This window comes from Phacochoerus africanus, chromosome 4 (assembly GCF_016906955.1).
Source record: "Phacochoerus africanus isolate WHEZ1 chromosome 4, ROS_Pafr_v1, whole genome shotgun sequence".
In the NCBI taxonomy this organism is placed as follows: Eukaryota; Metazoa; Chordata; class Mammalia; order Artiodactyla; family Suidae; genus Phacochoerus; species Phacochoerus africanus.
The window spans coordinates 77,786,693-77,888,183 of NC_062547.1; the positions used below are offsets into that span (position 1 = coordinate 77,786,693).

The following is a 101,491-nucleotide window of genomic DNA, read 5'->3' on the forward strand; positions in this document are numbered from 1 at the left end:
CAGCTGCCGGCCTACACCACACCCACAGCAACGTGGCATACCAGGCAGATGTGCAACCTATACCACAGCTCATGGCAGGGCCAGATCCTTAATCCACTGAGCCAGGCCAGGGATCAAACCCACGTCCTCATGGATCCTAGTTGGGTTTGTTACCACTGAGCATAACAGGAACTTCTCCGTCTATTTTTTATTTGTTTTTTGTTTTTTTGTTTTTTGTCTTTTTGCTATTTCTTGGGCCGCTCCCTCGGCATATGGAGGTTCCCAGGCTAGGGGTCCAATCAGAGCTGTAGCCGCCGGCCTATGCCAGAGCCACAGCAACGCGAGATCCGAGCCGCGTCTGCAACCTACACCACAGCTCACGGCAACGCCGGATCGTCAACCCACTGAGCAAGGGCAGGGACTGAACCCGCAACCTCATGTTTCCTAGTCGGATTCGTTAACCACTGCACCACGACGGGAACTCCCCTGTCTATTTTTTAACCCCTCTGAGCCACACTGTCCCCTGTGTGTGGACAGAGTGACCACACACAAAGGACTTGGAAAACGGCCTGGCACACACTGGCTCAAGGGTTGGCAAACTTTTCTGTAAAGGGCCAGATAGTATCTTCAGCATTGCGGGCCAGCCACTGTGTCGCAAGGTCTTAGCTCTGCTACTGCGGTGCAAAAGCAGCCAGAGGTAGCACGTGGCCACATCACTGGCTGTGTGCCAATAAAACTTTATTTACACAACGGGCATGTCCACTTGGCAGTTCCAGCTGTCCTGACATCTTCTGGGCCCTTGGGCTTCAGAGGCGTCTTACTCTGGGGCTCTGTGTGGGCCCCAAGACCCTACTCCTCCTCCCCCATCGCTGAGCCCCCACACACCTCTCTGAGCCCCCACACACCTCTCTGAGCCATGACTCAAGCCTCAAGCTCAGGCTTGAGTCCCCCTCCCCTGCCACAGCCTCCCAGGTCTCCCTATCTCCTCACTCCCCTCTACTCTTACTTTGCATAGCACCCCAACGCCCTGCAGCCTGGCCCTCGAGGCCCAGCCAAGCCATTGACACGCCCTGCCTTCCCCTGCCCCTGCCACACACTGTCCTGTGCACCTACTGTGCCTCCAGGAGACCTCTCCCCACTTTCCCACTTTTGCTGGGTCTCCTAGCTCTAACCCCCTCCCCTATGCCCCTAGCAACTCCGGTAATTCATTTCCCACTTAATTCTGCTGCAGACAATGTCATCTCCCTGCATTAGTTCCTACCCATCTGTCCCCAGGGCAGGGATCTGTGTCTTCCTGCTGCTGTGTCCCTAGCACACTACAGTGCCCATACCCAGCAGGCTCTCCATAAACACTCAGGAAACGATGCGCATGTGTCTCCCGCTGTCTTCTGTGATCCTCCCGGTGGGAAACATGCTACTGTCCAAAGGTGGTCATGCCCTTGCCCCTCAGTCTGGGGCACATCCTGCCCCATCTTTCTCCAGAGCTCATCCAAAGCTGTCACTGACTTGGAAAGCCATCCAAAGCCTGCATGGAAAGACACTTCAGGGCCCCCAGTCCTGGAGTTCTGGGCTCAAGAGCCTCTGCTGCTCCAGACCAGCTGGGTTCCCCGCTCTGGGCCTCAGTTTGGGAAACGGACACACTGAGCTTGGTCCCTGGGAACCTTTGGGCCAAATCTGCGGCATATGGAGGTTCCCAGGCTAGGGATTGAATCAGAGCTATAGCTGCCGGCCTATGCCAGAGCCACAGCAATTTGGGATCCGAGCCGTGTCTGCGACATATGCCACAGCTCACAACAATGCCAGATCCTTTACCCCACTGAGCAAGGCCAGGAATCGAACCCAAGTCCTCATGGATACTTGTCAGGCTCGTTACTGCTGAGCCACAGTGACAATTCTGATGACTTGGAACCTTGAAGGACGGTTGCTGGTTTCATAACTGCTCGCCAGCCAAGAAGGAAGCAGGCCAGGCTGCGGGTAGAATCGGCCCCCAGCAGAGGCAGTGGGAGCTGGCCTGAGGCTGCAACTCTGGCCCCTTCTTTCCCTCCCTGTGCAGCCTTGGTCAAAGTACTTACCCTCTCTGTGACTGTGTTTCCCCATCAGTAACATGGGGACAGACACATTACCGACACCTTGGGTTGCTCTAGGGCTGAATGAGTTCCACACATCTGCTATTTGCAGTAATACTCGTGCCCACCCCCAGGGGTATGTGGCCAGGGAGAGTGACCGAGGTCAGGGGGCATGGCAGCAGCAGGGCAGCCCCAAGGGTCCAGAGTGGACAGGAGCCCCCAACATGTCCCAAGGAATCGTCTACCACCAGCCTTGACCTCCGAGGGAAACGTGGGGCCCGGCCCTGGCTGGAAACAACTTTCACATGGACCTCGTGATTCCCTTTTTCCTCCACGTTCAGGGCCCTGTTGGTTTCCTGCAGCTGTAACACATCCCTAAAAACTCTGGAAGCTAGAAAAGGCAAGAACTGATTCTCCCTGGAGTTCCCAGAGGACCCAGCCCTGCCTGCACCTGGGTTTAGCCCCGTGACGGACCCCCTAAGTGGAATCCTGACCTCCAGGACTGCCTAAGAATCTGTCTTTGTGGTTTGAGGCTGCAAAATTTGTGGTGGTCGTGACAGCTGCTGAAAATACTTAGTCACTTAGAAGTGCCAGGCAAGTGGGAGAGCCCAGCAATATTTGGAGGCACAACGGGAGACGCCCATTCACCCAGCCTCGCCCATTCACCCAGCCTTGCCTATTCACCCAGCCTTGCCCCACAAGGTCCCTGTGAGGTGAGGCTGTCTGCAGTGGCAGGCCTGGGTGCTGACCACCAGGAGGTTTTCTGAGGAGTGGGCTGCAGGTCTGGAGGGCTCCAGCCTCAGTGTCCCATCCCCGTACCTCCTGCAGCAGAAGCCTCAGCACCTTCTGGGTGGTCCTGGGGCTCAACCCTACACAGGCAGAGCCCTCTGGCATTCTTCCACACAACAGGGATATACCCTACCCACTCTGGGACACCTCAAGGTGGCTGGGCAGGTAGGGCAAGGAGGGGCAGCCCTACCTCAGAGGGAGGAAGGAAGGAGCCAGGCTGGAGAAGGAGCTCAGGACAAAGCCTGGAGTTCAGGGAGGCCTCATACCACTGTCATCATTACTGTAATTATGATTATTATTCCTCTGTCTCTCTGTCTGCCTCTATCTCTCTCTCTGCCTCTCTCTTTTTCTTTTTTTAAAATCTTTTTAGGGCCACACCTGCAGCATATGGAGTTCCTAGGCTAGGGGTTGAATTGGAGCTGTAGTTGCCAGCCTACACCACAGTGGGATCCAAGCCAGGTCTTCGACCTACACCACAGCTCAGCTCACGGCAATGCTGGATCCTTAACCCACTGAGCAAGGCCAGGGATCGAACCTGCATCATCATGTATACTGGTCAGATTTGTTTCTGCTGAGCCACTACAGGAACTTCCTCCCTCTCTCTGTATCTATCTCTCTCTGTATCTCTCTGGGCCTTTATCTCTCTGCCTCTGTCTCTCTGTCTCTGCCTCTCCTCCTTGTCTCTGCCCCTGGGTTTCTCCCACCTCTCTGTCTACCCCAGTCACTCACCAGCAGGAACCGTGCTCTGCACCCATGGTTGGGACACGGAGTGATGGGCTGGGAGCCCCTCTATCCCAGGCGCTGATGGAGGCCACTGTGGTCCTCCAGGCCCAGCATCCAGGGTGCATCTCTATGCCTCTCGTGTTTGGGGTGAGCCATGGGCCCTGCAGCCCCTATTTCACAGTGGGCAGTGGCCACAGAGCCTCGATTCCCTCTCACAGCACAGCAGGCTCTTCCCTCTGCGGGGTAACTTCCCCCACTCTAACCTCCAGTCCTTCTCCGTTGCTGTATAGGACCCCCTGGCCTCCAGATGGCCCACCGCGTCTCCACCTTATTGACTGATGAGCAAGGGCTCTCCAAGGAAGCTCAGGGCTTCCCACCTGTGTGTCCCTGGCTCACCAAGGCCCTGCCGCTCCCTCCCTGCTCTGAAGCCTCATGGCTCCCCAGTGTCTCCTCCTCTTGGCCCCACTTTCAAGGACTGAATTGACCAGACAAGTTCGGTGTGCTCTGGCTACCAGATCCTGTTCTTTAGCCGTGAACCCAGATCACTGCTTTCACACCCCCAAGCCGGAGAAACGCCAGTGGTGGTGGTGGTGGGGGCTTTGTCACATTCTGCTCTGTCCCCAGCACATACCGTACCAGAGACTGGTATACCTTAGGTGCTCAGTATGAGCAACAAAGGCAGCGGCAATCACAGGGCTTTCCTGGGAAAACAGGTTGAGGCTGGGACAGGCAGGATGGGACCAGAGCCCTGCAGCCTGGAGCTGCCCCAACCCTGTGAGGTCACTGTGGGCTCCAGCGCTGCCCCCTGTGCACCAGAGATGCTGGGGAAACCGAGGTAAGCAGCATAGCGCAAGTGATCTCAGGGGTTGCATAGCCTGGCAGAGCTAGGACAAACACACACACACACACGCACACGCACACGCACACACACATGCACATGTCTCCTGCCTCCCCACCCCCATGGAATTACCATTATCAACAACCCCACGGCAGGAGAATCATCCTGCTTTCTGAGACACTGGCTCAGAACCGGGTGTTGCTGGCAAGGCCTAGAGGGGCCTCCAACCACAGGCCACAGCGCAGTTCCCTCTTTCCTGGCCGTTGAGAAAGGGTGGAGTTGGGGACCTGCCTGCAGAACTCTCAGGGGAGACGCCGGCTGGTGACAGCCATGGCGCCCCGGGCGGGGGGCTGGGACTGCCTGCTGCTGGCTGTAACCATTGCCCTGATGCTGCGTATGAGGCCCCCAGGTAAGGACCCCCCAGACACCCCCAGAACCCCTTATGGGGGCTCCAATCAGGAAACCCCAGTCCCCCCATGCCCTCCCCCTGAAGCTACTCAGATCCCAGACAGCTATTGTTCTCTGGTCTCAGCAGGGGTCTTGGCCAGGCCCAGGTTTTGTGAGGTCCTGACCCCCCTCCAGCAGACTCCAGGGCATCCTCTGGGCATCTCTGCCTCTTTCTCCTCGAGGAGCCTGACCCCAAGCCCACCTGGGCTGCCCAACATGCTGCCCACTCTGCCTGCAGGCTCCTGGGCAGCCCACATCATTGGGGGCCATGAGGTGACCCCCCACTCCCGGCCCTACATGGCGTCCGTGAGCTTCCAGGGCCAGCACCACTGTGGGGGCTTCCTTCTCCAGGCCCGCTGGGTCCTCTCGGCTGCCCACTGCTTCAAGGACAGGTGAGCGCCCCTGCCAGCCTCCCCAGGGGTGGGAGGTGGTGCTCTGGTGTGGGTGGGAGGGGGGTTTGTGCAGAGGGGCCCCTCAGCTGCGGGGTTGCCAGACAGTCCTGACTGTCCATGGATGTTATAACCCTTACGTTCACCCTGAATATATGGTTATAACAATTACTAACATTAATATTGAAATTATTGGAGGCAATACTATAATTGAGGTGGAAATTAGAATAATTGCAATAAGTATGATTATATTCATTCTATTTTTATAATAAGGATTACAACTAACATTGCAGCTATTGGAGTTAATACCATAATTGAAGTGGGAACAGCTTTGCAGATGGGGGGACACACACGCACTGGGCGGCCCTCACCCCAGCCTGGCTCACTAGCCCCTCCCACCCCACAGAGACCCCCAAACAGGCCTGGTGGTGCTGGGGGCCCATGCTCTGCACACCTCAGAGGCCACACAGCAGGTGTTCAGTATCTCAGCCGTCATCATGCACCCTGAGTACCAGCCCATGACCCATACCAGTGACATCTGTCTGCTGCAGGTGAGTTGTTTGCGGGGGGGGGGGGGGGGCACCAGACGCACATATAGCCTGTCCCTGGCCACCTCATAATGGCCTGACCTGTTTTTAAAACAGCTGTAAGGGAGTTCCTCTCATGGCTCAGCAGAAATGAATCTAACTAGTATCCTTGAGGATGCAGGTTCTATCCCTGGCCTCACTCAGTGGATTAAGGATCCAGCATTGCCGTGAGCTGTGGTGTAGGCCAATGGTGACAGCTCTGATTCACACCCTAGCCTGGGAACCTCCATGTGCCACGAATGTGGCCCTAAACAAACAAACAAACAAAAGAATAAAATAAAATAAAAACAGTTGGAAGAAGGGGAGTTCCCTAGTGGTCTAGGGTTTAGGGCACTTTCATTGCTGTGGCTCAGGTTCAATCCCTAGTCTCACAACTGAGATCCTACTTTAAAAAACAACAACAAAACAGCTGGAAGGACCCTGTGAGCAGTGAGTCATGTCACATCCCTCCTCTGCCCTCTGTGCCTCCCACACTCTCCCCCTGGACCCCCATTTGAGGAAGACCCCCTGCTCGCTGAGCCACCAGCCGTCCCGTAGGCCCTCACCTCTGTGCCTTTGCACCAGCCATGGTCCCGCTGGAGCACTGTCCCCCACAACTCTGCGTGGCTTTCAAGTCTTCACTCACTTGTCCCTCTCAGAGGACCTCCCTTGATCACCTCCCATCCTGCAGCTGCCCCAACTCCCCAGCTCTTCTCCCCATCACACCTCAGTGCCCAGTGTGGTCCACACCTGCTGCCAGCAGCCGTGCCATTGGCTCTGCCTCTATCCGTTATCATCACAGCAGGTGCTCAATGTTCATATGAAGGGGAAAAAAGAGACTCCAGTGCTGTCTGAGCCCCTAGCCCCCATCCCCTTGGGCCCTCCATGTGGGTTTTCCTCCCTCTGCATGGACCTCTAGCCGCTCCTCTGGCTTGGGGAACCACCCCCGAGCAGCTCCTGTCCAGGAACCCCACATTCAATTCCAGGCACTCCCAGGATATCTTTTTAGAGGAAGACCATCCCAAAACTACCCTTGAAATGTGGTTAAAAAAAAAAAGAAAAAGTCAAACAGGAGTTCCCACTGTGGTACAGTGGGCTAAGAATCTGACTACAGTGGCTCAGGTTGCTGCAGAGGCATGGGTCCAGTACCCACCCTGCTCTAGCACAGAGGGTTGAAGGATCCAGCGTTACCACAGCTAGGATTCAATCTCTCAAGTCCTGGCTTGGGAACTTCCATGTATCATGGGTGTGGCCATTAAAAAAATTTTTTTTTTGAGTAGAGGAGACACTCAACAGGACAAAAATGGGCTGCTAGAAGCAGGAGCGCCTGGGTATGGATTTTACTCATCTATGAAACCCTAAAGCCTGGGGCCCCTGCTCTGGTTCACCCATCCCATTGTGTGGATGGGGAAATTGAGGTTGGGGGTGATCAGAGGTGTGCCCAAAGTCAGGGAGTGAGTACCGAAATCATTGGCCTGAGTCATTCATTCCATCACTGTTGACCGAGCACCAGCTGTGTGCCAGGCTGCTGGGGACATAGCCAGGACCAAATAGCCCCAGGGCTGGCCCTTTCTGAGCACCTAGTGTAACCACGTGGCAGCTAGGTAAAGTGGCCTTAACAGGGGCACATGGGAGCCCAGAGGAGGCGCCCATCCTATTCTGGCAGTCTGGGAAGACTTCCTGGAGGAAGTGATGCCTGAGTCCTAAAAGCTGTTTGGGAAAGGTGGCCCAGGCGGGGGTACAGTATTACAGAGGGGGAGACCAAGGGGACAGAAGTAAATTTATTCTGGCTGGAGGGTGGGCGGAGAGGTTTTATCCCCTGTCCTGGGGGCAGTGTGGAGCTACAGGTGGGCTTAGAGCAGGGAGGGAGAGGCTGAGTAGAAGGGCCCTTTGGGCAGCTGAAGGTGTAAGGCTGGAGGCTGGGGAGGCCTGATGGGTCTGGGCACATGGTGGCAAAAGCAGCAGGGCCTTCTGACAGACTAATATTTGCTGCCACTAATTTCTCGCCATGACGCTAAGAAGAGACCAGGTGTCCCAGAAAGGCAAACAGGCAAGAGCAGTGGTGGGCACGGGGAGGGAGGTTTCCTAAACTCAGCACTCCCCCTGCAGTTGAACAGCTCTGCCATCCTGGGTCCAGCGGTGGGTCTGCTGCAGCTGCCACGGAGGGATGCCAGGCCACTCAAAGCCGGGGCACCCTGCAAGGTGGCCGGCTGGGGCTCCGTGTCTGACTTTGAGGAGCTACCTCCTGGGCTGATGGAGGCCGAGGTCCAAGTGCTGGGTCTGGATGTCTGCAACAGCTCCTGGAACGGGAAGCTGGGCCCTGCCATGCTCTGCACCCGCAGCGGGGACCGCCAGCGTCGCGGCTTCTGCTCGGTAAGATATACGCTCTTGGTACTGCGTGCTTGGACGGAACAGGGAAACCAAGACCCACAGAGAGGGGCAGAGCTGAGCAGAGCCTTAGGGACTAAATGCCAGCTCACCTTTGACCAGATGGGCCTTGCCTGAAGCCCTAGAGGGGCAAGGAGTTGCCCTGGGTTACAGGGCTGCCACATGTGGCTGTGCAGGTTGCACACTACACAAAGAACTAATTTGTGTATTTAAAAGCAACGTCAGTAGGGGGCAGTAACAGATCTCAAGGAAGAAACTCCTGCTCCTAAGACCTTGTACAAATTAATGGCAAATCTGGCCTTGGTGCCAAGGGAGAAACTCAGCGTGAGGAGATCTTTTGCTCCAGACAAGAGAGTGCAGTGGTTCAGACTCTGGAGCCCAACTGCCTGTGTCCAAATCCAGACTAAGCCACTTGCCAGATGTGTGGTCTTGGAAAAGTCACCTCACTTCTCAGGTCCTCACTTTCTCCATCTGTAAAACTGCTGCATGAATAGTACCTACTTCATAGGGTCAGAGCCAATTCCAAACGGCAATTGCAATGATAGGTCTGGGAGGTGAGGGAAGAGGACAAAGTAAGAATTTTAGGGCGAGTATTCAGGGTGGCCTCTCTGTGGAAAGGACCTTTGAGACAAGACTTGGAGGAGCCTTGAGAAGATCTAAGGGAAGGACTGTCAGGCAGAGAGACCAGTCACAGGGCTGCTGTGGACCGCTAAGCAGGTCGTGTACTGCACAAGATCCTCCAGCCCTGTGTATTCATACAAGCAGCGTCCAGCAGGGGGCAGCAACGGGCCTCAATGATACTCAAAAGCCTAGAGGTTGAACTTTGCTTGCTGACGTCCTGCAAGGTAGGCTGGCATGGCTGGAACCAAGGAGTTGGGGGAGAGGAGGGCAGACAGGTGGGTCGGGGCCTGGTCCTCGAGACCTTAAAGGCTGAGGTGAGGCGTTTACTCTTCGCTGTAATAGCCGTAAGAGGGTTTTGAAGCAGGAAGGGTCCTGATCAGAGTCACATGAGGCAGCTCTCCTTAAGGAAAGTGAAGCCCAGAGAGGGACCCTGACCTCACCTTTGCCTCCACCTCCAGGCTGATTCTGGGGGGCCTCTGGTGTGCAGAAATCGGGCCCACGGCCTTGTCTCCTTCTCTGGCCTCTGGTGCGGCGATCCCAAGACCCCAGACGTGTACACACAGGTGTCTGCCTTTGTGACCTGGATCTGGGACGTGGTTCGGCGGGGTTGACATGACCCCCTGCCCAGGACCACTGGGGTCCCTGCAGGAATTGCCTGAACCACAGCAGTGCTGGGTACACAGATAAGATGGCAAACAATGCAAACAGCTCCTTCCTGGAAACTTCTGAGGCTGGAATTTTCTCCATCCACCACGGAGGTCCCCAAACCCAGGGAAGCATAGTGTGTGTGTGGGTGGCGGGGGGGGGGTGGCATCGGTTCCCAACAAACAGGGCAAAATAATCAAATAAACTGTGACCTGACTAACCAGACAGGACAATCTACGTCCAGGGCCCACCCACATTCCTTCGAGCTTCTTGACCTCAGCGTGGCTAAGAGTCCAGCTCCGCCACCCCTTCCTTGAGGGACCTGGACCACAGGTCCCGGGGCTCCTCTCCACCCTCTCATCCCCTCCCCATGCTGACCCCTCTGGAGTTACCTACACCCCCTCCCCCACAGCCCAAGCTCTGGACAGCCTCCCAGTCTTTGCCCCCTGCCTGGAGCGCCAGGCTGAGAGAGAGTGGGGTCTCCTGGTCTCCAGGGTGGGGTCTCAGGTTGGCCTGGCTTCATGGGAAGCCTGTCCTCACCCTCTGAAGAGTGCCTGGAGCAAACCGTGCCGGCTCATGGCAAAGCTGCATGGGGCCCAGCCAGTGCTATTCCTAATCGTGTCAACGTCTCTGTTGTACCTTTAGCCTTTTCAGACCACGTCTCCATATCTGGACCCTAAGCCAGCCAGCTTCTTGGGGCAGCCCTAAGTATCCTAAGCCAACTTCCCTCCCTTGCCCCTCCTACCCACCCCTAGTCCTCCCCGGGCTGCTGACCACAGCCTGAAGGTGGACACTGAGGCCCAGAGACCAGAAGCAGCTGCCCCAAGGACGTATGCTTGCGCCTCTCCCCTGGATGCTTCCAGAGCCCCTAGGCACCACCATAACAGCACTCCAGGCCCAGGTGGTAACCCCCCCACCGAAGTGGGGGCACAGAGGCTCAGAGAGAGAGGGACAAACCAAGGCCTGGACATCCCAAGATGCTTTTTCAGTGTTTATTTCTTTGGTGGGATAGGCAGGACCCCAGGGGGTAGGTTGCCTTGTCGGGGTGCGGGTGGGGGCTCAGGGTAAACCCACTATTCAAGGGCACTTTCTGGGTGTCACAGATAAGGCACTTCCTGGAGGCTGAGAAGGACGAGCACCACTGCCCTACGTTCTGAACTTGTGGAGCTGGGCTCCTGCTCCACTGGGCCCCAACCTCAGGTCTGAGCCTCCAGTCCACACACAGGCACAGGTGACACACAGCAACAGCCCAGGCAGGTGAAGGGAATCCAGCTGGCAGGCGAGGCGGGTCCAGCTGGGCACTGGACCTAGCGGCCTGGCCAGGGCAGGATGTGGGGGACTGAAGGGTCCCAGGTGTGGACCCCACCTGTGGACAGGGCAGTAGGCACTCACACCAAGGGGGTGACCCATGGATGCAGAGCTCCAGAATGCCAGATGTGCAGCGGGTCTTGGCATCTGCACCCCACCCTGAGCCAGTGAGCAAGCCTAGGTGGGTCGGGCACCATAGGACATGGTGTTCATCTGGACAAACCCAGGCCTTGGACCCCTCTCACCTCCTGGCTCCTGTTTGAGAAGGCAGGGTGTCTCATTACTTGCTGGCAGAAAATCCCCAGCCCTCTCAGGGGCCATGATAATTAACAGTTACCCCCAAGGAGCAGAAGCAGTGGGGTCCTCCTGGGCAGTATGGTGCCTGGGGTGCAGGTGCAGTGCCATCCACCCACCAGCCAGGCCCCCAGGCCTCCTTCCCCCAATCCTGCCAAGATATCGTAGGGGGAGCACCAGGGCTCCCAAAATGGTACCAGTCCAGGCTCTGGGGAGTGTCCGTCAGACATAAATTAGACTCTGCTGTGGCAATAAATAAAACGGGGAGACCTTGAACACCAGGCCCAGGCCGGCCCCACAAGCTCACACAAAGTTCTCTTCCTCCTCCTCCGACTCAGCATCTAACAGCTCAGGGGTGCCTGTAGAGTGGGAGGTACAAAGAGAGAAATAGGAGAGCGGAGAGGGGCTGGGGGCTAGACCCCGCCGCTGCTCCCCGCCCCGCGCCGCACCTGTACAGCTGCCCGGGTGACGCACGCCGATGGAGCGGCCCAGGAAGCAGGTGGCCTGGCGGAGGTGGCATGAGGACATGTAGGTGACGTTGTTGTTGCCACAGAGCTCCTGGCCAGGGCTGGAGGGTGCGGGGCAGGGTGCCGCGCGACACACCACGCAGTGCGCGCTGCCCGTCTGGTCCACGACGCACGATTGCGGCCTCAGGCACACCACGTGAGCGCACGATTCTACAGGTGAGGAGCCGGGGCAGGTCAGGTACATTCCTCTCGACCCAACAGAGCCCCAGGCCCCTCCCCGGAGCGAGCCGTCCAGCAATAGGGTCCCACCCTCAGACCCGCCCCTCTAGTCGGGCCGGAAGCCACTGGCCTTCCAGGAGACCCGCCCATACACTCAAGATCCACTCTCAATCCCGCCCCCACTCCCTCTGCGCCAACAAGCTCCTGAGTCACACACACCCATATCTCTCACCCTGGATGAAACCCAGAGCCCCCTTTCCAAACCTGAACCCAATTCTCCCTCATTCCCGACCGCACAAAGACCTAATCTAGTGACACTTCTGTTGGAACAAAACAGGCCCCCTAGGCTCCGCCCACCACCAGCCCCGCCCCAATTAGCGAGACAACGCCCTTTGGGCAGCCTGGACTTTAGACCCCGCCCTCACGCGCTGCAGTAGCGTTCCCGGTACAGCCCACTCGGTCTGGGTGAGCCTGCTTCACGCCCCGCCCCCACAAGACCCCGCCCCGACGTGCTGCTGCAGCAGCCTCTTACAGGTTGCTCAGGCTCTGTGGCCCCGCCCCTCCAGCAGGCCCCGCCCCGACGTACTGCGGCAGCGGCCCCGGTACATGACGCGCAGGTCCGGGTGGCCGCGGCAGCGCGCGGCGAGCAGCTCGCATTCGTCGCGGTAGGTGGCGCCGTCGGAGCCGCAGACCTGCAGACGCGCCCGGAGCCCTGCGCAGTCGGGCGCGCACTCGCAGCGCGGGCGGCCCCCTACCATGCGGCAGGCCTTGCCAGGGCCGCACTCCACCCCTTCGCACGAATCTGTGGACACAGGACACGCGCGCGTGGGCTGGGGCACGTGGCCGAGGCCGGAGGTCCCGTGCCCCCGCCGCCTGTTCTGAGCGATAAGAGGCTATGCCGGAGTCAGGGGCAGTCCAGAGTCGGGGCGCACGAGAGAGGGAACTGGTTTGGGGCCTGGGGGAGGGACCATTAGGGCGAGATTCAGCCACCGCCCGGTTGGACCCGGATTCGGGGCTGCTCCTGGGGCGGGGTGGGGGAGGGGTCTGTTGGGAGGCGGGGCTCATTGTGGGCAGGAGGGGGTGCGTCTCGGTTCGGAATCTGGGGGTCCGGGAACCCGCTTCCATCCCCGGTCCGGCTCTCGCTCCGCAGCTGGGCCATCCGCTAGAGCTGACGTCTGTTCCCTGATTTACGCGCGTTTCTGGGAAGGCCGGCGGGGGGCCGGCTGCGTCAGCCCGGGGAGGGGGGCGGGGGGGCTCGGGGACTCCACCCCGTCCAGGCGCGGGTCTGGGGAGGACGGGTAGTGTCTGTTCCTTGTGCCTGCCAGGACCTCCCTGCAGGAGGCGTCGGGGAGGGCGGGGCGTCGACCTGATCTGAGGCTCATTTCCTGGGGGCGGGGGCCTTGCCACAACCCGAGCCCTCTGAACCAGGGGTTACCGCCCCCGCAGTCCCGTTTCTCAGGTACAGAAACAAGCCTTTTTCTCGGGTCCCCGCCCCAATTCAGGCCCCACAAAAGGCTACTTCTTGCCTCCCAACTGCCCCCGCGAGGTGGTGCCTTTTTCTCATCGTTTTACAAAAGGGGGACACTGACGCCCCATTACAACTGTGAGTGGGGAGAGCCAGTACACCTCGGCATGAGAACGCCAGGCCAGACCCAGTGGACCCCCAGTCCTGTGGCTTGTGGGTCTGGAGGGCCGTCTCTGAGCTCGAGTTTGCATTTCAGCCTCAGTTCCCTGTGTGTAAAATGGGGCTAATGGGGAACCCACCTTATTGGGTGAACATAAAATGATGGATGCTCCAGACAGACCAGCCTGCGCCCTCCCTATGTCCCCCTGCCAGGGCATGTGGGCCGCACCTGGGAGCGTCCCACACTGCCCGCCCACACACACATCTGGAAACGCTCCCTCCACTCAGGCCAAAACGGAAGTGGCGGGGCTGAATTCCTGTCTCCTAGACCAGATTTGCGGGGGGGGGGGACAGGGTGTCCTGGACCATCTCACTCCCCCGTCAGGCACTTTCTGAAGTCTGAGGGCTTCTGGAGGCAACCAGGGCACATAGCAGTTGAGTTCAGGACCACCCAGCCAGGCTGATCTGGGATTAATCACATCCCAGCGGCCAGCCAGGATCCTCAGCTTGGCCTGCAGGTCTACAGCCCTCAGCTCTAGCCTCCTCCCTGCTCCTGACCCCACCCATCAGGATCTGATCCCAGGACAGGGTCTCTGCTGATGTTCTCTATACTTTTTCCAGCTGGCAAACTCCTAATCATCCCCTAAAACCCTGGCTCTAGAGCCCACTTCCTTAAATTCATTCCCCATGTGCCTCTGGATCCTTGAAGGCTTAGCCTTGCACAGGGAGCTGGGAAGGTTCCCAAGCCCTTCTCCAGGCCAGAGAATATGTCTTGACTTGGTCATTCATTCATTCTGCCTTCAAAGAACTCTCTCTGATGGAGGAGGCAGCATATCACAGAACATGGTCTAGAAGGCAAATGCTTGTTAAACATGCAGCTGTGGCCCTAACCACAGACCTGGAATCTGTGGAGTTAAGGGCAGATAAGTGTTTGGGAACAGAGTGTGGGGTCACAAACCCAAATGGCCATTTGGGGAAAAATCCACTTTCTAGTAGTTAGGTGTGAGTACTTCCACTAGGTGGAGTGCTGGTGGGAAAGGCCACCCAGGCAGGTGAGCGAGGACCTAGAGGCTGGAAAGGAAACTGGGGAGTCCTCGGAGCTTCTTGAATCCCCAACTGCAGGAAGCTGAGGCCTGGGAACCTGAAGGCCCCCAACTCCTCTGAGCTTGGGATCCCCTCCACAATCCCTCCTGCCAGCAGCCTCAAGCTTCTGTCTACCTCCTGAGACGGGGAGCTCACTCGTAGCTATCCCGCGTTTGACTATAGTAACCCTGGCCTGTGGCCGCTGCCCAGGGTCTCACCTTTGCAGGGGAGGCAATGGACGAGGCCCAGGAAGCCCAGGAGGCTGATCTTGTTCCCCGGGTGGGTGAAGTTGGACCAGGCAGTGTCAATGTTGCCAGATGCACAACACTCAGCCCGGCTCACGTCCGTCTTCAGCACAAGGCTGCAGGTGGCCTCTCGGCCCTGCTGGAGCCAGCAAACCCCACCTGCAGACAAGGGGGGCAGTTCCTACCAGGCCAAAGGTGCCCTCCAGTGTCCCTCCCAACACTCAGGCCTCGACCTTCCACCCAGCTCCTGGCCATGGGGATACATACAGTTGGTACTCAGTGACTGGGGTGGCGGGTGATCTGCCCCCAATCTGTGAAGGAGGAGCGGAGAACTGCCCAGGTGTCCCCACTCTGGCTCCAGATTGTTTTGAGATCCTTCCCCCCTATGCTCCAGCCCCCACACTGCTCCACTGCCAACCCCCACCCATCTCGGGAAGCTGTCCCCCCTCCATCCAGGCCCCTGGCCCAGGCCTGGCATCCTGCCCAACCAGTCAAACACCCAGAGCTGGACATGTCAGGGTCAGTGGGCCCTGGAGCTGCCTCTCCCGCCTCTGCCCTCTGTCTAGACAGCGCCCGAGGGCACGAGGAGCCCCCTCGCCTGGCAGCCCCCCCTCTCCTGGCCCGCCTCTTACTCACTCCAACTTGGGAACATTCCCCTTGCATGAGCTCACTGTCTCCCCGGGGACGCGGCCTTCGGGGAGGGGGCTTGGCGCTTCCCTCATTGCGGGACTGGGGTGGGGCTGCAGGGTGGGATGGGGGGCAGATGCCCTCAGTTTATGCACCGTTAAGTAGGGGCAGGAGTGGCCACCAGCCCCCATTCCGGGGAGCTCCGAGGCTCCCGGGCACTGTGCTGAGCACCTCCAGGGACCAGATCTGGATGCCCAGCACGTTGGCACCACCTTGTAAGAGGGGAAACTGAGGCCAGGAGTGGGATGTGACTTCCTTGGCCTCTCTATCTTGGCAACAAGTGGTAGGTATGAGATTCCAACAGCCTGCCTGCTTAAGCCAGAGACTGGGAAGATCTGAAACACAGCTGGAGGTCCTAGTCCAGCTACCAGCCCTGCCTCTCCAGGTCCAGGTTCAAATCCCTGCTTTGCCACTTACAAACTGTCTGACTCTAGTGTCTCAGTTTCCCCATCTGGAAACCGGGTGTAAGAGTATCCACACTGTTGCATAGATTCTAGGAGGGCGGAGAGAGGTAGACACCAAGCGCCCAATAAATGTTAGCAGTCAATTGTGACTAGATTTTTGATACTTAATTGTGAAGGAGTCACATCTGTTCTCCTGACCTCCTGGTGACCCTCCTTTGGGCCTTTTGGGACTGGGGGAGGGGAGCCCCAAGCCCTCCCGGATTCAACCTGCAGCGGCCACGGGTCACCGCTCTTTGCCCCCTTGCTGCCACCGCCGCCGGCACCCCCCCCACCCGACATCAATCCCGGGGCCCGCATTCCGGGCAGGCCCACGTGGGTGGCCCGCCCCACCCGCCCCTTCCGGCCACCCCACTCACCGGGCGCGGGGTCCCCCGAGCCCACGGTGCCTACGAAGCCCACGGCCCATGCCAGGGCCCCCCAGGGCAGCGGCCACAGTGGCCCCGGCGCCCCGGGACGCATGGCGAACGCAGACGCGGCGGCGGCCCCCGCGTCGGACGCGCGGGCGGGCGGACGGCAGGGAAGGCGGCGGCACCGACTTCCAGCGCGCGGCCGGCGCTCCCTATAAAGGTCCCGCTGGCTGCGGGCGGGGCGGGGCGGGCTGGCCGGGGCGGGGCGCGTGAACGGCGGGGCGCGAGAAGTGTCGCGCGCGATGTGGGCGGCAGCTGGTGAGGGGCGGGAGTCCGACCTGGGAGCCGGCCCGGTGGGTGTCAGTTTGAGGTGTCGCCGCGCGTTTTGAGGGGGGGCTTCTCCTCTAGGCCCTGGACTGACCCACGGGGAGCACGACTGGGGATCCGTGCACCACGTCGTGGTTTGCATGTGGTCACTTGTGTGGCCAAAGTGTAGGTCTGGGGTCCTGGCCAGTCTTCCCTGCCCCTACACGTGGACACACCCAACACACCCAGGGACCACCTTGTCCCAGCCATTCCCTCCCCCCAGGCCACCCAGCTGCTGGAGCCCATGGGCACAGCTGGGTGTGAGCAAGTGGGGGAAGGGGCGGGGTGGAGAGAGACCCAGAGAACCAAGGGTCTTGACAACATTGCTGACAGCAATAATCATACCACAGGACTTTCAAAGTGCCCACTGTTCCTGGCCTTTGCCCCTCATGCCCTGAGACTGCTGCTCCCCAGGCCTTTGCACCCAGGCACCCCTCCTCACACACACCAACAATCTGCCGCCTCCTTTCCTCTAAGGGTCAGTGCTCCCTGTTCTCCCTGCCCCGGAATCCTGGGTTTCCCACAATTTATTATGATGACATCAGTGTGGGCCAGGGCACTGGGGCCATTGTGCAGCAGAATGCTTTTCCTGTTTTGGAGCTGATCCCTTCTATCTTGGGGGCCTCCCAGATTGTCAGGGCACCTCGAAGTGCTCATGGGTCCTATGCAGGCCCTCTGTGTTTCCAAGAAATGATTAATGACAATCTCCTGGTGGCAGGAACCACTGGGGGGGTGCTGGGGTATCCGTTTGACCAAGGCAGACCTAGTCCAGTCCTCACAAGGTTTGTAGGGGTCATAAACAACAAAAGACATAGACAAATTAATATATAACTTTAAAGAGTGGTAAATGCTTTAAGGAAAATTAAAGTGAGTGAGAACAATTGGTTATCTCCCAGGGCCACCTATGCCTCATTGCCTCCTCAATCCTATATCTGTCCCCTCTCCAGGTATAGAAACAAGATCCAGGAAAGTACAGCCCCTCCTCTGCAAGACCAAGATCTGCTGCCAGCCAACACCATGCCCAGACCCCTTCTTCCTCCTTAGCTACCCAGCCTGACCCGTGTCCCCTAGCCAGTGCCAGGGGCCACATTACTTCCTAGCAGCACTGAGGGAGGGCATCCAACTATCTCTACCAGGCCTTGGCCTCTGACTGCCCGAGGAGTTTCTCCCCTGGTTGGGAAATGGGGCAGGAATGAGCTTGTGTTCTCACCAAGGGTGTGCGGGGGTTAGACAGTGTGACCTTGGCCGAGACCTGACCCTGTCCTGAGCTGTGCAAATAAAAGGGCCATTGTTGGCCTGGTGTGGGTTCGAAACCTCGGCCAATGGCCAGTGGCTTTCTGCTTCCTAGCCTGGTGTGTCTCCCCAGCTCAGAGGCCGTGCTCTGGGTGACCTCAAGCATATCACTGGCCCTCTTTGGGGACATCCTCTTTTTAGTGTCTCCCATTCATGTCCCCCTCTCTATCCTGACCAGGCCTGTACCCACTGCCCAGCCCAGGTGCCTATAGTAAGTCCCCTCCCTGGCCCATGCCCATCACAATTCCCCGTGGCCCCTGCTCAGCAGCCCAGGGAAGGAGACAGCCACCGTCCAGGGTCATCAGAGCTGTGATGGAGGATGCTGTACCTGACTCAGCCTGGGGAGATCAAGGCAAACTTCTCAGAAGAGATTATTTATTTATTTATTTGTCTGTGTTTTTTTTTTCTTTCTTTCTTTTTTTTTTTTTTTTTGGTCTTTCTGTCTTTTTAGGGCCACACCCACGCAGCATATGGAGGGTCCCAGGCTAGGGGTTAAATTGGAGCTGTAGCCACCAGCCTATGCCAGGGCCACTGCAACTCGGGATCCGAGCCGTGTCTGTGAACTTCACCACAGCTATTGACAATGCCAGATCCTTAACTCACTGAATGAGGCCAGGGCTCAAACCTGTGTCCTCACGGATGCCAGTCAGGCTCATTAACCACTGAGCCACGACGGGAACTCCTATTTGTCTTTTTTTAAGGGCTTTTTAAGGGTTCCCAGGCTAGGGGTTGAATCGGAGCTACAGCTGCCCGCCTACACCACAGCCACAGCAACACAGGATCCGACCCACATCTGCAACCTCCACCACAGCTCACAGCAACGCTGGATCCTTAACCCGCTGAGCAAGGCCAGGGATTGAACCCACATCCTCATGGATACTAGTCAGATTCATTTCCACTAAGCCACAACAGGAACTCCAAGAAGAGGTCATTTAAGTAGAATTAGACTGAAAAGTGAGGGAGAATAGGGTTGGGAACAGAAGTAATGCGATATTTCTAAGAGAAAGCCTGAATACAGCCCCTGAACCTTTGGGTCCTAACCCCCAGACCGTGTGACTATGTCACCTTCCCTGGCAAAAGCACTTTGCAGGTAGGATTCAACTGAGGACCTTGGGATGGGAGATGACCCTGGGTTATACACGTGGGCCCGGCATCATCACAGGAGCCTTAAAAGTGGAGATCTTTCCCTCCTCAGTCATAGAGATGCAACATGAGAGGGACTTGGGCCATTTTTGGCTTTGAAGATGGAGGAAGCGGCCTCCAGCCAAGGAATGTGGGCGGCCTCTAGAAGCTGGAAAAGACAAGGCACAGATTCTCCCCTGAAGTCCCCAGAAAGGAATGCAGATCTGCCAGTACCTTGAAAGAGATTCGTGTTGGACTTCTGACATCCAGAATTGCAAGAGAAAAATTTGTGGGTTTTGCCACCAAGTTTGTGTCCATTTGTTATAGCGGCTGATAGGAAGGGGTGCTGCATGCCAGGTTCAGTGTTGCAGTGATAATGGTCCCTGCCTGGATGGAGACAAACAAGGGAGTGGACATATGAAAACCACGGCAGGATAGAGACCCTGGGAGCAGGAAAGTTGTTGGGTCTCCAAGGAGGTGACTCTGAGGCCTGGAGGGAGAAGAAAGCCCATCTTGCTGAAGCTCTCTCCATGTTGACCTGGCCACCTGTGAACTCTCTGTGCCTCCATTTTTTCATCTGTAAAAAGGGCACAGATCCCAGTACTGCAGATTCCAGCCAGGACACCAGGGACAGTGCCTGGTGCACAGCAGTAGCGTGATGAGGGTGTGGGTGCAAAGATTTTTTTTTTTTTTGTCTTTTTAGGGCCTCACCTGCGGCATATGGTTCCCAGGCAAGGGATCCAATCGGAGCTGTAGCTGCCAGCCTATACCAGGGCCACAGCAACGTGGGATCCAAGCTGCATCTGCAACCTACACCACAGCCCATAGCAACGCCAGATCCTTAACTCACTGAGGAAAGCCAGGGATGGAACCTGCGTCCTCATGGATGCCAGTCAGGTTCGTTAACCACTGAGCCACAATGGAAACTCTTTTTTTTTTTTTTTGTCCGGCTGCATCCAAGGCATATGGAAGTTCCTGCGCCATGGATTGAACCTGCACTGCAGTTGTGGCCAGCACAACAGCTCATCCTTAACCCAATGCACCACAGGGGAACTTCCAGAGATTCCTATTCATTAAGAAATGGGAGTTCCCATCGTGGTTCAGCGGTTAACAAACCCGACTAGGATTCATGAGGATGCAAATTTGATCCCTGGCCTCTCTCAGTGGGTCAAGGATCTGGCATTGCTGTGAGCTGTGGTGTAAGTCACAGATGTGGCTCGGATCCTGCATTGCTGTGGCTGTATAGGTTGGCAGCTACAACTCCGATTGGACCCCTATCCTGAGAATCTCCATGTGCCTCGGGTGCTGCCCTAAAAAGACCAAAAAAAAAAAAAAAAGAAAGAAAAAGAAAGAAATGGGGGAGTTCCTGTCATGGCTCAGTGGAAATGAGTCTGACTAGTATCCATGAGGACATAGGTTGGATCCCTGCCCTGGCTCAGTGGGTTAAGGGTCCAATTTAACCCCTAGCCTGGGATACAGGCTAGGATACAGCTCCAATTTAACCCCTAGCCTGGGAACCTCCATGTGCCACAGGTACGGCCCTAAAAAGACAAAACAGACAAACAAACAAAAAAGAAATGGGGGAGAGTTCTTCTTGCAACACAGTGGAAACAAATCCAACGAGTATCCATGAGGATGTGGGTTCATTCCCTGGCCTCCTTAGTGGGCTAAGGATCTGGCATTTCCATAAGCTGTGGTGTAGGTTGCAGATGCAGCACAGATCTGGTGTGGCTGTGGTGTAGGCCTGCAGCTGCAGCTCTGATTCAACCCCTAGCCTGGGAACTTCCATATGCCACAGGTGTGGCCCTAAAAATAATAATAATAAAAAAAGGCATTTCCTGAAGTTCTCTGGTGACCTAGTGATTAAGGATTCAGCATTATCACTGCAGTGGCTTGAGCTCCATCCCTGGCCTGAGAATTTCCATATGCCGCAGGTGCAGCCAAAAAGGAGAAGGAGAAGGCGAAGGAGAAGAAGATGAAGAAGAAGAAATGGGTTGGCATTTTGCCTTTCACCACCATACTGTGAGTCAAGCATACATTTTTCAGGGGCATAACTGAGGCTGGAGTAGAGATAATGACTTTTCAGGAGTCACAAGCCCAACTGGGTCAGCAGTGGAGTCAGTACCAGGTAAATTCTAGGTTTGTGAGATTCTAGGACTTGTGTGCTGCACCCTGAGGCAGGGCTGTGCCCTCTCTGAACTGGACGGAGTGAGCCCCCAAGTTGTGGCTGGCATCCCCACTTCTGGTCCCATCATCAGCTTTTCCTTTGGGGAATCGTCTCCTGCTCTACCAGCTCAAACATCCCCAAGAGTGGGTGCCAACCAAGTCCAATCAGTTAGAATCATCTGACATTCACCAACCAGGCAAGTCTGTTCTAAGACTTTTGCTGAGAAAGGGACACCCACTTCTTGCCTGAGTTTTAGGGTTTCCTGTGCTATTATTGGAGGTCCTGTCTCCAGCTGTGCCTGAACTCCTCCTCCCCAGTATGATAAACCTGGTTTAGGAGTTCCCTCGTGGCTCAGAGGATTGAGCATTGTCACTGCTGTGGCTCTAGTTACAACTATTGCACAGGTTGGATCCCTGGCCCAGGGACTTCTGATTGCTGAAGGTGTGGCCAAAAAAAAAAAAAAGATAAAGCTGGTTTAATGGGACTTTTCCGTCACTTGGAGTGGATAAAACCAGTTTACAATAAGCCTGTTCATATTTTATCTGAGAAGACCCTTTAGAACGCAGAGTTTTGCAGGGGCTGTAGGAATCACACACACCCTGAAGTGTCAACCACTGTCTCTAGGATGCAGATCATGGCCTGGTCCAGAACGCTCAGGGTCACTTGATTCCAAATTACTTAAGCCAGAAGATGTTTGTGATTGACTCCACATCAACTTAAGTCTCTGCAGCCCTTGGACTAGACTTGAAACTCTCCAGGCTCTGGGAGGCAAGGCCTTGCTGGTTCCCTAATGGGCTATGTGATGATCACTAAGGCAGTACCAAAGACTTGGCGGTGGCAGATGGCATGGTAGAACTCTAAACAGAGCTGAGCCTTATAATGCCCCAATAGGATGTGCCCTCCCTGCTCCAGTAGGGTCCATGGCTCCCCATGGTTCCTTGATGGATCCAAGTTTGTCTGCCTAGCTTTGAGACTCCTCTTTCTGAGTTTTCTCAATCTATGCCCCGTCCCACAGCTACTATTCCATGTTGCCCCTCAGTGTCCCACCCCCCAACCCTCTTCCCTCCAAAGGGTCGAGATTTTGCGCACAAGCTGGCAGCCATGTTTTCAGCAGCAGGCAGGGCCTGCCCTCAGCCCAGAGTGAATCCTGATTGGCTGAACAGGGTCAAAGTGAAGTCAGACACAGTCATGTGATCCAGCTCTGGCCAATGGCAGGAGGGATAGCCAGCTGGGGTTGAGCTTCCAGGAAACATAAAAGTCAGGGATGGAACCTGGATCCTCATGGATACTAGTTGAGTTCTTAACCTGCTGAGCCACAACAGGAATTCCCAGGCTGTGTTCCTGACCCTGGCACACAGTCCATCTTCCATCAACACCTGTTATTGAATGCTTGAATGGTGGTCTGCTTCCCTACCAGGCAGAGATGGTGGGACCACACCCCTTTCCTACCTTTCCATGGTGCGGGCAGAGGGGGGGAGTCGTGGTCAAGCCTTGAAAGCTGCCACCTTGTGTAAGTGGCTCTTCCCTGGACCTTAATTTCCCCTTCATAAAATGGGGAGAATTGTGGTTATTTCCATCAGGGATAGCTGGGCGAGTGAATATATGTGCGTGGTGAGTGCATGGCAGCCCCTGTTGACCACGGCAGGGCCCCAAGGGGTTTAGTCTCCCCAGGGATGTGAGAACGAACTGCCAGGGGACCCCACTGCCACGCCATCCCCCATCTACACTCCTTCCTCGGCCCCTGAAACTCAGAGGGGCTTTCTGATTTGTTCCATTCATTCATCTTCTCAGCCCTTCTGTGTTTGCTCAAGTCCCTAGGGCTTTGTCTCCACGTCACAGCCGAGGCATGTCCCAGTGTAAGGACTATACCAAGACAACACCATGCAGACAAGCAGCTGTGCATGGACAAGACTGTGGCTTTTTGTGTCCACGGCCTCCAAGGTCCCAATTTGCTAAATTTGCTGCTGGGCCCTTTAAGAGAGTGGCCTGACATTAGGAATACATCTGGTCGCATTTGAGCTAAAGGGGCTTGGAGCAGCCACTTTGCCAAAAACTTCACAGAGACACAGAGAGAGAGCACAATACCTTAACCACTGGTGTGTCTGGCTCAAGGACGCACCGGGCCCTTTCTTACAACTTTTCTGCAAATTAGAAATTGTTTAAAAAAAATTTTTTTTTTTTTTTTTGGCCGCGCGGGGGCGTGTGAAAGTTCCCGCGTCACAGCAGCAATCCAAGATGCTGCAATGATCTTATCCCACTGGCCACAAGAGAATTCCTAAAATAATTTTTGAGCAGTACTTCAGAGGCATTGATCAGGAGAGAGGGAAAGAAGGCATCTGTCTCTCCTACTGCCTTCCAGGGTTCCCGTCTAGACGTCTTATTCCTGAAAGATCCCTTGAGCCAGTAGAAACGAAGGAAGTTTGATATAACAGGATTGTGGCTGCCCCTCCCCCCAGGGGGAGTGGCTTGCGGGACATCAGAGGTTCTGGGGCGGCAAGGTCCTGGGTCCTGATCTGGGTATGGGTGACTCAGGGGTCCATAAAAGGCCATTTGAACAGAACTCCGGGGAGTTACTGTGTGGGTGTCAACAGCATAGCTAAAAGCAAACCAATTCCAGAAACCAAAATATATTAATTAAAAAGTGAAAAACAAAGGGAAAAAACACAACTCTGAAGGTAGCAGCAAAAAAAAAACTTTAAAAATTTAGGAGTTCCTGTAGTGGCGCAGCAGAAATGAATCCAACTAGGAACCATGAGGTTGCAGGTTTGATCCCTGGCCTCGCTCAGTGGGTTAAGGATCTGGCATTGGCATGAGCTGTGGTGTAGGTCACAGATGCAGCTCAGATCTGGCATTGCTGTGGGTGTGGTATAGGCTGGCGGAAACAGCTCTGATTAGACCCTTAGCCTGGGAACCTCCATATGCTGGTGTGGCCCTAAAAAGACAAAAAAAGACCCCCCCCAAAAAAAACTTTAAAAATTTAAAGACAACCCCCCACAAATGCAAAAGAAAAAAATAGAAATAAAAAACACAAACCAACAAATATAGATTTGAAAAAAAGACAGAAGTCAAAATACTAAATATGGGAGTTCCCATCGTGGCTCAGCAGTTAACAAACCCTACTGGTATCCATGAGGATGGGGGTTCAATCCCTGGCCTCGCTTAGTGGGTTAAGGAGCCAGCATTGCTGTGAGCTGTGGTGTATGTTGCAGGCACAGCTTGGATCCCGAATTACTGAATTCCAAGGGATTTGTTTCTGGTTTTGTTTTTGGCTGCCTCTGTGGCATATGGAAGTTCCCCAGCCAGCAGGGATCAAACCCACACCACAGCAGCAACAATGCCAGATCCTTAACCTGCTGAGCCACCAGGGAACTTATCACTAACTGTTCTTTATTCAAGACTCTTTTGAGCACCTATATATGCTGGGTACTGGCTTCACCTATTAGGAGATGCCATTGAGAACTCCTGGGTCTGGGGACAGCTGTGGGGTGAAGGGAAGAGGACACTGGGCAGCTGGGTGCAGAAGAGGATGGGGGCTCCCCAGAAAGGGGTCGGAGCAGCCTATTGAGAAGCAGGGAAAGAGAAGGAACAGTCAGAATGGCACCCCCAGATTTCCCTGTTGGCCTAGCAGTTAAGGACTCAGTGTTGTCATTGCTGTGGAACCGTTTGATCTCTGGCCTGGGGAACTTTCACATGATGCAAGTGTAGCCAAAAAAAGAAAGAAAAGCAAGGTACTCCCATACTCTTAGCATAGGGCATGACCAGGCAAAGGCCCTGAGGTGGGATCCAGTTCAGACCACTTTTGGGGGCTAATGAGACTGGGTTGGGGAGGGTAGGAAAGGAGCAGATGAACTCAGGGCAGCAGCAGGGCCCAGTGAGGAAGTGCCTTGGGCACCCACAGGTGCCCCAAGCCTAATCCAGTCTCAAAACTCTGAGAGGTAGTTTCTGTCATCTGCCCAGAGAGGTTAAGTGAATTACCCAGAGCCACACAGCCAGTGTGACTTGGTGGGATTTGAATGCATGCTTGCTGACTCCAAGGTCTCTTGGGCAGTACCTCATAAACTTATTCACAATAAATATCTCTGTTGTGAGACAAGCCAGGGGTTAGGCATTAGAGGCCTGAAGCAAACAGCTCCTCCCCGGATCTGGGATGGGGGTGTGGGGTGCCTGGATTCCCAGCAATGGGGTGGGGGGCGCTCTCTGGTGGTCAGAGCAGGAATGGCTTGGAATCACACCCCAGCCTTGAAGGATGCAAGATGGTGGCTGGCATTCAAGTCCTTGTTCCTAGCTTCTTGATATTCAAGATATTTTATGCACGGGCTCCAATTTTTAATTTCTTGACACTCTGGCTCCAGTGCTCCCTTCAGCAAGAAGCCCAATTCCAACGAACTCCTATTCATTCCCCAAAGCTCTGGCTCCAGTGTCCCTTCTCTTAGGAAGTCCTGTCTGTCTCCGGAGGCAGAATCAAAACCACCTTAGGGACTCATCCTCTGGCTTAACTTCATAGAGCTGGGGTGTCTGTAACCAGTTCTGTCTCCTCCAGCCATAGAGTATTTCAGAAAACCATTTTCATTGCCTGTTGAGCCTGTCATTTCCCCTGATGTGTCACCTAGCAAAAGGTCTGGCATACAACAGGAGCTCAATTAATATTTGTTGAGTGGATAAAGAAATAAATGTAAGGGCGTTCCCGTTGTGGCCAAGCAGTAACAAACCCAACTAGGATCCATGAGGACACAGGTGCTATCCCTGGCCTCACTCAGTGGGTTAAGGATCAATTGTTGCCATGAGGCTGGCAGCTACAGCTCTGATTTGATCCCTGGCCTGGGATCTTCCATATGTCACAGGTGCTGTCCTAAAATGACAAAAATAAAGTAAAATAAAGTAAAATAAATGATTGGTCTGGAACTAACCTCAGCAATGATCCTGGCCTGCCGATTAATTTGGGGGTTGGGGTTAGGTTTTCTGCCCTCTGCTCACCCCAAGGTGCATCATGAGAACAAGGCCACACCTGGAAGGCCTCAAATTTTCTTATCCCAGGCATCACCCTGAGGCACGGGAGGCCAGGCCTCCTTGATCCAGGATTGGGCCTCCTGTCTCCATTCATTCAACAAGTGTTCATGGAATGCATGTGTGCATGAGTTTAGCTCGGAAGAAGATACAAAATCGCTTCTGTTGTGGACATGTCCCTACAGTTTATCAGGTGGAAACAAGTGCCATTGCAGAGGGCGCCTCAACAGGTGAGACACTTAAGCAAAGACTTGAAATGTCTGGGGAACGGTGCACCGAGCATGGGCACAGCCAGTGCACAGGCCTGGAGGTAAGAACGCGCTGGAGCGTCACAGGAGCAGTGAGGACAGAGAGGTGAGAGAATGGTGAAGCAAGTAATAAAGGAAGTTGGGGCTTTGCAGGTTTGTAGATGAGTTGCTCAGGCCTGCCCAGCTCAGGCCCCGCCCCCGCACTCCCTGTAGCCCCGCCCCCCCGGACCCGCCCCGCCCCCAGCACCCCGTTCCAGGTTGCCAAGGCGACTCGGCTCTTCCCCGTGCAGACTCCACCCCTCGGCCTCCTCCCGCAGCCTGGCCCCACCCTGGCCTGGAGCCCGCTCCTAGTTTGCCTCTCGGCGGCCACCGTCGCGCAGGCAGCTGTCTGCACCTCTTCTGCCACCCCTCCTAGCCTCACGCCGTGCGTGCCGTGCGTGCCATGCGTGAGCGTGCGCGGGCGCGTCGGCCGGCGAGGGAGCAGCAAACGGCCGGCGGCGGGCGCCGCGCGGGGGGCGGGCGGCGCGGAGGAGGCGGAGGTGGCCATGGCCGAGGCGTCGCCGCAGCCCGGACGGTACTTCTGCCACTGCTGCTCGGTCGAGATCGTGCCGCGCTTGCCGGTGAGGCCCAGGCCTTGCGGGTGGGGGCCTCTGCCTCGGACTGAGGCGAGCTGGCCGGGACGGGGAAACTGAGGGCCCGGAAGCGGCCTGCCCTGGTGGCGCAGCGGGGTCGGCGGCCAAGGGAGCGGGAGCCCATCCCGAGTGGGGTCGGCGCCGCGGGCGCCTCGTGGGAGGGAGTCAGCGCTCTCCGGGGCCTGACGGCGGCCGGAGCCTGTGTTCTTACGTTTCCCGGGGGCTGGGAGTCTCGTCCGATGGGCCTTCCGCCCTCGTCCAGGTGGAGGCCGCTGGAGGGCTGCTTGTGAAAGGCTCCGTTTCCGGGCCCCTCAGCCCGGAAGTTCCGGGATGGGAGCAGTGTTCCCTCCCGGCCGACCCTCCCTCACTTTCACGACTAGAAAACCGAAGGTACCGCGCTTCATGCCGGCTCTGTTCCTGACATTTGCCACTGGGCCAGCTCCCAGGGAGCAGGGAGAGGGAGGTGTGGGTGACCGAGAGGAGGAACTGCAGGTGGAGAGGCCCTATTGAGCACCTACTCTCCGTGGTCACCTGGCTAATTTCAGGGCCAGACTAATACCTGCCTTCCCAGCGGTGGAGTCGCCGGGGGAAGCCGGGAGGAGTCGGTGGGCAGTATCCCAAACACAGAGAAGGAAAGTGAGCTGGAGTCAGGGTTTGGAGTGGAGAGGGGTGCCTAGGCCCAGGCAGAGCGAAAGGGTAGGGATGGTTTGGCTTCCAGAGGCAAGGGGTTTGGGCGGGGGAAAATAAATTGAAATCCCGGGTGCGTGAGCGACTTGGGGAGCTGGGGGACTTGACCTCTTCCCTGACTCCAGCCTCCCGGAAGTCCTGCTTCTGCCTCTTCCGGCTTCCTGTGCACCCCAGCTCTGGGACTGGTCTTGCCCAACTGCAGTAGGAAGGGGCAGGTCCTGGGACAGCCCACTAGCCCGGATTAGTTGCATGCAGCCCCTTGCAGCTGGTGTGAGCCCCAGGACAAGCCCTGGGTCTCAGGATCACTCCAGAGCCATTGGGAAACTGGGGCTGAGCAGTCTAAATGGCTAGTTGTTCTGGCCTCCTTTCTCAGGGCCAGCACAGGGCTTGGGTCCTGGACTGGAATGGCCACTTGGTGGACCTGAAGGACCCTGACCTTTTGGCTGTCGCTGGGTTGGTTCAGATCTTCCTGGCCACAGGATCTAGTGGTGACAAGCTAGCTTTGGCCTTTGCTCTCAGAGTTTATAGGAAGCCAGTATTAAACAGTGACTGGCAAATATTTAGTCTGGAATGTTGGTAAATTCTGGAAGAGCACATAATGGCGGGGAGGAGACCTGCTTGTGTGTTTGGGGTGGGACTTGACAAGGCCTGGTAGGCAGGTGACTTCAGTAAGGGGCACACCTGGTGTTCTCGGGGATGGAAAGGTTGGCTCTTCACCTGGAGACAGTGGAAGGTCCCAGCCAGCACTGGCACCCCTGCATGGGGACCTCTTTTCTTGGGAAGCTAGCCCCAAGGCTGGCTCACTATCTGCTGTCTGGGCTGATCTCCTACTTGTGACTGAAAGGAAGGGGCAGTTGCTGTCGCAGCACACCCGTCAGGCACCCTGGCTGCGTATGGGTCCTTTTCCCAGCAACTCACGACCCTGAGCCTCAGTCTCCTTGCCTATTAGATGGGTAGATGAGGCAATCCCTGTGCTCCATGGGGGTGTGTGTGTGTGCTGAGGAGCCTGGGATGCCGGCCTGGAGCGGGCATGTGGGGGCAGGAACCAGACGGGCCAGCTGAGTGGATACCTCTGCAGTGGGGGCACAGGCCCAGACTAGATCTCTCCAGGAAATGAGGGTGCTGTGCACATGGTAGATATGGAGTGTCCGCAGGCAGGGCATGTTGGCAGGCCCAGGGCTTTCTCAGAGGCCAGGCCCCAGTAAGCATAGGTTCCGTCAGGTGGGCTGACCAGGTGGCAGTCATGGGTCTGCCCACCGCCTTGGGTGGCCTTGTTTAGACCTGTTGTTCCTGTTGATGGTACCTGCCTCTCTTTCCTGGGTGTGGTTGAATGGGGATGGGGACGGGACCTAGCAGCTGCCTCGGAGGGCTGTTGGAGTGAAGAGAGAAGGCCTGAGTGTGCTTCCAGCCTTGCCCTGCCCACACCTCATCCTCCCCAGAGAGTACCCAGGCCCAGCTGGGCCATCTGATCTCCCTGCAAGTGAAGCCCTGTCCCTTCTTAGGATGTCTATTCCCCAGTTGTCACTACTGGGGGCCAGGGAGACTCAGTGTGGCATTGGCTCGGGCAGCTTTCTGGGAGCCCAGAACCTGAAGTTGAGAGCCGGCGCAAAGGACACCGAGGGCCGTTGCACTGCTTGCTCTGCAGCTCTGCACTTGATGGCTGCTCCAAAGATGGCTGGGGCAGCCGGGGGTGGAAGTGGGACAACCCTAGAGAGGTGTTTGGATGAGGGGTGCTGGGGAGCCCACAGCCTGGGCTCCCAGTGGCTGTGCCCCTGAGCCTCATGGTGCTTTTGCAGTCTGAGGTGAGGTGTAGCCCTGGCATGGCGGGCACACATGTTGTGTTGATGGGAGACGGGGTCCCAGGGATGGACACTTTGCTGGCACACAGCAGGCCCCAAGTGCCACAAGGTCCCCAGCTCTGCACCCTGGCACTCAGTAGTGTGCCTAGGGGTTTTTGACACTTGGGGAACAGAAGGGAAATGACTGTGGGGTGTGGGGAAGCTGCTAAGACCCAGAAGAATGCTATGGGGTGGGTGACAGCACTGGGGCCAGGGCAGCTTTCCCAGGGGGTCTGGACAGGCCCCTGGGCCCAGTGACATCTGAGGAGGTGTGGCCCTGGTGTCTGTGGGCTGGGAGCACAAGGGGCTGCAGCAGTGTGGATGTCTCATGTCTGTGTTTGGGCCTGAGTTCACATATGCCCAATAGAGCTTTGTGCCCTACCCCTCCCTGGGGTCTGTGCTGCACCTAGACTTGAGGCCAATGTCTCTCTGACTCCCACCTCAGTGTCTGATTTCACCACATGCACCTGGCTGGAGCCCCTGGGTCTGTACTGGTGTGAAGGGTGGTACCTGTCTCTGAGGGCCACCCCAGCCGGCCTGGAGGCTGAGAGCATGGAGCAAGGGCTCAGTATTTAGCGAGCATCAGTTCTGACCCCGGTGCTCCGGTGCCAGTGTTGCCATGGTGATGGTGATAGGGTGGCCCCCTTACCTCCTGTCTCCTGAGAACCAGAGCCATCAGCTAGGTAGGTGCTCACAAGCTAGGGCCCTGTGCAGGGAGGCAGGCTCTGCCCTATGGGAGGCAAACGTTCTATCCCAGGGCACCTACCATTGACCACACTGGTTAACTGCCTTCTGAGGAGCAGAGCATTGGAAGAGCCTGGGTCTGGCCCTACCCCACCCCAACTGCCCGCAAGCAGAGCTTGGCGCTCCCCCTGAAACCTGGGCATTGGCAACCATGGCTCTAACAGGGCGCCCTGCCCTCTGAGGTGTGGAGCTCAGCGTGAATGGAGGGCACAGAGCTTGGGGTCGAGGCTGTCTTCTGTTTGCAGGTGGGGAGACTCAGGCTGCTGGGAGCTGCTGTGTAAGCAGAGGGGAAAGCATAGGCCCTGATGTGGGCAGAGCTTGGGAGTGGCCAGGCTGGGTTGTTACAGGGCTGCAGGGTGACCTGCAGAGCATTTGGGCTCAAGGAGGCACAGGGACCCCTGAGGATGATGAGGTGACAGGGTTATGGGCAACTGGGAGCAGAAGGGGCTCCTGATCTCCAGCAGGGCTGATGGGTCTAGGCAGGGGCTGGGGGCACCAACCCTGCCCCGGCTTTTCAGCAGAGAGTGAGATACTGGACCTTATTGCAAACCCAGGCTTGATGCTGGTGTCTGTAAGCTTGTGTTAGGGGTTGTCTGATTGTCAGCTTCCTAACCTTGGTCACCCCAGACTCACCTGCAGCCACATTTACCCAGTCCATTGCTCTCTCCAAGGGGCCCCCTGAGGTGGCAGTAACCCTGGTCACTGTTCACAAAGCCTCGTGTGGCCGCTTTACACCCTGTGAAACGTGAGGAAACCACCAGGCTGAGGGCTGGTGCCAGGGCCTTAGGAAGATCTCCTGAGTGACACCCCACTGCCCCCAGAAATCTTACAGCAATGACAACAGTAGTGGCTGCTCACTGTGTGGGGGAGCCTCCCCTCAGCCCACACCCCTGCTCAGGAGGCAGAGGGCTGCTGTCCTTGCTATTCCTTGTTCACAGCTTTACTGAAACACATCACCTCATTTAAGTGTGCTCTACATCTCAGTATGTGCAGTACACTCATTCCTACATCCAGCAGTCACCTTTGTCCAGTTCCAGAACATTCCATCTCCCCAAAAGAAACCCTGTCCTTGGAGTTCCCATTGTGGCTCAGCAGGTTAAGAACCTGACACATGCAGTGAGATTCTACCGTATAGCACAGGGAACTATATCCAGTTACTTGTAATGGAGCATGATGGAGAATAATGTGAGTAAAAATACATATGTATATATGACTGAGTCACTTTGCTGTACAGTATAAGTTGACAGAACACTGTAAGTCAACTTTATTGGAAAAAATAAAAGTCATTAAAAAAAAAGAAACTGACATGGTGTCTGTGAGGATGCAGGTTCCATCCCTGGCCTTGCTCAGTGGGTTAAGGATCTGGCATTGCTGCAAGCTGCAGCGTAGGTCTCAGATGCAGCTCCGATCCAGTGTTGGCGTGACCATGGCATAGGCTGAGAGCTGCAGCTCCAGTTTGATCCCTAGCCTGGGAACTTCCATATGCCGTGGGTGCCGCTATAAAAAGGAAAAAAAAAATTTAGAGGCATTCCCATTTTAGCTCAGTGTTAATGAACCCAACTAGTATCCGTGAGGGTGCAGGTTCGATCCCTGGCCTCTCAGTATGTTGAGGATCTGGGTTGCTGTGAGTTGTGGTGTAGGTCACAGATGCGGCTTGGATCTGTTGTTGTTGTGGCTGTGGTGTAGGCCAGCAGTGGCAGCTCTGATGCGACCCCTAGCCTGGGAGCTTCCATTTGCCATGGGTGGTGCCTTAAAAGAAGACAAAAAAAAAGAGAAAGAGAAACCCCTTCTGCATCAGCAGTCACTCCATCCCTTCCTCTGACAACCAGGAACTCACTGTTTGTGGATGAGCCTGTTCTGGACGTTTCCCATCCATGGCATCCCACACTGTGTGTCCTTCTGTGTCTGCTTCTCTCTGAGCATCGTGGTCTCCAGGTCCATCCACGTGAGAGTGAGTGTCAGTGCTTCTCTCCTTTTTGAGGCCAAGTGATGCTCCTCCTGTGTGTGGGGGGACATGTATGTCCATTGATGGGACACTTTGGTTGGATCCACCTTTGGCATCTATGGACGTTTCCATGTGGTGACTATTTTCCAAGGATCCTGCCCCACTTCATGGCCCCATCAGCTGGGTTGGGGTCCAGTCTCTCCGCCTCCTCCCCACACTGCTCACTGTCAGCTTTGTGGGTCCAGCTGTCTGGGCGGCTGTGAAGTGTATAATGCTGGTCTTGGTTTGTATTTCCTGGTTGCCTGACCATTGTGCATGTCCTTTATCCACTTGCTGCCATTTGTGTACCTTTGGAGAAATATCTGTTATGATCCTCTGGCCATTTTTCTTTGTTGAATTGTGAGAGCTCTTTATATATTTTGCATGCAAGTCCTTATGACCTCTGCATCGCTGACCTGCTCTCCCCTTGGCTCAGATGTGTCCTTTGATAACCAGGCTCCCCTTTGCTTTTGGCGGGGGCCGGGGAGGGGGACACAGTGTGCACTGTCCCACTGTCCTGACGGAGGTGCCTTGCTCCCCACAGAGGGTGGTGTGGCCAGCTGTGCCCTGGCTCACTGGGACTGTGAATGGCACCCCTCCACTGTCCCCACCTCCTGCTCAGCCATGCAGGTGGTGCCTCAGGAAGAAGCACCTCACACTGGCGTCTCATCTCCCTGTTTGTGTGGCTTTGGGACACGTGTGGGCTGGGCCCGTTTCCCAGCCCAAGTGGTGGTTTTGGTCCTCGGGCACCTTGCTGTCCTGGGGCGGGCCCCCGTCTCCGCTCCCTCAGGACTGCACAGTCTCTGACAGATGGCTGTCTTGACTGGGGAAAGTGAGGGCCTAGAGGGGACGTGGCCAGTGGAGATGGGGTCATAGGCTGGTCCCTCTGCATGGGTGGTTTCTCCTGCCCTTGGTGGCCACCTCCCTGGGAACTGATCTGATCCAAGACCCAGATAGTCCTGGAGCCCTCTAGTCACTGCTACAGCCCTCCTGGGGCCACGTCCATCCCCCTGTCTCCTCAGTGTGTGGTGAGGGCGGGTGTGTCACAGGACGTTCTCGTGTCCACTAAGTCAGGAACATTCGCTGGAGCCACGTCAGCTGGCCTGTTGCTGCAAGCCTTATCAGAGCCTTTTTCAGCCTATGTGGCCTAGTGGAGGTCCTGAAACTGTGACTTTTGACAGCACTGGGACCACAGGCTGATGGACTGAGGGATGTGGGAGGGCAAGGAGGTCACTGGGGAGCTTGGGGCCCACCATTGGGAGGAGTATGGGAGGCTGCAGCTGTGGGTGAGGGCATCTGGGCACCCACCCTGCCCAGGCCCACCCCTGACTACAGATCATGCCCACCTGCTCTCCCCTCTCCCAGGATTACATCTGCCCAAGATGCGAGTCTGGTTTTATCGAGGAGCTTCCGGAAGAGACCAGGTAAGGCTGCCCCCAGTCACAGAAGCCATGGTTGGCAAGACCTGGAAGGGCCTCGTTAGCCGGGGGTGTGCTGCGGATGCTGCCTCAGGATGGGGGTGGGGGCTGCGGAGGGCATCCCAAGATCTGTGGGTGGTGGGGTTCTGCCTTTGTCCGTGGGTGCATCCACTGCTGATGGCACCTTGTCCTCCCAGGAGCACAGAGAATGGTTCTGCCCCCTCCACAGCCCCGGTGGACCAGAGCAGACAGCCGATGGAGGTGAGCACCAGCCCTTCCTCCCCTCCACACAGGGCTCTTCTCCTCCTCACGCACTGCCTGACCTTCCTCTCCACAGAATGTGGACCAGCCCCTGTTCACGCTGCCACAGGGCTATGGGCACTTTGCTTTCGGCATCTTTGACGACAGCTTCGAGATCCCCACATTTCCCCCCGGGGCACAGGCTGACGACGGCAGGGACCCCGAGAGCCGGCGAGAGAGAGAACAGCACCCCCGGCACCGGTACGGCGCCCGGCAGCCCCGCGCCCGCCTCACCGCGCGGCGCACCACCGGCCGGCACGAAGGCGTCCCCACGCTGGAAGGGTGAGGGGGCCTGGGGGCGGCCGCGGGCGGGAGGCTTGGGGCTTCCGGCCTGCCCCACCCCGCTCAGGCAGAGCAGCCAGCTGTCCTTCCAGAAGGTTCTGTGGGAACGGGGGTGCGGATGTGGCTCTGGGACTGTTCTCTGGTCAGGGTGCTCCCTGGTAGGTTCAGGCTGGGAGGGGGGCTCAAGTGTGTGCCCACCATGTGGCCTCAACGTCTTCAGAGGGACCTCCATCCTGCTGGCATCTTCCACTTCTCAAACACCTGGACCATGTTCCAGTGCTGTCCCGGGGCACCAGTGAGCCACGTCTGCAATGTCCCTGCCCCTCCCGTGCAGGGTGATGAGGATGGGACAGGAGGACTTGGGGTGTCCCGGCCCAGCCCCCAAGACAGGCCTAAGCTTCTTTCCATAGCTGGAACCTGACTATAGGCAGGCCAGCTCCTGGCTCACCACTTCCCTTTCCAGGAACTGAGGCCTGTCCAGCTGTGGACACGGCCTGGCTCGTTGACCTTGGCTGAGGGCTGACCCTGTGGCTCCCCCAAGTTGTAACGTGGGCTTTGGATGTGTCACTGGGCGCTGTCCAGGTCTCAAGGAGACCCTGCGCTGGGCGCCATGTGTGTTGGGTTCTTTTTCTTTTACCATTGAAAGCCCAGCCTCTGAAGGGCTGGGCGTGTGTTTGCTCTGCCCAAACTGAGGGTACTCACTGCAGGCTGGGCCTCGTGCTCTGTTCTAGGATTATCCAGCAGCTGGTCAACGGCATCATCACTCCGGCCACCATCCCCAACCTGGGCCTGGGCCCCTGGTGAGTAGGTGGGGGGGCCCCCTGCACCCCACCCAGCCGCTCTGCCACTTGAACCCCAGCCCTCTCTGCCCAGGGGCGTCCTGCACTCAAACCCAATGGACTACGCCTGGGGCGCCAACGGCTTGGATGCCATCATCACGCAGGTATGGGACCTCCCTGAGCTGGCACTGTGGACACAGATGCCACAGGCCCTTCGGGCCTTTGTGCAGACAGATTCCACATGGGGGTGGTGTTTCCTGTGTCCTTGGTGGCATACATGAGGCAGGAAAGCTGCCCTTGGGGCCTTTCGCTGATGGCCCCTTTGAGAACTGTGTCAGTGGCAGCCCAGCCCCCTGATCGTAGCCACATGAGGACTCCAGAGGCACTTGCGTTCTGGGAGAGGGCCTGCTGCCCACCTGGGCTGCAAGGTGACACTGACTAGATGAGCGAAAGAGTGAGCAGAAGCCCAGGGCCGGGCCTCGAGGGGCAGCTGACCTCTGAGCCCCAAGGGGCCAGGCCCAGCACCAACGGGGCCTCGGTGCTTTTGCAGGTAACCCAGCCTTGCATTTCAGAGACCCGCAGGCCATGCCCCGCCTGCCCGACCTGCTCCCTGCATTCTGGCCTCTTGTCTTTCAGCTCCTCAATCAGTTTGAAAACACGGGCCCCCCACCCGCAGACAAAGAGAAAATCCAGGCCCTCCCTACCGTCCCTGTGACCGAGGAGCATGTAGGTGGGTGCCTGCTAGTCTGGTCTTGACTTTGGCTCCTAGGGGGCCAAGGGCCGGCACACACCCCGGGGGGGGGGGGCACCTGTTGCTGCCTCCCATGGGTGCATGGTGTCATGGGCTCCCTGCTCCCACAGGCTCTGGGCTGGAGTGCCCTGTGTGCAAGGATGACTACGGGCTGGGTGAGCGTGTGCGCCAGCTGCCCTGCAACCACCTCTTCCATGACGGCTGTATCGTGCCCTGGCTGGAGCAGGTGAGCGAGGGTCTGTCCTGGGATCCCCTCTTGCCCCCCCCACCCCCATCTCTGAACTGCTCCCTCTCCCCTCTGCCCCTCCAAGCACGACAGCTGCCCCGTCTGCCGAAAGAGCCTCACAGGACAGAACACGGCCACTGATCCCCCAGGCCTGGCCGGAGTCAGCTTCTCCTCCTCCTCGTCCTCCTCCTCCAGCTCTCCCAGTAACGAGAACCCGGCTAGCAGCTCCTGAGTGCCCCGCCGGTCCCCAGGGTGAGCACTGGCCGGCGGGATGGGGCCGGCAGACGCCACTGCTCCCACACTGCCGTGTGCCCACGGACTGTGGTGCCACCTGTGCCCGCCATGGGCGGAGGCTTGGAGGACCCGCCCTCCAGGCTGTGGAGGAAGCTCAGCCTCTGCGAGGGATGGCTCCGGGCCGGGCAGGGTGCAGGGCATAGCCGCCCAGCGTCCCCGCCCCCCACCCCCACCCTCGTTTGTCTCTGACCTCACCCTCTACGTGTTCAACGGCGGAAAGGTTTTTATAATTTTAAATTATTACTGCTTTGAAATAAATGGACGTTTGAGCTCACACGCGGCCCTGCATGATCTGTGGAGAGATGGGGTGGAATCCCCTGCTGGGGCCCCAGCACCACGTGGACAGGCCGTCACTCCCCAGCCTGAGTGCTGGGCTCGGGACCACCAGGATGACCAGCAAAACAAGGACAAAACTGCTCCGACAGGTGTTTTTTAAAGGAGAAAATGTGTATCTTGAAAGCTATTTAAAAATACACCTACAGAAAGAGACGCAGGTGGTTGGTGTGTTCCTTGAATGCGTGTGTGGGCAGGGCCTAGCCCCTTTGCTGGCACAGACCGGACCTGGGAAGTTGACCACAGAGCCCCAGAGGCCCAGCACCTCACACAGGCTCTTCCCGAACAGGGGCACATGGCTGCGTTGGCTACAGGGAGCCTCTGGTCTGCATCCCCAGGAAGGCACCCCCCCCCATGCTTGGTTTTCTGTATCTTAAGGGGAAGGCAGCAGTGGGGAGAGGGTAGCCCTCACCCGCCCCTCTTGGCTCTGCCCCTTCCCTTCAGGGAGCTCCCACCAGGTGGGGCCTGCATGCGTACCCACTCACTCCCAGCCCACCCTGCCAGATCCAAGGGGCTCTGAGGACTGACACCGTGTGTGGGTCCCCAAGGGCAGCTATGACAAGTCACCAACCTCTGGTGTCTTAAGACAACACAGGTTTATTATCTCACTGCCCTGGGGTCATGATTTCAGTGTCCCGTGGCTAAACCCAGGTGTGGGCAGGGCTGGTCATTCTGGAGGCTCAGGGGAAATTTGTTTCTTTTCCAGCTTCTAGAGGCGCTGCATCCCTGGCCTGCAGCCCCTTCCTCCATCCTCACAGCCAGCAGCACGGCATCTCCCGTCTCTCTGCCTCTGACCCTCCCGCCTCCCTCTTATGAGGACCTGGTGATGATACTGGGCCCCTGGGGAATCCAGGACCATCCCCATCTCGGGTCTTCACTTAACTCCACCTGCAAAGTCTCCTCTGCCACGGGAAATGACACATTCTTGGCCTGGGACCAGGACCTGCCCCTCCATGGAGTCTCCGTGTTCCCCTTGCCCCAAAACCCCTCATTTGGCCCCAGCCTCCCCTCCTCCTCACTGGCTCACCCCCCAGTGGGTTCCCATTCCCTGCCTCTGCTAGGCAGTGTCCAGCCAGGAGGGCCCCCCAAGGCCTGGCAGCTGCCTTGTTGAGGCCTCCCTGCCCCCCAGCTTGTGACGGCTTCTGCTCACTCTGTGTCCACCTCCCCTCTGACTCAGGAGCTCTGAGGGCCGGGCCATATCTGGGGGCTCCTGCAGTGACCCCAGTGCCCAGCACAGCAGGCACTCCATGCGTGTAAAACCAGAGAGGGACCAAGCAGGTGTTGGGGGTGGCAGGGCCTTCCCCAGCCTCTGGCTGCAGGCTCATGCGGTCAGTCTCCTGGAATCTTCCTCCAGCCACTGCTCGTGGACGGTCCGCCTCAGGAGACCAGGATGGGCAGGAAGTGGGTGGACAGGTGGTGTTGCCGCGTGAGGCTACCGCGCCTGGGGGCACCGCGCCCATCCAGCGCCAGGAACATGGGTCGGCCCAGGTGCTGCCAGCGGACAGAGGCGTAGGTATTGTATCCGTTCTCCTCGATATGCTCCCGGAACCTGCAGTGTACAGTGCAGACCCGCTGCGGGGCCCGGCCTGTGAGGCGGCCGCTGGACTTGCCTCCTGTGGCCGTGCACCCCAGCCCACCCTACGCACTCACCGACCCGTAGAGACGGCCGCGGCGGTTCATGGCCACGTAGAAGCCAGTGTGCACCGCCTTGAGCGCCACGACACCCACGCGGATGGAGCGGATTTCAAAGACGCCTGCGGGTAGGGGCTCGGTCAGGGCCCGCCCACCCCAACTCACCCACCCACCCCCACGGGCGCTCTGGTTCATTCATCTGGCAACATTCCCTAGGCATCGACTGTGCCTGGGCCCTTGCTGGGTGTGGGGGTGCACCAAGGACCACACAGGTCCTGCCAGCTTCTGCCCCGAGGTTGTGGGGGTGGCAGAGGGTGAGGAAGGTCACTCAGGCCAGTATGAAGGCCTGAGGGAACTAAGTAGGGGAGGGATCAGGCCTTTTTCTGGAGGGCACAGGGGAGCCACTGCAAGCTCTGGATCAGGGGAGGTCCTGTTAGGGGCAAGGATACCAAGCAGAGGAGGTGAGTGCCTGCCCAGAGAGCTGCTGATCAGTAAGAGCAAGTCGGGAGTGTAATAGAAGTGGGCCCCCCAGAGGTGAGCACAGGCCCAGGGTGTATGTGTGTGTGGGGGGCTTCCTCATGATTGGGACTGCCATTACCACCTCTGACCCTGACCACTCAGCTAGCCCCGGCCATGCCGGGTTATGGAGGGGGACAACTCCGGGCCTGGCCCCTGCAAGAGGGGGGAGGGATAAGGGTGTTTACAGCACAGTATGTTCAGATCAGTGATACCAGTTAACACTACTTGAGTGCCAGCTCTATGCCAAGCATTGTATCTCACCCAGCACCAGATGGGAGGTGCTGATGACACTCACTTCACATTGAGAGAAACTGAGGCCTGGGAAGGGAAGTGGCAGAGCCATTTTCGGGCCCTGTCTGTGGATGGGTGACCCAGGCAAGCCCTGCCCAATCTGAGCTGTTTCCTGTCCAGTGAAACAGGACTGGGGGACAAGCCACAGCCCACACTCTGAGCCCATCCAGACACTGGGGCCTAATCTGGAGTCAAGGCCCTGCTCTGGTATTCAGTCTGGACTTGAATGCCTGAGGCAAGGGGAAGCTCACCCCATGACCTGTAGGACCTTTGCACCTGCTATTTCTTAGGCCAGGCACTCAGCACCTCTTGTGCACGGCCAGCTCCTTCTCTCTATACAAGCCTCATCTCAAGCCCACCTCCTCATTGTCCCCTCTATTGCTGCCCAGGTAGAAACTGAGGTTTAGAAAGAAGAAGTGACTGTTCCAGGTCACCCAACAGAGCCAGGTCTCACCCCCAGCCCGAGGCCACCCTTCCTGGCTGTGCCCACCACTGAGCAACCAGCCCAGCCAGTCCCCCTGTCCTTGCCCTTGTCTGGTTAGCCTAATGAGGGCCTTGAGAGCCCAGATGAAAGCAGCTGGGAAGGGCAGGGTGATTATCTGTCCTAATAGTGGGTGATTCAGGCAGTGGCCAGCAAGGGCTCAGCTCCCCTGCCCGGCCTCAGAGCTGTGGGGTGACTGAGACAGGCCTGGGGTCGCTGGCCACCTGGGTGTCCTTTTATCCCCAGCTTCTTCCATCTCTTTCTTGGCTCTTTCATCTCCTCTTGCCTCGCATACCACGAACACTTATTGAGAACCTACTGTTTGCTGGGCAGGGCAGCAGGGACATGACTCCAGCTCCATGAGTTTCTGGACACTTTGGCACCCTAGCTCCTCACCCCCATACATACCCCAGTCAGGTCATTTGCCCTCTCTGCCTCAGTTTCCTCATCTGCCAAATGGGTGTCCAGGAAGAACTAAAGGGGCCCCAACTCAGGTTCTGAGCTTGGTTTTGCAGGGTGAGGAGTTCAGAGTTCAGACCTAAGCTCTCCCCTCACCTCATTATGTACTGGACCCACAGGGGGCTCTTCCCAGATCCTCAGTTTCCCCTCTGTAAATGAGCCCAGTTGACCCCAGCCTCTGCTCTTTGGCAAAGACCCTTCTGCTGAGGCAGGCTGGGAGCTGGGAGCCTCCTCTATGATCTTCACCTCAACTGTCCAACCCTCCCTCCAAGAGGGTTGGGCCCACTTTACAGTTGAGGAAACTGAAGCCCCAGACGAGAAATTACTTGGCCGACGCCACGCCTCCAGACGAGCTTCTGGACCCTCCCTCAAGTGAGAGAGCCCAGCTCATCGCTGCTACTACTGCCACTTGCAGCTATTGTCCGCCTAGCTGCCATGTACCCCGACCCCCTGGTAGCGCCCCCGGCCACTCACTGTCAGGGCTGTGGTGCCAGCGGGTGCCTTGCACACGGCCACTGGGGTCCACCAGCAGAAAGAAGTGGGTGGAGGAGAAGAGGCGCCGCCAGCGCACGTCGCCCTCCAGGTGTGGGTAGCTGCGCGGTCTCCGCAGATTGTTTCGGGTCCCCGCGGCGCCGGGCGCCCGAGCCAGCAGTAGCCACGCCAGGCCCAGCCATAGGCGGCCGCGCATGGCCCCGAGCCCCGCTTGCTGCCCTCTTTGGGCTCCCGGCGCGCGTCTGTGGCTCTGCCATTGAGCGATCAGCAGGCGGAGACCCCGACGCAGCTGCACCGCGGGCCAATAGGGCGCCTCGAGGGCGGGGCCAGCGCCACAGGAGGAGGGGTGGGGCCGTGGTCAGACAGCCGACCAATGCGCAGCGTCGGGAACAGGCCAATGCGGTTCCTCGGGGGCGGGGCCACAGCCGTAGGGGCGGAACAACTACACCACGGAGGCGGGGCCAGCCCGCGAGGCGGAGCCCATTCGGGAAAACACGCCTCCGCGCGTGTTTGTTTGTCTTGCGGAGCGGGAAGAAAAGTTCTTGTCGGTGATTCACCAGACTGGCCTGCAGGGGCTGCGTGGGTGTGAGGGTCAGAGAGGCGGGCCGCAGAGACAGAGAGAGACCTGGAGAGACGGAGACGGAGACAGAGAGAGATGGAGACAGGAAGAGACAAAGAGATAGGAAACTGAGGGGAGACGGAAAGAAACAGAGACTTGAGAGTCTGTGAGAGACGGAGAGAGATAGAGACAAAACTGCAGGGAGAGAAGTTCCTTTTCATGGATCAGTGGTTAATGAATTTGACTAGCAACCATGAGGACGCAGGTTCGATCCCTGGCCTCGTTCAGTGGGTTAAGGATCCGGTGTTGCCTTGAGCTGAAGTGTAGGTTGCAGACACGGTTCGGATTCCACGCTGCTGTGGCTGTGGTGTAGGCTGGCAGCTACAGCTTCAATTCAACCACTAGCCTGGGAACCTCCGTATGCTGCAGGTGCGGCCCTAAAAAGCAAAATTAAAAAAAAAAACAAAGAACTACAAGGAGAGACAGAGACTATGAGACTAGACAGGCACAGATGGCTGAGACCGAGAGAAACACATACGTGAGAAATATAGAAGTTGGACAGAGAAACTAGGAAGGATGGAGCTGCCTGGGGGTCATGGGTTGGGACAGAAGTTCTGGACCAAGTATCAGTCTCTGCCGGCCAGGGCCCTGGACTGGGCTCTCCCAGGGAGGCTTGTCCACCCTTCAAACTGAGAGCCAGGCTCCAGGGCCAGGGGGCTTCACCAAGGGGTGAGCCCTGGGGAAAGTGTGAGTGGAGGAGCAGGTGCACTGTTGGAGGACAAATGGGTGAATAGGGCACAATGGGCAGGAAGGTGGCCAATGGGAGAATGGGCATGAATGTGGCCATCTGATGGGGACACATATGATAACCAAGGGCAGTGCCCCATCCCCAGCATCCAGCCCAGCACAGTCATCTGAGGCAGTAGGAATGGGGCCACCGTGTTTACACCTATACCTGCTCATCATTTACAGACACACCCTGGGCCCTGGGCCCTGGGAGGGGAAGGCAGTGAACCTTCACATACTCAGAGCCAAGCGGCATCATTGCCAGGTGGGGACACCAAGGCCCAAGAGGGGCAGCGACTTCCCCAAGGCCCCACACAGGACACATGCCAGGGCTCACATCCCTGCCTTTTGGCTCCTGGTGGCTAAGTCCTGCAGCCAAGGCCAAAGGCAGCACTTCTGAATAGAACCAGGATGAGGACCAGCCTGCCTGGATGGACTGTGGGGGGATAACCAGTCCAGCCAGACACCATCCCCTAGATGCCTTTCAGGTGGCTCTGGGGAATCCCTGATCCCTCTTCCTGGCCAGGCAGGGGGTGTGGCTGACACCCATGCCTCAGTACCCCAGGACTGAGATGGGGACCATCCCAGCCTTTCTCCATACACTCAGAGTCTGAGGCCAGCACTGGGTACCTGCACATGTGCATCACCACCCAAAGCCTTGGATCCTCCTCCAGAAAATGGGCCAGAAGAGGGAAGGCTGGACGGCGGGAGCCAGGTCACCTCTGACCTCGCTGAGCATTTGACTCACACCTGCACTTCCTGCCAGCTGGAAACCTAGTCCTCCCTTTCTAGACTGTGCCCTTCCCTCCCACCAAGAGGATGAGGTCCACAGCCCCGTGTGTGTGGGGGGCGGGGGGGGACCCATGCCTGGGAAGCCAGATGTGCCCCAGGTGCCGCTGGAGTACTTTTACCAAAAACTCGGTTGAGATATAACTCACTCGCCACACAATTCACTCATGAAAGTATGCGATCAGTGCTTTCAGTAGAGTTGTTGACTCTTACCTCCAAGTCCAAAACATTCCATCTCCCCAAAGACAAGCCCCATCCCCATCAGCAGTCACCCCTCATCCCCTCCCCCAGCCCCTGACAGCCAGGAACCCACTCTCTGTCCCTGTGGTTGTGCCTGATCGGGATGTTTCCCATCCATGGAATCCCACAGTGTGTCCTTCTGTGTCTGCTTCTCTCATTGAGCTTCATGGTCTCCAGGTCCATCCATGTGGTAGCGAGTGTGGGTGCCTCTCTCCTATTCACGGCTGAGTGATGCTCCCGTGGGTGGAGGCCACAGCGTGTGTACTCATTGTCCACCGAGGGACACTTGGTTGTTTCAGTGCTTTGGCTGTTGTGATTCGTGTTGCTGTGGATGTGGGTGTACAGGTTTAGGTGTGAACGTGGCCTCTACGCCTCTTCTGTATTTCCCCAGGAGTGGAACTGTCGGGTCATAGGGTTACTCTATGTTTAGCTTTTTTTTGGCCACACCTGTGGCATATGGAAGTTCCCAGGCTAGGTGGTGAATCAAAGCCCTAGCTGCCAGCCTATACCACAGCCACAGCAACGCTGGATCCAAGCCACATCTCTGACCTCCGCCACAGCGCACAGCAATGCCAGATCCTTAACCCACTGAGCAAGGCCAGGGATCGAACCCACATCTTCAGAGATACTAGTCAGGTTCGTAACTGCTGAGCAACAAAGGGAATTCCTATGGTTAGCTGCCAGACCACGGGCACTTGCATTTTCCACAGAAGCTGCCCCATCTTGCATTCCCGCCATTGGTGCACAAGGGCTCCAGTTTATCCACCTCTTCACTGACAGTTGTGATTGTCCGTGGTTTTGATTACAGCCGTCCTATTGGGGTACAGTTGTGCCTCACTGTGGCTTTTTGGAAGACTTCAAGCCTACAGATGAGTTGTAAAGATGGTGCAATGAACACTCTATTCCTGGAGTCCCCAGTTTGATTTCCATCAGCTGGAGATCCAGTAAATACACTGCAGCAAACTCACATGGGGGAATACTATGAAGCCTTGAAAAAGAATAAACTGGGAGTTCCCTAGTGGCCCAGCAGTTAAGGATCCAGCACTGTGGTGCAGGTTCGATCCCTTCCTGGGAACTTATGCATGCCATGGGTACCGCCAAAAAAGACAAACAATCAAAACTATGAGGGACTAAGTATGACAGTGTGCATGCACAGTTAGGGCAAATTATGGACAAGTTTTTAAAACCTTACTGCCACTTCTGAGGATCTGAGAACAAAAAAGATTCTGGGCATGGCCCCTGCACACACCACTACCACTGAGTGGACAGATCACCTAGGCCACCCCTCTGGCCTGACCCCTGGGCCTTCCCCTACCCTCATGCCATGTAAGGGAACAGCTTGACCCAATCAAAGAGTGAGCAACAAGGGGAAAGGCTAATTGTTTTCACTCGCTCCTACCGCACCACAAGTCCCAAATAAAGCTTTGCCTGAGTTTTTGGTCCTGCCTGTTACCAATTTCTATTGATTAAGGAAGGTCAAGAACCCTGGCTGGTAATAATTTGACAGAGACACAGAGGAGAAGCCACGTGATGATGGAGGCAGAGGCTGGGGTGATGTAGCCATAAGCAAGGGACACCTGGGCCCCCAGGACCTGGAAGAGGCAGGAAGGACTCTACCCTGGAGCCTCTGTGTGGACACAGCCCTGACCTGATTTCAGCCTTGTGATATTAATTTTTGATGTCTTGTCTCCAGAAATAGGAGAAAATAAATTTCTGTCCTTTAAGACACCATCTTTGTGGTAATTTGTTACAGCAGCCCCAGGAATCTGATACCATTTCCCTCCATCTAGAAATCTTTTCTCACCTTTCTCAGCACTTTTTTTTAAATGATTTTTATTTTTTCCTTCATAGTTGGTTCTCAGCACTTCTGAAGTGTCCTAGCACACCCCACAGCTCAGGTTCATCTGAACGTCTCCTGGTTTGATTTGGACAAAACATTTTGGTTGAGAATTGGCAGACTTGAACAGATTCTGTAACACAGTGTTGCCTAAACCCTAAGTCTCGACGCCTTACCCCCGTCTTTTTTTTTTTTTGGCTGCATTCGTGGCGTATGGAAGTTCCTGGGCCAGGGATCCAATCTGAGCCACAACTGTGACCTATGCCGCAGCGGTGGCAATGCCAGATCCTTAACCCACTGCATTGGGGCTGGGGATCAAACCTGCACCACTGCAGAGATAAGGCTGGATTCTTAACCTGCTGAGCCACGGTAGAAACTCCCTGCGTCCCCCTCTTAATGAAATCTCTTTTCACATATCTTGGGTATTATTCCTATTTTCTTGCTTAAGATTTACAATAAAACTTGTCATCACCGTCAGGAGTGGAAAACCAGTACCATACATGACACAGTGAAAATAAGCTGTGGGAAGAAATACAAAGAGTCCATGTGACAAAGTCTCAGATCAGTAGGACCACAGCTTAGGAGCTGAGACAGGGGTTACACAGGTGGCCCCAAGCCAGACCTCCCATGTTTGATCAGGAACTGAGAGAATAGCCTCTTCAGGAGTTTCCCTTGTGGCTCAGCAGAAAGGTACCTGACTAGTATCCATGAGGATGCAGGTTCTATTGCTGGCCTCACTCAGTGAGTTAAGGATCCGGTGTTGCTGTGAAGTTGTGTGTAGGTCGAAGATGAAGATCTAGAGTTGCTGTGGCTGTGGTGTAGGCCAGCAGCTGCAACTCTCTGATTTGACCCCTAGCCTGGGAACTTCCATATGCCAAAAAAAAAAAAGCAAAAAAAACCCCAAACGAATAAATAGCCTCTTCACCACTGAGATCCAGGCTCTGACTCTTTGGGAAATATGGGATAGGGCAACTGACATTCCAGAAGATAGAAAAGGGAATGGAGGCAAAGGAGTCAGAAGTCTTGGCCTCCAGGATTCCCCATCGTGGCGCAGTGGAAACGAATCTGACTAGGAACCATGAGGTTGCAGGTTCAATCCCTGGCCTTGCTCAGTGGCTTAAGGATCCAGTGTTGCCCTGAGCTGTGGTGTAGGTCACAGATGCGGCTCAGATCTGGCGTTGCTGTGGCTCTGGTGTAGGCTGGCAGCTACAGCTCCAATTGGACCCCTAGCCTGGGAACCTCCATATGCCGTGGGTGCGGCCCTAAAAAGACAAAAAAAAAAAAAAAAGAGAGAGAGAGAAGTCTTGGCTTCCAGCCCACGCTCCTGGCTCTGCCAGGCTTCAGGGGTGCAAGGGGCTGTCTCTAGGACTTGGGGGGCCGGGCCCAGCTGATTCAGTCCCCCCACCCTTGGGCCAGGAAGGCAACCCTAGGTGTGAGCAAGGGCTGAGGTCACTGCCCCCCAGGGCATCTTGGGGTGGGTTGGGGCAGGTTGGGGAGGACGCTGCGTCTGCTAAAAACATTCCCAGCCGATGGCATCACAGTGCACAGTCGCGCATGGGCAGCTGCATCTTGAATGTGCTGTCAAGAGGCTTCCAGACCTGGGAGTCTGGCACTTCTAGAGCACAGGTCCAGTCTCTAGTCTGGGTAGTGGGGAGACTGAAGTCCAAGTGTCTGAGGACATGCGTGAACCTGAGCCGAGGTTCCTGAGGCTCACTGTAGCCTGGACCCTGAGCATACCTCCAGGTTTGTCATTGCTTCCTCACCCTAAAATGCTGCTCAAATTCTAGCTATCCGTATGTGTTCCTGCCTCAGGGCCTTTGCACTTGCCATGACTGCTTCCTGGAACACAGTTATACTGCATATTGTCATCCTCCACGTGCCAACTGATCCCAGTTCAGATGCTTCCCTCCCCTGATCTCAGTTTCCTGAACTCAGCGGTGAGATGGGCATGCCTTCCAGGACTGATTCTAAAGCTCTGGCCCTCCTTACTCCTGAGTGAGATCTCCATGGAGACCAGGGTTGGGAAGGTACAGGATCCAGGGATTATTTCATTCCACTTGTCATCAAATCAACTAAGTTGGAGGTTAGTGCGCTCCTCCCGTCCACTTTGCCCCTGGCCTCGGGAACTTGGGAACTAGTAGTGGGTAAACTGAGACCAGAAAGAGTGGATGACAGAAATGTCCAGGGAACAACATGACCCGGCTGACCCTTGGCTTTAGGGCTTGGACTCAAACAGATCTGGGCCTTCATTCTAGTGCCTCTAATATTGTCCTGTGTGACTTTGGGCATTTTGATTGACCTCTCTGAACCTCAGTTTCCTCTTCAGTAAACTGGAGACGGTAATAGTTCCCTCCCCAAAGCTATCGTTGGACCAATTAAGATCGTTGACAGGAATCTCTAAATTGCAGAACGCAGTCATAATTACCCGGCGACTACTTCTTAAACAACAAAACCCATGTTCCGGGTCCTCTCAAACATGGCTTATATTCACCCCGTGTTGCCCAAACAACAACTCTCTCCTGCCCCTCCTCGCCAGCGAATAGCCAATCAGAGGGCTCCATCGGCGCGCATGCCCCTGTACCTCGGGGTGGGGTTGTGGGGCCTTGCCCCGCTGCCCCCTGGGAGTTGTGGTTCGGCTGCCCTTTCTGGGCACACGGTTCCTCCGCGGCCGCCGTAGGGCCGTGCAACTATAACTCCCGGCAGGCGCGGAAGGTGCAGGCGCAGTGCGGCGGAGCGGCAGTGCCGCGTGCGGGTGGCATGTCTGCCCTCCGCTGGGGCCGCGGCGCGGCGGGGCTCCGGAGGGCCCTGTGGCCGGCGGGCCGCCATGGCCTCCTGGCGGAGGAAGGTAATGCGGCGGAGACCTGGGGGCCACACCGCGACCCTGCCCCGCCTCCTCACCCGCGGCCGAGACCTTTGGCTTTTCGGCCCGGGAATCCAGCTACTTCCGACTTTTGCCTTTTGCCCTGACTCGACCCCACTTCACTCGTCCTCGGCCCAGTCTCCGAACAGTCTGTGGACGGGGGTCGGCAGGGTACTTTGACCTCTGACACTTGGTTTCTTTTGGAGCCCTCAGTCCACTATTTACGGCTTAGGGATTTTGATCTTTGAACTCTTTACTTTCAGTTGGAGGAAACCTTCGTTCTCGATCCCACGCCCCAGTTTCCTTTTTTTTCTTAGCTGTGATGCCCCCTTCACCTTTGGCTTGTGGGTTTCTTTCATTTTATTTTTTGGCTTTTTAGGGCCTCAGATACGGCATACGGAAACTTCCAAGCCAGGGGTCAAGTCGAAACTACAGCTGCCGGCCTACACTGCGGCTCACGGCAACGCTGGATCATTAACCCGCCGAGTGAGGCCGGGGATGGAACCTGCGTCTTTTTGGATACTAGTCGTGTTCATTTCCACTGAGCCACAAGGGGAACTCCCTGGCCTGTGGGTTTCTTTCCAACGTGAGGCCGGTAGCCACTGACTTTAGGGTTCCTTTGCCCCCAGATCCTGACATTTCCGTCTCTTCAAGGGGCCCTCCTTCCCTCACCGACTGGGCGCCTGCCACTTTAGGGTTCCTTTGCCCCCGGATCCTGACATTTCTGTCCCTTCAAGGGCCCTCCTTCCCTCACCGACTGGGCGCCTCCCTGGTCTCTCCTGCAGGGACCCTTGGTGTCATTGGGGGCCGGAGAAGAAGTTTGTCTGCCAGCCCTTGTGAGCAGGACCGCAGGAAGGACTGGGGCCATGTTGAGCTGCTGGAAGGTGAGCCTGGTCTCTGAGGTCACTGTTCCCCCCCCACCCCACCCCGCCCCCTGCCTGCTGGCCACACTGCCCAGAGCCACCTCCCTGGTTCTTCACGATGAGCCCAAGGAGAAGGCATGTAAGTCTGTAAGGTGGAGGGAGTCATACTGTCCCACTCTGGTGGTCCAATGGCCCACTGCAGTGATGATGTGAAACAAGAACTGTGCACATTGAGTTCTTGTAGTGCCCTTGTCCCCAGACCCACCAGGGACTCCCATTTTCCGAATGAGACAGTGGAGGCCCCAAATTGTGGCTGGAGAGACTGGCCTAAGGCCACACAGGTACATGGGCTTGGGTCGCTGTCTTTGTAATCCTGGATGGACAGCCTAGTTCTGGCGGCCTCCCAAGCAAGCAGGGGGCATCTGTCCTTTCTCACCATCTGTTATCTCCCTCCCAGTTGGCCAGTGCCTCCTGTTTCCCCTCCTGCCCCATGTTCAGTGTGTGTTCAGCAGCCAGGAGGGGGTTGGGGAGCCTTGAAAAAGAAAAATCTAATAGAAAATCCCAGGTGTGCAGAGGTAGAGACAGGTCCTAGCAACTTCCTTTGATTTCTCACCCATCTCTTTTTTTTTTTTTTTAAATGGCTACATCTGTTGCATGTGGAAGTTCCTGGGCTAGTAGTTGATTCTGAGCCACAGCTGTGACCTATGCTGTAGCTGTGGCAGTCCTGGATCCTTTGACTCCCAGCCCCTGCATTCAGATTCCTAACCCACTGCTCCACAGCAGGAAATCCACCCATCTCATTTTATTTTTTTTTATTATTATTTTTTTTGTCTTTTTGCCTTTTCTAGGGCCGCACCCACGGCATATGGAGGTTCCCAGGCTAGGGGTCTAATTGGAGCTGTGGCCACCGGGGTTAGGGTTAGGGCCACAGCAACGCAGCAACACAGGATCCGAGTGGCATCTGCAACCTACACCACAGCTCACGGCAACACCGGATCCTTAACCCACTGAGCAAGGCCAGGGATCGAACCCGCAACCTCATGGTTCCTCGTCGGATTCGTTAACCACTGAGCCATGACGGGAACTCCAACCCATCTCATTTTAAAGTAAAGCCCAGATTCTGGAAATCTGAATCACTTTCTGGCACACTCCAGCCTAGACCCCTCCAACTGGTTCCTCTCTCATAGAATAAATTTTATCCCCCCACTGAGGGCCACAGAGCGCCGAGACCTCTGTCATCAGGAGCTTTGCACCCACTTGTCCCTGGTCAGCCCCTCAGGGAGATCAGACGTGGCTGCCTGGGGTGAGGGGGTTGTGCCCATGCTTTTGCCTTGTGTCCCTCCTGGCACTTTGTAGCCCCCAGTTGCCTGTGTGTTCTGAAAATGTCTTCTGAGTTTTGAGCCACTCTGAGGCCTAGGTCCACACCTGCCTCATGACTGTTTCTGTCCCGGGCTAGCTCTCTCCCAGGGCTTATGTTCCAGTGAGAGAGGCCCAAGGCAGATCTGCTTGGTCCTTATGTTCGCGGGTTCCGTGTTTGCAAAGTCTCCCACCAGTCCAACTTTACTTGTGACCCCAAAGACAGTACTTTCAGGGTCACTTGCAGACGTGAGCAGCAAAACCCTGAGCCACCTGACACATGACTTCCCCCTGAAGAACATCCTTTTCAGGGTGCATTTAGTACCACAGCTTTGCACTTTTGTGTGCTTTCCTGGTAGTTTTGCTGTTTACGTGCCCCTGGTGTGGTGCTGAGGCGCCGTCTGGTATTCTCAGCTCACAGGGGCTGGGACCCCGAGCCTTTTGAAGAAGACGTGTGTTCGATGTGTTTTGTTCAGGAGTGAGTGCAGGGTGGTATGGCCCTGCATCTAACATTAATGGGTCGACAGTATATGTGAAATAAGGCACCCACATGAGAACTCACAAAATAAGGTTATGTGCTGATCCATTGGTGGAAATGGGACCACAGGCTCCCAGGAGCCCTGCGTTTCCCTGGGATCCATGGTTCCCTGTTCACCAGCTCTGACCACAGCTTTATAGAACAGAGCTGTGAATTGTCGGGTAAGGGTCTGTGCAAAGGCCCTGAAGCCGTCATGGCTGGAGATGGGGGTGGGGGCGGGAGGCACTGGGTAGCTTTTGTGGGTGGTGCTGCCCAGCTGGGTATGGAGGGAGATAGTTGTAGAAGACCCTTGGGCTCTGGGCAGAGCTCCTGGAAGGACTAAGTGGCGGGCGGTGGCGGCTGGGAGACAGGAGCAGGTTGCGGGTAACGCCAGGAGCTTGTTTGGGACATTGCGTTTGAGAGGCTCAGGTGACTGGTGGTGAGGGGGTGGGTGGTGTGTGCCTCTTGCCACCTGGACCTTGGGGGCTTCCTGACTTTTGTCCTTCTGTCCCATAGTGCTTGAGGCGAGGGTGCGCCAGCTGCAGGCCGAGAGCGAGGCGGAGGTGACAGTGAAGAAGGTGGCCATGGCTCAGGCCTCGGAGGCTGGTGGCATCCAGCCACCTAGGAAGGCCCAAGTGGGGGCTGGTGACCGCTGGGCGCAGAAACTAGATGAGGAGCAGCGGCTGATGGAGAGGCGCAAGGAGCAGCTGCGGGAGAGAATGCAAAAGGGTGGCAAGCGGCTGTGGCGGGTGGAGCTGCGTAAGGAGCCCCGGCTGCTGAGCAGGAAGCTGGCGAAGCAGCTGCAGCGCTGGCAGAAGGGGACCCCCCAAAGCCCCTGGGAGGAGCAGCTGGAGCAGTTGCTACAGGAGGCCCCGCAGAGGCTGAGCTGCAAAGAAGCCAGTAGGGATCCTGAGGCGAAGCTGGAGGGCCAGCAGCAGAAGCTCCTGTCCTTCTTAGAGTGCTGCCTGCACACGGGCCACCTGCCTCTTGCCCACCACGTGCTGGTCACCTACCACAGCAGGTCCCAGCAGCAGCAGCTGCTAACTCTCGCCATGTACAATGCGGTCATGCTGGGCTGGGCGCGTGAGGTAAGTGGCTGTCCTCTGGGTGCTGGTGCCTGAGGTCAGAGGCAGAAGCTAAGGGGGCGCTTGTCTTTGAGTTCCAAAGCTCAGTCCTTTTTTTTTTTTCTTTAATTATTTTAGTAATTCTTTAGGTTTGTTTACTGTGAGTCACAAGTGGCTTTAAAAGGAAATTCTGAGAATGACCAAAAGGGAAGGAAGACTCTGAACTCCTATTTCAGAGTTTCCTTCTGGTTACTTGACCAGGGCTCTAGCTGGAGGGGTGCTGCAGACCCTCCTCAGCTCAATGAGCATGACACTTTCTGCCTGGCTTGTTCTTTTATCTTTTCTTTTTTTTAATGGCTGTACCTGTGGTACATGAAAGTTCCTGGACCAGGGATTGAATCCAAGCCACAGCTGAGACCTGTGCTGCAGCTGTGGCAACACCAGATCCTTTAACCCACTGCCCAGGGCTGGGGATTGAACCTTCGCCTTTGCAGTGGCCTGATCCTTCACCCACTGTGCCATGGTGGGAGCTTCCCCTCCTGGCTTGTTTTTTTCTCCCATTTCCTGCAGTGGGCTCCCTTCGTTTTAGTGCAGGCATTCGCAGCTGTGAATGTCCCTTTGGGCACAGCTTTAGCTGCTTTCTTTTTTTCTTTTGTCTTTTTGTTGTTGTTGCTATTTCTTGAGCCGCTCCCACAGCATATGGAGGTTCCCAGGCTAGGGGTCCAATCAGAGCTGTAGCCACCGGCCTATGCCAGAGCCACAGCAACGCGGGATCCGAGCCGCGTCTGCAACCTACACCACAGCTCACGGCAACGCCGGATCGTTAACCCACTGAGCAAGGGCAGGGATCGAACCCGCAACCTCATGGTTCCTAGTCGGATTCGTTAACCACTGCGCCACGACGGGAACTCCTAGCTGCTTGCTTTTTACTTGGAGTTTCTCCTCTGATCTGTGGCTGCTTTGAGAGCTCCTTACATGTCCTTGCAGGAAAACTTCCCCAACACCCTCCCTCCAGCAGGGACAGTGAGTGCCTGGTGGATAAGGGACGCACCAGCGACAAGTCCAGGTGCAGCTTGGGAAGGCGGGTCTGCGGCAGGGATTTTGCTGTGCTGACTCATGCAAATGAGGCGACCCAGAGCAGCCTGATGGTGCCTCTGAGGCACCCAAGGTCTCCACGGTGACAGTCCTTGGGGCTTTCTCGCCTAGGTTGTGTTCACAGATGAGCTTAGTCCCAGGAGTTCGGCTTCCATCCTAGGCTGTGGCCTCCAGCTCCCCGGAAGAGTTCTGTCTTGGCCACCGCTCCTGTCATTAGAGGAGCTTCCTGGGGCTGCTGAACGAGTGGCCGTAAACCGGGAGGCTCACAGCAACACAGGCCTATTTTCTTGTTGTCCCAGGTCAGGGTGTGCCCCCCACCCCTACCCTGCAAGGCTCCAGGGGAGGGTCCTCCCTGCCTCTTGCAGCTTCTGAGGGCCGACATTCCTTGGCCTGTGGCTGCATCCCTCTGATCTGTGCCTCAGTTGTCACACTGCCTTACCCCACTGTGACCTCCCCTTAACTACATCTGCAGAGACACTATTTCTAAATAAGGCCATTTGCTGGGGTTCTTTCTAGGTGGGTGTGAGTTTGGGGGGAACTGGTCAGCCCAGCCACAGCACCAAGTGGCTTTGTAAATAATCGTTTCTGGGCGGGTGTGGCTGCCACTTGGACCTGAGTTGGAGGCCTCTTTCTTCTGTGAGCTCACTGTAGCCCACACCTCACTTCCCTCTGCAAAGCGGGGATCCTTCGGGGTTCTTGGGAGGAGTCAAGGCTTCAGCCCTGCTTGTGTCCGGGACAGGGAGGGGAGTATGTGAAGGTTCAAATGGGTGTTTTCATGGTGGTGACGTTATTACAGGTTCTATAAAGGTGGGGTGGGTGGGCTCGCTCTAGACCAGCGGCATTGAGCACAGCAAAGTGCTCTTCACCACTGTTTAGTCCAGCTTGAGTATCTCATTTGCGCTCAGCTGGGTGGCCAGGTGGCCGTGCATGGCTCTGGACTGGGCTGCACTGCTCCCAAGACCGTGCAGATAGGGCAGGACCGCAGGGCGGGTGTTGGGGAGGGGCCCGAGAGGTAGGGGCAGGGCACTTAGCCGGTGCCCTGATGCAGGAGGCGAAAGCAGCCGCCCACCACCACGTGGTGCCTGAGGAGGTGGTAGCGACTTCCCGCACTGAGGGAGGGGTCAGGAAACTAGGCAGAGGAGCCTGCCGAGGGGCCCCCCTCAGACCTCCCTGGCTCGTTCCCGCAGGGCTCCTTCAAAGAGCTGGTGTATGTGTTCTTCATGGTGAAAGATGCCGGGCTCACCCCTGATCTGCTGTCCTACGCAGCTGCTCTGCAGTGCATGGGGCGTCTGGACCAGGATACAGACACCATCCGAAGGTGGGTGGGGGTCAGGGGCCCCGGGGACTCCCACAGCCGCTGGGCGCTAAGACCAAGGTGGGGGCCGCCCTGTGTGCCCCACAGGTGTCTGAAGCAGATGGCCCAAGACGGGCTGCAGCTAGAGGGGCTCTTCACGTCTGTGCTGCTGCGCGAGGAGGAGCGGGCCGAGCTGCTGAAGGCTGTGCGCAAGGCCAAGCCCACCTTCAGCGTCCCGTGCCCACGCCCGCCTCCACCCCAGGTCAATACCTCGCCGCTGCTCCGGGAGATCTATGCCAAGGTGAGCCCCTGCCTGTGGCCTGACAATCAGCGGGGTTTCTCTGGAGGGGTCTCCTGGAGCCTCAGTCCCTCCCCCATCTCTCCTTGTTGGGACGCCACCCCTGCTTCTCGGACACGAAACAAGTGGGGCCTTGACCCTAAAGGTGGAAGCTGGCAGTTGCCAACAGGGGCAGGCTGCCATGCGCTGCCCTGGCTTTCCACGTGAGGCTCAGCAGTAGGCTGAGCATGGGAGTGCCACAGGACAGCTGAAGCAGCAGGCAGGCAGAGGAAAGTGTGGCACCAGATGCACTGGGTTTTTCTTTTTCTGTAAAAATCTCCTACAGTTCACCTTTGAAAGGTATAATTCAGTTATTTCTGAGTACACTGGTTTCTGTTTAATTCCAGAACATTCCATCACCCCAAAAAGGAAACTCCATCCCCATTAGCGGTCACCCCCAGCCCCTGACAACCACTAACGCACTCTCTGAGGATGTGCCTGTTCTGGACATCTCCCATCCATAGGATCACACACTGTGCCTTTCTTTTTTCTTCGTCCTTTTTTTTTTTTTTTTTTTTTTTTTAGGGCCGCACTTGCAGCATATGGAGGTTGCCAGGCTAGGTGTCAAATCAGAGCTGTAGTTGCTGGTGTACACCACAGCCACAGCAACGCCAGATCCAAGCTGCGTCTGCAGCCTTCAACCACAGCTCACGGCAATGCTGGATCCTTACCCCACTGAGCGAGGCCAGGGATCGAACCTGCGTCCTCATGGATGCCAGTCAGGTTTGTTTCCACTGAGCCATGATGGGAACTTCATGTGTCTTTCTGAGGCTGTTTCTCTCACTGAGCATCATGGTCTCAAGGTCTGTCCACGTGGTAGCAAGTGTTGGTACTTCTCTCCTTTTCATGGCCGAGTGATGTTCTTGTGTATTGAGGGGCAACGTGATGTTTGTCCATCATCTGTTGTTTTTTTGTGTGTATGTCCCCTTTTTTCGGGGGGGGAGCCCTATGGCATTTGGAGTTCCCATGCCAGGGATCAAAGCTGAGCTGCAGTTGCGACCTGCACTGGCAGTGCTGAATCCTTTAACACACTGTGCCAGGCTGGGGTCAAACTTGCATTCTGGTGCTACAGAGACATTGCTGATCTCGTTGAGGCACAGTGGAACTCCTGTTTCATGTCTTGTTGTTTTTTTGGGGGGTTTTTTTTGGCCTTGCCCTTGGCATGTGGAAGTTCCTGGGCCAGGGATGGCACCTGTGCCACAGCAGTGACCCAAGCCACTGCAGTGACAATGCTGGATCTTTAACCTGCTGAGTCACAAGAGAACTTCCTGTCTCTTGTGTGTTGACGCACCACATTGGTTGGTTGTACCTTTTGACTGTTGTGAACCATGCTGCTGTGGCCATGTGGGTACAGTTCTTTGTGTGGATGTATATTTGTGGTTTTCAGAGTGTTGGGTTTTGCTGTTTTTATTTTTAGGCGGGTCACACATTGACACGGTTCCAAGTTTAAAAAGAAAATGGTGGCACCCAGGGACTTGAACCGTCTTCCTGGGTGATCTCGCCTGCCCAGCAAGGCCAGGCAGATGCTTTTTCAAACCAGTGTGGTTGTGTTAAACACTGTGTAGAGTTCCTGTTCTGGCTCAGTGGAAGTGAATCCAACTAGTATCCAGGAGGACGCAGGTTTGATCCCTGGCCTTGCTCAGCTGGGGTTAAGGATCCAGCGTTGCCATGAGCTGTGTGTGGTGTAGGTTGCAGACGTGGCTGTGACATAGGCTGGTGACGACAGCTCCCATTCGACCCCTAGCCTGGGAACCTCCATATGCCACAGGTGCGGCCCTAAAAAGACAAAAAAGAAAGAACCCCCCCCCCCCCATCTGCACTCTGCTTTCCCCCATCGTCAGGCATGGATGATTTTCAGGAGACCTGGGAAAATGGATGTGATTCTGCCTCTGGACGGGTGCGAGGTCCTGGGGTCTAGTGTGGGCAGCTGCTCTTCTTGACCTTGGCTAGGGGCGAAGCTGTCTCTGGGGACCCAGGTCCAGGGGTCAGGTGCTCAGGGCCTCACTACCAGTCTCTTGCCGCCAGCCCAATTGCACTGTGTCCTACCCGAGGCTGCACCTGCCTCTTGAGAAGTTGCAGGAGCTCTTCCAGCAGCAGCTCAGCATGGAGCTGGCCACCACTGTCACTGTGGAATCGGTGGAAAAGGCACCGCCACTGACCAAGGAGGTTCTGCACGCGGTAAGGGCCCATGTGTTGGGGGGCTCACTGCACAGCCCCCTTCCACCGCCCTCTGCCTGACTGTTCCAGTCCCTGAGCTGGGGGCACCGGGTGCCCATGTGCTGCCAGGCCCAGGACAGCTGGGATTGGTGGGCATGGGGGTGACTCTCTGGCGTCCCCCCTCCAACATACAGCGGCAGACACTGACCATCCTCCGTGCCCAATGGGAGAAGGCGCTGTGCCGAGAGCTGCAGGAGACCAAGGAGAGTGAGGCCTACGCTGCCCATGAAGGCCGCTCATCGCTCTTCCCGTACCTGTGCCTGCTCAGCGAGAAGGAGCTTGTGGAGATGCTGTTGCAGGTGGGCAGCTGGGAAGTGGGGGTGGGGTGGGGGGCGGGGCCACCATTGCTGCTGACCTGCTCCAGGGTCAGGAGGGAGCATGGAGCTTACACAGCACGCTGCCTTCCAGACCCTGCAGGTTCTGCCTGCACATGGAGAGTCCCTTTTCTACCTGGCGCACAGGCTGGGTCAGCGCGTCTTCAACCGGCACATGGTACAGAGAAAGCAGCTCAGCAACCAGGTGCAGGTGCTGGAGAAGCAGTACTCCAAGTACCTGCACCTGCTGGCCTCTGACACCCAGGTGAGGTCTGGGAGCTCAGGTGGGAAACGAAAACCTCACGCAGAGGGCCCATCCTCGCTTTGGGGCAGTTGGATCTGCCTCTCAACTCTGCTTCAGTTTCCTCATATGACACTGGGAGGGAACTGGGTGTCCAGTTCTGTGCCCGGACCCTCAGCCCCTGACCCACCCACCTACCCACAGGTGGCGGAGCCCTGCCTGCCACGGCAGTACTGGGAGGCACTGGGGCTTCCTGAGTACCCCCAAGAACAGCCCTGGTCCCTGTCTGTGCTGGTGCAACTAGGCAAGAGGCTGGCAGAGATGCTGGTGCAGGCTGTGCGGATGCCCAGCAACCTGGCTACGCCCCGGGACTCCAACACACTCATCCCCGTGCTCTATCACGTCTACTCCTTCCGTAGCTTCCGCCAGGTGGGCTGCCCTGGGCTCTGGGTGGCATGGGCCGCTGGGCCACGGCTGGGTCCTGCCAGAATCTTGCTGCAGCCACAGACCTGTCTCAGGGTCCTGGGGCCTGCCTCTGGCGCCTTTGGGGTGGCTGGCTCCTTGACTGTCGCCACCTGCCCCGTCCACCCACAGATCGGGATCCTGAAGCCACACCCAGCCTTCAGGCAGCTGCTGGAGACGGCAGCAGAAGGCACACTGACCTTCGAGTCAACCGAGGTGCCCATGCTGTGCCCGCCACTGCCTTGGACATCCCCCCATTCCGGTGCCTTCCTACTGAGCCCCACCAAGATGATGCGTTCAGTGGAGGGCACCCAGCAGCACCAGGTCCTGCTGGAGCGCTGCCGGCCCGCTGAGCTGCATGGTGCCCTGGACGCCCTCACCCAGCTGGGCAATTGTGCCTGGCAGGTCAATGGACCTGTGCTGGACCTGGTGCTGGAGCTCTTCAACAACAAGGGCTGTCCCCATCTGGGCGTGCCTGCCCCACCCCTTGAGGCCCCCCGGCCTCCTGAGGGCCGCCAGGCCCCCGACGCCTGCCTGCAACCAAATGTGCTGCCCACCCAGAAGGCCGAGCTGCGGCGGGAGCTGGCGCGCCGCCTGAAGATGGCGCGGGAGATGCACAGCCTGCGAACTGAGGCACTCTACCGCCTCTCGATGGCCCAGCACCTGCGGGGTCGCATCTTCTGGCTGCCGCACAACATGGACTTCCGCGGCCGGACCTACCCCTTCCCACCCCACTTCAACCACCTGGGCAGCGACCTGGCCCGCGCCCTGCTGGAGTTTGCCCAGGGCCGCCCGCTCGGCCCTCAGGGCCTCGACTGGCTCAAGATCCACCTGGTCAACCTCACAGGGCTGAAGAAGCACGAGTCGCTGCAGGCACGCCGGGACTTGGCAGATGAGCTGATGGAGGACATCCTGGACTCGGCCGACCGGCCCATGACGGTAGAGAGGATGGGAAGGCGGCAGCTGGGCCTTAGTCTTTTCCTCCACCTCAGGCCATTGGCAGCTCTGCCACCTTCCATGCCGCAGTGGCTGGTCACTCAGGGCTATTGCTACGTCCCCCTCCCTGGTCTGTCGCTCTTTTCTCTCCATGCGTCTGTGTGTCTTCATGTTGCCTGGGTCCACCCTACTCTCGTCTGTGCCCAGGGAGCCCTGTCTAGGCTGCAAGACCCGCCCTGACCCCACCAGACCTGGAGACCCCGGGCCTCACTTAGCCCACCTGCCCTCCTGCAGGGCCGGAAGTGGTGGATGGAGGCGGACGAGCCCTGGCAAACCCTGGCCTGCTGCATGGAGATCGCTCGGGCGGTGCGTGCCCCTGACCCCACTGCCTATGTCTCCCACTTCCCGGTTCACCAGGTGAGCTGGGGGCACCCAGTGTGGAGTGGCACGGTGTCCCACTCTGCGCTGGCTGGTGTTCCCACAAGGGGCAGTTCACACAGGCCCGGCCCCTGCCTCTCCGTTCCCCTTTGTGGGGGCTGCTGCCCACCTACGTGTGTCAGAAGCTGGGGGCCTCTCCTGTGAGCAGAGCTGGGGAAATGCAGACCTTCCCCCAGCCCTGCCCAGGCCCCCTCACTCTGCACCCCTGGCCAGGATGGCTCCTGTAACGGCTTGCAGCACTACGCCGCCCTGGGCCGGGATAGCGCAGGGGCCGCCTCTGTCAACCTGATGCCCTCGGACCTGCCGCAGGACGTTTACAGCGGGGTGGCTGCACAGGTAGGCACTACGGACCCCCCACTCATTACCTGTCCTCAAACTCTCCAGGGCCTGTGTGAACACATGGGCGCTGTAGACCCTGTAGTCTTAGTCTCTGTCCTGGGCTTCCTGAGGGAGGTGTGAGAGGGGCCGGGGTGAGGCCCACGAGGGGCTGGGGGGCTGGGCAGGCCCCGCCCTCTGACCCCCAACACCTGCCCAGGTGGAGGTGTTCCGCAGGCAGGATGCCGAGCAGGGCATGCGGGTGGCACAAGTGCTGGAGGGCTTCATCAGCCGCAAGGTGGTCAAGCAGACGGTGATGACCGTGGTGTACGGGGTCACCCGCTACGGGGGCCGCCTGCAGATCGAGAGGCGCCTCCGGGAGCTCCAGGACTTCCCCCAGGTGCACAGCTGTGACCCCAGATCCTGCCGGCCCCACCCCTGGACACAGGGCAGCAGGCAGTTGTCGGGGAGGGGCTCCCAGAGGAGTGTGCCAACAGCTTCAGGTGGGGGGGCCCTGGGGGGGTTGTGGCGGGAACCTGGGTCCTACCGACCACCTCCCCCACCTGCCAGGAGTTTGTGTGGGAGGCCTCGCACTACCTTGTACGCCAGGTGTTTAACAGCCTCCAGGAGATGTTCTCTGGCACCCGGTCCATCCAGGTGAGGCCTCGTCCTCCCTGGACGGGCTTCCCCCCCCGCCCCCCCGCGCCCCCTGCCCGTCTACCCCCCCCCACCCGCCTGCCCCCCCCCCAACTCCGCCCCTGCCCTGCCCTGAGCCCAGTGCCTGCCCCCGCAGCGCTGGCTGACTGACAGTGCCCGGCTCATCGCCCACATGGGCTCGGCTGTGGAGTGGGTCACGCCGCTGGGCATCCCCATCATCCAGCCCTACCACCGCGACTCCAAGGTCACAGTACGTGCGGCCTTGCCCCCACGCCCACCCCCACCCCCACGGAGGCAGGGCAGGGCTCACCACCCCTGCACCTCCTGCCCTGACCCTGCAGATCAAAGGTGGGCTTCAGAACCTCAGCTTCAACAGCAGTGTGGACACCAGCCAGTGAGTGCAAGGACTGGGCAGGGTGGGGCGCCTGGGCCAGAAGGCCACCTGGGGAGGTTCTGGAGTCCCCACCTCCACTCCTCCCCCCAGGAAGCCCAACACGCTGAAGCAGAAGAACGGCTTCCCGCCCAACTTCATCCACTCGCTGGACTCCTCACACATGATGCTCACGGCCCTGCACTGCTACAGGTGTGGATGTCCCCTGTGTGGGCCAGGGGCCCGCACAGGGGGAGATAGCTCGTGAGCTCAGGTCCTGCTGGTGGGTCCTGCCAGCCAGGACCAGGACAAGGGTGGGGCCAGGGCTGAGCCCTCCGGCAGGCCTGCAGGACCTGGTGCCCAGGAGACAGGCCACCAGGTAGCAGGGGCTAGGAAGTGGCTCTGAGAGTGAAGCTGGCCCTTAGAGGGTCCCAGACTCGGCATGCTGTGTGGCCTGACACAGCGGGACCTATGTGGACCTCCTGGGTCAGGCACAGCCGTCCTGGTTTCTCCTGAGTCCCTTGGAGGCGGCTGAGCATGGGTGGTGGGGGCACGTGTTGATGGTTGTTAGAAACAGCTGCTGACGTGGAGATGAGGCTGCACTGAGCCCTGGTTCCCTTCGGAGGCCCTTGGGTGTGGATCAAGGGGAGAGTGGACCTTGAGGTGTGGCTTCTCCTCATGGAGCCCCTCCCTCCTGCTACAGAAAGGGCCTGACCTTTGTCTCTGTCCACGACTGCTTCTGGACCCACGCAGCTGATGTTGCGGTCATGAACCAGGTATGGCCTGCCCCCGTCAAAGTGGACACCCCTGGTCTTGTGGCCTTCACCCTGTGGGACCTCACAGCCCCAGCTTCACCCCCTCCCAGTCACTCTCTCCCTATGTCCTGAGCCTGGTTCTGGCTTCTGACTGTCCCACCCCCACAAGGTGTGCCGAGAGCAGTTTGTCCAGCTGCACAGCCAGCCCATCCTCCATGACCTGTCCAGGTTCCTAAGGAATCGGTTCTGCTCTGACCCCAGGTGAGGCACACCCAACCCCAGTGCCCTCGCGCCCTCCGCCTCCCCACCCTGCCTATGCTTCATCCCCCATCCTGCTCTTGGCTCCAGGGCCTCTAAGAATATCTGGGCCTCCAGGCTGATGGACACACTGCTATCAGTGCCCAAGCCAGGTACGGTCCCTGGAGGTGCGGGCTCCTTCTGCAGGCTGGGGTTGAGGCCTTCCCTCGAGCCCGCCCACGGCCTCTCTCTGCTCCACAGGGACCTTCGACCTGGAGCAGGTGAAGCACTCCACATACTTCTTCAGCTGACCGACCACCTCCGGGGCAGGGCACCCTGTACCATAGTGTAAATAAAATCTTGTCTCCACTTAGTGAGTTGCTGCCTCTGGGGCAGGGACCTGGCGCTGAGCAATCACAGGCGGGCAGGCTGGGCGCCAATGCTGTCGTTTATTGCGCGGAATGGGGGCATGGGGGTTAGTGGGGGGCGGGGGCGGGCGCTGCTGCCTCAGCTCGTCAGTACATTCATCACACTGGCGGACCCCCTCCCCCCAGCCTCCCCCCCACGCCCAGGCGCGGCCAGGACCGCCGGTCCTGGGTGTTGGAGGGAGCTGGGCGTGCCCGCTCCGGGGAGGTCACCACGGACGTGTGCGCGCACAGGGACCGGGCTGGTTATTGCGTGAGCGCGACGGGGGCAGCGGAAGCCGGCGGGCCAAGTATTGCACTTAAAAAACAACCCTCATCAGTGGGCCACCGCGGCGGGCCAGGCTCCACCACCATCTCTTGCTCTCTTGCCCAGTCCAGCCCTGTCCCCGCGTCACAGTTGGGGGAACTGAGGCACCGAGGTGAAGGGAGCCCCGACGCAAGGCCGCCAGGGGCAGGGGCCATGTGGGTGGGCGCAGGGCGATGGGGGGCTCAGCGGGGGCTTGGCGGGGTGGTCCCGCCCGCCCAGGCCGCCCGTCCGACTACAGCTACCTACATCTCTATGGCTTCTGGGGCGGGAGGCCTGGGCTGTGCGCAATGGCATGGCTTTGGTCTGGATGACGGCCCGCCCCGGCCCGCCCAGGCTCACGGGGCGGCGCGCGAGGGTCACAAGTTGGATGAGAGGCGTGAACGCGCAGAGTCCAGCGGATCGAGTCCGCCACCGGCAGCGCCGGGCGAGGGTGAGGCCGAGTCCCTGCGATCCGGGCTGGGCGCCGCGGCCCGGGTGGCAGGCGCGGGCCCTAGGCGCGGTGTGGAGCTGCTGGCCGGGCGTGCCGAGGCCGTGGGGCCGGGACCAGGTGCGCCGTGGGGCAGCGAGGGCTGCGAGGCGGACAGTGGGCGTGAGGCGCGGCTCAGGCGACGCGCGGGCAGCGCCGGTCCGGCGCGGGGTGCAGCGGGAGAGCCGGGTGCGCCGCCATAGGGCGAGGTCCGCGGCGCCCGGGGACTGGCGGGTGCGCCCGGGGGGCTGGCGGTGGGCACGGGCCCGGGTGAGGCGGCAGCAGACACAGGCCCCGGGGGCGGGCGGCGCACAAGGCGTGGCGAGCCTAGCGCCAGGGGCCCCACCAGCGGGCGCGCCACCTGCGGGCAGAAGCTCATGGCCACAGCTTGCTGCAGCGTGGCGATGGCGGAGGTGACTTGCGGCGGTGGTGGTGGCGGGAAGAGGCCGACGCGCTGGCCCAGCTCGGCCTGCTGCACCATCTCGCGGTCGTACTTGACGATCTCCTGGATGATGGCGTTCTCCTGGTTGTTGAACACGCCCGAGTTGAGGTCGTGCTGCACCTTGTGCAGCAGGATCGAGTTCTTCTTGCCTGCGGAGGGGGCAAGACACAGCGTCAGACACCTGCTCTGAACAGCCGGCAGGAATGGAGCCCCCCTCCTGCATGCACAGACACTGAGTATCTGCCGTGTACTGGAAGCTGACACAGCAGGCAGGCATCACATGCCTTTGCATGAAGCAGGCACAGGAAGAACCTGTGTGTGTCTGCTGTGTACACAGAGCAGGGTTCAGACACTGTACAGCAAGCATGCCTTGTACCTACCTATACCTGTGGTGTAGAACACCATACCCAGAACCCCTGACTGTACACAGCCGGCGGGCTGCATGCCTACCATAGACACAGCCAGGACGGGTTGAACATCTACTATGTGGGGTAGGTACACCTGTGCACTTACTTGTCACAAATATATAAACATTGAGTGCTTGCTGTGTACTGGGAAGTCCCTTCTAACAGCTCTCCTCACCCCACCCTGTCTTGCTTTTCCCGACACTCACTGTCTTCGTTCCCACAAACAGCACCAGGGGCTGCCTCTCCCTGACTCCTGCATCTAGTCATCAGCAAGTCCTCGCAACCTTTGCTGACTGCTCCCTGCTTCTCCTGTACCCAAGGCCACCCGCCACACAGGCCAGGCCACGAGATCCCTCCTGCACACACCAGATCCTCCCCTGCGTACTGTGATCAGGGGCTCCATGTGGCCTCTGAGCATACCCCTCACACACAGTCCACCAGCCCCCTGAGCCTGGTCCCTGCCTTCCTCTCCAGCTTCCCTATCTCCCTGGGCTTCTGGCCTCTTCCCTACCTCAGGGCCTTTGCACATGCTGTGTCCACTCCTAGACCAGACCTTCCCTCATTCTTCCGTCTGGGTCTCTACTTGGAATCACGAGGAAGCTGCCCCCACCTCAGCCCCGGCCCCTCCCCAGGACAAGCCTCTTGAGGGAGCCCCTGTGCCTCAAGCCTTATGGTCCATGTCTACACCTCCTAGCATAGGTGGGCGCTCAGATATTTGTTTAGTGGACAAAAGTTGTGCATAGCTAAAAACATCTTGCCCCGAGAGTCAGGTGGGCCACACCGCCACCCTTCTCAGCCTGACCGCCCCCAACAGCCACACAGGCCAATAGCTGGGCCCACTCACCGATGCGGTCCAGGCGGTCGATGGCCACGGTCTCAAAGGCCCGCCGCATCATGGGGTACTCCTCCAGTACCTCGTTGAAGTTGTCCACACTCAATGAGTAGAGGCGGCAGTAGGTGTCAGCCCGCACGCTCGCCGTGCGCCGGCCCCGCGTCAGCAGGCAGATCTCTGCAGGGAGCCAGGGGCATGTCCTCACTGCCTGGCAACACCTGACTGCCCCGGGCCCTCTTTGCCAGTGGGCGTGTTGCCCAGCACCCTCTCTCCCCTCTGGCCCGGACCTTCCTGACCTTCACCCTGTTCCCCACCTTGCTCTCCATCCCCAGGCAGGGCCAGTCCTGTGGCCATAGCTCACCCCCAAAGTAAGAGCCGTCGGACAGCTTCATCTCCTTGTTGCCCTTGGTGAGCACGCTGACCACCCCGTGCTGGATGAAGTACATCTTCTTGCCGATGGTGCCTTCACGGATGATGTAGTCACCTGGCTGGAAGACCTCGAACTTGAGCTTGGTCAGCATGGCCGTGACGAAGTTGGGGTCAGCGTTGGCAAACAGTGGCATCGAGGCCACCAGCTTCCGGCAGTTGAAGTTGACAATCTCCTGTAGTGGGAGCAGGGTGGTATCAGGGCCTCCATCTCACCCTACCTTTGGGACCATTGCTCTCTCAGGCCCAGTCTGTGAAAGGAGTTTAATGCCGTAGCTTGAATGCCAGCTTTTTTTTTTTTTTTTTTTTTCCTCTTGGTCATGCCCACAGCACGTGGAAGTTCCCAGGCCAGGGATCAAACCTGCCTCACAGCAGTGACACCAGATCCTTAACCCGCTGAGCCGCCAGGGAACTCCAAAGCCAGCATTTTTTTTTTTTTTTTGTCTTTTTGCTATTTCTTTGGGCCGCTCCCACGGCATATGGAGGTTCCCAGGCTAGGGGTCGAATCGGAGCTGTAGCCACCGGCCTACACCAGAGCCACAGCAACGCGGGATCCGAGCCGCATCTGCAACCTACACCACAGCTCACGGCAACGCTGGATCCTTAACCCACTGAGCAAGGCCAGGGATCGAACCCGCAACCTCATGGTTCCTAGTCGGATTCGCTAACCACTGCGCCACGACGGGAACTCCAAAAGCCAGCATTTTAATAGGCAAATATTAGAGGTTTTGCCACCAAAGACAGTATCAAGGAAAGATGCCCAAGGATTTCCTACTGTTTAACCCTGTGTTGGCAGTGCTGGCCAAAGCAGGTAGACAGGGAAAAGCAGAGACGTAAGAACTGGAAAGGAAGAAATAAAACTTATCTCTTTACTATGCCTATAAATAGGGCTGCCTGAAAAATCCAAACGAGTCAATGGGAAACTATAACAATAAGGGAAGTTAGTCAAAATAACAAGTGATTCAATTTAAAAATCAATGTGGAAACAAAGAGCCTGGAAATGAAACAGCAGTGGTAGAAGTTAAGATGACGCTTATCCTCGCAAAGAAGCTTCGGGGGAAGGAAACATTCTGTGCTTGATCTGGATGAGGTTACATGGGGCCTTCACCTTATGGAACATCCACCAAGAGTGCCCTCGTGACGTGGGCACTTTCTACAGGGTACATGTCCATAAAGAGGAAAGCTGACCTTAAAAGGAAAATCCATAGCTTTTGTACATCCAAAGAAAAGCCACCCAGAAGGTAAAACCGATGAGAAGAGCGCATCTCCACCCACGTAAAGAGCTAAATAAGAGGCGCAGCATGAGTGGGACAGGATGCGTCCACGTTTAATAGAGAAACACTGAAAACCCTCCCGAAGGCACAGGAGAGCTGTGGATGGTGACCTTGGCGGCACGGCTCACCATCTTCAAGTGGAAACCGTGGCCCTGTTCAGGGGCACAGTCAACAGCTCCATGGAAATGCTGCCCTGCTTTGGTCAAGTTCTCTTGGAACAAACGAGCAGAAATAGCAGGAAACCCGTGACCAGGAGGAGCAGGCAGGCGGGGCTTGCCCTCCAGGGCGTTAAAACCTCTGCGGTGCAAACTGCAGGTTTGGCATACAAGGGGCAGACAGGCCAATGGGACAGAAAAGTCCAGAAATGGACCCAAGCACACAGGAACCTCAGTTTAAGGTAATGGTGTCCCCCCACCCCACCAAGCCACAGGCAAAGCCAGACGTTTCAGCCCCATAGCAGACAAGCCCGGATCCCGTCCTTGTACCACATTCTCCGATAAATCCCAAAGGCATTAGGGATCTACACGTGAAAAATGAAACTCTTATGTATTAGAAGAAACTGGCAAATTCCTTTAAAACCCAGGCGTGCACAGCATGTATTGTGCACCTGCTATGTACAGCAAGCAGGTATTGGGGCCAACTCTGTATAGTAAGTCTGTATTGCACACCTGCTGTATGCAGAGTATTGGGCACCTACTCTGTACAAGCAATGAGGTGTCGAGCACCAACTGTATACAGAGGGTAGACGTTGAACACCATACTGTCACTCTCCTCAGCAAGCACACACTGAGCACCTACTGTGTACATCAAGTATGTTATATGGAGCACCTGATGTACACAGCATAAAAATTCCACATGAGGAGAAAACACAATAAGCGAAGTTAAAAGACAAATGTTGGAGTTCCCATTGTGGCTCAATGGAAATGAACCTGACTATTCTCCAGGAGGGTGCAGGTTCGATCCATGGCCTCGCTCAGTGGGTTAGTGTTGCTATGAGCTGTGGTGTAGGTCGCCGATGTGGCTCAGATCTGATGTGGCTGTGCTGTGGTGCAGACCAGCGGCTGCAGCAATGATTCGACCCCTAGCCCAGGAACTGCCATATGCCAAAGCCAAAAAAAAAAAAAAGACAAATGGCCATTGGGATGGAAATTTACATCACCCAGAGTTAAAGTCCTCCCAGTAGAAAGGATTTCTAAAAACATTACGGTTACCAAAGTGGAAAGGGGATGGGGCCTTAACTTCAAATTTGGGATTAGGGAGTTCCCATTGCGGCTCAGCAGAAACGAATCTGACTACTATCCAGAAGGACACAGGTTTAAATTCCTGGCTTCACTCAGTGGGTTAAGGATCCCGCGTTGCCATGAGCTGTGGTGTAGGTTGCAGACGCAGCTCGGATCTGGTGTGGCTGTGGCATAGGCCACCAGCTAGAGCGCTGATTCGACTCCTAGCCTGGGAACTTACATACGCCATGAGTGCGGCCCTAAAAAGACAAAAAAAAAAAAAAAGATTTTGGGATTCACAGGTACAAACTACTATATATAAAATAGATAAAACAACAAGGTCCTACTGTAACACAGGGAACTATGCTCAGTATTATGTGATAAACTATAACAATCATCTGATAAAGAAATGCATATATGGGGAGTTCCCATCATGGCGCAGCGGAAACAAATCCAACTAGGAACCATGAGGTTGCGGGTTCCATCCCTGGCCTCGCTCAGTGGGTTAAGGACCTGGCATTGCCGTGAGCTGTGGTGTAGTTCGCAGACACGGCTCAGATCTGGTGTTGCCGTGACTGTGGTGTAGGCTGGCGGCTACAGCTCCGATTAGACCCGTAGCCTGGGAACCTCCGCATGCTGCAGGTGTGGCCCTAAAAAGACAAAAAAAAAAAAAAAAAAAGGTGTATATGCATAACTGAACACTGTGCTGTACACCAGAAATTAATACAACATTGTAAATCAACTATAGTTCAATCGAAAACTTCTAACAAGACCAAAAATTCTGTAGAAAAACAAGCAAAAGTTATGGACAGTTCACAGAAAGAGAAAAGCAAACCAACCAACCCCTGATCACAGGAAAAGCCGCTCAAGATAAATGCACCTGAGGGGTGCCCCTTCCATTCCACCTGGGCCACCGGGACCTGTGCCCTTGGAGGGAATCTGGACCTGCCCTCGCCTGTCTGCAGTTCCGGGAAACCCACGGCACTAACTGCCACCCTCAGAAGAAAGCCCAGTGGCCGCTTCATCTTGGCCTCATTCCTCCTTCTCAGCCTTGCCATGGCCGTGCCCTCTGCAGGCTCACACCCTGCCTCCCTCAGAGTCGCCAACCCATCCCCTCCTCACCCCAGATCCCTCCTGAAGTTTCTCCCTCCGGCCCTACCTCCCTGAGGACCCAGGGCAGGGCACACAGTGGGTGCCCAGTAACTGCTGTGGGTTGAATTGATACGCTGAAGTCCTAACCCTGGTACAGGTGAAGGGAACTTATTTGGAAAGAAGGTCTTTGCAGGTGTGGTTAATTAAGATGAGGTCATAGTGGCCCTTACTTCAGTGACTGATGTCCTTATAGAAGGGACACAAGAGTTGCAGGGAGGGACCACATGAAGACGAAGGCAGAGATCAGGGCGACACACCTACAAGCCAGAGGACAGCAAGGACCACTGGGCCCCCAGAGGCTGGAAGGGGCAGGAGGGACCCTCCCTGGGGGCCTCTGGAGGGAGTGTGGCCCTGCCACACCTGGATCTCAGACACTTGACCTGCAGAACTACTTCTCCGGGAATACAGCCTGTGGGAATTCATGACAGCAGCCCCGGGAAGCTCCCCCGACATCACCCGGCTGCAGGCAGAGCCAGATGAACAGCAGCCGGTCATGGAGCTGCCCAGCCCTGAACAGACTAGCTCCAGCCTGCTGCTCCTGCCGTGGAGCAAGATCCCGCCAAGCAGGGGTGTCTGACCCAGGCCCCCGGAGAAGGGGGCATCTGGGGTGGCAGAGGCCTGTGGGGGGCCCCCCCGGCAAGGGCCAACGTGGGCCCAAGTCTAGCTTAAGTCCTCACGCCACGGCTGGGCCCTCACCTCCCGCAGGGGCCCGTTGAGCTCGCCCAGGATGCTGTCCTCGTCGAACATCTTGCCCTGGTAGCGGTGCTCATAGTAGTCGTGGATCTTCTGGCGGAAGTCGGCGGGCAGCTTGTGGAAGGACATGTACTGCTCCACCTGCTTGTACTGTAACCGGGCGGGGCGGGGCAGTCAGCAGCCAGCTCGGAGCCCCCGCCGCCCCTCGGGTTGGACAAGGACAAAACAGGGTGCCCGGTGAACTCTGAGTTCCAGATCAACGGCAACCATGCCCTGTCTGAGTCTATCCCGGGCAGGACTGGGAACATGCTTATGCCAAGAAAAATCATTCCTGCCCCTGAGGAATGGGTGGCAGCTTGACTCCAGGCCCCCACAGGGGCTGGACTGGCCCCTGTGCCAGAGGCACCCACCCTGCCATGGCCCTGGCTCCCCTCCCCGATGATCTTTCCAGAAATCACCCACCCCTGAGCAGGGCAGGGGGTGTGGGCACTAGGTGGGGGTGCCAGGCCCTGCCGTCCCCAGGATGGGGCCCCAGGGCTGCCCCTGCTCCCTTCCGCTCTGCCCCGCCCCACCCGGCCACAGCTGCTCTGAGCTCAGTGGAACCCGTGACGGCAGGCGGGTGGCGGCACCAGCTCATGTTTGGGTGAGAAGCCTGTGGCTTCCGGACAGCAGGGCTGCCTGGCCCCGGGCCCAGCTGACCCAGTGACCTGATGTTGATGCTGCTGGGGGCTGCAGCTGCCCCAGCAAGGCTGTCAGGCGGCAGTGTGGGCCAACAGGGCCGTGTCCGGGGGACCAGGCCACCCTTGGCCTTGAGGAAGGGAAACTGAAGCACAGCAAAGACCCCCGGCCCTAGGATAGCCCCACAGAGGTTCCCCAACCAAGACCAAGCGCCAGGACCTCTTTGCTCCTCCAGAGGCCTCCCCCGTGTCCTCAGGTGACCCAAGGACTCTGCTCTGCCCCTCTCAAGACAGCCCAGAACTCCCCTCATGAGAGCTCCCTGATGCCCCAAGGACTGGCCCTGTCTTACTGGGACACTTCCTTGGCCTGAATCCCCCTCTTCCCCTCCTGCCTTGCCCCCTCCCAGCTCCAGGCATCCTTCCTCCCAAAGGGCCCTGAGCTTCCTCATGGACCTCCACTTCTTCTAGACACAACCACAGAGCACCCGGGATCCCCACGTCCCTCCCACCACTCCCCTCTGTCTCCTGTCCTCAGCAGGTCACGTGGAGCTGGGGGCTGGGAGCTGTCTCCCCCCTCAGACCTTCTCCTGGTACTGGCGCCGTGAAGAGTCCAGTGACTGGATGAGGGCGGTGGCATGGCCGATGAACATGGCATAGCAGGTGGCGCCCACGATCATGCTCAGCATCGTCAGCCAGATGTCTGTCATGCTCTCCGGTGCCTGCCGCCCGTACCCGATGCACAGCATGTGGCTCATGGCCTTGAAGAGTGCGAAGGAGTACAGCTCGCTCCACGAGTGGTTCTGCAAGGCCACGGGTAGGTGGATGGGTGCGCAGGCCCCCAAGGAGCCCCTTGACCCCGAGGGCCCCACCTGCCATCCTCCCCAGGCATCTAGGTAGTGAGCTGCCTGTGTCCAGAGGTAATCAAGAGAAACTGAGACTCAGGTGGGTGACACACGTTGTCATGGCAATTCAGCAGTAGGGGCAGGTCAGAAGCCACCTCTCCACTGCAGTCCTGGGGAAGCTGAAGCTCTGAGGGGCCAGAGGCTAGAGATGGGGGGCTCAGGAGTCCCCACCCCTTTGCAGCCTCTGATAACAGCGTCTATGAGGGCAAGAGAATGTAAAAGTCCCACCAGGGCTCCTGATTACAGGGGCAAGGGGGGTGGAAACATCAAGTAGGACCAGAAGGCCACCCCCGCCCGCCTCGCCCAGTCCTCAGTTGACCCAGCTCTGGGAGGGGACAGTCTGCCCGATTCAGGAAACAGGACAGCATGCCTGGGTGTCCGGCCAGACAATAAGCTGCCTCAGCCGAGCAGCTGTGCCAGGTGCCGGGCCGGGTGCCGGCGGGTTTTCCCTCTGCTGCTCCCGCCCGCTCAGTGCCCCGCGTGCACCCCAGCAGGAGGAAGGCTCCCTGTGGCTCAAGCCCCAACTCCACCACCTCCCTGCACCATCAGCATCTCAGCCAGGAAGCAATAGGTGCTTCAGAGTCTCCAGTTTTTATTTCTCATGTCTCTTGATACCATTTTTCTAAGGGTTATGATCTAAAATGGTCTTTTAAATAAACTCTTGTAAATAAAAAAGTGGATTCAATGGGGGAAAAAACAGCAAGATGATGCAGTCCCTGGGGGACAAAAGCTGTCCTATCACCCTCTGACCGCCCAGGATCTCCACGGTCCTGGTCTCTGCAAGGATCGAAGTTGGACCAGGGGGTTTCAGCCGCTGAGCACTGCCAGGGGGCGCGCTGGGTTGGAACCAGGATGCCTCTCTCCAGGTCCCCTTCTCCCCTGGGCGGGGCGGGGCTCACCACCATCCCGTTGATGGAGACCCAGCAGTTGCGCGGGAAGTCCTGCAGCATCGGTACCAGGAACTGCAGGCAGCCATCCCAGTGGCACAGGAGCAGCATCATGCTGATGAGGTTGCAGATGCGCATGACCGCGCTGGCCAGGTCATAGGTCATGTGGAAGATCTGGGGGGTGGGGTGGGGGTGATGCTTGAGCTGGTCACTGAAGACCCGTGTGGGAGGGAGAAGCCTCTGCCCCGGCCCCTCACACCCCAGGCCTTCACCCCCTCCCCTGCCCCCAGGGTGAAGGCCACTCCCCTTGAGCTCCAAAAGGGACCTTCGCCTCACCGCACCCCGGCCGTGGCCGAGTGTGACCCCACTCCCAGGAGGCCTGATGCCTTTCAAGATAACGAGGTGCCCTAGACCAGGGCACGTGGCCCCCTACCCAGCTTGCCACCCCAGGCGCCCAAATCTATCTGCCTGGTGGGCAGCCCACAGCTCTCTCCCAGGGGGGGCCACCGCCTCTTCCCACGACCCTGTCCTCAGCCTGGGCCCTGGTAGCCCCGCCTTTTTGTTCCTGGTGCCTTCGTTGTCCCCTCCTAAAGTCATGGCCTAGCACCTGCATCCTAGCCCCACCCATCACGACCCTGCCCCCCTCAAATCTTAAGCCCCGCTCCTGTATCCATGTCACAGCCTCACCCCCATGGCACCCTACACCCTCGCCCTTGGAGACCCCGGCCCTTCTTCCCAGCCCCGCCCCAGACCTTCGAGACCCGTCATCCTAGCCCCGCACTGCCTGAGCCCAGGCTGCCAGCTCACCTCCTCCCACTGATGGATGTAGCGAATGAGGCGCGACAGGCGGAGCAGGCGCAGCAGGCTGAGGATCTTGGTGAAGCGCACAATGCGCAGGGCGCGCGCTGTCTTGTAGACCTCGGAGTCGATGCCCTTCTCCACAATGAGGAAGATGTAGTCCACGGGGATGGAGGACACAAAGTCCACTACGAACCACGTGCGCAGGTACTTCTTCTTGATCTTCTCAGGATCCAGGATGATCTCCGTGTTGTCCTCAATCACGATGCCCGTGCGGAAGTTGAGCACCAGGTCCATGAGGAAGAATGTGTCTGAGACCACGTTGAACACAATCCATGGGGCCGTGGTCTCGTCCTTGAAGAAGGTGATGCCCACGGGGATGATGATGAGGTTTCCCACCATGAAGAGCAGCATGGTGAAGTCCCAGTAGAACCTGGGGGTGAGGCAGCCCATCACACCTCTGCTGCTGCCCCGCCTGCCTCCGGGAAGCCCCCCCCTCCCTGCCCCCAGCCAGCAGCCTCTGCCTCTGGGTTCCCTTAGCCAGGGTCCCTCCCATGGTCCCAGCTCTGGCCTCTTCTCTTTGAAGAAGCAGGAGACCTGGAAGAGCCCAAGAGGTCGCTCAAAAATTGATGAACTGTTTCCCAGGATCAAAAAAGTCCCACATGCCTGGTACAAAGTTGGTGCTCCAAAAGCACCAAGGCTGAGCAGGGAGTGGGGAGAAAAGCAGAGGAGCTGGAGCAGGGAGTGGGGGTCTGGAGCCAGGAGTGTTGGGGTGCTGGATGGCTGGGATTGCAGGGGTGGAGCGGACATGCACAGCTTGACGCCACTGTGCAGGACTCCAACCCCAGCTGGACTTCAGGGGCGGGGGGTGCCAGGAGGCTGAGAAGGGGCCCTGGAGACGGGGCAGAGGCAGGGGTGCCCGCCCAGCAGGGAGAAAGAAAGAGGCCAAGGCCTGGCAGGCAGAGTAGAGGGCACAATGGCAGGAGGAACTTGAGTGACAGGACTTGGCTGCAGCTTGGATGTGTAAGGTGACAAATACGCCTGAAAAGTGATGACCGGTTGCTTCGCCTCCCAAGTATGCTCAGGACCCATACAAGTCCCTGAAGTCAATCCCAAAATTCCACCTAGGAAATGCTCTCAGAAAGAGGCCCGTCCATTTCAGGAACATCTACTGATGGCCAGGCATGGTACTCTGAGTAAGGCGTCTGCCCATAAGGACAGACAGAGGCAGCAGAGGTCACATGGAGAGATGCCCAGCCCCACACCAATTGAGAACCATAAGAATCAAAATCACTGTGAGGGGGGAATTCCCTGGCAGCTCAGCAGGTTAAGGATCTGGGGCTGTCACTGCTGTGGCTCAGCTTCCATCCCTGGCCTGGCTACTTCCACAGGCCTCGGGCATGGCCAAAAAACAAGGAAAAACAAACAAAAACCACTCCAAGGGGAAAATGTTGGTTCCTCAAAAAGTTAGTTATCCCTGTCACCCAGCAATTCTGCTCCCAGGCAGACACCCAAGGAACTGAAAGCAGGGGCTCAAATAGCAGTGTCCACAGCAGTGTGATTCACTACACCCAGAAGGTGGAAACAACCCAAATGCCCACTGATGGATGAACACAGAAACACACCGCATCTTCCACACAGAGCATCACTCAGCCCTGAAAAGGAGAGAAGCCCCAACACTTGCTACCACGCAGACGGACCTAGAAACCACGACGCTCAGTGAGAGAAGCAGACACAGAAGGACATACAGGGTGGGATGCCATGGATGGGAAACGTCCAGAACAGGCACATCCACAGACAGAGAGATGGACTGGTGGTTGTAGGAGGCTGGGAGTTTCCATTTGTGTAGATGAAGTTCCGGAGAGAGATAAGGTTGGTGTTCGCACAATGTTGTGATTCTACTTCATGTCACTTGACTGTACACTTTTTTTTGGCTGAGCCCGAAGCACACATAAGATCCCGAGCCAGGGATTGAACCCGCGCAACAGCAGTAACCTAAGCCACTGCAGCGACAATACCAGATGCTAAATCCACTGAGCCACAAGAGGACTCCTTGACTGTACACTTTTATTTTTAATTTATTTATTTTTTTTGTTGTTGTTGTTTTTGGTTTTTGTCTTTTTGCCATTTCTTGGGCCGCTCCTGCGGCATATGGAGGTTCCCAGGCCAGGGGCTGAATCGGAGCTGCAGCCACCGGCCCACGCCAGAGCCACAGCAACTCGGGATCCGAGCCGCGTCTGCAACCTACACCACAGCTCACGGCAACGCCGGATCCCCAACCCACTGAGCAAGGGCAGGGACCGAACCCGCAACCTCATGGTTCCTAGTCGGATTCGTTAACCACTGCGCCACGACGGGAACCCCGACTGTACACTTTTAAATGGTTAAATGACAAACTTTTTGTTATATGTAAGTTAATACATATATAAAGAGAAAACCTGGGCCTGGGGTTTCGGGGATGAGAAGGTCTCAGATCGGGGTCTGAGCCCACACTCCCTGTCAAGATTCAGACAAAGGAGGGCCTCAAGTTTTGTTTTTGTTTTTGGTCTTTTTTTTTTTGTCTTTTTGCTATTTCTTGGGCCGCTCCCGCGGCATATGGAGATTCCCAGGCTAGGGGTCGAATTGGAGCTGTAGCCACCGGCCTACGCCAGAGCCACAGCAACGCTGGATCCGAGCCGCGTCTGCAACCTACACCACAGCTCACGGCAACACCAGATCGTCAACCCACTGAGCAAGGGCAGGGATCAAACCTGCAACCTCATGGTTCCTAGTCGGATTCATTAACCCACTGCGCCACGGCGGGAACTCCGGGCCTCAAGTTTTGAGCAGAGTCATTGATTTTGCCCTTCATGGTGCAAAGAGAGATACAGACCTCGAGGTGGGTTTTCCAGGCTCTCCCGCAGACCGTCCTCTCCATCAAGGCTGGAGCTCCCATGCCCAGTGGGAGAAAGGTCCAGTATGTGGGGCAGGCTGGTTTCTGGGGACCCTCTGAGCCCACCACGCCCTGGGATCTGCCTTGGGGGAGAGGAGACGGAGGCTCCCTGGAGCTGGAGGGACTCCCCTAAATTAGTAGAAAGAAGCAGAAAGCCTTCAACCCCGGCGCAGGCTTGGCTCCAGTGAGCTCCCTGCTGCAGGGAAGGCCCTGCTCAGCTCGGTGCTGAGCTGCGCAGCGAGGGAGGAGCTGGAGCATCGTGCTTGCCGGGTGACCCGGGCCTTCCACTTCGGGGAACTGATCCCAAGGAAATTGTCCAAGAGGAAGAGAAAAAAATTAAAAAGTGATTTGTAACAAGATGTTCACAGCAGCTCAGTCTGCGAGAGCCAAAGGCTGGAAGGGACCCAATGTCTTAAGACTGTGGTGACAGCAGCCAGACCTGGACTCCCGCCCACTGGCAGGTGTGACCTTGGGTGAGTCCCTCCAGCCTCTGGGAACCTCAGTGTCCTCTCCACCTGGGTGGGGCCTGGAGAGTGGCAGGCTTGGAGGGTCCCTGAGACCTGCCCGGCCCCACATGCTGGAACTTTCTCCCAGGGGGTGGGGGGGGCCGCAATGGGAGAGCCTGGAAAACCCACGTGGGGGTGGGGGTGGAGACCCTGAGAGCTGAAAGGGTGGGCATGACCTGGGGTGAGTATTTAGGGCAAAAACAAATGACTGCTCACAATTCAAGGCCTTCTGCATGAAGCGGGACAAGGTGGGGACTCAGACCTCCGACTGGGGGCATCTGCTCATCCGCGAGACCCCAGGTTCCTACCTGCAGCTGCCTCACTCCCATCTCCACCCACAGAGCATCCAGAGCAGAGCTCCTAACCCACCCCCACCCTAAGTGGGGACTCAGGCCCTGGGACAAAGCAAGCAGGAAAGAGTAACTGCAGGGGAGGAGAAACCACCAGAAGCCCAGAGTTCAAGGCAGGGAGTTGGAAACTATCTAAACTGGGGAGTCTAGAAACCACAGGGGGAATGTTTAGAAACATTCTAGGAATTCCTGTTGTGGTGCAGCAGAAATGAATCCGACTAGGATCCATGAGGATTCGGGTTCGATCCCTGGCCTCGCTCAGTGGGTCGGGGATCCGTTGTTGCCATGAGCTGCGTGCGGTGTGGGTCGCAGATGAGGCTCGGATCGGGTGTTGCTTGTGGCTGTGGTGTAAGCTGGCAGCTGTAGCTCCATTTGACCCCTGGCCTCAGAACCTCCATATTTTGCAGGAGCGGCCCTAAAAAGCTGAAAAAAAAGGGGGGACCACTCTAAACTGGGGGGGGGGTTTAAAACCACCGGGGTGAAAGAGAAACAATCTAGATAGCCACCACAAGGGCCTCCTCCTTTGCAGATCACCTTCCACAGACATCCTCTCCTTTGCTCTTGATGGGAGGACACCTCCCCACTGACAGACCAGAGAGGTGGCCCAGCCAGGGGCTTGGGGCAGAGACCTGAGAGCCAGGCCTGCCGCCACAGGCCTGTCCTGTCTGCCACCCATGCTGGCCCAGTCCCATGCATGGTGTGGCCTGTCTCCCCAGGCCAGGTGGCGTCCCCTTGGCTAAGGACCTCAGAGCAGAGGGCAGGGCAGTGGACAGGGGCTGGGTAGACCTACCTGCTCCAACCAGGATGCCCCAAACCAGCCGAGGGCCTCAACCCTTGTCCTCTCCAGTCAAGTCTGGTCCTCCTGGATGCGGACAGGAGGAGGGGAAGCTGAGGCCTGGGGCTGAGGGTCCCCGCCTTTCCTGGCCCTGCCCTCCCCATTGGGCTGTGCAGCCTGGGGCTAATTGCTTCCCTTCTCTGAGCCACATCTGCCTAATCCTAGCATCCTGTGCCACATCATGCTGCCCCAGAGACCCTGGGATGTCGTCAGGGCCAGCAGGGACCTTGCGCACAGTCAGCCCTCAACTACCCAGGGCCTTTAGCAATGGTTTAAATGTCCTCAGACCCCTCGTCCCCTGTAAAGCCCAGCTCTGGCCTATGTCCTCAGACCATTCATCCTTGAGGCTGGGGCTCCTGCGGGCTCAGTGGCCAGGACCCCAGCTGCCAGGCCAGGCTTCTCAGTGCACCTGCTCACACCCACGCAGGCAGAGCTCAGCACCGCCACCCTGGGAGCTCAGGCTCTGCTCTGGCAGCTGCCCAGCTGCTCTTTCTGTGCAGGGGGAGAAACCGAAGCTGGAAAGTATGAAAAGACAGGACCCAGGTGGCCAGGCTGCTGGGCCAGAGCTGGGGACTGTGATGTCACCCTCCTGCCTCCCGCACTCAGGCCCCTCCCGTCAAAGTTCCCAAAGCTGAAGAACAGCCCCGTTCTTCCAGGACTGGGCAGGGCAAGGCCAGGAGAGGCTGTGGCGGACATCTCTGCCCCCGCCTGGGCTGGGATGACCTGGGAGCTTGAAGCCAGTGGCTCCCTCCCTCCAGGGTCAGAGAACCAGGAACCAGGTGGGAGGCAGTCCAGGAATTACAGAGCGGATAGGGCAAATCCCAGAGGATTAGGGCCGGAGGTTGGAGATTAAGGACAAGCAGGGGATGGAGACTTAGGGCTTGAGCCCAGGGTTGGGAGTCACAGATCCCAGCAGGTGTCAGGGATCAGGAAATGGAGACTCCCACGTGGTGGGTGGGGGTGGGGTGGCAGGGATGGCAGTTTCCCCGGACTGTGGGGCCGACTGTGTGCCAGGCCTTGGGGACCCCATGGTGGCCAGACAGATCCAGCCCTCCCAAGGGCCCCCAGCCTGGGTGGGGAGACGGGTGTTCCACATAATGAATAGCATTCTTCAGAGGTGCTGCTTTAGCCAGGGTGGGGTGGGAGGGCTTCTTGGAGGAAGTGGCACATGAGCAGATGAAGGAGAAGGGCCACTGAGGGGGGGCACTGTACCCAGAGCCGAGGGAACAGCAAGTGCAAAAGTCCCGTGGCTGCATGGAGTTTGCCCTTTCCGGCAGCTGGAAGGGCTCAGGCTGGAGCAGGGGAGTGGAGGGAGGGGAGAAGGGAGGCAGGGGGTGGGAGATGGGTTCTTCAGGGCCATGGGGCCCTGACCATGGCAGATTTTTTTTTTTCTTTTTGGTCTTTTCTAGGGCCACACCCGCGGCATATGGAGGTTCCCAGGCCAGGGGTTTAATTGGAGCTATAGCCACTGGCCTACGCCAGAGCAACACCAGATCTGAGCTGAGTCTGCGACCTACACCAGAGCTCTCAGCAGCACCAGATCCTTAACTCACTGGGCAAGGCCAGGGATCGAACCCTCAACCTCATGGTTCCTAGTCAGATTTGTTAACCACTCAGCCATGACGGGAACTCCCATGGAAGGGGTGTGTGTGCGTGTGTGTGTGCGCGCGCGCGCGCGCGTGTGTGTGTGTGTGTGTGTGTGTGTGTGTGTGTGTGTGTGTGTGTCTTTTTACCATTTCTTGGGCCGCTCCCGCAGTATATGGAGGTTCCCAGGCTAGGGGTCTAATCGGAGCTGTAGTCGCAGGCCTACACCTGAGCCACAGCAACCTCTACCACAGCTCACGGCAGTGCCAGATCCTTAACCCACTGAGCAAGGCCAGGGATCGAACCTACAACCTCATGGTTCCTAGTCAGATTCGTTAACCACTGTGCCCATGGCAGCTTTTAAAGCGAGAAGGACAAACCATGTCTCTGAGACTCCCCTGCTGGCAGATGGAAGGCCAAAAAAGGGGTAGAGGTGGCGTCCAGACAGGAGATGGGGTGGCCTGTGCTGCTGGCATTTGGGGTGGGCTTGCTGTTGGGGGAAGTGAGGTAGAGTCTGTCTTGAGCAAGTGGGCAGCTGAGCAAAGTCCTCCCAACTCCCAAGTCATGCCCAGGCCCTGGGATGTTGAAAGAGGGGATGTGGGGATGTGAAGTTTTTAAAGCAGGGAATTTAGGGGCCAGAAATGCCAAATTCTGGCAGGAAGCCCCTGGGCTGTGGGGGCTCGGCCTCCTTGGGCCCCCGGCCCCTTACAGGCACCCTGGAGCTCCCTTTCTCCCAGCCCAGAGGGGCCTGGGCCTCAACCCTCCCATCTGGGAAGTAGGTTTGTTTGCTGTCCCCCAGTGCTGAGAGCCTGCATGCTGGATGCGGAATCAGGGAAATTCGCCCCGGTCCCTTGGGCGCCCCCACTCCCAGTAATTCGGGGTTTATTCACATGAGCTCATGTGTCTTGATCTTCCACTGATCCTGGGCCATCCGGGGTGGGGAAAGGCCTCCAGCCCTGCCAGGATCTTCAGGCCAGCCCCTGCACCCAGTCCCTCAGGGACCCCAGTCAAGGTGACACAGACACAGGTCAGCGTCCATGGGTCCTGGCTTCGCCTAAGCTCCTCTGAGGGCCAGGAACAAGACCCACTTATCTTTCCCCCTCACACCAGGCCCCCCAGCAGTAGATCATTTACGAACACTGAAATGAAATTCACCGGCAGCAGGAGAGATTCAAGTCAGACTTCAGAGGCACTCACTTACAGAGGAAAGGCAGCAGGAAGCCATGTGCCCACACTCTCTAGGGAGGTAAGGCCTCTGCCCCAGACCTGCCTCCACTTGGCCAGGGCTGCCTCAGTCCCCAAGGGACCACCATCCAAGGAGGTGGAGGGAAGTGGTGGAAAAAGCAGACAGTGCAGGATGGAGGTTGGGAGTCGCAGCCAGGCAGCTGGGCCCTGCCTGGGCCATCTCGTCCTGGGGCGCCCCACGCCCGCCCACCACCACTATCTGCTCGGAGCTCTCCTACTTCATGCATCTCAGACGTTTCCATGTTGGAGCCCATCTGCCTGGCTTCCATAATGGAGAGTGGTCAGGTGTCGGGGACAGGACCTAACTGTATTTATTTCTCACGTGTTTTGCGGGGAGAGGCAGGGGACCCTGCCAGGGCCCCAGGAACTGGGAGAAGCGGGGCCAGGCAGTGACTTTCCACCCAGGCCCCCACCCTGCTTTGCCCTGTGGGGGTCTTCTCGATTGTTCTGACTCAGGTGTGGACCTCAGGGTGCAAAGAAGGAAAATCAACCCTCCTGAGCCTGGATCCTTCCCGCTGTCCCTCAAACTTGTTCCTTCCCCTCCATGCCCCACCCCCATGGAAGCTCCTGGAACGTCTGTGTCCAGGCACCAGCTCTAGTTACTCACGCCTCAAAGAAGTTTGGAGCTGATCCAAAGCCACTCTTGACTTGACTAGCCTCAACTGGCGCTCATGGGTGCTCCTCTGCGGGTTCCCAAATTCCTCCTGGGCAGGTGCCGCGCACCAGGCCCCAGATGCCAGGCGGGGGCTAGAGAGGCAAGTCAGCAAAGCAAGCAGAAAAAGCCGCTTCCAAGTACTCCAGAGGTGTGGACACGAAACAGATGGAGAGGAGTGGGGTAAACGTGCCAAAGGGGTGTCAGGGGGCTGTGTAAGCCAGGGGGTGAAGGAGCAGAACTGGGGTGAAGGCATTCTTCGGGGGCGGCACTGCAAAGGCTCCCTGGGAAGGGGGGGTGAGATGCAAGCCAGCAAGGCAGAGAAGGTCAGACGCTCCTCCCCCAAGGTGCCACCTCTCATTGGGAGAACCTGAGGCAGGGAAGCCTGCACAGCACTCCAGCCCAGGCACAGCAGGCAACTCGCTGCACACTGCCCCCAGCACCCTCCACAGCCTGGCTGGATGTCTGCTCCTGCCCCGGGCCTTGGCCCAGGCTGTTCCCTGGGCCCCGTCACCGCCCTCCACAGCCCCCTGTCCATCATCCAGAGTCAAGAGCCTCCCGCCCCAGGCCTCTGCAAATGCCTCTCCTCCCTGGAAGCTCGTGTGGCTGCACAAAGCGGCGCAGCCAGGGCTGTTCCGGTCTGCCACACAGTAATTGTCCCATTCTCCGTGCCGGGTGGGTGCCGGGCCAATTTGAACAAAGTTGTAGCTCAAAGAAGTGGAGACACTGCAGCCGAGGGCAGGGACCTAGAGGCTAGGGTGGGAGCCTGAGTCTCCCTGTACGCCTGCCCTTTTCTTTCGTTCTTTCTTTTTTCTTTTTAGGACTGCACCTGCGGCATATGGAGGTTCCCAGGCTAGGGATCGAATCAGAGCTACAGCTGCCAGCTTACACCAGAGCAACAGTACGCCGGGATCCAAGCCACGTCTGCGACCTAAACCACAGTTTATGGCGACGCTGGATCCCTGACCCACTGAGTGAGGCCAGAGATTGAACTTGCAACCTCATGGATACTAGTTGGATTTGTTTCCGCTGAGCCACAACAGGAATGCCCCCTTTCCCTTTTAAATCGTGTCCAGGGCTCGAAACAGGCACCAGTGGGAGAGTCTCTCCACAATCATGTCATGAGGAAAACAGGAGGCCAGTGTGGGCACGCAGACATGAGAAGGGCCCCCCCACTGCTCCACCAATGGATTTTAAAATGAACACACACATAAACACAGAGAAGACCCAGGGCCACCCATTTCTCTAGAATAACCCCCAGAATGCTGTTTCCTCCTATTCATTTCTTCTTGGCCTGGCAGTCAAAAGTGTGGACTGGGGGCCAACCTGCCCAGGTATAAATCCCCGCTTTGGCTGGGAAGAGCTGTGTGGCTTTGGAAAAGTGTCTTTACCTCTTTGTGCTCCCCCCTTCCTCATGTGTAAGTTTGGGTAGCTGCGGCACCCACCACCTAACTGGCCTGAGGAACGGATCAATATCCTTAAGGTGCTCTGAAAGCCACAACGTCTGGCCCAGGAGGGGCTCCTGCTCCGGTCATGTGCATGGGGGTCTGTCTCCGTATTGACTCAGAGGGGTTTATTTATTTTTTTATTTATTTGTATTTTTTGTCTTTTGAGGGCCATACCCGTTGCACATGGAGGTTCCCAGGCTAGGGGTCTAATCAGAGCTGTAGCCGCCAGCCTATGCCAGAGCCACAGCAATGCCAGATCCAAGCCGCATCTGCGACCTACACCATAGCTCACGGCAACACCAGATCCTTAACGCACTGAGCGAGGCCCAGGATGGAACCCGAAACCTCATGGCTCCTAGTCGGATTCGCTTCCGCTGTGCCAAGACAGAAACTTCTCAGAGGGGTTTAGAAGGGGTCCCATAACATGGGGGAGGGGTTGTAGAGACACTGCAGCACCCCATCTTGGCAGAAGCTTAAGTTTTTTACTTGGACTCGCTCACTTAGTTCCAACTACAGGCCACACCCCCAACCTCACTGCTCACCTCCAGTTTACAATGTGTCTGCCTGAGGACCCACAGGTGACCGTGCTGGATGGATGGGCACAAGGTTAGGGACACCCGACTCCTCTCTCAGTACCCCCTCACCCCTTCTGCATACAAGAGGAAGCCCAGGGCCACCCCCAGTCCCAGGGATGCCACAGGCAGACATGCTGGAGGGGTCGGAGAATGGCTCCTTTTTGCTGCCACCTCCCCCTGCCCACATGCCCCATGTCCCTTTTCAGCCAGCTGGTGTTAGCCCCCAGGCACAGTGGGGCCAGGCAGATGGGGGAGCCCTGGAACTCGAATCCATTATTCATTTCATGGATGGGAACCATCTCCATGTGGGTCCAGACCACGCAGAGGGATCCCATCCGGGCCCCAAAACCCAAGCCACTAGTCAAGGCTACATTCAGCTCCCAGGAGGGTCTGGGTGAGGACCTGGAATCCTGGACTTTCTTCCAGCCTCGGTCCCTGACCTGGGTGCCCCTGGGTCTTTTCTTCAGGTGTCAAGCACAGGGGCTGTGGAAGGGCCAGGGAAAGTGAGAGGCCCACAGCCCCCCTTTCCTAGCTCTGGGGATTCAGGAGCAAATAGAGACCCCAGACTTCTGAGCTCAGGCAGAGGGCAGAAGGGGAGATCTGGAGCTCCTGAGGATCCAGAGACCTCCAGGCTGCTGTCTGTGGTGCTGAAACTGTGTCTGCCCTGAGAGCCATGGTCCAGGGCCGCCACATAAACCCTTTGCACCCCAACTCACACACCCCACTCACAGACACATCACCTCACACACACACACACACACAAACACACACACCATGCACACACATCACACCCACTGCCCACCAATGCACACACACACACACCCCTCATCTCTCCCTAGCGCACACTGGGGGGATCCACCATGGAAACACACACCCCCAGATCCCTTGGCCCATGCCCCCAGGCCCCCCGCCTTCCTCAGTCACATGCTCGTGATCACACACACTGTCTGCAGTGATATGCACTGTTCACACTCACAGGCCACAGAGCACACGCCCGGGAACAGAGCTGCAAACATACACTGTTGACCTGGCTCTGGGCTTTTCCACATATCAACCGGCTTAATCCACATCAACATCTATACAACCACCGACACCTGGGCACACCACAAATACGGCATGATCCTCCGCAAGGCCTTGCCCTGAGACTTTGCACGCATCAACCGGCTTAAACCACATCAACCACTGACACCTGGACACACTACCAGCTGATAGGGCAGATGCGGCTCAAGGAAGACAGCCTGGAGACACCAGCACACTCACCGCCCCCTCCTCGCTGGATACCCAGGCCCAGCGACCCAGGACGCGCCTCCTTGCGGCGTGGGGCGCAGGTGGAGACCGTGGGACCCGCCGTGTCTGCTTAACCCTTTCTCCGCCAGCCTCTCCAGGGCGCGTCCTTCCCAGGCGCCCTTCCTTCCTCCTTGCTTCCGCTCTGCCGCCTCCCCGGCGCCCACGTTCCCCTCTATTTGTCCTCTCCGCCCCTGAGCGCTCAGACCCTTGTCCCGCAGCGCTTGACGTGCGCCCACCCCAAAGGGCGGGGAATGTCAGGATGCGTGGGAGGGGGCGCGCCGGGGTCCCCAAGGGAGCCTGCGTGCGCCCCCCAGTGCCCCTCCAAGGGCGGAGTCTCGCGCGCCCAGATCATTTCAGGGCGGGTCCGGACGCGCCCGAGGTCACCGAGGGGCCCCGAGGTCACCCACGGGGCGCGCCGCCCCGCCCTCCCTGAAGCGCTCCAAGGACAGCCCCCGCACGCGTCCGTTCGCTGTGCCCCTCCGCGCGGGCCAGCCCGCTCTCCGAGTGGGTGACTGTACCTGAAGTCGCTGTACGGGTGGATGATCCAGGCCCCCGCTGACTTGACGCGCTCCTGCTCCCGCTCCACGGCCTTCTGGCTGCCGAACATCCGCAGCGAGAACTTGTTGACGCCCGGCTGAAGGAGCGCGCCGAACTGGCGCTGCATGAAGCTGGCCTGACTGCCGCGCGGCTCCCCGGCCGGGCCCGCCTCCTCGCTGCCCGCCTCGTCCGCCGGGCCCGGAGCGGGCCCTGCGGCCGCTCCGCGGCACGAAAACGACACCTTGGGCCCCCGCGCCGGGCCCTCGGGCCCCGCGGGGCTGCACTGCGGCTCGCCGCGCCCGCACTCGCCATTCGGGCTGCCCTTGGCCGTGCTCGCCGCGCCCGGGGTGCCCGGGCGGCCGCACGAGCTGTCGCGGCTGCGGAGCCGGGCCCGCGGGCCGCCCTCGTCCGCCGCCTCCGGGGGAGCCGCCTCTGTCCGGGGCGCCTGAGGAGGGGGCGCTGGGCTGGGGCCCGGAGGGGGCGCGGGCGGTGGCGGCGGCGGCGGCTGCTGCTGGGGGGGCGCGGGCGGCGGCGGCGGCGGCGGCCCCGGCGCGGGGGTCGCGCCCGGGCTCTCCCCCGGCCGCCCGCCGCCCCCGCGCGCGTCCATGGCGAGGCGGCGCCGGGCAGTGCGGAGCGGAGCCGCCGCCGCCGCCGCCGGCCCGAGCCCGAGGGAGGGGGGGGAGGCGGGAGTAGGGCGGGGCAGAGCCGCGGGGGGCGGAGCTGCGGCTGCGGGGGAGGGGCGGGGGCGGGAGCCCCTCCTCTGCCCGCGCCCACACCGGGCGCGCCCCGCCCAGGTCCCGCGCCAGGGAAACTGAGGCCGCAGGGTCGGGGACGGCCCAAGGTCGCGTAGCTTGAGGCCTTGTAGACCCGATTAAGCCTAGTTCCAGAAGGGGAAACTGAGGCCCGCGAAGGGGAAGGACGCGCCCAAGGTCACCGAGCCCAGCTGCGGGCCCGGGGCCTCTGCGGGCAACCTTGGCAAGGGGCCTTCTGGCGCTTGCGTTCGCCTCTGTCCAGAGGCATAGCGGGGCGGTGACCACTGACACTGGGGCCCAGGAAGTGGGGCCCCTCCTGTGCCAGCCTCCAGCCTTTCTGTAGATTTGAGAATTACCGTAATAAAAGGCCACTGGAGCCCTGGTTTTGTCACTTGAGCCCTTGGGCAAAGACCCTTGGGAAGGTGTCCTGTGGGGAGGGGCTAGGTGGGATCAAGACTAGGAGTCTCCAGACCCACAGTGGTCCCCTTCCTTCCAGCTGCTACATTTGAGGAAACTGAGGTTGAATTGGGCAAGAAGAAGAGCCACCCAAGGGTGCTGTTCACCACCCTCAAACAGTGTCCTAAAGCACAGTGGAGGGTGGGTCTCCCACAAGGCTGGTGGCATTTATTTATTTAGGCTTTTTTGGCCACATTCATGGCATATGGAAGTTCCTGGCAAGTTCCAAGGATTGAATTCGAGCTGCAGCTGTGAAGTACGCTGCAGCTGCGGCAACACCAGATCCTTAACTCACTGCACCTGGCTGGGAATCCAACTGGTGCCTCCACAGTGACAAACCCCATCTCGTCAACCCACAGCGGGAACTCCCAAATGCATTTCATATCTAACACATTTTTTTTTCTCTTCTTTTTCAGCTGCACCCACGGCATATGAAAGTCCCCAGGCCAGGGGTCTAATGTGAGCTGAAGCTGCTGGTGGCCTTTAAAGTGGGGAAATGCCTGAGGTCACGGGGATCCACGGTCTCTCTGTCACCCCTTCCCGCAGGATACCCACAAGTGAGCTGCAAGGGGCTGCCCCATTTCTCCACCCCTTGGGACCAAACCACAGCCAGCTCTCCCTGCCCACCCACCCCCAGGCCCCAGCAAGCACCGGGGGCTCTGCTTCTGGGGCTGGAGCCAGGTTGGGGAGTGATTCCTAGTATTAGGTGACATGGGGCACATGTCCAGGACTCTTCTTGGCCTCTGGTCCCTACCCCAGCTCAACCATTGTGTGAGGGGAGATGCCATGCAAGGAGGATGGTAGAGAGACAGAGACCTGACTGAAGGAGAAACAGGAGTGAAGACAAGAAGGGAGACATGGAGACATGGGGGAGGAGCAAAGGAACATCCCAGCCTCCAGGGACCCTCCAGCCTTCTTAGCACCTTCAGGCTTGACATCACATTGGGTGCCACCACTGCCAAGGATGTCATGACCTGTCCTGCACACAGTAGGTACTCAACAGTGATTGAGGGAAGGACACATTTGGTAGGCAGAGCTGTGGCATCTCGTGTCCCTGTCCAGATTGTCCTGAGATGTGGGGGTGCTCCCAGGGGCCACACCTCTGCTGTGCCCTTGGCGAGACCCTCTTTACAGCCAGGGCCACTATCTGTCCCAAGGCTGTGGGAGAGGCTGGGCAGGCAGCAGAGTTGGCCGTGCCAGGCTGTGGCCCGCCCCAGGCAGATGTGTGTTCCAGCTGAAGGGGGATCTTTTATGCTCACCCCGGGAAGATGTCAGTCTGGGCAGGCCGCCAGAGCCCTGGGGCTCTGGGCTGAGAGCAGGGAGGAGGCAGACCAAGGCCCAGCCTGAGGACCTACGAGGCCTGGAGAGTCAGAGCAGTGACTCCAACCCCCAGGGACCTGGCCTGGACCTCAGAGTCACAGAGGACTCAGGGGCCCCAGTCCCTCTCCTGAAGACTCCTCCCCAACTCAGAGGCTCCACTTCGGGCCAGGCCAGCCTCTCCCACACACTCTCACCACCTGCCCATGCCAGAACATTCTTTCCATTCATTCATTCTTTTATCCATTTATTCATTTAATACTTACTAGGTGCCTGATCAGGGGCTGGAATTTAGAATGGAACCTAATAGGTCACCCTCACCATGGGGAGGGTGACAGTACAGCGACAGTGACAGACAAGTTAACACAGCAAACAGCATGGTTACAGATATTCTGTTGCCTGTTAGGTGGCGAGTGTTCACACCTGAGCCAGGATGAAGATAAGGAGGTGCTGGGTGTGTGGGGGTGTCCGAGCCAAGACCTGAAGTGGGGGAGGGTGCTGCGTGGATGCCTGTGGGAGAAGCGTCGGCAGACAGCAAGGCCTGTGCAGAGGTCCTTGGGCAGGACAGTGCCTGGTTTGTGTGAGAAGGGATAATGAGGACTGGGGGGACTGGGCGAGGGGTAGATGAGGACACAGGAACACTGAAGTGTTCCTCAGTCTGTGTGGCAGGACTGGGGACCTACAAGTGCTTCTGGCTTAGGAAGGGGGAGGACACCGCCCAGGTCTGAGTTCTCCGCAGAAATGTCTGTGCCAGGCAGAGCCCCGGTGTCCAGCCCTGGCTGCCGAGTGACCTTCAGCAGAGCATCCCTCCCCCAGGCCTCTGACTGCCTGGTATCTGCACCATGAGGGTGGGGTCTCCAGTTCTGTGACCTAGGAGTCACCGGGAACTTTCTTTCCCTGTGGGGCTTAGTTGCCCAGGATGGACCCCCTGTTGGGGGCAGGGGTGTGTTAGAACCAGTCTTTCCACACCTCTGGCCCCTTCCTCCTCCGTTCTGACACCTGAGATTCCAAACCCCTCTCTTGCTGCCAACCGCTGTGGGACCTTGGGGTGCCCCCAACATAAAGCAAGAGGTCCTCTCAGAATGAGGGCACAAGTGGGAGAGGGTTGAGGCTGGGGATCGGGAAGGCACTCCCAGTGGCCTCCACTTCCGGCCATCCTAGTCCAGGAGGCGCTATACCCAGGAAAGAGGTGGGTGCCCAGGCTGGCTCTGCAGGAAGTCATGCCCAGCTCTGTCCCTCTGCCGGAGGCTGTGGCACAGAGGGCCATGTGCTGCTGGTGCTCAGCAAATACTCGCTCCAAGAACAAGTGGGAACACTTAGTGAAGGACTGCCTGCCGTGCTGGCCAAGCAGCCCTGTGTTTACCAGTCAGGCTTCTCCTGTTAGCCTGTGTGAGCAGCGTCCCTTTCTGGGGAGGGGGGTCCCTGGCCCCCTCTCCCCACCGCAGCACCAGGGCTGCTGGGATGCACCAGAAAAGCCCTTCTGTCCCCTCAAGGCACTGCCTGCTGGACAACCTGGCACTTTCGCCTGAAAGAAAGCAGCAGTTTCTTCCAAGCCCCAAGCCACTGGGCACCAGAAAGCAAGGTGGGTGGAGCCTCAGCCTGGAGGGGCAGACCCCAAGCAGGCACCCTGGCATGCAGTCAGCCTTGCCACATCCCACTGGGCCCTGTCCTCACAGAGTCACTGTCAGTGTTGCCCATGAGCAAGAACAGCCTTTGGACCAGAGAAAAGTTTACATGATGGATGCTCACACCCAGAGCCCTGGTGTGTCCAGCAGAGGGGCACGTGGGACAGGCAGGTGCCGCCCAAGATCTCTGGACCCCAGGTCCTGCTTAGTGGTGTACACATGGTGCCCCCTGGTGGTGGCCAGAGGGAATGTCTGGCCAGCAGCAGCTCCCCGCTACACCCCCTGCCTTCTCGGTCCCAGGGCCTGGGTTTCCTGGGACCAGTGGCCTCAGCTCCAGTAGAGGGTAGCTTCCCCAGGCTGTGCTGTGCAGGGTCTGTAAGGGAACCCCCTATTCTCCCCACAGGTACTCAGGGAAACCAGACTCAGGTGACTATTGTAGCACATCTTGTCAGCAGACAGGGGGCAGCCTAATCCACCCCTGGGACCTGTGGGATCTGCCAGGCTGGGGACTGGGCCACCCCAGTTCAGAACCTACTGAGCCTCAAACTGGTGGCCAGTGGGCAAAGTGTGTCTTCAATTTTTGAGGCATTGGTATGCAGAGGTTTCTTGCCAGTGTTGAAAAATGCCTATTTCACACCTGAACCTTGGTTTCCAGCTCCACTGGGGATCTGGGAGGAGCTAGCCCAACCCCAAGGCTCCTCCCCCTAACCAGCAAGTGACCTAAGACCCTCATCCAAAACTGCTAAAGGTCAACTGGGTCTCCAGAGGTGGGTATGAGTGAGAAAGTAGCCCTTTCCCCTCTGGGACTCAGTTTCCCTAGGAGTAGCAGGCAGGAGGCCTATGTGGCTCTGCTCTGCATCCTGTGACCACTGCATGTTTCCTGGCCTTCTACCCTATCCATGGCCCCACTACTCTCTTCTCCCAGGCCTGGAGGAGCTGCTGCCTGTGTGGCGCTGCCCCTGGCAAGGTCCAACCTTGGCCCTACCCTTCCTCAGGGGGAGTCCCAAAAGGGGACCCCCCCCACCCCCACTTCAGCTCTGCCTTCTGGGCAAAACTCCAGCTCCATCAGGGTGAGGCTGCTACTGCCCGCCCACCTGTCAGACTGCACCAGGAAGAGGGAGTGTTCTGCCCAGGATGGGTGGTGCCTGGTAGCTGTGGGCAGGGGCTGCTCATCTGGTCCAGGGGGCCCTGGGGCCCAAGAGGAAGATGATGCCCTGGTTTCATCCAGGTCCCTCTAAAGGCTGGAAAAAGGCTTAGAGAACTGCTGTCTGGAGATCTAGCAGTGAGTATCCACTCCATTCAGTCCTGGTGCAGGGATCTCTCCACCTCCCACCCATCCCAACCTCACTCTGGCCCTCCACATCTCATTTAGCTTAGCCCCAACAGCTAAACCCTCGCTGTCCTGAGCTTTCTTGGTTAAGACCTGGGCCTGGTGCAAACAGGAGCCAGGAGAGTAGGGTCAGCCTTTATTGGTGAGCAGGAAGGTAGGGGAGGGGCTCAGGCCCAGCTGGGGAGGTCACAGCAGCTCCTGCTCCAAGTGGAGAGCCGGACTGCCCTCTTCCTGGGCGTATGGGAAGTGGGGAGCCCTGAGGGGGGCCACGTGGCCAGAGCTGTCCCGAGTCACCACACAGACCTGCAGTGACTCAACAGCACCAGCTTCACACAGCAGGAGGATTGGCACTGCACACGACCTGTGACCTTCTGCAAAAGGCAGGGACCTGGCCCTGGCCCAACAGGGCCCAGCAGCCTCAGGGAGATGGACCTGGGGCAGGAACCTCAGAAAAAGGTCTGTCCTCCACACCCCACCCAGTGTGGCAGACTAGGAGGCCAACAACATGGGGGTTGGGGGGGGGGGCATCAGGGTGGGGCCGGGGACATGGGGCCGGGGACATGGGGCCGGGGGGGGGCATCAGGGTGGGGCTCCAGGCAGGTGGACAGTGAGGGCACAAGACAGAGGCAGTGGGGGCTGGGCCAGGGCACGGCAGGAACATCACAGGAGCCTCACAACTGCCCTGAGGTGCTTGTGAAATGTTTAAAAAGGGAAGCAAAACCCCCAAGGGACAGGATTCTACACATAGAAAGACCTAGCTTCGTTTTGTGAAAAAGAAGAGAAGATGTGATTTGAACACACAAGGTGGTTTGCTTTTGCTGGGCGGGTTTCCTTAAGAGGAAGGAACGTGGGGTTGTGCAAACACCAGGGGAACACCAGGCTCCTCCAGACAGGCCGGCGTGCCCATGCAGACTCATGCTCAGCACCTGCAGGAAAGGAGGGTGCTCAGACCCTAGCCCAGAGCCCTGCCCCCGCCCCCCACCCCTGCCACTCACCTCTCAGCTGGCATTCCTCTGGCGAACGTTCTTGCCTTTGTCATTCACGTGGTGTCCGCTGCTCTTCCTGGGGATGCAAGATGGCGTGTCAGGACAAGACACCCTTAACTCCCCCCTGCCCCGCCTACCAGAAACACCCCGGGTGTGCGGGGGAAGCTCCTCCAAGCCCTGCCAGGGGCACACCCGCCAGCCCCCCCCACCTCCACAAGCCCAAGACTCACAGTGGAGCAGAGCCGGTGTCCTCATCTGAGCAAGGGGCAGCACATGCAAAAGAGGAGGGGGGAGTTAGCAGAGCAGGCCCTATGCTGCCCATTGAACACGTGGGGATCCGGCACACCCCTGTGACAGGCACCCTCAAGTGAGCTCTCCAGGGTAGCAGCATGAGGGGCACCTGGGAGGGCTGTCTGTGTCCCCAACCCCAGCCCACAGGCAGATGCCCCGGTCCCAGCTGCCCCATCATGCAAGGTCTGGGCTTGCTTGGCACCACAGCCCTGGACCCCAAGCAGCCACACAAGGGCACTCACCATGGAGGAGGCCCACTGGCAGCCCAGGAGGGAGGAGAGAAGGCAGGTGAGGCTGTGTGGGCCACAGACCCTCAGCCAGGGAAGGGGCAGGGCCTCCGGGAGTCCCCGGGGCAGTGGCCGAGGGGGCTGACCCTCAGCCCCACACTCCAGGCCGCCGCCCTAGCCCCAGGGCGTCCCCACCCAGAAGAGGAGCAGAAGGCACATAGGGCCAGCTCACCATCCAGGACCTCATCCGGCTTCCGCCGCTTCTCATAGATGAAGATGACGGTGACCAGCACAAGCACCTCAGCCACGATGCCCAAAAAGGGCCAGAGGGCGGCAAAGCGGTTGCGCACACGCAGCATGATGACCGCCTGGCCGGTGCCCTCAGAGCTGGTGCCGTTGCACGCGTACTTGCCCGGGTCCTCCTTCAGGTCCAGGTCTGGGATGTGCAGCTCTGTCTTGGTCTCCGAGGAGACCACGAAGAACTTGTTCTGTGAGCTGTTGGCGATGACCTGGGGGCAGGCAGACGTTGTGGGGGGGCCGCAGCAGGGCTTAAGCCCTCCCTGGCCAGTGCAAGCCTCACCTGGTCCCCAGAGTCACTCATCTTGTACCATAGCCACTCGGTGACTGGCGGAAAGGAGTCCGACTTGCAGGCCAGCACCACGGTCTCCCCCTCGGTAGCGTGCTCTGACTTCTTCACGGCCTTGACATTAGGTGGCCCTGCAGGGAGAGCGGGCAGGAGCCTAACCAGGTGGAGGACAGAGGTGGAACCACCCTGCCCCCATCTGGATTAGGGATCTGCGCATATGTCCCTCCCGCACCCCACCTCCCCTCCAACCCTGCCCTGCAGAGCCCAGGGGAGCCCACCCTTCACTTCCAGGTCTGTGCGGCCCGCATGCTCTGGCAGGAAGATGCAGGAGTACTGGCCTGAGCGGTCGTCTGAGTCCACCCTATAGCAGACATGGTATGAGAGAAGCAGCCTGTCGAAACCTCCACCGGGCAGGCAGCCCCAGAGAACAGGGACCAGGGGTGTGCGGGGCAGCAGGCAGGATCACTCCACATCAGGGAGCCTGGCCCCACCACCCTCCAAGCTCATAGCAGTGTTCTAGGCTTCTGGAGCCACTCCTCGTCCCAAACTGGGCGTCACATTGGTCCCTGGAGTGCCCAGACCCCATCTCGCAGGAAGGAGGGATGGGTTTGAGAGGTGATGAAGTCTTGCAGCCAGCTGCCCCTTGCTGGATCCCAGACCTCAGCCCAAGCCTGTTTCTAATGTGTGCAAAGCCAGGCCACGACTACAACCTCCAGCCTGGCCAAAGCCTGGCGGCCAGGAGAGGTCAGAGCAGGCAGGGCCAGCAGCCCTGACCCCGCCCCATGATCAGGCCCCAGCGCCTTCCCTGCTGGGAGGGCCTCACTCACTCAAACTCTGTCCTCAGGTCAGGCAGCGCATCCTCCTTTAGCACCTTGCCCCCCTTCTCCCAGCGGTGGCCGGCAATCTCAGTGGCGCTGTGATTCAGGGCACAGGTGAGGCGTAATTTGGAGCCAACATCATCTATCGAGGTCCAGATCCTGCTCCCTGGGCAGCCAAAGATAAGGTGAAAAGGGAAGAACCCAGGCCACTGGCCGCTTGTCCCCATGGCAAACCCGAGTGGTCCCAACCCCGACCGCACAGAGGGAGAAGCCAGGGCTGGTTCACAGAGCTGAGCACTGTGGGGCCCCTGGAAGGACCTCCCCTCGGGGTCAGAGGCAGGATTCTGGGAGGAATGGTCTCAACTGGCTGGGCCTAGGTGTGGGAACAGAAGCAGCGCCCACCCTGGTCTGGGTACAAGGACCAAGACAGTGACTGCAGGGTCCAGCTCCAGCAGACCCCAAATGCCCCTTTGGAAAGTCAGTCTACTGCTGCCCAGGTCACCATCCCCTCTGGGTGGTGTTGCATCTCCCCTCCCCTGATCAAGGCAGGCCGTCTGAGGTGGGTCAGGTGTGCTGTTTCCTCCTGCCTGTGAGGCTGGGGTGACCCCCAGAGCCTTGGAACAGCCAGCAGCCCTTCCACTGGTTTCTAAGCAGGTAAACCACCCCGTCCTTGAAAATGTTCTCTTTAGGAACCAAAACATAGAAAACACTTAGAACTAGACAGTGAAAGACATGGCTATGAGAGCTGAGAGACCGGGCTTGAGCTGGGAGGATTCCTCTGCAGGGAGGGCCCTGGGGCATGAGACCCCAGACCTCCATGTGTTTGGGATCAGGAGAGCAGATCAGAACAAGAACCCTTTTGCTGGGCAGGGCTGCAACCCCCATCAGTGGAGTAGCCACACTACAGCCCTGTCCCATAGCGGACAACACTGTCCCTGGGGACGGTGGGGACTTTATAAAGGTGGGTCTGAGGCACAGCAGTGTTAGCGCAATCGTTAGCCTACCCAGAAGTGACCCTCTGGAAAGGCCACCCACCCTCACATATCTCAGAGGCATCCCCTGGAGAAGGTCATGGACACAGGACACGGGCTGAGAGCCAGCCCAGGAAGAAGCCTGTGGTGTAAAGTCAGGTGAAAGAGCAGAATACAAGCCTGTACTTGAACAAGCCAGCCAAGTAAGAAGGCACCGAGGGAAAAGCAGCTACAGGGACACAGACGACAGGCTGGCAGCCAGGCAGCAGCTCCCAACACCCACTGGGCAAGCCACCCTCCCTGGGTCCTTGCTTCCTCCCTGGGGTTACATGGTGACTTCTGACAGTGTAACTATGCGAGCACAGAAAAAACACACGAAACTGGGTGGAATGATCAGAGGTCGTGACCCCCCACTTGGACAGTCACCTTAGCCACCTGGCAGTCAGATCAGCAAACCTCAGTCCCGAGGAAAGATATCCCCACAGCAAGAGAAGAGGGTACCTGGCTGCAGAGGCTACCAGGTTCACACTCACACATGAGCAGGGCTGGCCTGGGCTCCCTCCGTCCACAGGGACGCCTTAGCTGCTAGGAAAATGAAAGCCCGGATCCCAAGCCAGACTTTCCCATCAAGCCACTTTCTGGAACGGCCGCAGACAGAGTGCACTGTGTCCTCTTCAGGCATCTGAGATCCGGGCCTGGAGGACATGGGTCCTGCCCAGGCCTGCCTGTTAGGTTCTTGCTGGGCTGACCATGCTCCACTCTGTCCCACTATGGACTGGCCACACAAGGGCCCTGGCTCCCCAGGTGCATTTCCAGCCTGCGGGACGCTGGCCTCTTTGTGTAGAGGCGGGACCCAAGCCCAGCCCATGGACAGGATGTGTGCATGGCCAGGCTTCAGTGCCCCACCTCTGGCTACCCACTGGGTCTTTCTTTAAGAGAAGACAGGATGTCTCAGAGGCCCAGGTCAGCAGGGACGGAAGCAAAAAACTGGATGGCAGTGCCAGGGGGAGAGCAAGGAGGCCCCTAGCAGTCCATACCTGTAGCTACTTGTGTATACACACATACACACACTCACAGGCACGTGTGCTCAGAGTTCCCAGGCTGTGTGGGTGAGCACAGCTACTGGCCACAAGGTCCTGGGGACAAGCCGACCTTCACATCTGCCCACCTGGGGCCACCAAAAGGCAACTCAAGCCTCAGGCCAAGCAGTTACAGCCAGTTAGGGCATGAGGCTGGATGCTCACCTCTATACCACTTTCACCAAAGAAGGCCCCCTGGCAACCTGCACTTCTCCAGTCAAGATTTCCCAAGACTGCAGAACCAGCAGCTCCTATAGCAGAGCTGGGATTGGTGATCAGGGTAGGAAGTCAGGCCAGAAGCAGCCCTTCTCCCAGACGGGACCTGCCTCTCTCCAGGAGACCTGGGTGCCCAGGAGCTTCTAGAAAGATTAGTCAGGTCTTGTCCAGGCCCCAGCCGGCCTCCTGGGGGAGAAAGAAGTACCTGCAGGCCACTTTTAGGTGGCAGTCAGGTGGGGGGCCTTAGCTCTCAGAGAGGGGCTGAGAGCTAACCAACCCCAACCCTCCCAGGAGGGGCCTCCTGGGCTGCCCCATGGCTGACACCCCTGCCCTCACCCAAGGTCCACAGACAGCTGGGGAACCAGCCAGGTGCCCCATCTGGCCACTACCAGCCTGTCCACCCAAGAAGCCCCCTGTGATCTGCCACATCCCAGTCAACCATAAAACAGGGCCGGGTCACTCCAAGTAGGGTACTGTGGCGGTGGCCCTCCCAGGGTGACCACAGAAATGCTGCCACAGGTGATGTTACTCTGTGACACTAACAGGCCACTGGACAGGACCATTAGGAAGAATGCCTCAGAATGCTCCTTGGAGTGAAAAGTACAACCTCAGCCACACCGACCCTCCAGGAGGCCCAAGGCAGCAGCACCCCTAGAAACCAGAGGCCCCTGGCCATGGGCAGCAGCTTGCCCTCCCAGAGCACCAGGAACAGGGAGATGCCTGACCCTCCTCCCCAGAAAAGTGAAAACTCAATTCTGGCCAAGTGACTGTAACCCACATTCTTAAGTAAAGTCACCTTCATCTAAAAACAGCCACTCTCCTCCGTGCCCACTTGGTGGCTGGGCCGGCATGAGGCCAGGCAGCCTGGCAGTAAACAGCCTAAAGTGTTCAGAATGCGGCAGCTAGGTAGTGGAGAACATTCCTGGGATACCAGCCTCAACTCCTTACCCCCCCAACCCTGCTTGGAGGAAGTTCCCAAAGCCCCTTAGCTGAGGCTCAGAGGGGCACCCAGCTAGCAAGCCTGTGCTGGTCTCCCCAGCCCTCCCAGGACGACAGGACCCTGCACAATCCTGGAGAGCCAGGGTCTCCTACAGGAGGATCATCCTGGAGCCTCAGGTGACAAAGGTGCTGAGGACACCACTCCTGGCAGAGTCCTCCGAAGCAAGTTTCTAGAGAGCTGACCTGGCCAGGAGAGGCAAACACTGCCACTCACTCACCCCAGGTGGAAAAAGGACTCATGACCCAGACGTTTAGGTCATCCCTAGTCCCTGGGAAAGGCAGGAAGTGAAAAGGGAAAGCTAAGGCACAGACACAGCATAAATTCACCAGGACTACCAACTGCACACACCCCAGGTGATGTGCGTATTTGAGGGCAGCCCCAAGGTGATGACAGAGTAGTGCTCCCAGCAGAGGAAGATGGAAGGCCCTCCCTCCCCTCTGGCCAGGACTGCATCTAAAGGGCACTCATCTTGCCTGGGGCTCCTCTTCCCAAAGAGAGCAGGCAGCGCACCTGCCAGGGGCCGCGCCCTTGCCCAGAGGCGGTCAATAAATGCCCATTGTGATTATAAGGAAAAGGAAAGAAACTGAGGCCTTGAAGTGGGTCACGAGTAACCCACTTACTGAAAAACTGGTGAAGCTTTTACAAAAGCAGCCCCTCCCAGGCCCTGCCCAGCCCCATGCAGTTTCCTGCTATAACAGCCGCCACTGAGGATAGAAGCTGGCACACTCCTGCTTCCCCCAGGGGGAAGTCTCAGGCTCAGCTGGTCTGCACTTTGTTCTCTCCCTGCCGCTCACTATAAATTGTTAACTGAGAACCAAACGAGGTCCCCATCGATTCGGGAAGAAAATGTCTCCCTCTCAGGCAAAAGAGAGAATGGGATGGCTTGCTTTCTCCGGGGAAAACACGCCTTAATCCATCTTCCAAAGACCATTCTCTAAAACACGTCTTCCCACCCCACAGGCTACCGCTCCTGTGAAGAGCTCTGAAAACAGAACGCTTGTTTGTGAGACTGTAAAAACAGCTCCCCCCGCCCCCACGCTTCCTACTCCCAACCCGGTGGCTCACGATGACCTTGGAATACCTCCCCTACCGGCCAGGGCCTCAGTTTCCACCCCAGTAAAAAGAAGAGGATGGACTAGCCGCCATCTCCTTCTGGGCCCCGAAATCAGGCACAACCAAAGGAAGCGGAGTGTCGGCCTCCCTACAAGGGTTAAAGTGTTCGGGGACCCCAGGAGCAGCTGCACAGCCAGAGCGAGACACGAGACCTAAATCCCGGGAAGAATGACAATCCCTTCAGCCGGAGAGCCTGCTAGCCCCAGGGTGCCCGCGTCCCCTTGGGGACAAGAGCCCACTTCTCGGATGACAGCCAGGCTTCGGCGCCCGGGGGCTCCCCTGCAGCCCCCGCCCCAGCACACCGAGCAGAAAGGCCCATCCTATGCTGCCTCGGGCAGGTAAGGCTCCAGGCCGGAGTCTCCCTCCTCCGAGGGCCGGGGTCTTCTCCCCCACCACCCGGGCCAGATTCTCTCTCTCCACTCGCCCCAGCCGGGGTCTCCCCTGGAGCGGAAGGAGGCCACTCCATTCCAAGTTTGTGCCCCCACTATCCCCGGAGGGCCCCCAAGACCCTCACCTGCCCCAGAGCCGCCCTGGGTGCTCAGCAGCACGAGCCCCAACACCACGAGTCTCACGTCCGCCATCCTACCGTCCTACCGTCCCCGCGCAACCGCCGCCTGCGGCGCTATAAGAACCGGGCGGCCGCCGGACGCGCGCACGCCGGCGTCTTCGCGGAGGCGGGGACGCGCACGGGGCGTCTGCCACCACTTGCGCACGCGCATGTACGCACGTACGCACGCGCAAACCCCTTTTGGCTCGTGCTACGGAAGCCGGGTGGCCCTGGGGTCCTGAGGCGTGGCTACGTTTCTAGGAAACGGGGCGGGGCCTAAGAGCCTGGGCGGGAAGCCTCGCTCCTCCCTAGTGTGAAGTAAGATCCGAACTGTACGCGCAAAGTGGTTAAAATGCTCAACTTCTGTGTACAAAAAAATTTAAAAAGCATCGAGGGAGGCGATGGCGATCGATGTGAACAGCCCCCTGGGGCGGGGGCTGCCAAATTTAGCAAATAAAAATAGCTGGACAGCAGTTAAAGTTTGAATTTAAGCTAGAGAACCAGTAATTTCTTAGTGTAAGAGTACTGAGCAGTGTTTGGACACAATTGTGCAAGAAAAGCATTCACTCTTTATCTGAATCGAACGTAACTGTCCGTCCTATATTTGGCTGGAAAACCTACCCTGAGGTTTCCGTGTTTTACAGTTTTTTTTTTTGTTTTTTTTTTATGACAAAATAGGAGTTCCCACTGCAGCACAACGGGATCAACGGTGTCTCTGCAGCAGCAGGGACGTGGATTTGATGCCTGCCTAGGTCCAGTAGGTTAAGGATCTGGTGTTGCCACAGATGCCGTAGGTTGCAGCTCTGGTTCAGATTCCATACCTGACTGGGAATTCGACAGGCCATAGGCGCCCAAAACAAAAATAAAGACTTTTATGCTTCAAAGAAGAAAGTGAAGGAGTTCCCACCGTGGCTCAGTGGTTAACGAATCCGACTAGGAACCATGAGGTTGTGGGTTCGATCCCTGGCCTTGCTCAATGGGTTAATGGTCAGGCGTTACCATGAGCTGTGGTGTAGGTCGCAGATGTGGCTCGGATCCCATGTTGCTGTGGCTCTGGCGTAGGCTGGCAGCTACAACTCTGATTAGACCCATAGCTTGGGAACCTCCATATGCCGCAGGAGCAGGCCTAGAAAAGGCAAAAAGACCAAAAACAAACAAAACAAAAACAAAGAAGAAAGTGAAAAGACAACCTACAAAATGGGAAAAAATATTGGTAGGTCATGTATCTGATAAGGGACTTATATATAGAATATATAAAGAGAAGTTCCCCAGTGGCTCAGGGGGGTAAGTATCTGGCATTGTCACTGCAGCAGCTCAGATTGCTGCTGTACTTCAGGTTGGATCCCTGGCAGGGGAATGTCTACAGGCTGCAGGTGCAGCCAAAAAAAGAAAAAGTGTCACCCCACACACTGGACTGTTAATCAGACATGAAAAGGGCTAAAGCACAGACACTGGCCACAACACTGATGGATCCTGAGACCACGATGCTCAGTGAGAGAAGCAGACACAGAAGGACACACAGTGTGTGACTCCATGGATGGGAAATGTCCAGAACAGGCACATTCACAGACACGAAGAGTGGGTTCCTGGTTGTCAGGGGCTAGAGGAGGTGATGGGGTAACTGCTAATGGGGGAGGGGCTTCCTTTTGGGTTGATGGAATGTTCTAAAATTAATCATGGTGATGAACCCTCAACTCTGAATTACCAAAACCCACTGAACTTATGCCTAATGGGTGGGTTGTATGGTGTGTGGATCATCTCAGTTAAAAAAATAGGGTGACATGGTTTGGGGGCAGTGCTTTAGATAAGGGATCTTGGGGGTGATGACTTGGGAGGTGACCTGTGAGTGAGGAAAGGGCAGCAGCAGGGGTAGGGGGTGGGGGCTTTGAGTTGAGCAGCCAATTAGGTTCTGAGAGGGTTGGGGGCAGCTGGAGGAAGAGGCCAGCAGGGTGCGGCAGAGGGGCCAGGACTTGCTGATAAGGAAGCTGTCAGGGGAGGACTGGGGAGACCCACTCAGAGGGCCTGGGCTGGGCTGCACAGAGGGGGGTCAAGAGGGACGTGCAGGACGAGGGAGGCAGCCGGCCAGCTGGCCTCAGAGCACCTCCTGGCCTGGGTGGAACTTCGTGCCCCCAGCCTCCTAGAGTTGAGGACAGATCTCTTGGGAAATATCAGGGCTGCTTGGAAGCCTTTGTCTGTGTTTACGAAACAAAGCCGAGCCTCTTTGAAGGCCTGGGTGTCTGGGACCCTCCCTGCCCCCTCCTGCCCCCCATCCCTGCTCTGCTCAGTCCTGGCCCCACCCAGGTCAGGAGGGTTAGTGTCCCCTTCTGCTTTCATCAAGAGGCCTTTTAGGATCACCCTGTCAAGGGCGAGAACTCAACTGGAATCCATGAGGACGTGGGTTCTATCCCTGGCCTCGCTCAATGATTAAGGACCCAGCATTGCTGTGAGCTGTGGTGTAGGTCGCAGACCCAGACACGACTTGGATCCCATGTTGTTGTGGCCAACAGCTGCAGCTCTGATTCACCCCCTAGCCTGGGAACTTCCCTATGCCATGGGTACAGCCCTAAAAAGAAAAAAAAGAAAAAAGTAAAAAAAAAAAGAAAAAAAAACCAACAAAACACAGGACACCCAGTTACATTTGCATTTCAGATTTTTTTTTACTTTTTTTTTGGTCTTTTTTAGGGCTGCACCCACAGCATATGGAGGTTCCCAGACTAGGGGTTGAATTGGAGCTGTAGCTGCCAGCCTACACTGCAGCCATAGCAACACCAGATCCGAGCTGCCTCTGTGACCACAGCTCACGGCAACGTTGGATCCTTAACCCACTGAGCGAGGCCAGCGATAGAACCTGCGTCCTTATGTATGCTAGTCAGATTCGTTTCTGCTGAGCCACAATAGGAACTCCTCAGATTTAAAAAAAAAAAAATCAGTAATTATTTAATATAAGTATATCCCATGCACTACCTGGTATATACTTATACTAAACACAATCTATTGTCTATCAGAAATTCAGATTTAACTCGGTGTCCTGCATTCTTGTGTTCCACCTGGCACCTCTGATCCCATCTATTGAAGGCAGCCGGGTTTCATCCCCCTTTGCAAGTCCCTGGTCACTCTCTGACCCCCTGGGCATCCCATGATCCTTGCTGGCTGTTGCTGTGCTGGGAGGGGCAGGCTGGATTGGGCTCGCTGTTAGATTCCCTTCTGCCCTCAGTGCGCACCCCAAGTTAACTGTGGGAGAGTGATCCTATCTGGGTCCCCCCAACTCCCCCAGCCCCTCCACCCCCAGCCTCTGTGGCTTTCTCCTCAAGGGGTGGGGCGAGTTCCTCCAACAGAAGGGAAGGAAAGCAGCTCCCCACTTTGCCCAGTGCACAGACAGACCTTCCCTGGCTCCAGGGGCACAGAAAGAAGGGAGGGAATCGCTCTGGTAGCCAAAGCCAGACTCCTCCCTCCAGCCTCAGCACTTCTCTCTCCCCCAGGGCTTGGCTCCTGCCTCCTTGGCCCCAGTCCTGCCCCAGCCTTTGCCCAAGCTGAGCCTGCCGCCGGGTACGCCTTCCCAGGTCACTGGCTCCTGCTCATCATCATCACACCAGCCGCTCCCAGCCAGCCTGTCTCCACACTCACACTCACTCACACCAGCTGCTGTCTCATTACCAGGCATCTACCTTCTACTTTTTCTTATAAAACCTCTGGGACCCACAGACAAGGGGAAAAAAGACACAGGGTTTTCATTCTGTCACACCCATCTGTCCATTCCTAAAATGTTCCAGTTTCATTTTTTATGTGCATTTTTCTGAGAGGGTGGAGTTTTGAAACCCAACCCCTTCCCAGGTCATGACTGGCGGTGAGGGTGTGAATTTTAAGCCCAGGGAGGGATGGTGGGGTGGGGGGAGGGGAAATCATACTCCAACATTTGGAGGGGAAGAGGGCCCGGAGGGGCTGGGAGTGCACCTGGGGGGACAGGATGGTCCAGTGATTGCTCCCTGACCTTTGAATGGGGCCTTATTTGGACAAAAGTTCTTTGCAGATGTAACAAGTTAAAAGTCTTAAAGTGAGGTCATTCTGGGTTAGGGGGACCCTAAATCCAGTGACCAGTATCCTTATAAGAGACAGAAAAGGAGACACAGACACAAAGAAGCCACATGAAGATGGAGGCAGAGACAGCGTGATGTGGCTGCAAGACCCTGGCCACATGAAGCCCCCGGCCACAAGAAGCCCCCAGAAGTGGGAAGAGGCAGGAAGGGCCCT

General features: G+C 57.8%; 7 protein-coding genes across 12 annotated transcripts; 3 read left to right on the top strand and 4 right to left on the bottom strand.

The window, feature by feature from the left end:
* The first annotated feature begins 4,689 nt into the window (after positions 1–4,689).
* On the top strand, positions 4,690–9,669 carry PRSS57 (serine protease 57). Its single transcript, XM_047774454.1, has 5 exons — positions 4,690–4,804; positions 5,081–5,234; positions 5,638–5,782; positions 7,907–8,170; positions 9,265–9,669. The coding sequence occupies exons 1-5, from the start codon at positions 4,726–4,728 to the stop codon at positions 9,415–9,417; spliced, it is 795 nt and encodes a 264-aa protein (XP_047630410.1). The 5' UTR covers positions 4,690–4,725; the 3' UTR covers positions 9,418–9,669.
* Positions 9,670–10,429: 760 nt separating this feature from the next.
* On the bottom strand, positions 10,430–16,364 carry FSTL3 (follistatin like 3). The gene is made up of 5 exons (XM_047777818.1): positions 16,199–16,364; positions 14,665–14,850; positions 12,326–12,541; positions 11,503–11,730; positions 10,430–11,412 (listed from the first exon to the last, which is right to left on the bottom strand). The coding sequence occupies exons 1-5, from the start codon at positions 16,299–16,301 to the stop codon at positions 11,357–11,359; spliced, it is 789 nt and encodes a 262-aa protein (XP_047633774.1). The 5' UTR covers positions 16,302–16,364; the 3' UTR covers positions 10,430–11,356.
* A 10,463-nt stretch (positions 16,365–26,827) lies between these two features.
* RNF126 (ring finger protein 126) lies at positions 26,828–36,598 on the top strand. Of its 3 annotated transcripts, none has more exons than XM_047777822.1 (9): positions 26,828–27,009; positions 33,640–33,698; positions 33,890–33,953; positions 34,030–34,274; positions 35,006–35,074; positions 35,148–35,217; positions 35,690–35,783; positions 35,915–36,030; positions 36,116–36,598. In XM_047777822.1, the coding sequence occupies exons 1-9, from the start codon at positions 26,935–26,937 to the stop codon at positions 36,260–36,262; spliced, it is 939 nt and encodes a 312-aa protein (XP_047633778.1). In that variant the 5' UTR covers positions 26,828–26,934; the 3' UTR covers positions 36,263–36,598. The 3 variants fall into 3 exon arrangements, with proteins under 3 accessions (XP_047633778.1, XP_047633779.1, XP_047633780.1); XM_047777823.1 differs by having other exon boundaries at positions 26,841–27,009; positions 34,030–34,193; XM_047777824.1 differs by having other exon boundaries at positions 26,853–27,009; positions 34,135–34,274.
* Positions 36,599–37,234: 636 nt separating this feature from the next.
* On the bottom strand, positions 37,235–40,832 carry FGF22 (fibroblast growth factor 22). Of its 3 annotated transcripts, none has more exons than XM_047777819.1 (3): positions 40,514–40,832; positions 38,312–38,411; positions 37,235–38,229 (listed from the first exon to the last, which is right to left on the bottom strand). In XM_047777819.1, the coding sequence occupies exons 1-3, from the start codon at positions 40,725–40,727 to the stop codon at positions 37,536–37,538; spliced, it is 1,008 nt and encodes a 335-aa protein (XP_047633775.1). In that variant the 5' UTR covers positions 40,728–40,832; the 3' UTR covers positions 37,235–37,535. The 3 variants fall into 3 exon arrangements, with proteins under 3 accessions (XP_047633775.1, XP_047633777.1, XP_047633776.1); XM_047777821.1 differs by having other exon boundaries at positions 38,308–38,411; XM_047777820.1 differs by lacking the exon at positions 38,312–38,411 and having other exon boundaries at positions 37,235–38,206.
* A 6,609-nt stretch (positions 40,833–47,441) lies between these two features.
* On the top strand, positions 47,442–61,439 carry POLRMT (RNA polymerase mitochondrial). Of its 2 annotated transcripts, XM_047777826.1 has the most exons (21): positions 47,442–47,587; positions 48,388–48,486; positions 50,855–51,426; positions 53,685–53,815; positions 53,900–54,092; positions 56,154–56,306; positions 56,480–56,644; positions 56,754–56,924; positions 57,105–57,329; positions 57,495–58,301; positions 58,593–58,715; positions 58,950–59,072; positions 59,272–59,451; positions 59,622–59,708; positions 59,845–59,958; positions 60,050–60,102; positions 60,193–60,291; positions 60,782–60,854; positions 61,003–61,094; positions 61,182–61,243; positions 61,332–61,439. In XM_047777826.1, exons 1-21 carry the CDS (start codon positions 47,500–47,502, stop codon positions 61,379–61,381), a joined length of 3,660 nt encoding a protein of 1,219 aa, XP_047633782.1. In that variant the 5' UTR covers positions 47,442–47,499; the 3' UTR covers positions 61,382–61,439. The 2 variants fall into 2 exon arrangements, with proteins under 2 accessions (XP_047633782.1, XP_047633783.1); XM_047777827.1 differs by lacking the exon at positions 59,622–59,708.
* A 61-nt stretch (positions 61,440–61,500) lies between these two features.
* Positions 61,501–84,601, bottom strand: HCN2 (hyperpolarization activated cyclic nucleotide gated potassium and sodium channel 2). The gene is made up of 8 exons (XM_047777828.1): positions 83,911–84,601; positions 71,988–72,411; positions 71,193–71,354; positions 69,973–70,191; positions 68,718–68,864; positions 64,311–64,551; positions 63,962–64,126; positions 61,501–62,859 (listed from the first exon to the last, which is right to left on the bottom strand). The coding sequence occupies exons 1-8, from the start codon at positions 84,534–84,536 to the stop codon at positions 62,159–62,161; spliced, it is 2,685 nt and encodes an 894-aa protein (XP_047633784.1). The 5' UTR covers positions 84,537–84,601; the 3' UTR covers positions 61,501–62,158.
* A 4,931-nt stretch (positions 84,602–89,532) lies between these two features.
* BSG (basigin (Ok blood group)) lies at positions 89,533–97,364 on the bottom strand. Its single transcript, XM_047777829.1, has 8 exons — positions 97,211–97,364; positions 92,327–92,483; positions 91,778–91,860; positions 91,494–91,630; positions 91,146–91,422; positions 90,626–90,650; positions 90,405–90,471; positions 89,533–90,335 (listed from the first exon to the last, which is right to left on the bottom strand). The coding sequence occupies exons 1-7, from the start codon at positions 97,275–97,277 to the stop codon at positions 90,408–90,410; spliced, it is 810 nt and encodes a 269-aa protein (XP_047633785.1). The 5' UTR covers positions 97,278–97,364; the 3' UTR covers positions 89,533–90,335; positions 90,405–90,407.
* Between the last annotated feature and the right edge of the window lie 4,127 nt (positions 97,365–101,491).

What these genes read in the sequence shown, in the direction of transcription:
- PRSS57 (XM_047774454.1), top strand. Translation starts at nt 4,726, where the DNA reads ATGGCGCCCCGGGCGGGGGGCTGGGACTGCCTGCTGCTGGCTGTAACC. An exon ending in GCCCACTGCTTCAAGGACAG is followed by an intron (nt 5,235 to 5,637) that starts GTGAGCGCCCCT and finishes CCCACCCCACAG; the next exon opens with AGACCCCCAAACAGGCCTGG. An exon ending in AGCGTCGCGGCTTCTGCTCG is followed by an intron (nt 8,171 to 9,264) that starts GTAAGATATACG and finishes CTCCACCTCCAG; the next exon opens with GCTGATTCTGGGGGGCCTCT.
- FSTL3 (XM_047777818.1), bottom strand. Translation starts at nt 16,301, where the DNA reads ATGCGTCCCGGGGCGCCGGGGCCACTGTGGCCGCTGCCCTGGGGGGCC. An exon ending in CTCGGGGGACCCCGCGCCCG is followed by an intron (nt 14,851 to 16,198) that starts GTGAGTGGGGTG and finishes CCTTGTCTGCAG; the next exon opens with GTGGGGTTTGCTGGCTCCAG. An exon ending in CCATTGCCTCCCCTGCAAAG is followed by an intron (nt 12,542 to 14,664) that starts GTGAGACCCTGG and finishes CTGTGTCCACAG; the next exon opens with ATTCGTGCGAAGGGGTGGAG.
- RNF126 (XM_047777822.1), top strand. Translation starts at nt 26,935, where the DNA reads ATGGCCGAGGCGTCGCCGCAGCCCGGACGGTACTTCTGCCACTGCTGC. An exon ending in TGGATGCCATCATCACGCAG is followed by an intron (nt 35,218 to 35,689) that starts GTATGGGACCTC and finishes CTTGTCTTTCAG; the next exon opens with CTCCTCAATCAGTTTGAAAA. An exon ending in TGTGACCGAGGAGCATGTAG is followed by an intron (nt 35,784 to 35,914) that starts GTGGGTGCCTGC and finishes CTGCTCCCACAG; the next exon opens with GCTCTGGGCTGGAGTGCCCT.
- FGF22 (XM_047777819.1), bottom strand. Translation starts at nt 40,727, where the DNA reads ATGCGCGGCCGCCTATGGCTGGGCCTGGCGTGGCTACTGCTGGCTCGG. An exon ending in CTGGCACCACAGCCCTGACA is followed by an intron (nt 38,412 to 40,513) that starts GTGAGTGGCCGG and finishes CCCTACCCGCAG; the next exon opens with GCGTCTTTGAAATCCGCTCC. An exon ending in CGCCGCGGCCGTCTCTACGG is followed by an intron (nt 38,230 to 38,311) that starts GTCGGTGAGTGC and finishes CGGGCCCCGCAG; the next exon opens with CGGGTCTGCACTGTACACTG.
- POLRMT (XM_047777826.1), top strand. Translation starts at nt 47,500, where the DNA reads ATGTCTGCCCTCCGCTGGGGCCGCGGCGCGGCGGGGCTCCGGAGGGCC. An exon ending in TTGTGGAGATGCTGTTGCAG is followed by an intron (nt 56,645 to 56,753) that starts GTGGGCAGCTGG and finishes GCTGCCTTCCAG; the next exon opens with ACCCTGCAGGTTCTGCCTGC. An exon ending in ACCGCGACTCCAAGGTCACA is followed by an intron (nt 59,959 to 60,049) that starts GTACGTGCGGCC and finishes CTGACCCTGCAG; the next exon opens with ATCAAAGGTGGGCTTCAGAA.
- HCN2 (XM_047777828.1), bottom strand. Translation starts at nt 84,536, where the DNA reads ATGGACGCGCGCGGGGGCGGCGGGCGGCCGGGGGAGAGCCCGGGCGCG. An exon ending in GGCGCCAGTACCAGGAGAAG is followed by an intron (nt 68,865 to 69,972) that starts GTCTGAGGGGGG and finishes GCCCGGTTACAG; the next exon opens with TACAAGCAGGTGGAGCAGTA. An exon ending in CGACCGCCTGGACCGCATCG is followed by an intron (nt 62,860 to 63,961) that starts GTGAGTGGGCCC and finishes CCCCCTCCGCAG; the next exon opens with GCAAGAAGAACTCGATCCTG.
- BSG (XM_047777829.1), bottom strand. Translation starts at nt 97,277, where the DNA reads ATGGCGGACGTGAGACTCGTGGTGTTGGGGCTCGTGCTGCTGAGCACC. An exon ending in GACCTGAGGACAGAGTTTGA is followed by an intron (nt 91,861 to 92,326) that starts GTGAGTGAGGCC and finishes TGTCTGCTATAG; the next exon opens with GGTGGACTCAGACGACCGCT. An exon ending in CACAGACCTGGAAGTGAAGG is followed by an intron (nt 91,631 to 91,777) that starts GTGGGCTCCCCT and finishes CTCTCCCTGCAG; the next exon opens with GGCCACCTAATGTCAAGGCC.